This window comes from Chiloscyllium plagiosum, unplaced genomic scaffold (assembly GCF_037043375.1).
Source record: "Chiloscyllium plagiosum isolate Xiang-an unplaced genomic scaffold, Cpla_swu_hap1 HiC_scaffold_9, whole genome shotgun sequence".
In the NCBI taxonomy this organism is placed as follows: domain Eukaryota; kingdom Metazoa; phylum Chordata; class Chondrichthyes; order Orectolobiformes; family Hemiscylliidae; genus Chiloscyllium; species Chiloscyllium plagiosum.
In genome coordinates this window covers 47112628-47256806 of record NW_028270147.1, presented here as the reverse complement: position 1 = coordinate 47256806, position 144179 = coordinate 47112628, and the positions used below count along the sequence as shown (strand labels likewise).

The following is a 144179-nucleotide window of genomic DNA, read 5'->3' as shown; positions in this document are numbered from 1 at the left end:
CATGATTATAGGCTAAAAAATGAATTTCAGTCCTGCCAAAGCATTCTCCAGAAGTATATCAACTCCATCCACAAGTAATTTCTTAACCACCCAACTATCACCAATCCAGAAAAGAAGTCACACTCCAACTGAACCTTGGGATGTACACTCCACCTACTTCATTTCCCAACACTTTAGCTTTCAATGAACTCTTTGGAGAGAAAACTGAATCCTTCTTCAGCAAGATTAGATTAGATTCCCTACAGTGTGGAAACAGGCCTTACGGCCCAACAAGTCCACACCGACCTTCGGAAGAGTAACCAAGCAGAACCATTTCCCTCTAACTAATGCAGCTAACGCTATGGGCAATTCACCAGACCTGCACATCTTTGGACTGTGGGAGTGGACCAGTGCGGAGACAGGGCAAATGTGCAAACTCCACACAGACAGTCGCCCAAGGTTGGAATCGAACCTGGGACCCTGGTGCTGTGAGGCAGCAATGCTAACCACTGAGCCACCATGCTGCCCAAGTTTGAGTAGCCAGTGCATCCCTTGCAGTAGCTATGGGCTTAGATCCTTCCTTTGAAGAAAAACAGATTATCTTTCCTATAGATTAAAACCCTCATCTCTCATCTACCATATGAAATTTTTCTGCACTCAGAGCAGTGTATACCTCCAGTCTCTCAGTTGTAGAGAAAGCTCCATAACCTTTTCCTTCTTAGTTTCCTTTTCAGACCCATGAACTCCAATAAGTCACTTTGAACATAGAAGTCCTACAGGTTTCCCTTTCAACTTCCAGCATTCTGAATGAATGTGTTCCACCTTGTGACATTGGAAATACCTTGGCTTCTGATCTTCACTCCCACCCTCAGTACTTATCCTTTCTGATCTGAGGAGGAAACCATGTGGGAGTTCTTCACCGACCATTGTTACCTTGACTATTTGCCTTCCTCTTATTTGCTATCCCCTTTGAGTTTATCAGGATGCTGGAAAAAGGTTTAGTTCTACTGATTTTAAAATATAATCAGTCATAATTTTGCTGTAGCCCATGCCTCCTTACTTTCTGAATGAGCCTGCCATGAGGCACCTTATCAAATGCCTTGCTAAAATCCATGTACCCCACTTCCACTTCTCTACCTTCGATGTGTTTTGTCACATCCTCAAAGAATTCATTAAGGCTTGTGAGGCATGACTACCCCTCATAAGGCCATGCCGATTATCTCTCATCAAGCTATGCTTTTCGAAATAATTATAAAACTTGTCTCTCAGAATCCTCTCCAATAATTTGCCGACCACCAACTGACTGATCTGTAATTCACAGGGTTATCCCTATTCCCTTTCTTGAATATTGGAATAACATTTGCCACCCTCCAATCATCAGGCACTACTCCAATGGACAGTGATGGTGTAAAAATCATCGCCAAAAGCACAGTAATCTCTTCCCACGCTTCCTGTAGAAATCTCGTCTAGCTCAGAGAACCTACCGATCCTTATGCTTTCAAAATTTCCAGTACATTCTCATTCTTAACATCAACTTGTTCAAGTGCATCAGCCTGTTTCATTCTGTCCTCACAAACGACAAGGTCCCTCTCACTAATGAATACTGAAGCAACGGATTCATTAAGGACCTCCCTTACCTCCTCTGACTCCAGGCATAAGTTCCCTCCCTTATCCCTCTGTTGACCTACCCTCACTCTGGCCATCCTCTTGATCCTCACAAAAGTGTAGATCGCCTAGGGATTTTCCTTAATCCTAGCTGCCAAGGCTTTTTAATGCCTCCTTCTAGCTCTCCTAAATTCATTCATCAGTTCCTTCCTTACACCCTTGTAACCCTGTAGAGACCTGCCTGTTCCTTGCTTCCTCAACATTAACTAAGCTTCCTTCTTCCTCTTGACCAGATGTTCCACATCTTTTGTCACCCAGGGTACCTTCACTGTACCATACCTTCCTTGCTTCAGTGGGACAAACCTATCTAGCACTCACAGCAAGTGCTCCCTAAGAATATCTGTTCCCAGTTTATGCTGCACAGTTTCTACCTAGTAGCGTTGTAATTCCCCCTCCCCCAATTAAGTACTTTCCCATACCATTTGCTCCTATCCCTTTCCATGACTATAATAAAGGTCAGGGAGCTGTGATCACTATCAACAAAATGCTGTCCCACCAAGAGATCTGACACCTGACTTGTTTTGTTGCCAAGCACCAAATCTAACATGGCTTCCTGTCTAGTTGGCTTATCTACACATTGAAGCAGGAATCCTTCCTGGACACACCACCTGACAAAGTCTGCTCCATCCAAACTATTTGCACTAAGGAGGCTGTGTTACTAAGTAACTCTGTTACTTCTGCACCTTGTAAAATCTGCCTCCCAATCTGCTCCTCTGTGTCTCTGTTGCTGTTGGGAGTGTGTAGAAAATTCCCAAGGAAGTTACTGCTCCTTTCCTGTTTCTGACTTCCACCCAGAATGACTCAGTAGACAAACCCTCCTCGCCGACTTCCCTTTCTGCAGCTGTTATACTATCCCTGGTTAGCAATGCCACTCCCCCATTTCTTTTATCTCCCTCCCTATTCCTTTTGAAACATCTAAATCCCGGAACATCCAACAATCAGTCCTGTTCCTGTGATATCCAAGTCTCCATAATGGCGACAACATCATAGCTCCAAGTACTGATCCATGCTCTAAATTCATCACCCTTATTTCTGACACTTCTTGCGTTAAAATAGACATTTTAACCCATCACATTGACTGCAACTTTGCCCTATCAACTGTCTGTCCTTCCTCACAGACTGTCTGCACACTGTATCCACCTGTTCACCAGCTACCCCCATCCTCTGATCCATAGTTCCAGTTCCCATGGCCCAGCCAAACTAGTTTAAATCATCCCGAAGAATTCTAGCCCAGGGTATTGGTGTCCGTTCAGTTCAGGTCCAACCCGTCCTCCTTGTACAGGTCCCACCTTCCCCAGAAGGTATTCCAATGATCCACATATCTGAAGCCCTCCCTCCTGCCCCAACTCTGCAGCCACGTGTTCAGCTGCGTTCGCTGTCTGTTCCTCGCATCACTAGCAATCCTGAGTCTACTACTCTGCTTGTCCTGCCATTTAGTTTCCAACCTAACTCCCAGTATTCACTTGTCAGGTCCTCATCCCTTTTCCTCGCTGTGTCATTGGTACCAATGTGTACCACGATTTCTGGCTGCTAACCCCCCCCACCACTTAAGAATCCTGTAGGCTCAATCCAAGACATCCCTGACACTGGCTTCCAGGGGGCAACATACTATCCAGGAGTCCTGTTGGCAACCACTGAATCTTCTGTCTGTTCCTCTAACTACTGAATCTGATATCACTATCACACTCCTATTCTCCACCCTTCCCTTCTGAGCCACAGAGCCAGGCTCAGTGCCAGAGACCTTTCCCCCAACAGTATCCAAAGCGGTATACTTATTATTGAGGGGAATGGCCACAGATGACCCCTGCACTGTCTGCCTATTCCTTTTCCTTCTCCTGATGGTCACTTAACTACCTTTATCCTATAACTTAGGTATGACTTCCTCCTTCTAAGCCCTCTCCATCACTCCCTCAGCTTCCCAAATGATCCGAAGTTCATCTAGCTCCAGCTCCAGTTCTCTAACATGGTCTGTGAGGAGCTGGAGTTGGGTGCACTTCTCACAGGTGAAGTCAGCAGGGACAGTTGTGGTGACCCTTACTTCCCATATCCTGCAAGAGAAGCATGCAACTACCCTAGCTTCCATCCCCTCTGCTCTAAATTGCCAAAAGAGATTGAAAAAATATTATCTTACCCTACCAACCCTCCAGAGTCTTCTCTTTTGATTAGAGGAGGAGGACAGGTGAGAGACACTACACGTGCAATGTTTGGGCTTAGCCACTTCCTGAATATGTTAGTTTACTTTCCCAGCAGTCCTCATGTCCACTTTTGCTCCTGTTCAGCCGTCGCTCCGCTGATTCACGAGGTAAGTATTTTATATTCAAACGTACTTTCCCAGCTGGCCCCTGGCTAGTGCTCTCTTGACTCACGCTGCCAAAATGGAGCGTGATTTTGTATTCAAACCTACCTTCCTGGCAGACTCCTGGCTCACGCTGTCTCAACTCCCGCAGCTGAAATGGACACAAGGTAAATATTTTATATTCAAATTTAGCTTCCCGGCAGGCCCTGGCTCACACACTCGCTGTTGAAGTGGAGGTTGCTGATTCACAAGGTAAATATTTTATATTCAAATGTACCTTCCTGGCAGGCCCAGGCTTGCGCTCTCGCTGTTGAAGTGGAGGCTGCTGATTCACAAGATAAAAATTTTTAATTCAAGTTTACCTTCCTGGTCGGCTTTGGCGTGCCTTCTCGCTGTTGAAGTGGAGGCTGCTGATTCATGAGGTAAATATTTTATATTCAAATCTACCTTAGAGTCATAGAGATGTACAGCATGGAAACAGACCCTTCAGTCCAACCTGTCCATGCCGACCAGATATCACAACCCAATCTAGTCCCACCTTCCTATTCATATACCCATCCAAATGCCTCTTAAATATTGCAATTGTACCCGCCTCCACCACATCCTCTGGCACCCTCTGCGTGAAAAAGCTGCCCTGTAAGTCTCTTTTATATCTTTCCCCTCTCACCCTAAACCTATGCCCTCTAGTTCTAGACTCCCCAAACTCAGGGAAAAGACTTTATCTATTTATCCTATCCATGCCCCTCATAATTTCGTAAACCTCTATAAGGTCACCCCTCAGCCTCCGATGCTCCAGGGAAAACAGCCCCAGCCTGTTCAGCCTCTCCCTACAGCTCAAATCCTCCAACCCTGGCAACATCCTTGTAAACCTTTACTGAACCCTTTCAAGTTTCACAACATCTTTCTGATAGGAAGGAAACAAGAATTGCACGCAATATTCCAACAGTGGCCGAACCAATGACCTGTACAGCCACAATATGACCTCCCAACTCCTGTACTCAATACTCTGACCAATAAAGGAAAGCATACCAAATGCCGCCTTCACCATCCTATCTACCTGCGACTCCACTTTCAAGAAGCTATGAACCTGCACTCCAAGGTCTCTTTGTTCAGCAACACTCCCTAGGACCTTACCATTAAGTGTATAAGTCCTGCTAAGGTTTGCTTTCCCAAAATGCAGCACCTCGCATTTATCTGAATTAAATTCCATCTGCCACTTCTCAGCCCATTGGCCCATCTGGTCTAGATCCTGTTGTAATCTGAGGTAACCCTCTTCGCTGTCCACTACACCTCCAATTTGGGTGTCATCTGCAAACTTACTAACTGTACCTCTGATGCTCGCATCCAAATCATTTATGTAAATGACAAAAAGTAGAGGACCCAGCACCGATCGTTATGGCACTCCCGTCTGAAAAACAATCCTCCACCACCACTCTCTGTCTTCTACCTTTGAGCCAGTTCTGTATCCAAATGGCTAGTTTTTCCTGTATTCCATGAGATCTAACCTTGCTAATCAGTCTCCCATGGGAAACCTTGTCGAACGCCTTACTGAAGTCCATATAAATCACATCTACTGCTCTGCCCTCATCAATCTTCTTTGTTACTTCTTCAAGAAACTCAATCAAGTTTGTGAGTCATGATTTCCCACGCACAAAACCATGTTGACTATCTCTAATCAGTCCTAGCCTTTCCAAATACATGTACATCCTGATCCTCAGGATTCCCTCCAACAACTTGCCCAACCACTGAGGTCAGACTCACCAGTCTATAGTTCCCTGGCTTGTCTTTACCGCCCTTCTTAAACAGTCGCACCACGTTTGCCAACCTCCAGTCTTCCGGCACCTCACCTGTGAATATCGATGATGCAAATTTCTCAACAAGAGGCCCAGCATCACTTCTCTAGCATCCCACAGAGTTCTCGGCTACACCTGATCAGGTCCTGGGGATTTATCCACCTTTAACCATTTCAAGACATCCAGCACTTCCTCCTCTGTAATCTGGACATTTTGTAAGATGTCATTATCTATTTCCCTGCTCCTGGCTTGCACTCTCACTGCTGAAATGGAGGCTGCTAATTCACAAGCAAGCATTTTATAATCAAATTTACCTTCCTGCCAGACTCCTGGTGCGCACTCTTGCTTCTGAAATGGAGGCTGCTGATTCAAAAGGTAAGTATTTTATATTTGAATTTACCTTCCTGGCAGACTCCTGGCTTGCATTCCCTTGACTCCCGCTGCTGAAACGGAGGCTGTCTGGATACAGAATTGGCTAGCCCTTAGAAAACAGAGGGTGGCAGTTGATGGAAAGTATTCACTCTCGAGTTCAGTGACCAGTGGGGTTCCACTGGGGTCTGTTCTGGGATCTCTGCTCTGTGTGATTTTTTTAAAAATTATGTTTTTATTGAAAAATAGTTTTTTAAATATTACAAGTACAAAACAATACAATTCAAAACAGTACAAAAAAACCCAAGTTTAAAAAATTCCACAACCCACCCTCATGTACAAATGTATGAACATATGTAGAAAAGTATAGAATTAAAAAAACTTCAAACTGGCTATTTAACTAAATAAATAAATAACCAACAACAAACTAATAAATAGTAATAATTCAGCCCAGCCAAACAAAACACTCATACATTCGCAGTTCCTCCTCCCTGGATATTGGACTCGTAAAACACAATCGTTATGGCTACATAATAGCCCTTGTTAGTGTGGCAGATAAATCTGTGTCAGGGTATTCTAAGGGCTGCCACGTCTTGTAAAAATTTTCAGTTTTGTGGTGTACCATATTTGTGAGAAAATCCAGGGGAATATGCTCCATAACAAACTTCCGACAGCCCAACAGGCTCGAGGGATTTTCAGATATCCAACCTAACAAGATATTCTTTCTTGCACAGAACATGAGAATATTAAAAAGTTTTTTCTTATGCACGTCTGCAGGAAACGCAGTGGGCTGGCCCAAAAGGAGAGAGATAGGGTCCTTCTCTACCTTACACCCAAAATTCTTTCCATTGCGCCCACCACAGCATTCCAATATGTTTGAAGCCTATTGCAAGACCAAAGACAATGGGTAAAGTTCCCGTACAGACTTTGCACTTGGGACATGCTGAAGATACCCCTGATTTAAATTTTGACAAACGGTCTGGAGCCAAGTGGACCCTATGGAGAATCTTCAACTGTAAAGCATGGGTCCTATTGAAAATTGATATCTTCCTTGCATTCTCCCAAATATCCTCCCATGCCTCTGAGGAGACTTCAACACACAGCTCTCTTTCCTACATCCTGCAGAGTCGATCAAACTCATCTGAGGGGGCATCATTCAATTGATGATATAAAGTACTGACAGAAAGTGTGCTCTTAGTACTTAGCACCCTCCTCTCTCTGTCAGATTTGCAGGGATCAGTCAAAAGTGTGGTCTTTTTTTGAATAAAATCCCTAACTTGAAAAAACTAAAGAGGTCTCGATTAGATAACTCGAACATCCGTACTAACTGATCAAAGGACATCATTACGTCTTCCTCAAATAAATCGCCCATGCAAGACACACCCTTAGCTGCCCAGTGTTTAAATCCTGTATCTATCATAGATGGTTGAAAACCTGGCATACCCACGAAAAGTGTAAACAGAGATGTTTTGCCAATATTGCCTTCCCTCTGCCGAATTGCTCTCCACGTTTTAACAGTATTGATGACTATTGGGTTATGGCAATATTCCCTAACTGTCCTCATTTTGACCAAAAACAGTAAAGTGGTAAGGGGGCACCTTGTCTGGGAGGCTTTGATATCTAGCCATCTTGAAAGAGAATCTCCACAAACCCAATCACTCACGTAGGACAAAAGCGAGCTTAGTTGGTAATTTCTAATGTCTGGAAGGTCCACTCACCCCAAACTGTGAGGCAGTTGCAGTTTGGCTAATTTAATGAGAGGCGGCTTACGATGCCAAATAAAGGAGCTGAACCTGCCGTTCAGCCTCCTGAGTGTTTGCTTATTGAAAATCAGGGGGAGCACCCGTATAGGGTATAACAAACGAGGGGGAATATTCATCTTAATAAACGCTATCTGACCCAACCACGAGATTGGAAGTACCTCCCATCTTTGAAGACCTTTTTTTCCAAATATTTGGATAAAATTGGCTTTGAACAGCCAATCCAGAACTGGCGTAATGAATATGCCCAAATTCACAAACCTGCCCCCCCCCCCCCCCCCCACCGTGACCGCCTAATTGGGAAGCTATAGTCATCCCGAAGAGCGAGCTCCTTCATAAGACCCCCCCCCCCCCCCCCCCCATAGGCATAGCCTCTGATTTCACAAAATGATTCTTATACTCCAAAAAAGCACCAAACGCGCAGATGCATTGTATCAGGCGAGGCACTGAAACTGCTGGATTTGTCAAAAAAAAATTAGGACAGTGTCTGCATACAACAAAATCTTATGTAATTTTGACCCCACTTCTGGAGCTGATATATTGGGATCCCCACGATTGACCTCCGCCAATGGTTCAATCACCAACTTAAAAAGCAATGGTGAAAGAGGACAGCCCTGCTGGCTGCCCCTAAAAATATTAAAATTGCTAGATCGTACCCTGTTGGTGATGACCACTGTGAGAGGGCCACCCTAGAGAACCGTTACCCATCTTATGAAGACTTCACCCAAACCAAACCGCTCTAAAGAAAAGAAAAGGTACAGCCACTCAATTCGGTCAAATGCCTCCTCTGCATCTAAAGAAACCACCAATCCCTGTACTGACAGCTGTGGCTTGAATTACATTAAGCATTCTCCTAACATTATTGGAGGATCTGCGACCCTTTATAAAGCCTGTCTGATCCTCTTTAATAACAGAAGGTAACACAGTCTCCAGCCTTAACACGAGAGTCTTGGAGAGGATTTTAAAATCTGCAATTAAGAGCGAGATGGGCCTGTATGAAGCACAGTCTTCCAGATCCTTCCCTTTTTTGACGATAAGTGAAATATTGGTCTCTCTCAGAGATGGTGGGAGACAATCATGACTGTATGAACCATTAAACGTATTGAGCATCGAGCCTGACAGTGTACTTATAAATTCTTTATAAAATTTATTGGGAGGTCCGTCAGGATCGGGAGCCTTTCCACTCAGCCTCACAGCTTTCTGCATTTATTGCTCTGATACCGGGGCATTGAGAAAGAACTGTTGTTCGGGAGTCACACTCAGGAGCTTTAGATCCCTAAAAAAGGATTCCATTTTGGCCTGCCCCTCCACACAATCCTCAGATTGGTATAACTTGGAGGAACATTTTAGAATCACATGTTAGGTTCCCAGACCCTTCCCTAATCACCGTAATGGCTTGAGGGCACTCCTCTTTCTGGCAAGATATGCTAAATAATTGCCTGGCTTGTCACTATGCTCGTATAACCTTTGCTTTGCAAAAGCCAGCTCCTTCTTTGCCGTCGGCGTGAGCATGGAACTTAATGCAGACCGTAGTGCCGTAATCCTCTAGTTTGACCAACGAGGGTCTGTCAAAGTAGGCCTTCTCGGCTGCCTTTAACCGTGCTTCAAGGAGATGTTGCTGCTCACCCTTCTGCCGCTTTGTACTGACGGAATATGAAATAACTAACCCCCTAGCATAGGCTTTGACAGTTTCCCAGTGAACAGATGAGCTATCAACTGAGCCTATGTTGATGTCGAGGAATGCCTGAAATTCCCTAGAGAAATACTCCACAAACTTATTATCGTTGAGAATAAAGGGATCCATTCGCCAGTACCACGAACCCGCTGTAACATTCTTAATCTTAACCATAAGATACACTGGAGCATGATCAGAGATAGTAATATTACCAATCGAAACAAGAGCCACCAAATCCAGGGTTACTGCAGGAGTCAGAAAAAAATCAATCCTCGTGTAACATCTGTGCAGATTGGAAAAAAACGTAAAATCCCTACCTGTAGGGTGGAGACACCTCCAGACGTCCATCAACCCTAACTCTCCACAGAGACCCACTAACTATTTAGTTTGTACAGAGGGTATTGAGGGACCTTTGGGCAACCTGTCTACTGTGGGATCCATGAGACAGTTAAAATCTCCCCATATAATGATGTGCCGGGACTTGAGACTTATAACTTCAGAAAAAGCTTCGACCAAAAATCTAAGGGAATGAGCTGGAGGGCAATAAACATTTAAAACACCATATTCTTCCCCATTTCTCAAGGCTTTAAGAATTACAAACCACCCGTGTGTGTCTTTAGCACACTCTAACAACTTAAATGGGAGATTCTTCCTAACCAAGATAGCCACTCCCCTACTTCTGGTATTAAATGATGAAAAATAAACTCAGTCAAAGCCATTCTGCTGTAATTCCAGATGCTCCTTGTCATCCAAATGTGTCACCTGTCACAAAGCAATATCCACCTTCTCCTTTCTAAGACTCAAGAGTACCTTCTTCCTCTTAATTTGTGTGACTTCCCTTGATATTCCAGGTACACAATTTAATCAAATCATTATCCATAATCTTCTGCAATAACATTTAAATTCCAGACAGGGGGAACCTGAACCACAAACTGCTGAGCTTTAGTGTCACATGATCCACCAAATATAAAAACCACTACATTTAACAAATCTACAAAACTATTGAGAATAAAAAACAACGAACGAAAACCAAAAAAAAACTAACATATAAATGAGTAGGAGAATTCACCCCCTGCCCAGAGGGGGCAAGTACCCATCCCAAACTGCCCATAAGTAGGCATCTAACCATTGAAACCGCCTTCACTTGTCCCAGCTAGAGCCACACTGCAAACACAAGCAGAAAAGAATAAACACCCCATAGAATACTAATATGAATTAAAAAAAAACATCATTTTTAAAGAAAGGGGATTAAATACCGCATCCTTCTTTTGGTATATCCTAATTTAGAAATTGAAAATGTACATCTCAACTGCCGCCAGACATAGTTTAAACAAAATTATTATCAATAGAGGAAAAAAACTGAAGCTCCAACCGGACTTCCTCCATTTCTTTTACAGAATGATAAACACATACCCAAACAACACTATCTATGCATACTAAAATTGTTCAAAGTAGATTAGTTTGTCCACAAAGTTTCTTGCCTTCTCCCGACGTGTCAAAGAGATGTATGGATCCACCTAAGGTGAACCGGGGCACTGCTGGATACCTCAGGGAGTACTGAATCCCAAGCTCCCTCAGTCTTCTCTTGACACCATCGTAAGATTTTCGTTTCTGGCTCACCGCCGCTGAGAAGTCTTGAAAAAACATGATCTTAGAGCCCTCCTAAATTAGAGCCTTCGGATCCTTCTCCTGGACTCTAGAAGCCTCCAAGACTCTCTCCTTATCCCGGTAATGATGGAACCGCACCAGGAGAGGACAAGGACATTGACCCAGACCCGATCTCCACGCTGCGACCCAGTGAGCCCTCTCTATCTTCAATCCTGTCATGCCAGCCTCCAAGTCAAGAAATTTTGGCAGCTAGTCCTCAACAAATTCTGCAGGCCACTCACCTTTCTTACCCTAAGGCAGACCGATGATCCAAATGTTTTTCTCCTGCCCCTGTTCTCAAGATCATCCACTTGGTCACACAAAATATGGACCTACGTCTCCCGGGCTTGGATCCTATCCTTGGATGAACTGGTATCAACTTCCACCACTATGACCCTGTGCTCCACCTCATCCGTCCTCTTCTCCAGGTCTCCCAGCTGCTACTCATGCTTCTGCAGCATGAGAGAGATTGGAACCAGATTGGATTCAATCTGTTTCCCCAGCATCTCGTGAGATTTCGTGAGCTCGTTCACCAGGGCCTGGAAAGTAATCAGCTCCAAGGCTGCTGCAGGCTGAACTGCAGACGTGGCCTTGGATGCTCCTCTTCTCTTTTACAGCATCTCTGGATGGCCGGAAACACAGGTAAGTTAATTTTTAGACATTTCTTGGGACGCTACGACCTTTCCGGAGTCCAAAGATATCACGATAGCCTGGGTTGTGTGGATTAAAGGCTTGTGCTGTGATGCAAAGCTCTGCAATGCGATCTTCTCAGATCGCAGCCATCTAGGATCTGCCCTCTTTGTGATTTTTATAAATGACTTGGATGAGGAAGTGAAAGTGTGGGTTAGTAAGTTTGCCCATGACACAAAGGTTGATGAAGTTGTGGAAAGTGTGAAGGGCTGTTGTACATTGCAACAAGGCATTGACAGAATGCAAAACTGGGCTGAGAAGTGGCAGATAGAGTTAATATATGTGGAAAAGTGTGAAGTGATTCATGTTGAATGGTCAGATTTGAATGCAGGTTACAAGGTTAAAGACAGAATTCTTGGCAGTAAGGAGGAACAGAGGAATCTTGGAGTTCACGTCCATAGATTTCTCAAAGTTGCCACCCAAGTTGACAGGGTTGTTAAGAGGGCGTATGGTGTGTTGGCTTTCATTAGTAGGGGGATTGGGTTTAAAAGCTACAAGGTTATGCTGCATCTGTATAAAGCCCTGGTTAGACCACACTTGCAATATTGTGTTCAGTTGTAGTCAACTCATTACAGGAAGGATGTGGAATATATAGAGAGGGTGCAGAGGAGATTTACCAGGATGCTGCCTGGACTGGAGGGCATGTCTCATGAAAAAAAAAGTTTGAGAGCTCGGGCTTTTTTCGTTGGAGCACAGAGGGTGAGAGGTGACTAGATAGAGATATACAAGATGATGAGAAGCTTAGATAGAGTGGATAGCCCGAGACTTTTTCTCAGGGTGGAAATGGCTATCACGAGGGGGCAAATTTTAAGGTGTTTGGAGAAAGGTTTAGGGATGATGGCAGAGGTAGGTTCTTTACCCAGAATGGTAGGTGCCATTTAAACGACACTTGGATAGACACTTGGATGATAATAAAATGAAGTGTATGTAGATTAATTTGGTCTTAGAGTAGGATGAAAAGTCAGTACAACATCAAGGGCTGAAGGGTTTATGCTATGCTATACTGTTCTATGTTGTATAATTGTTGCCTGTATAGAAGATGCAACCCTTTGGTCCTCGACATGAGGTCTTATTACAAAAGGTAGCGAGGTTTTAAATATCTCTTAGCAAATAATCTCTCTAAAGCTGGATAGTTGGTTTAACCTTAAAATGCTCTTAACTACCTGTCAAAATTTCAAATTCAGTCCAAGTTTGCCCCAGGCTCCTTCCTTAAATTCAAGAACTTTTGCCTATATGTCTCAGGGACTAGTTCATATGAAGCTAATATAGTTTTCATCACTGCATCATAATCCCGAGAGCCATCCTCTGACAGTAAAGCATAAATTTCCTATTGTGTTTCACTTGTTAACTTACTCTGCATGAGCAATGTCTAATATGTTTTTGCCCACTTCATTTGTCTAGCTATTTTCTCAAATTACAAGAAGAATGCCTTCACATCTTTTTCCTCACATTTGGTATGGCCTGTATAAACTTAAATATTTCCTTACTGGACTTGAGGTTATGACTCAGATTCTCCCCACCAGAGTCTGCATCAACATCTCATGTCTTCTGTTTCAACTGTGCCGTTTTAAGTTTGGATTCATTTTCTTTCAGTTTCCTCTCTTTGCTATTCTAAATTTTCTCCTTTCCATTTCCCTTTTTTTCTCTATCTTGTCTACTTTCTCTTTCCCTTTGAAATTCTCTCTACCTGCTTAACCGTAACTGAATATTACTTAATTCCAATAGTTCATGAATGGAAGTACTCGGTCTCCTTTTTACTTCTTTTAAACAGAAGTGCCACACTAATACCCCAATTATCTTTCTTTAACCTGTCAGACAATACTACTTCCAGTTTACCTAATAAATCAATCAACCTTGGTTTTGAAATTTCCTGTAAGACTGCTTGCTACAATTCTGCTATCTGTAGGATAACCTCTACTGGTTTCAGCACCATCACTTAGACGCAGTACTAAACCTGGTGGTTTTCTTCGTCTACATTATTTATCAATATACAAATCATTGTTGCTTTTATTTACAAACCAATTCAATTGCAATTGGAATCCCATCAAAATTAATCCAATGCAAAATTTTGACCACATGCCCTCAAATTTCATAACAGTTTACTGGAGTACCATGCTGTAAATTGAGCCCTGCTATTCCTAGAATCATAGTTGAAAAAGATCCGCAGGGGCCAGTATCCTGTCATCAAATCACCTTTGATTTTCTTATGGAGAGTCTAGATTAGATTAGATTCCGTACAGTGTGGAAACAGGCCCTTCGGCCCAACAAGTTCACACCGACCCTCCAAAGAGTAACCCACCCAGGCCCATTCCCCTCTGACTTATGCACCTAGCACTTTGGGGAATTTAGCATGGCCAATTCACCTGACCTGTACATCTTTGGACTGTAAGAGGAAACTGGAGAACCCAGAGAAAACCCACGCAGACACAGGAAGAATGTGCAAACTCCTCACAGACAGTCGCCCGAGGCTGGAATTGAACCTGGGACCCTGGTGCTATGAGGCAGCAGTGCTAACCACTGAACCACCATGCCTTTGACAATGATCCAGCTCCCTTAGAGCCAACTCTCAGTGTGAGCAGGGGATCTGACACTCCAGTTCTTATCTGTCAGCCATGGCTCCCTGAAAGGACAGATTAACAATCCCAGTCAGGGAGCTCATATTCTAAAAGGTTCACCTGACTGACCTTGTTACAATCACAACAACAGTAAATCCTAAAGATTTTTAAAATCCCCAATTTTAAACAACCACAATACCCCAATTCACTTGACTCTCAGGCCAAAATGATAGAAAGCACAGATCAGGTTTCTGTGCTAACGAATGATCATTATTGGTTACAAGTAATTAGACTATAGCTACAGATAAACAGATATAAACCATGGCATATAATAATACTAACTAAAATTCTAACCCCTTATAAATGTCCTCTTACACACTCAAACAAGTAGAAAAACTAGATTATTGGCAGAGGTTGAAAAACGAAAAGGCGGTTCTGTGGTCTTTGCTTCCCAATTCCAAAGTTGTGATGATCTTCTACACATAAATAGGCTTTGGTGTACAGTTCAGAGTCCTTGACTGGTTTGTAAGAAGTGCAGATCGATTGATTCACTTGGAAAATGTCTCTGATTTATCAATTCAAAAGTCACAGCTCACAGCAAATGCAGCAGGAAAGGTAACTCATTTTCTTCAAGTTTAAGCTGAGTTTTGTATTGCAGAAAACTGGCAGTTTCTGGGGGAGACACACCTCAGTATCTCTCTGTATCTGTGTCTTTATAACTTGCTTCCAGTTCCAACCTACTCAGGTGAGAACCAGTCAGCTTCACACCTCAGCTTCTGATCAGATGCACAAAATCGGAAATTGCAATAGGTATCAAATGTTTTGCTGTGAAATTATCCTGATAAAATCCTGATTTTAAAAAGCAGTTCTTTCTCATTGCAATTCTGATGTTTTAAAAACAAAAAGTATAAAGACACGGTCCTTACAATAGAAAGGCATTCCACCCTGTCAACATTCACCCACATCCTTGATTCATCATAGAATGCCAACAGTGTGGCAACAGGTCACACATACACACACTCACATGCATGTATGCATGCACACACACACACACACAGTCCTGTAACCCTGCAGGTCCCATTGCTACTTCACCTACTCTATTCATCACTGGACTTTATGGGCAATATGACTATGAGGAAACCCGAGCACCTGGAGGAAACCCATGTATACACAAGGAGAATATGCAAACTCCACAGTCACCTGAGGGTGGAATCAAATCCGGGTCCCTGGCTCTGTGAGGGAGCAGTGCGAATCACTGAGCTATTGTGAAGCCCCTTATGATTCTGATAGAAGTCTTGACAATTCTAACACCACTCCTGAGGTGCCTTCATTCTAATTGGATACTCAAGTTCCAGATTCATTTATTCTGATCGTTCCAGTTAGCTATGCAAGCCTAGCTCCAAAGTCAAAATGCACGAGGAGAGATGTCATCACCAGGAAAGTTATTGATTGGATAATTAATCTGTTCAATTGATATCTTCTCTACCTGAACCCTTTTGGAGGAGATTTGGAACACAAACCCTGATTCTTCCAGATTTGTAGTTGTGTGTAATGAGATAATATGGAATCAAGTCACCTTATCAAAGAACTCAATAAAGTTTGTGAGGCACAACCTACCCTTAACAAAACCGTGCTGACTATCCCTAATCAAATTATTATTTTCTAGATAATTATAAATCCTATCTCTTATAACCTTTTCCAACACTTTACCAACAACTGAAGTAAGGCTCACTGGTCTATAATTACCTGGGTTGTCTCTACTCCCCTTCTTGAACAGGGAAACCACATTTGCTATCCTGTAGTCTTCTGGCACTATTCCTGTAGACAATGACGATTTAAAGATCAATGCCAAAGGCTCGGCAATCTCCTCCCTGGCTTCCCAGAGGATCCTAAGATAAATCACATCCGGCCCAGGGGATTTATCTATTTTCACACTCTGCAGGATTTCTAATACCTCTTCCTTGTGAACCTCAATCCCACCTAGTCTAGTAGCCTGTATCTCAGTATTCTTCTCGACAACATTGTCGTTTTCTAGATTGAATACTGTCGAAAAATATTCATTAAGATGACAGAGCCTTTGAGAGAAATTCCTAAAGGAGTACTTCATATGACACCCCCCCTCGCCCACTATTTTTAATACACTGATAATCCTTACTACAACCACCCAATTGCTTTTCTTCAGTAGAGTCCTATGGGTCTTTCCTTCACTTTATTACAAATATTAATACTAACACCAAATCCAGGTAAAACTTAATGCAACTCAGTTCCATCTGTGTAAAACAAGTACAGGTAATAAGAATATTTAGAGTTCACCTTGTGTAATCTCTTTTAAAGTGTCTTCTTGCTTATTTACTAGTACTCCGACAAATTGTTTTCCTGGTATTTTCATCTTAGGAAGGGAAGACATTTCAAGTGAAAATGCTAACGAGGTGTTAGTGGGCAACATCTAAGAAATCTGGGCCTGTAGGGAGCCAACAGGATCTCAACATGATCCAGGAAGTCTGACCCAGATGGCTATTTGGCATTAACAAGAGTATGAACAGTGCAGGCTGACATTCTGAGAAGAGGGGAATAGTTGCATCTCCCAAGGAGTCAAAACCCCCCTCCTGGCACTGCACTGTCAGTGGCTCTGCTTAAGAGCAGAATACAGAAGAGATGTAAACTTCTGGAAGCCCCTGTCAGAATCTGTACCCCAAACTAAGATGACAGCAATCTGAAGTATTGTGCTAACCATATGGACCTCCGTGGAAGATTCTATAAGTGCCGCCATAGTAATGGGCCCCATTCCCTGGGTGAAGCCCCAACACAGGTTAGAGTTGTATTATTGAATGCATTAAGCTATGAGCACAAATTTCTGGTGTGCAATCATTTTATTCTGTATTCCCATCAACCATTTAATAGCCTGGGCTCTCAAAGTCAACATGAGTTCTCTTATTCTAGAGCGACTATACAGTTCTGCTCTCTGGCGAGATGGCAACTATGTTATCACAGTCTCTGCACTAACTCCTGCATAGTTTCCCTGTATAATTCATCATACGTCAACACTGTAAAGAAATTAGGCTACTAATCTATGAGCTAGCACTTGGTATGGTCATACTGAGTGACTGGATCTTTGGGATGGCTGGTCTTCTATTTCTAACACAGGGATTATGGCATTTTCAGCATCTGAAGTGAAAAGAATGATAAGGATTAGTTTTTAATTTGAAGGGAGAACAGAGGGAGGTTTGGCTAATGAAAGCAGTTAAAATTTATCACAATGAAAAGAAATGAAAGATGTAAAAGATTAAGGAACCACAGATAACCAGTAGCTGTGCTACTTACCATAAGCATAACTCCTTGTTGTTAGTGGTCAACGCATTTTTTGAGTTTTTAAGGATGGCCTTGAATAGCACGCAATTGGAATTTGCTGGAATTGTACCATGGATGGGAGGCTTCACTAAGGCAATGATACTAGAGAAGATTAGATTATTGCCTTAAAGCAAACTTAGTTCCAGTGAAGTCTTTGTACTTGCTCGACAATGGATCTATGTCCTGGGTGCTACATTCCTGACATTAATGTCTTCATTCCTGACATTAATATCCTGTGCAACCTCTTAGCACCATATCCTAAGTTAATACCTCTGAAATAGAGAATGGCTCTCCACTTCTCCACTGCCTGTATTAGAGTTTTCAAGGACACAATAGAGAATGATAGATCCTTTCTTGATGTTTTTGCGGCCATTTAAGAATAACTGAAGATTGCTTTTATCCTGAAGACTTATTGTGTTGACCCTTCTAACTAGTTTCAGAGAAATCCAATATCTACTGGTAGGTGCTGGCTGCAAGCTTGTAATAGAATGTGTATGAGACAGCTTGTATTCTGCATGCTCTCTGAGGCAACATTAAAGGTGCATACATTTTATGCCCTGCCACCTAACATCATCCATTCCCAAGCAAGTCAAATTTCTAGGTCATTCACTCCATTACCATTAAGCATATGAAAACAACAACTTAATTTTGTTAATCTTAATTTAACACTGTTCCTTTATAATGTTTCATCATGTCACGTTTATTTTGACATTACCACAGAACATACATAAACAGTATAATTCATACTTTTAGTATTCTCACTCTTGATGCTTCGAGTCATCACTAGTATTTATATTAAAGTTATACTCTGAAACTTGTCAATAATTTAGTTTGTATTAATTTGAACTGAAGTTTCAACTTAAAAATGATAGTTATTGGATCTTAAGCATTAACATTCAGAAACAGAACATAGCTAGACTACAGATATAATATATTCCTAAAATGGTTTTTGTGTTTTAGCTTCTAGAGTGCCATCAGAAGACACCAAATCGTGCAGCATTGCTTCATGCTCAAACAAAGTTGAAGAAGTTTTATCAAATATTCCAATGATACAAAGCAGAGCTTCAGCTGAAATTATGACATATGATGATTTATTTGCCAGCACTTCCTCATCTCAGAGTTCTTACCAAGAATATTTGTCTAGTTTACCATCTGACATTTCTACACCAAGATCCGAGTCATCTTCACAAATTTCGTTGAATTCAGAAATTGCAGATGATTTTGTTAACAATTCTGAATGCTCTGTAATTAGCTCAATGCCAAGTGAGGCACTTATAAACTTAATGCAGAGTTATTTTGCAAATAGTGATGATGTCAAGTCTGTGAAGATTTCAATACTTCTGGATAAGTCCCAGACTGATGATTTGAGTCACACTAGCAATGTAGAAGAAAATGCAAATGAATCATCTTGCCAAACTAATTCTCCATCAGATTCTGAACAATATTCCAGAATTGGTTTAAAAGGTAAATGTGGTTTTCTGCATGGTGGAAATAACTCAACCGATGTGGAACCTTCTTTCGCTTCAGTTGAAAATTCTGAAACATGCAGTTCTAGTCTTGATTCACAGGAGTTTGTTCATTTTGATTCGCAAATCCCGTCAATTGTTGGTCGTTCAAGTGACTGGTACTGTGCAGACGATAAGGAACCATGTAGCAAAACTACTACAGTTAGATATGTGTTTACAGATAGTGAAAATGAGGTTTAAGTGCTGCTATTGTAGCTTTAAAGTATATGTAAATCACTGAACTAAAATCAGTTTAATTGTATGGCTTAAGTAGAAGTGATTATTGGAATAAAACTACTGACAGCCAACAAAGACAAATAAAAATTCAATAGTTTTACATTTTGCAGTATTTAGTCCAGGGCTTGAATGTTTCTCTTGTGACTTGCTGATTAAAACTGTATGCTATGCTCAGAGTCCACACTCCAAAAGCACAGTCTAACATCTCTGACTTTAAGACCTTGATCTTTTTTCCTGTATTCTGCCCCAGTTTGGAATAATATTAAAGGAAGTTGGGTGAGACTTGCTGCCACTTTTGAGTGTTAGCTGGTATCACTATAGAATGTATACACTATAAAATGTATAGTTTATAGCAAGTCCCATTCTAGCTGTTTTCTCACCAGACAATCCCTCGAAATGCAGTTTTTTGGAACAAACAAGAGGTGCATCTGCAGGAAGGTTCCAAAATTCATGGAAGTAATGAAAGGACTAATCAGTGCCTCATTTTCTATTTTTCATCATGCTCTCAACTGTTGAAGGTCTCAACCTCTACTGAGGTCTTTAATAAAACTAAAGTTCAGATTATTGATTTTTTTCATTTTTTATCATTGAAAACTTCCAATGAGTGGAAATGTAATTTTAAAAATTTGTATTTTATAATGTATTTTTCTCAAACATGGAATTTTACAGTGAATGGAGTACTTGTAAGTTGTTGAACTGTTCTGAAATGCAGCAGCTAAATTGTAAACAGGAATTTCCCATGAACAAGAACATTATAATGATTGTATAATCTTATTTTGTGATTGAGGGATAAATATTGAGTCGACCACTGTGGTAAAATTCCCCTCATACTCTTGAAATGATGCCATGGGATCATTTACATTCACCTGAGAGGACAGACAGGGGCTTGGTTTAATATCTCACTCAAAAAGTAGTAATTTTGACAATATCATCGCCACTGCATATCAACCAAAATCTGCTGACTCAGATGAGTGTGTTACCAACTGAATTTTAACTAATATTCCTTGCATGCGGAGGCATAAAACAGATGTTTGTGAATTAGGTACCCATTGTATACTGTACTGAATTTCCCATTCATTTAATTTCAAGGGCAATTAAAATTAGGTATGGTGTATAACAGTCAACTGATGCATTACTGACCATTTTGTTGAATTTTATTGATATGCACAAGCAGACATGTACTTGCTGTGAAGTAACTCAAAAAAACCACCTCAATGTTGTATATTTTTTCTCATTGTTCCTGTTAAATCTCTCTTTATTCACATTTTCAATCTTTTCCTAGTTGTGCAGTTCCCTCCCTGTAGTTGTAGGATCTCATCACTCATACCACAAGATGCAAAAGGAGACGGTGCAGCTGACAATATGTCACATTACAACTTATTGAGTAATAACATAAAGGACAAATGGATTAACTGATCTGCAAGAAGTGCAGTTCTAGGGTTAAATTGCGAGAGAACTCTTCCTGTATTAAAACATGAATCAAATTTTGAAGGACATATTGTAACTTGTGAGTGGAAAAATGGGAGAAACAAACAGCGAGGCTTATTTTAATTCTCCTTGAATTGAGTGAGTTGCTGGCTATTTCAGAGGGCATTTATGAGTCAGTTATATTGTTGCCGTTCAGAAGATACACATACCAGATTGGGGAGGATAGCAGATTTCTTTCCTCTTGAACGACAATTGAACAGACATAGGAGTGGATAACAATCAGCCTAGGAAAATGAATAGCTACTTCTGTGGCACTTCACCGTGTTCCCTGCCCAACATCTCTGTCTCAGGCTTACTGCAGTGCTCAAGTGAAGCATCATGCAAGCTAGAAGAATAGCACCTCATTTTCCACTTGAGAACTCTACACACTACGTATTGAGTTCAACAATTTTAAGTTTTGAGACATCTTCTCCCATGTCATTACTGCAACACCCCCACGCTAAGTCTTCTTATCATATGGTCTGCTATAACATGCAACTCATTGTGAGCCTCTAATAGTCCTTATTAGCATCTATTCATTCTCACAGGCTGATCATTACCTACTCCTTTGTCTGTCCAACTGTTCTCTCCCTTTGGATTCTTTGTCCACCAATCATTTACTGCTTACCCTCCCTCCACCCCTATCTTCTGCATAAAAAAACATTTTTTCCTAGCTGCCATCCATTTTGAGGAAGGTTTACTGGATCCAAATTGTGATCTCTAATTTTTGTCCGCAGGTGCTGCCAGACCTTCTGATCTTTTCCAGTAATTTCTGTTTTTGTTTCTGATTTCCAGCATCCATAGATCTAGTGGTATGTAGATTCCTGTGATCTATGTGTCTAAACAAGTATTTCATACTTTATAATGGAAAAACTGGATGGTGCTTGAAATAGTGGGCGGCACAGTAGCACAGTGGTTAGCACTGCTACCTCACAGTGCCAGGGACCCGGGTTCAATTCCCACCACACGCAACTGTCTATGTGGAGTTTGCACGTTCTCCTTGTGTCTGCATGGGTTTCCTCCAGGTGCTCCGGTTTCGTCCCACAGTCCAAAGATGTGCAGGTTAGGTGAATTAGCCATGCTAAATTGCCCATTGTGATGGGTGAAAGGGTAAATGTAGGGGATTGGGTCTGGATGGGTTACTGTTCGGAGGGTTGGTGTGGACTTGTTGGGCCTGTTCGGAGGGTTGGTGTGGACTTGTTGGGCCTGTTTCCACACTGTAAGTAATCTAAATGCAATAGGTTTATCATTTTGCATGATGCATGCTCCTAGCTCTTTCTGCAGAGTGTCATCTTTCATGATTGTCATCTTCTTTGAGTCATTGTAGTGCAGAATGCAATTTTCTCCTAACAGGGTTTGTTTGAGAGAGACCAATAGTTACCAATCCTCCTGCCATACATTTGGTACCTCTTTAAGAGTGCTTTCATTGATGATGCTTTGTCAGAAAAATTCAGAATTTGTGGTGCCAAATATTTCAAACATGCAAGATCTCTCTGTAGGTCTTTATCTTGTGAAGTAGGCATGTGTCTCATATGTTTAACTTTGCCTGGGTCAGGACAGATTCTACAACCAAGAAATAACATTCCCTGGCACTATTTGCTGCAATAAGTCTGAGACAGACGTTTGCCAGGGAACAAGGTTGGTATATTGAAGTGACACGAAAGTAACTATTCATTCTCCTAGGCTGATCTCTATGGAGAATTGCTCTCATCAGTAAGTGAATGTTCCATTCATACACATCTTTGGTTCTCTTCTTGCATAATATCATCAGCAACGTATTGTATCCATCACTCTACGATTATGTCCTCATCTGCTTCAAGTTATTTTGATCTACAAATAAACAGAAAGCAATAACTTTCAAATGGTGTTCTGAAGGCAAGTGACATCCTGAAATTTCTTAGCCTAGTGTACCAGTCAATATCCATTTTTGACATCCAGCTTGGAGAAGAATTCACCTCCTGTGACTTGAGATTCAATTCCTCCAATATTGTAATAAAAGCAAAGTGCTGGAGAAACTTGGCAGTCTGGTAGCATCTGTGGAGAGTGAAACAGGTTTGGAGTCTAACATCTCTAGTATTGGAATCATGTATGGGCATCACTTGCAATTTTGTATGGCTGACACATGGAGGGTTTAGTTCTCAGATCTAGACATGCCTAGATTGCATTTTCCTTCTTAAGTATGCAATAATTGAACTACACCAGTCTGTTTGGTGGTGCATATGATGGATGATGCCACTGCATTCCATGTGATTCAGCTTGCAGTTCATCTTTATTTGTATATGAATACGGCATTTTCAGGGACTGACAGAATGGTAACTTCTGCAAGATACAATGCAGCATCACCTTTAAAATTTCCTATACCATTGAACCTGCTCACTTATAATTGTTGTTAAATGCTGGACTGACTCAGTGTCAGTCTACTTGGTCTCTTCTGCCATCATGAGTACTTTGGCGATCTTGTAAATAATCAGGGTTGAGAACCACACGGGTAATCCTGCCACTGTGGTGCACTCATATCTATATGTTAATTGTGGCAGAAGTTTCTACATTCCTAATTTTGTCCATACATTTGTCATGTGGAATCCCTGTTCATCCTTGGTTGAAAATTTTTTCCACTCTGTACCTTGGCTTGTATGTCTTGAGTGTGACCTTCATATTCCTGCTTATGTTTCCACAGTGCAGTAGTTGTTGCTATTGCCATGCTACTGCACCTGTAATCTGTTTGGTTATTCCATTTTTTTGTTCGCTGTGGGCATCACTGGCCAGAGCAACATTCATACCTATCCCTAATTGCCCAGAGACAGTTAAGAATCAATTATATTGCTATAGATTTGGAGGCATTGTAGGCCAGATCATGTAAGGAAGGCAGACTTCCTTCCCAGAAGGACATTGGTGAACTAAATTGGTTAGTACATCAATCATCAGTAGTTACATTGTCGCAATTAGACCACAATTTTATTTCTATTTTAAACAATTGAATGCACATTTCACCATCTACTATGGTGAAATTCAAGTTCGTGACCTCAGAACATTAGCCTCAGGTTTAGGATTACTGGTCCAGTGACGTTACTACTATACCACTGCCTGTTGTACCCTCTGGCTGTGGCTTAGGAGATAAATATCTTGCCTTGGCAGGCCCAGTGACCTATTGTTCTGCCCATCCTGCATAAATCTTGGAATGCAGGGCAGCTTCATATGGCACAACAGACTGTACTTACCACACAACTTGTTTGTTTTGTGTGTCTTGGTTGCAGTGCCAGTACTGTTGACTGCAGCTAGTGCTTGTGGGTGCTCTTGTATGGCTACAATGACTTCATATTTTCTACTATCCATCATCAATGAATCAGTGCTGCAACCTATTTTTCAAACAGGTCTTTTTAGAATGCGTCGATAGGTAGGCAGTCACAAACTACAATATATGCTCTGTTTGTTCAATTTGAAACTTTGCAATTATTGCCCTTGTTATGACATCTGACAGATTGTTTTATTGTTTCTTGTGGGTCCAGCCTGGTGGATATCAGTTCCAGGCAGTGAATTCTAAAATGGATTATTATTACATGCAGGTGATTTTCTGTTGCATTTCATTTGTTTGCAGGGGCTTTCTAATCCTGTTCAAACTAGACATAAATTCTGATCAGGCAGCATCCAGGGAACAGGAGATTCGACGTTTCGGGCACAGGCCCTTCTTCAGGAATTCCTGAAGAAGGGCCTGTGCCCGAAACGTCGAATCTCCTGTTCCCTGGATGCTGCCTGACCTGCTGTGCTGTTCCAGCAATAAAGTTTCAACTTTGATCTCCAGCATCTGCAGTCCTCACTTTCTCCTATAAATTCTGATCATGCGTATTCCCTCGTTTGCAACTGCTTTCAGTATTTTCACAGCTCTTGTGACTGGTGCTGCTGCTGATTAGTCTGTGAAACCGAACTGCATTATTTTTAAAAGAACGGTTTGACCTTGGTCTTCCAATTCATGCTGGGATATTTGATATCTATCCTGATGCTGTTCTTTAGTCTTTTTGCATGCTATTGATATGGATGGATGTTTTAGTAATCTGTGACTGTACAGTCACTCAGTAGGGTTCCTGGTTTATTGTCTGTAGTTGATAGGGTTCACAATGGCAGGAGAACTCATCTCTTTGGAATGCTCTTCCTTCAATATGTGGGAAATCAGAGGCACGTCCAGCACCCAAGGGACCATATGTGTAGGAGGTGTGCTCAGTTGCACCTCCTCATTGACAATATGGAGCAGCTGAACTGTAGATGGATTCATAATGGAGCATCCATGATGCTGAAGATGTCATATATAGCATGTTTAGTGACTGATCACACCACAAGTAAAGGCTACACAAGCAGAAAAGCGTTGTCTCTAGGAAGACTAGTAAATTTGAGCAGGCAGTGCAGGAATCCCATGTTGTAGTCATTCCTCTCTCACACAGATATATCATTTTGGATACTTCTGCGAGGGATGGCCTCTCAGAAGAAAGCAGAAACAGTCAAGTTGATGGCAGCACAGTTGATGCACAGCAGAGAAGGAAGAAGCTTTAGTGAGAGGGAACTCAATTGTTAGGCAGATTTACAGGCAGTTCTGTGGCAGCAAATAACACAGTTGAATGGTATGTTGCCTTTCTGGTGTCAGGGTCAAGGATGTCTCAGAGTGACTGCAGAGCATTTTGAAGGGGGAGGGTGAACACCTCGCAGCCATAGTACATGTCTACTAACATAATGGGTAAAAAAGGAAATTGAGAAAGTTAGAGAGTAGATCAAAAAGGAAGACCATGAAAGTCGTAATCTCCAGAATACCTCCAGTGTCATGCACCACTGAGCAAACGAATACGAAGGTAGGTCTGAAGGGACAATGTAGGAGGGAGGGCTTTAGATTTTTGGATCATTGGGACAGCTTCTAGGGTAGATGGATTGCATCTGATCCAGAATGGGTCCAAAATCCTTGCTGGGAGGTTTATTCATGCTGTTGGGGAGGTTTTAAACCGATTTGGTAGGGTTTAAGGTACAGAGTAAAGTCGGGTGCAAGGTCCAGACAGACATAGAAGGAATGCTAAGACAGTCCAGTAGACCACAAGAACAGAGAGATAGCAGCAGAATTAAATCTGCTCAACAATTCAAACATGTGTAATAATATTTCTCGACCCCATTCTCCTGCCTTTACCCCATCATCCTTATTAAGGAGAGAGAACAGTTGAACATGTGGTAAAAGGGATGGTGCAGGAGATGAGTTTTGCATACCTGGATAATTGGGGCTCATTCTGGGGTAGGTGCAACCTCTACAAATTGGATGGTCTACACCTGAACAAGAGAGGTACCAATATCCTGGGGGGGATAATTTGCCCATGTTGTTCAGGTTTAAACTAATTATGGGGGAGGGGGGGGAGGCGGCGTGACCTGAATTTTAGCTCCAGTGGAAAGGAGATTGAGAGTAGTGAGGTCATAAATAAGGTTGCAGGAGTGTACTAGCAGGCAGAAAAGTGGTTTGAAGTATGTCTGCTTCAACACCAGGAGCATCTGGAATAAGGTGGATAAACTTGTAACATAGAACGTTGCAGCACAGTACGGGCCCTTCAGCCCTCAATGTTGCGCCGACCCATGAAACCAATCTGAAGCCCATTTAACCGGCATTATTCCATATGTCTATCCAATGACCACTCAAATGACCTTAAAGTTGGCGAGTCTACTACTGTTGCAGCCAGTGCGTTCCACACCCTTACCACTCTCTGAGTGACGAAGCTACCTCTGACATCTGTCCTATATCTATTACCCCTCAATTTAAAGCTATGCCCTCTCATGCTAGCCATCACCATTCAAGGAAAAAGGCCCTCAATGTTCACCATATCTAACCCTCTGATTATCTTATATATCTCAGTTAAAGAACATCTCTCTAATGAAAACAGCCTTAAGCTCCTCAGCTTTTCCTCATAAGACCTTCCGTTCATACCAGGCAACATCCTAGTAAATTTACTCTGAACCCTTTCCAAAGCTTCCACATCCTTCCGAGACTGCAGTGACCAGAACTGTGCACCATACTCCAAGTGCTTAGTAACTGAACTCCAGGATGAACATTTCCCATCAACCACCACCCTATGCCTTCTTTCAGCTCGCCAATTTCTGATCCAAACTGCTAAATCACCAGGCTCGGTCATAGAGATGTATAGCATGGAAACAGACCCTTTGGTCTAACCCGTCCATTCTGTCCATGCCAACCAGATATCCCAACCCAATCTAGTCCCACCTGCCAGCACCCAGCCCATATCCCTCCAAACCCTTCCTATTCATATACCCATCCAAATGCCTCTTAAATGTTGCAATTGTACCAGCCTCCACCACACCCTCTGCATGAAAAGGTTGCCCCATAGGTGTTAGATTTGGAGTTAGGTAAGCACTTTGGTGATCGTGACCACAATTCAGTTATGTTTACTTTAGTGATGGAAAGGGATCGGTAGATACTGCAGGGCAAGAGTTATAGCTGGGGGAAAGGCAATTATGATGCGATTGGGGAGATTTAGGATGCATGGGATGGCGAAGGTAACTGCAGGGGTGGGCACAATTGAAATGTGGAGCTAGTTCAAGGAACAGCTACTGCGTCTCCTTGATTAGTATGTACCTGTTAGGCAGTGAGGAAGTGGTCGAGCAAGAGAAGGAGATGCAAAGATGAGACATGAAGGCTCAGGGCACTTGGGAGTTACAAATTAGCCAACAAGGACCTAAAGAGAGAGCTAAGAGGAGCCAGGAGGGGACATGAGAAGTCTTTGGCAGGTAGGATCAAGGAAAACCTTAAAGCTTTCTATTGGTATGTCAGGAATAAAATAATGATTCAGGTAAGATTAGGGCCAGTCAAGGACAGTAGTGGGAAGTTGTGCATGGAGTCCAAAGACATAGGAGAGTCACTAAATAAATATTTTTTGTCAATGTTCACGCAGGAAAAAGACAATGTTGTCGAGGACATTGCTGAGATACAGGCTATTAGACTAGACGAGATTGAGGTTCATAAGGAGGCAGTGTTAGCAATTCTGGAAACTGTAAAAATAGATGTCCCCTGGACAGAATGGGATTTATCCTAGGGTTCTCTGGGAAGTGGGGGAGGAGATTGCAGAGCCTTTGGTTTTGATCTTTATATTGTCATTGTGTGCAGGAATAATGCCAGAAGATTGGAGGATAGCAAATGTTCCCTTGTTCAAGAAGGGGAATAGAGACAACCCTGGTAATTATAGACGAGTGAGCCTTACTTCTGTTGTGGGCAAAGTTTTGGAAAGGATTATAAGAGATAGGATTTACAATCATCTAAAAAGGAATAATTTGATTAGGGATAGCATCACGGTTTTGTGAAGGGTAGGTCATGCCTCACAAAACTTATTGAGTTCTTTGAGAAGGTGACCCAACAGGTGGATGAGGGTAAAGCAGGTGAGGTAGTGAATATGGATTTCAGTAAAGCATTTGATAAGGTTCCCCACGGTAGCCTATTGCAGAAAATATGGAGGCATGAGATTGAGGGTGATTTAGCAGTTTGGATTAGAAATTGGCTAGCTCTAAGAAAACAGAGGTTGGTGGTGGTAGATGGGAAATATTCGTCCTGGAGTTCAGGTGTATCGCAAGGATCAATTTTGGGGCCATTGCTATTTGTCATTTTTATAAATGACCTGGATGAGGGCAGAGAAGAATGGGTTAGTAAATTTGCAGATGACACTAAGGTCAGTGGAGTTGTGGACAGTGCAGAAGAATGTTGCAGGTTACAGAGGAACATAGATAAGCTGCAGAGCTGGGTTGAAAGGAAGCAAATGTAGTTTAATGCAGTTAATTGTAAGGTGATTAACTTTGGAAGGAGTAACAGGAATACACAGTACTGAGCTAATGGTAAGATTCTTGGTAGTGTGGATGAGCAGAGAGATCTCGTGTCCATTTGCATAGATCCCTGAAAGTTGCCACTCTGTTTGATTGTTGTTAAGAGGCTTATGATGTGTTAGGTTTTGTTTGAAGAGAGATTGAGTTTCGGAACCATGAAGTCATGTTGTAACTGTACAAAACTTTAGTGCAGCCACACTTGGAGTATTGCGTACAGTTCTGGTGGCTGCATTATAGGAAGCATTGGAAAGGGTACAGTGGAGATTTACTAGGGTGTTACTTGGTATGGAGGGAAGGTCTTATGAGGAAAGGTTGAGGGACTTGAGGCTGTTTTCATTAGAGAGAAGAAGGTTAAGAGGCGACTTAATAGAGGTTTACAAGATGATCAGAGGAATAGATAGGGTGGACAGTGAGAGGCTTTTTCTTTGAATGGTGATGGCTAGCACGAAGGGACATTTCTTTAAATTGTGGGGTGATAGATATAGGACAGATGTCAGAGGTATGTTCTTTACTCAGAGAGTAGTAAGGACATGGAATGCCCTGCCTGCGACAGTAGTGGACTTGCTGTCATTAAGGGCATTTAAATGGTTATTGGATAAACATATGGATGATATTGGTATGGATGATAGTGTAGGTTAGATGGGCTTTAGCTTGGTTTCATAGGTCAGTTCAACATCGAGGGCCGAAGGGCCTGGACTGTGCTGTAATGTTCTATGTACCCTCATGAATTAAGAACCTATTTATCTCTGCCTTAAATGCACTTATTGACTTGGCGTCAACAGTGTCTGCAGTAATGGTTTCACAGATTATCCACCCTCTGGCTAAAGAAATTTCTCCTCATCTCATTTCTAAAGAGTTGTTCCTTCACTCTGAGGTTGTGCCGTCCAGTCCTAGACTCTTCTACAAGTGGAAACACCACCATGCCCATTCTTCAGGCCTCTCAATATCCTGTAAGTTTTCAGTGAGATTCCACCTCTCATCCTTCTGGACTCCATTGAGTACAGACCAAGAGACCTCAACTGCTTTTCATGTGACATGCCCTTCATCCTTGAGATCATTTTTGTACACGTCCTCTGGACCCCCTCAAATTCCAGCACATCCTTTCTTTGATACAGGGTCCAAAACTGTTCACAATATTTCAAATACGGTCTGATCAGAACTTTATAATAGCCTCAGCTCTACATCTCTACTCTTGCATTCTAACCCTCAAAATTAATACTAACATTGCATTTCCCTTCCTAACTTCCTCAAAATGAATGGTAACACTGCACTCACCTTTCTAACATGTAGACGTGCATGTTAACACTTAGAGAATCCTGAATGAGGATCCCAAGTCCCTTGGTGCTTCAGATTTCTGAAGCCTTTCTCCATTTAGAAAATAGTCTATACCTCTACTCTTCTTACCAAAGTGCATAACCTCTACACTGTATTACATCTGCTACTTAGTCAATTCTCTTAAATTTCTGCAGTCCTTCTGCAGCCTCCCTGCTTCCTCAGTGATACTGTCCCTCCAATCTTTTTGTCATCTGCAAACGTAGCAGTATTGCCCTCAGTTCCTTCGTCCAGATCATTAATGTATAATGTGAACATTTGAGAAGAAGAGATAGAGAAAATATGGCATGATAATGCACATGAGCGATCTAGAAAGCAAAATTGTAACTATTTTAATACCACGAGTTTGATTGGTAAGGCAGATGACCTCAGAGCATTGATCAGCACATGGGAATATAATACTGTTGCAATCACAGAGACATGATTAGATTACATTACATTACAATGTGGAAACAGGCCCTTCGGCCCAACAAGTCCACACCGACCCGCCGAAGCGCAACCCACCCATACCCCTACATTTACCCCTTACCTAACACTACGGGCAATTTAGCATGGCCAATTCACCTGACCCTGCACATCTTTGGACTGTGGGAGGAAACCGGAGCACCCGGAGGAAACCCACGCAGACACGGGGAGAATGTGCAAACTCCACACAGTCAGTCGCCTGAGGCGGGAATTGAACCCGGGTCTCTGGCGCTGTGAGGCAACAGTGCTAACCACTGTGCCACCGAGCCGCCCACATGGTTGAAGGAAGGACAGAACTGGCAGATCTGAATTTCGGATTATCCAAAAAAGATCTGATGATCTCCGTAAAAACGGCATTAGGCAACTGAGCATTCAGTTATCAGTTAAATGCATTATGGCGTGCATTGCCAGATAACTGGCATCCATAAATTACCATTTGTTTACGATCAGATCGATTATCTGAAAGATCAATTGTCCAAACAAATTACTCCCCACCCGTTCGGATAATCAAGGTTCTACTGTATAGAAGTTTCAGATACAATACAGAGGATGTGAAAGAGGTGAGGGCATTGCATTATTGAGAAAAGAAATTATCACTGCAGTAATGAAGGAAGACATCCAAGAAGGGTCTTCAAATGTGACTATTTGGGTAAAGTGTAGAAATAAAAAAGAGGTAGTTACCTTTCTGGGTTACAGTGCAAGCCTGTCAATAGTCCGAGGGAGATGGGATCGTCTTAGTGTGAAAAGATTGGGGTGGAATTTTTAAAGTACATCCAGAAGAGCTTCCAGAATGTAGATAGCCCAATGAGAGATGGGGCAGTGCTCGACCTAATCCTATGGAATATGGCCGATCAATTGGTTGACATTTCAGTGGGTGAGTATTTTGTGATAGTGACCATAATTCTGTAACTTCAAAGCTACTATGGAAAAGAATAAGGATAGTGCAAAAGTTAATTGTCTAAATTGAGGCATGGTAATTTCAATATTAGTAAACAGATACAAAAGGATGAGGTTCTGCAGAGTGAATATCGGGAGTTAGGATGTTAAAAAGCAGATTCTCAAGGATAGCAATCTCTGGATTAGTCCCACTGCCACGTACAAGTGAGAATATGAACAGAAGGATTGGACAAATAAATGAGTGGCTGAGGAGGTGGTTCAAAGATTCAGATTTTTAAATCATTGGGATCACTTCTGCGGCAGAGATGACCTGTACAAGAAGGATGGGTTGGAGAGGGAGCAATACCGTTGCAGGGAGATTTTCTAGAGCTACTTGGGAGCACTAAAACTGCTCTGGCGGGAGAGGAGGGGAGCAGAGGTTGGGGAGTAGACAAAAGAGAAAGCTAGTGCAGAGGTTAACAGGAACAAGTTAAATAAACCAGGCAGGCAAGAGCTGGTGAATTGGAAGGCTGATGAATTGAATTGCACTTATTTCAATGCAAGAGGCCAGACAGGTAAGGCAGATGAACTCAGGGCATGGATGGGAATGTGGGACTGGGATATCAAAGCTATTACGGAAACATGGCTAAGGGAGAGACAGGACTGGCGCTCAATATTCTAGGTTACAGATGCTTTAGGAAGGATAGAAGGGGAGGCAGGAGAGGAGAGGTGGTAGGGGTGCGCTGGCATTTTTGATGATGGAAAAAGTATGGCAGTACTTAGAGAGGATATTCTTGAGAGATCGTCCAGTAATGCTAAATGGGTGGGAACAGAGAAATAGAAGGATGATCATTTTGATGGAATGCTATAGACCCCATAATAGTCAGCAGAAATTATGTAGGGAGATTACAGATAGCTGTAAAAAAAGTAGGCTTGTAATAGTAGGGGTTTTTAACTTTCCAAACATAGACAGAGCCAGCAATTGAGTGAAGAGCTTGGATGGGGAGGAATTCCTTAAGTGTGTTTAGGAAAACTTTCTTAATCAATATATAAATGGCCCTATTAGAAAAGAGGCAAAACTCAGTCTCCTTTTGGGAAATAAGGTAGGGCAAATGATTAGAGGTTTTAATAGGGGAGCAGTTTGGGACCAATGACAATAATTCTGTTAGTTTTAAAATAGTTATGGAAAAAGATAGGTTTGATCCACAAGTTAAAGTTCTAATTTGGTGCAAGATGAACTTTGATGATATTAGACAGAAACTTTCAGAAGTTGATGAGGGGAGGCTGTTTACAGGTAAAAAGGATGTCTGTTGAGTGGGAGGCTTTCAAATTCAACATGTTCTTGTTAATGTGAATGGCAAGGCTGACAGGAGTAGGCATTGGATGACTAGAGATTTTGAGGCTCTGGTTAAGAAAAAGCATATATCCGGTACAGGCAGCTGGGATAAAGTGAATCCCTTGAGAAGTATAGGAGTACACTTAAAAGGGAAATCAGGAGGTCAAAAAGGAGACATGAGATAGTTTTGGCGGATAAGATAAAGAAGAATCCAATGAGTGTATTAAGGGCAAAACTGTAACTAGCAAGATAATTGGGTCCTTTAATGATCAACAAGGTATTCGATGTGTGGAGCCATAGGATATGGGTGAGATATTAAATGAAAATTTCTTGTCCGTATTTACCATGGAGAAAGACATGGAAGCTAAGGAATTCAGGGAAATAAATAGTGATGTCTTGATAAAAGTTCGCATTACAGAAGCAGAGGTACTGGAGATAGTAAAACACATAAAGGTAGGTAAATCCCTAGGACTTGATCAACTCTATCCCAGACATTGTAGGAAGCTAGGAAAGAAGTTGCAAGGCTCTGAACAAAGATATTTGTATCATTGACAGCTATGGGTGTAGTTCTGGAAGACTGCAGGGTAGCTAATATGCCATTATTTATGGAAGGCTGCAAGGAAAAACCAGGGAACGACAGACTGGTGAGCCTAATGTCAGTGGTGGGGAAGTTGTTGGAGGGGATTCTGAGAGACAGGAGCCTCATGCATTTGGAAAGTCAAGGACTGATTAGGGATGGTCAGCATGGCTTTGTGTGTGGGAAATCATGTCTCATAAGTTTGATTGAGTTTTTTGAAGAGGTGACCAAGAAAATACAGTAAGGCAGAGTGGTAGTCGTCTACCAACACTTTAGCAAGGACAAGATTCTGCTTGGTTGACTGGTCAGTAAGGTTAGACCACATGGGATCCAAAGAGAACTAGCCAATTGGATACAATATTAACTTGATGTTAGAAGGCACAGGATAGTGGATAGTTATTCAGATTGGAGGCCTATGACCAGCGGTGTACCACAAGGATCAGTGCTGCATCCACTGTTATTCATCATTTATATACATAATTTGGATAGGATCATAGGCGGCATGCATAATAAGTTTGTGGATGACACTAAAATTGATGGCGTAGTGGACAGTGAAGAATATTATCTCAGAGTACAATGGGATCTTGATCACCAGGCCAGTGGGTCAAGGATTGTCAGGTGAAGTTAATTCAGATAAATGTCGGATGTTGCATTTCAGTAAGACAAACCAGGGCAGGACTTAGACAACTAATGGTCGGTTCCAGGGAAGTATTACTGAACAAGGAGACCTCGGGATGCAAGTACATAGTTCCTTGACAGTGGCGTCTCAGGTGGACAGGGTGGTGAAGAAGGCATTTAGCAGGCTTGCCATCATCAATCACAGCATTGAGAGCAAGGTTGGGATGTCATGTTACAGCTGTACAGGCCACATTTAGAGTACTGTGTACATTTCTGGTTGCCCTGTTATAGGATGGATGTTATTAAACTGGAAAGGTTGTAAAAATGGTTGATAAGGATGTTACCGGGACTGGAAGGTTTAAGTTAGAAGGGGAGGCTGGATAAGCTGGGATTTTTAACCCTGGAGTGTAGGAGGCTGATGGTGACTTTGTAGAAGTTTATAAAATCATGAGGGGCATAGATAAAGTGAATAGCCAAGATCTTTTGCCCAGGGTAGAGGAATCCAAAACTAGAGAGCATTGGTTTAAGGTGAGACAGGAAAGATTTTAAGGGAGCTGAGGGGCAACGCATACATGGAACAAGCTGCTGAAGGAAGTTGTAGAAGTGAGTACAATTATAACTTTAAAAAACATTTGGACAGATCCACGGATAGGAAAGGTTTCGAGGGGTATGGGCCAAACACAAGTGAAAGGGAGTAGTTCAGTTTACAAAACCTTGTGGGCATGAATGAGTTGGGCTGAAGGACCTGTTTCCATGCTATATGACTATGACAGGATCTGGAAAACATTGACTGGGAGCAGCTACTTACAGCTAAATCTACATTTGGAAAGTGTGAGTCTTTTAAAAGTAGTATAATGGGAATTCAGAGTCAGCATGTTCCTCTAAGAGGGAAGGTCAAGGGTAGCAAGTCCAGGAATATCGAGAATTGGATAAAGAAAAAAAGGAAGCATCTGTCAGGTACAGTGCATTAAAAAGGGGATATCCTTCAAAAGTATAGAGAGCACAAGAGATTTCTTAAATATGAAATTAGGAAGGCAAAGAGGGGCCATGAAATTTCTTTGGCAGATGAGATCAAGGGAAATGCCCTCCATAAGGGTATTGTGGATCACCCGATAGTATGTGGACTGCAGTGGTTCAACAAGGGAGCTCACTACCGCCTCAAGAACTACTCGGGCCAGCCAGCAATATCCATGTCCCATGAGTGAATGAAAGAAAACCCAAAGCTTCTAGTAAGTGTAGTAAGAGTCAGAGGATTACCAAGAAAAGAGTAGGACCTGTTAGGTGTGGAGCCGGTGGCTGTGGGTGAGGTTTTAATTGAATATTTCTCACCTGTATTTACCAAGGACAAAGATATTGTAGCTGAGGAAATCAGTGGGGATGGTGAGGTTCAAGAACACATTAGGTATTAGATGTTTTAGCAGGCATACAGGTACATAAATACCCAGGGCCTGATGAGATGCATCCCAGGTTGCTATGAGAGGTAAGGGAGGTATTTCGTGGGGCCCTGACAGAGATATTTAGTACTTCACTAGCCACAGGTGAAGTGGCAGACAGCAATAGGACAGTTATTGTGGTTCCTTTATTCAAGAAGGCAGCAAGGGTAGTTCAGGTTATTACAAACCAGTTAATCTGATGTCACTGATAGAGAAATTATTGGAAAATAAACTCTGAAGGACATGATTAATCAACATTTGGAAAAGCAAGGATTGATCAGGGATAGTCAGCATGGATTTGTTCAAGGGAGATTCTGTCCGAAAAATTTAATTGAGGTTTTTGAAAAGGTGACTAAATATGTTGATGAGGGTAGTTTACATGGACCACAGTAAGCTCTTTGACAAGGTCCCAAATGGAAGACTGGTCCAAAGGTAAGAGTCCACGGGATCCAAGACAAGTTGGAAAACTGAATCCAAAATTGGTTTACAAACAGGTGACAAAGGGTGATGTGGAGAGTTATTTTTGTAATTCTAACTGTACCACAGGGATCAGTGCTCAGGCCTTTGTTCTGTGTTATGTACATTAACAATTTGGATATGAATGTAGAAGGTTTAACTAGTAAGTTGGCAGATGCCACGAGAAAAATGAAGAGGATGATCTCAGGCCACAGTCTGATATCGATCAGATTGTAATTTGGGCAGTACAATGGCAGGTGGAATTTTATCCCATGAAGTGCGAGGTGAAGCATTTTGGAAGATCTAATGAGGGAAGGATATGCACAATGCATGGTAGGCACCCAGGGAGTACTGAAGAACAAAGGAACCTTGGTGTGTAAGCCCCATGGATTCCTGAAGATGTGAGCACAAGTAGACAGGCTGATGAAGAAGGCATACAGGATGCTTGCCTTCATTCCCTGGGCCATATAATATAGGAGTAAGGAAGTGTTGTTACAACTTTATCAAACACTGGTTAGAGATTCACCAGGGTGTTGCCTGGGATGAAAAGTCTCAGTTATGAGGAGAGACTGGATAGGCTGGGTTTGTTTTCCTTGAAGTACTGGAGGCTGAGGGGGGGATCTGATTGAGGGATACAAAATTATGAGAAGCATAGACAAGAGTATATCATGAGAATCTCTTCCCATGGCAGATCTGTCTAATACCAGAGGATGTAAAACTAAATAAAGGAGGAAGTGGTTTAGAGATGATCTGAGAATAAATTTCACCCAGTGGGTGATAGATTAATGGAATGTGTTTCTTGAGAGGGTGGTGGAAGCAAGTGTGCTCACAGCATTTGAGAAGTATCTGGATGAGTACTTAATTGCAGGGGCATAGTAGGCTATGAACTAAGTTAAGCTAAATGGGATTAGTGTAATTTGGTGTTTGTTAGTCGCCATGGACATGATAGGCTGAAGGGCTTGATTCTATCCTATATGACTCTATGTGCCTTCAGCTGTGTTTCTGTTGTAGTCAATGCTTTTTATGATTTCTTCTCACTTTATGTTATCCTTGTGTGTCTGCGGTATTGTATCTAGTGTTCCTTTGCTATGTTGGCTTAGAGTTTGCTGTAGGGCTTGTTCTGTTGATTTGCATTTTCTCAGTTGTAACTTTCTCTTTATTTTTGTAGCAGTTTGAAATAAGAAATGCTTTATCTTGGTTCAACCAGAACTGAATCCTGATGGCCCTTTACGTTTTCATTCAGATGTTATGGTTTTGAATGAGCTGTGAAGCTGTGCCCAGCTTCATCCAGCTCAAAGGTGGTCACATTTGTGAAGAAAGCTATGTTCTATTCTATTATCTGTACAGTCAGTTCTGCTATAACACGGTAGTTCCCTTCGTCAGCAATCCCATGTTATAAATAAATCATGTAATAAGCAGCACCATTTAAAATAATGGGGCTAGAATCATGTTATAACCAATATACACTTAAAAAGTTCACACTTTAGAAACGATATCCCCAATTCGTTAATCATATTATAGCAAATTCACATTAATGAAATGCACTTTACTGCAGAAATGACCTGTACTTACTTTCTTTTGTGTTCTGCACTTGAAAATTTCTGACTTTGGAATTCCTTTGTATCTTTTCTGATGCCTCTCCTTATGGTCTTCAAGCTGTACCATCACTTTCTTTATTCTGCTTTTACTTTTGAACAGACAATCCCACTTTTGACTATTTTAGTTAGCTATGTGTAACACAAATGAGATACGAGATACAGTTGGTTCTGTTATAATGTGTGTATCTTCAACGCGAATTGGCTTGAACGCGATTGAAGAACTTAGACCGTTATTTGTAGAACACAAACTTTCCTTATCTGTATTGCCTATAACGCAATTCCGACCCAATTAGTTTAAATGACTATTGCGCCATTTTCTTATAACACAAGATCACACAAGAACGGAGCTATTGCTTTATGTCAAAATCAACTGTATATAGATTCCACTGACTTGATGATTTCTAGAAGGTTTATCTACACCTAAATTAGTATTCGCAATATGGAGTAATCTCTAGACCTATTTTGTCTTGAATATAACAGTGGAAAAAGCCTTCTAGTCATTGGCTTCTAGTGGTTCTAATTATGTGATGGTATCTAGATACTTGGTTCATCTGCATAGAGTCATAGAGATGTACAGCATGGAAACAGACCCTTCGGTCCAACCCGTCCATGCCGACCAGATATCCCAACCCAATCTAGTCCCACCTGCCAGCACCCGGCCCATATCCCACCAAACCCTTCCTATTCATATAGGGACATCATTGTTCAAGTGGTAACGAAATAGAGTATTTGCTTGAACTTCTTCTTTACTTGTCAAATGGCATTGGCAATATGCCATCACCCGTCCCTTATTTAAACCTATCTACACACCAAGTATTGGAAAAGCTTCAAACAAGTCAAGTTTCCAGTCCCATGGACTGCTCACCAGCACCAAGTTAAGAAACAGGGATTCATTAGGGCTATTTTGTGCATAAAATGTAATTAACCCAACCAGTAAAGGCAAATTTGAGCCCCCCTTGGGGGGCTCAAAACAGCACTTCTGCTCTGCCAGACGCTACTATGTCATGGTTTTAATAAGTTCGAAGGTATTTTCTTCTTCCTCAAATACCACTGGGCCAAAAGAATCCCATGGAGACCATTGAAATAAAATTAGCATGCAGTAATGAGAATCCTGCTCATTTCAAGATCTGCTTCTGACAGTGCTTAGGGTAAAAGAGATCTACAGCACAGAAAAAGGCCTTTTGAATGGACGATGAAGTTTTCATGAGTGTGAAGCTTAAAGGAAGCTCTGTGCTGCTTAAAATCAAGCTGCATTTCTTGGTAGAAACTAAAAGGTTATTAAGTTATGATGGAATGCTTATAAAAATTCAAAGTAATTAGGCAGTGTCAACATGATTTTGTGAAAGGGAAATAGTTTTTATAGTTTTTAGTTCTTTGAAGAAGGAACATGTGCTGTGGATAAAGAGCAACAGGTAGATGTACTGTACTGATTTTCAGAAAGTATTTAACGTGAAAGTTAAATCCGGAAAATAAAAGTGGTATGGGGGTAATATATGATATGTACGGAAGATTCACTAACTAACAGGAAACAGAGACTATGCAGAAATAGGTCATTTTCTGGCTGGCAAGGTGTAACAAGTGGCTTGCCAGAAAACATGTGGATAGGCTTCACCCCTTTTCCAATTTATATCTAAAAGACTTGGATCAAAGGAGAAATATGTATTTGATTATTAAAAGATAAATAAGAAAGTACATTGAGAAAAGGACTTAAGGAAGCTACTAAGGAATTATACATAGATCAAGTGAATGAGCAATGACCTAGAAAATAGAGAAGGTAGGAAACTCTGGATTTTTTTTTATTTTGCCAGGAAACGTTTCAAAAAGTTTAGTATCTAAATCGTGAGAGATTTCAGAGATCTGAGATGCAGAAGGATAGAGGAGATATTGCATGTGTTTAGGCTGGGAGGAAACTCTTATAGTGCAATGATAGCATTCCTGCACCAGAAGCTTTGGGTTTGAGAAATACTCCAGGACATGATGGCCGTAGATTGTGCATTCACAAAGTGACCAGACAGATTGATTATTCACCAGTAAATTCTTCCAATGTGTCTGTGGCAGGCAATAAGAGTGAGAGAGTCAGCCATTCTCAATGCAGCGTTGTATTCCTCAAGTTACATCCTTGAGCAACAGGGTTCCATGGAAAACCATAAATAGAAACAAATATACATGCATATTCAGCCTCATGTGCCAATAAACAAGAGAAAATATTTTACGTTAGGTGATGGAAATTGAAATTAAATAATTTTTAAAAATTATTTGTGGGGTATGCATTGCTGAAGCCAGCATTTATTGCTCATCTCTAAGTGAACTTATGATTGTCTCAGTGAACCACCTTCTTGACTTCCTGTAATCTGTGAGAAGGAGATGTGTGTATGCTCACAGTGCCATTAGTTAGGGTGTTCCTGACCTCTGACCCAGTGATAGTGAAAGAATAGTGATATATTTCCAAGTTAAAATGGTGTGCAACTGAGCAAAACTCACAGCTGATGGGATTACATTGCACTGGTTGCCTTTGTTCTTTTCAGATTTCACTGGTTTTGAAAAAGATTTAATGAACTGCCATTGTATATCTTGTAGATTGTACAAACAATAAATGAGATGCATCTTTGCTGGGTTGAGTTACTGCATAGGTGGTAGATGGGATACAAGTTAAGCAGGCTGCTTTTTCCTCTATGATATCAGACTTCTTGATTGACTTTGGAGGTGCACTGACACATCCATCACTCTACTTTGCAAACAGTGGAAGTACTTTCGGGAGTCAGGAGATGGAATGCTTGCTGTGGAGTACTGAGCCTCTGATATATTCTTAAGAGTCCTTCGATAGCACCTTCCAAACTCATGATGGCTACCATTTAGTAGGATAAAAACTGCAAATACATGAGAACATAACCACCTGCAAGTTCCCCTTAAAGTCTTTCACCATCTTGACTTGGAAATATATCGCTGTTCCTTCAGTGTCATTGGATCAAAATCTTGGAATTCCCAAAAGGCATTGTGGGTCAACCTACAGCAAATGGGTAGCAGTGGTTCAAGGAGGCAGCACATCACCACCTTCTCAAGGTCAACTTGAGATTGTCCATAAATGCTGGTCCGTATCCCATGATTTAATTTTAAAAAGGCAAATATTCATGACTACTCCAATTAAGCTGTTGGTTAATATTGACCTCCAAAATATTGAGGGTGGTGGGTTCAGCAATGATGATCCCCATTCAATGTCAATGGGAGGTAATTTGAATTAAATTCAATTTTTGGCTGGAGATAACCATTACTAAACAGTTGTGTGTCACAAATTTTACTTGCCATGCGTCAGCCCAAGCCTGAATGTTCTCCAGGTCTTGATGCATACAAAAACTGCTTAATTAGTAGTGGAATTGTGAATGGTTTTGAGCACTGTGAATTCATCTGTGAATATCCTTACTTCTGACTTTATGATTGAGGAAAAGGTCAAAAAACTGATTTCTAATGGAAGGTCATCAAACTAAAACATTAACTTTCTCTTTCTATGAGTACTGCCTGAGCTGCTAGTGTGTACAGCATGTTATTTGCTTATATTAGCACTTGTTACATGTGCCACTAAGATTCATAAGGTTCCAGAGCGGAGATAATGATGGACCAGCAAGGGTATTATTACTGGAAGCTGAATTTTTAATAATCAGTATTAGGCAGGGCCTTCAGCTAGAGCAGATCCAATTCTTGTAATTGGCCACTGCTGGCATAATTTGTAAGTGCAATCAGGCTAAGCTTTTAAACAAATCAGCTTTGGTGCTGAAAACTGATGTGTGGATATTCTTCATCAACCTCAAACTCAGGCTGTTTTTTTTAGATTCCCGACAGTGTGGGAACAGGCCCTTCGGCCCAACCAGTCCACACCGACCCTCCGAAGAGTAACCCACCCAGACCCTTTTCCCCTCTAACTAATGCCCCTAACATTATGGGCAATTTAGCATGACCAATTCACCTGATTTGCACATCTTTGTGACTGTGGGAGGAAACCGGAGCATCCGGAGGAAACCCACTCAGACACGGGGAGAATGTGCAAACATTCCGAGGCTGGAATCGAACCTGGAACCCTGGTGCTGTGAGGCAGCAGTGCTAACCACTGAGCCACCGTGCCACCCACAATATAGCTCATAAACTTGTCAATCCCGTTCCTGGATCAAACCTGTGCATAGGAACCCATGCAAATAATTTACATGGCTCCACGTAATCTTGTATGCTGCGTGTATAGGGTGGACCAAGATGTTAAGAACACATTAATGTTCTTTAAAGATAAATCATATTGTTTTAGCTGGTAAAATTAAAGTAGAATCATCCAAAGCATTTGGGGTTCCTAAGACTTAGCTGCTCAACTTTGGGAAATAGATCATGCCATGATGATTTTAGGGTAGCAATTCCAATGCAGACATCTAGAACTCTACCTGCTTAGATTCCCCCAAAACGTGTGTTTGGATACGATTAAGTATAATTTTCCCAATACTGGAGGGTCAGCTGACCAAAATCAAATTGAAAATACTTTGTCATTTTGCGAGTATAAAAGCGAAACAGAGAATGCGAAAAAGCAAAATAAAAAGAATGCATAGAATGGCAAAGAAATTTGAATTACTACGACTTTATTTCAGCTCGAAAGCCTTAGCTGCTTGCTAAGGTACACTGCTTGCAGCATTCATGATATATTTGGGGTATGATTGGCCACCCCAAAATTCACCGAACCAGCGACGCCCTGATGCAGTGAACGAATGCAAGAAAAATATGAACACCCAGAGTAACACCCCTGCCTAAAATCATTTTTAAAAGTGTTCAACTATTTGAGTGGGAGATGCAAAGCCTAAAGTCATAATTTGCAGGAAATGCCAGATTTCCAAACACTCTTGGATTCTTCTTCATTCTGTGACACACTGGGTACGGCGCGCCGTCCAGGTGTCAATCTGCAAACGTCGCGAGACTTTGATCTATATGTCACAAAAGGGACAGGTGCGCCGGGGGCGGGGCGGACTCTGTCGAGGTTCCAGGGCCGTGTGAACGTACCATGGGTCACAACTTGCTTGGTTCATTTTCCTGGGTTAGAGGGATAACAGCTGTTTCTTCCACAAAATGACATTTTAATTCATTTTCTGTTCCTGTTGGACAAATGTCAAATTTCAAAAAAAAAGTATTTCTTTACATCATTATTTTTGAGACCATCCAGACCCCGGCGTTAATGAAGAAACCTGATACAGACACTGGTATAGGTAAGATGTTCATTGTCTTAAAGTTTTGAATTAATGTATTGTTTGCATCAAACATTGTTCAAAATAGAAATGTGCGCACTAAGATGTATGTCTGAATTTATTGTTAAAATAATTGGTTTACATCGGGTTTTTTTTGCTTCCACGGTGCAAGTGATAAAGCAGGTATTCAGTATTTGTATCGTTTGCCAGACGTCCCAATGACCAAACTAGGTTCACTAATTCTCGATGGTTTTTTTTTCAAACTCTTACTCTTTCGGCCGTCGCTTCAGATTTACTCTTTGTCGTTTCTTGATACTTCTTCACCTGTGGTAAAGTGCAGGCATGATCTTGTTGTTTTCCTCTTTGATGGAATATTTTAACTTAAGAACATTGTATCCGTTGGGCAAATATTTCTTTTTGTGTGTGGTGGAGGGTAAGGTGTTAATAATATAATTATAAATATATTCTTATTTGGAGTCATATCTTCTACTGTCTAGGTCTTCACTTCTGAAATTTTTTCACTAATACACTCCACCTGTATATCTCATTTAGCTTCAAGATGTTCTTTAATACCCCCTCTTTAAACAAGCTTTTGTTCTCCACTTCTCATGTCTCCTTTGGATATCAGTTTTTGTTTGATTAGGTTTTCATAAAATACTTTCAGATATTTACTATTTAAATGCAAATTGGTATTGGGTGTGAAGGTCTGAGTTCACTGCAATAGAATAATCAATTTAAAAGGTTTATTAATTAACTAAATGTTCTTTAAGGAAGAGGACCTATCTATATGCTGCCTAGTTTTCTCTGCAATTCTGAAACATATAAAATTCTTTAAGGGTGAATGCAGAAGCCGTGTTTTTCTGTCTTGGAATGCCTAGAACAAAGGGATACAGTGTCAGAATGAGGGGAAAACTGTTTTGAACTGAGCTGTTGAGGACTTAGTATAATTAAAAGGCTAGTGAATCTTTGGAATTCTCAATTCCAGAGCAATGGAAGCTTGGTCATTGTGTATGTGCAAGACAGAAATTGAAAGGCCTTGAGAAACGAATAACTAGTAATAATGCTATTAAGGAATATGGAGATATCTCATGAACATGCTATTGAGGTAGATGATTAGCCGTGATCTAGGGTGGTGGAATAGACTCAAGGGACCAGTTCCTGGTGCCTTTTTAAGCTATTGTTCTCTCCAAAATCTCGCCATTTCTTCAACTGACTTCTTATGTATTACCAATCACTGTTAGCGGCTGTTCTTCAACAGTAACAGAAGAATGCTCTTGAAATCACTCCATAGCCTTTCTGACATTTCACCTCTCTGTTTGAACTTTCCTTAAAACTTAACATTTATTAATATAACATTTCAAGAGCTGTGATTTTAACAATATTTGATTAACCTGTTCAGGCGTGATATGATGCAACCTCCAGGAACGTTGGAATTTGAACCTAGAGATCACCGCGCCAAAGGACTTCAAGAACAGTGATTTTTAAATGTATATAGACTAATAATGAGCTTTAAACAAATATGTGATAGATTTCTCACAATTTCAAGAAAAGATTGTTAGTAGTTCTGGTCATATTTGATGCAATGAACTTATGGACAAAATGTGCTGGTGGGCTGCAATAATAGGTGCAAGTTAATGCTTCCCATGAAGAGAAACAACTCAAATCATCAACTCTGCTTTCTGTTCACAGATGCTGTCAGACCTCCTGAGTTTCTCCAGCAATTTCTGTCTTTATTTCAGTAATTCCATAACTTACGCAATTGGGAAGTACAACAATTCCAAGATTTGAGTATTGTCTGCTGTATCCTCCAGAGGACCAGACAGTTGTGCACTTAGGAGGACCACTGTTAATTGTACTTCTACCCTAGAAAGTATGGAATTTAAATCTTTTGAAACATGGAAGCCCTTGGTGTTTATCGCACAATCCTTTTAAGGTTTAGGGTCAATGCTGTGTGGAGATATCAGTAGCTCATAAGGTATTGAATTTCACTTGCAGTATGATTGAGTATTATCAAAGCATTCTATTTTCAAACAACTCGACTGTGGTTAGGCTTTGCTTAGAAAATTTTGCCCATTTTTGGTCACTGCACTGAACGATTCCGAGGCATTGGAAAAGATTTAGTGCAGAGATACGATAATTGTACCAATCTGAAAAACCTTAATTACCAAGATGGATGAAAACAACAAGGAGTGATATTTAAAATAATTAGGGAAACAGGCTTTTAATATTGCCATGTTATTTCAATGAGGAGAGATAGGAGAGGCCAGAGGTTATGCATCTAAATTGCAAAAGAATGGAATTATGTGACAAGTCATGAGATTGTTTTCCGAGAGGATAAAATAAACCTACAGAATAAGGTACATACAGAAAAATGTTTACTGGCTACATGCCTTTAAAGACAGTTTGGAGCGAATCCTGACTGAGGCAGCTTTTGGAGCAGATAAACTTAGCTGGAATATCAGTTAAACTGTCCAGTGTGGTTTCTTAATTCAAATATGATCACCTAGTATTGTTTTACAGAGTTATACAGACATTTTCCTCCAAAGCTTTTTCTTGCCTCATTTAGAGTTGGTGGTGGTATGAGAGTTTTGTGAATCAAATTTTTTAACATGTAACATTTTACGGAGTAGGCTTGATGGACGACTAGCTGGTCATTTCCTGTACATTTTAATTTTCTCATTAGGACAAAAAGATTGCAACAAGTTGGCCTAATTGGCCTTGAGGGGTTTATCAACTTCCAGATGTGGATTTATGTCCTGTTCAGATTCAGTTGAGTATTTGAGAGAGGCTGAAATCAACAACCTTGCATCCCCTGATTCTGTCCATCTGGTTAGTGGATTGATACCCCTGCTCGAAGAATAGCTACTGCTTCTCAGAATGGCTGTTTAAAGATTTTCTTGACGAGTTTTCTAAATTGCATACTTTCTCTATCACAGGATCACATTGTCATAGAGTCATAGAGATGTACAGCCCAGAAACAGACCATTGGTCCAACTTGTTCATGCCAACCAGATATCACAACCCAATCTAGTCCCACCTGCCAACACCTGGCCCATATCCCTCCAACTCTTCCTATTCATATACCCATCCAGATGCCTTTTAAATGTTACAATCGTACCAGCCTCCATGACTTCCTCTGGCAGCTCATTCCATACACGTGAAAAAGTTGACCCTTAGGTCTCTTTTCTATCTTTCCCCTCTCACCCTAAACCTATGCCCTCTAGTTCTGGACTCCTCCACCCCAGAGAAAAGACTTTGTCTATTTATCCTTTCCATTGATGTTGTGACCAATGGAAGATGTGGCATTTTGGGACAGTGTGCATTATCATTGCTAACTAAAGATTAGATTAGCTTAGATTCCCTACAGTGTGAAAGCAGGTCCTTCAGCCCAACTGACCCTCCGAAGAGTAACCCACCCAGATCCATCTCCCTTATGCACCTACACTATGGGCAATTTAGCATGGCCAGTTCAACTAATCTGCACATTTTTGGACTGTGGAAGGAAACCCACGCAGACACGGGGAGAATATGCAAACTCCACACAGACTGTCGCCCGAGGCTGGTATCAAACCTGGAACCCTGGTGCTGTGAGGCAGCAGTGCTAACCACTGAGCCACCATACCACCCTTGGGTTTGCCTTCGTTCAGGGAATTGAGTGCTGTAGTGGTAATCGTGATTTGGAGATGCCTGTGTTGGACTAAGGTGTACAAAGCTAAAAATCACATAACACCAGGTTATAGTCCAACCGGTTTATTTGGAAGCACAAGCTTTCAGGGCACTGCTCCTTCATCAGGTGGTTGTGGAGTAAAAGATTGTAAAACACAGAGTTTATAGCAAATGTTTACAGTGTGATGATGTAACTGAAATTATATGTTGAAAAAGACCTGGATTGTTTGTTAAATCTCATATTTTAGAATGAACATGTTGGTTTCAGTTCTTTCATATGTAAATTGCAGAACATTTAAAAGTTACATTGTCAAGTGCACTTTAACAATTGGAGTCATAAAGTATAGAACATGAAACATAGAACAATACAGCACAGAACAGGCCCTTCGGCCCACGATGATGTGCCGACCATTTGTCCTAGCTTAAGCACCTATCCATGTACATATCCAATTGCCGCTTAAAGGTCACCAATGATTCTGACTCTGCCACTCCCACAGGCAGCGCATTCCATGCCCCCACCACTCTCTGGGTAAAGAACCTACCCCTGACATCCCCCCTACACCTTCCACCCTTCACCTTAAATTTATGTCCCCTTGTAACATTCTGTTGTACTCGGGGGGGGGGGGGGAAGTCTCTGAATGTCTACTCTATCTATTCCTCTGATCATCTTATAAACCTCTATCAAGTCACCCCTCATCCTTCTCCGTTCCAATGAGAAAAGGCCTAGCACTCTCAACCTATCCTCGTACGACCTATTCTCCATTCCAGGCAACATCCTGGTAAATCTTCTCTGCGCCCTCTCCAAAGCTTCCACATCTTTCCTAAAATGAGGCGACCAGAACTGCACACAGTACTCCAAATGTGGCCTTACCAAGGTCCTATACAGCTGCAACATCACCTCACGACTCTTGAATTCAATCCCTCTGCTAATGAACGCTGATACACCATAGGCCTTCTTACAAGCTCTATCCACCTGAGTGGCAACTTTCAAAGATCTATGAACATAGACCCCAAGATCCCTGTGCTCCTCCACATTACTAAGAACCCTACTGTTAACCCTGTATTCCGCATTCTTATTTGTCCTTCCAAAATGGACAACCTCACACTTGACAGGGTTGAACTCCATCTGCCACTCCTCAGCCCAGCTCTGCATCATATCTAAGTCCCTTTGCAGCCGACAACAGCCCTCCTCACTATCCACAACTCCACCAATCTTCATATCGTCTGCAAATTTACTGACCCACCTTCGACTCCCTCTTCCAAGTCATTAATAAAAATTACAAACAGCAGAGGACCCAGAACTGATCCCTGCGGAATTCCACTTGTAACTGGGCTCCAGGCTGAATATTTACCATCTACCACCACTCTCTGACTTCGACCGGTTAGCCAGTTCTCTATCCAACTGGCCAAACTTCCCACTACCCCATGCCTCCTGACTTTCCGCATAAGCCTACCATGGGGAACCTTATCAAATGCCTTACTAAAATCCATGTACACTACATCCACTGCTCTACCCTCATCCACATGCTTGGTCACCTCCTCAAAGAATTCAATAAGACTTGTAAGGCAAGACCTACCCCTCACAAATCTGTGCTGGCAGTCCCTAATCAAGCAGTGTCTTTCCAGATACTCATAAATCCTATCCCTCAGTACCCTTTCCATTACTTTGCCTACCACCGAAGTAAGACTAACTGGCCTGTAATTCCTGGGGTTATCCCTATTCCCTTTTTTTGAACAGGGGCACAACATTCGCCACTCTCCAGTCCCCTGGCACCACCCCCATTGACAGTGAAGACGAAAAGATCATTGCCAACGGTTCTGCAATTTCCTCTCTTGCTTCCCACATAATCCTAGGATATATCCCGTCAGGCCCGGGGGACTTGTCTATCCTCAAGTTTTTCAAAATGCCCAACACATCTTCCTTCCGAACAAGTATCTCCTCGAGCTTACCAGTCCGTTTCATACTCTCATCTTCAACAATACCGTCCCTCCCATTTGTAAATACTGAAGAAAAGTACTCATTCAAGATCTCTCCTATCTCTTCCGACTCAATACACAGTCTCCCACTACTGTCCTTGATCGGATCTACCCTTATTCTTGTCATTTTCATGTTTCTCACATACGCATAAAAGGCCTTGGGGTTATCCTTGATCCTACCCGCCAAAGATTTTTCATGCCCTCTCTTAGCTCTCCTGATTCCTTTCTTCAGCTCCCTCCTGGCTATCCTGTATCCCTCCAACACACTGTCTGAACCTTGTTTCCTCAACCTTATGTAAGCCTCCTTCCTCCTCCTTACAAGACATTCAACCTCCCTCGTCAACCAAGGTTCCCTCACACGACCATTTCTTTCCTGCCTGACCAGTACATACATATCAAGGACACGTCGTATCTGATCCTTGAAAAAGTTCCACATTTCAACGACATCCTTCCCTGACAGCCTGTGCTCCCAATTTATGCTCCTCAGATCCTGTCTTGCAGCATTGTATTTACCCTTCCCCCAAATGTAAAACCTGCCCTGTTGCACGCACCTATCTCTCTCCATAACCAAGGTGAAAGTCACAGAATTGTGGTCACCATCACCAAAATGCTCACCCACTAACAAGCCCATCACTTGTCCCGGTTCGTTACCAAGTACCAAATCCAATATGGCCTCCCCTCTGGTCAGACAATCTACATACTGCGTTAGAAAAGCTTCCTGGACACACTGCACAAACACCACCCTGTCCAATCTACTTGATCTAAAGAGCTTCCAATCAATATTTGGGAAGTTGAAATCACCCATGACTACTACTCTGTGGCTTCTGCACCTTTCCAAAATCTGTTTCCCAATCTGTTTCTCCACATCTCTGCTGCTATTGGGGGGCCTATAGTAAACACCCAACAAGGTGACTGCACCTTTCCTATTTCTGACTTCAGCCCATACTACCTCCAAAGGTAGATCCCCCCGAACTGCCTTTCAGCAGCCGTTATACCGTTTCTAATTAGCAACGCCACCCCCCCCCCCCCTCCTCCTTTTTTACCACCCCCTCTAATCTTACTGAAACATCTGTAACCAGGAACCTCCAACAACCATTCCTGTCCCTCTTCTATCCATGTTTCTGTGATGGCCACAACATCATAGTCCCAAGTACCGATCCACGCCTTAAGTTCACCCACCTTATTTCAGATACTCCTTGCATTGAAGTATACACACTTGAGCCCATCTCTGTGTCCGCAAGTATTCCCTGTCAGTGCTACCTTCTCCACAGCCTCCCTACATTCTTGGACATCCTGAAAAACAGTTAACCTACTTGCTGGACTACAAGTCTGGATCCCATCCCCTTGCCAAATTAGTTTAAACCCCCTCCCAAAGAGTGCTAGCAAACCTACCTCCCAGGATATTGGTGCCCTTCTGGTTCAGGTGCAACCCGTCCTGCTTGTACAGGTCCCACCTTCCCCAGAATGCAGTCCAATTGTCCAAATACCTAAAGCCCTCCCTCCTACACCATCCTTGCAGCCACGTGTTCAACTGCACTCTCTCCCTATTCCTTGCCTCACTGTCACGTGGCACTGGCAACAACCCAGAGATGACGACTCTGTCCGTCCTAGCTTTTAGCTTCCAACCTAATTCCCTGAGCTCCTGAATGATCTCCCCACCCCTCTTCCTACCTATGTCGTTGGTGCCAATGTGCACCACAACTTCTGGCTACACACCCTCCCCCTTAAGGATTCTGAAGACACGGTCCGAGACGTCTCGGACCCTGGCACCCGGGAGGCAACAAACCATCCGAGAGTCTCGCCCATGTCCACAGAACTGCCTGTCTGTCCCTCTAACTATAGAGTCTCCTATAACTAGCGCTCTCCACCTCTCCCCTTTCCCTTCTGGGCCTCAGAGCCGGACCTCGTGCCAGAGACCCGGTCACTGCAGCTTACCCCTGCTAGGCCGTTTCCCCCCCCCCCCCCCACAACAGTATCCAAAGCGGTATACTTATTGTTGAGGGGAATGACCACAGGGGATCCCTGCACTGCCTGCTTCCTACCCTTCCCACCTCTAACTGTTACCCAGCTACCTCTGTTCTCTGGCGTAACTATGTCCCTGTAGCTTCTATCTATCACCCTCGGCCCAAATAATGCATTTAAGGTGTGAGCTGCCCTGTGTGAGACTGTCTGTCTGCCACAATGGTCAGACTGATTCTAATCTAAAAAATGCCATCAACTGCCTTCCAAAGATACACAAAGCCAATAGACCAGATGTCCCATCGTATCAAGCAATGGTGAGAACTGTGTGAGAACCTCTCTGGTTATGTCAAAGGCATCTTGAAACCCATTGTACAGAGGACCCCCAGCTTCTGTCACAACACTACAGATTTCTCACAGAAACTCAGTACCCACGGACCAGTCGAACTGGGAACATTCCTCGTCATAATGGACATTTCAGCACTCTACACCAGCATTGTTAAAGTACAGATTCGAGATGGCTCAGGGAAGCCCTTGCAGACTACAGATCTGTAAACCTCTCTCATGGTTCGTCCCGGAGATCGTACTCTTTGGAAGTCTGGAATAAAATAAAACTCTTACAGTTTAGTTTAATTTTAATTATCCCCTTTATTAATAATATCATTGTTACAACATAACACTGATACCTATAAGCCAGGCTAACTGGATTCTATTAATCCAAGAGAGTAGAAATCGCTATTCTTTCAAGAGCTCTGGCTAGCTACTCTATCGTACTATCAAAAGCAGACCGTTTTTATACACAGGTTTACAAAGGCATAACTGTCACAAACACAAAAGTTAACAAAAGCAGTGTGTGTTCTGTACTAGACAGATAATAACCAAGTACGATAATTCAGGAGAGAAGTTCATTGATACCGAATTTCGTTCCGAGGTCAGAATTGAGCATTGTTTATTAATTTCAGAAAGGAACAGCCATGAATGTTATCACTTGGTGTCTTGTTTGTACAAATTCACTGATGTTAAGGCAAATGTTCTAAATTATCTTATCCTTCCTTGCCATTCTTTTTTCCCCGAGAGTGCAGCAAATGTGTTCTATAATTTAAAATTACCTTTTAGTTTTAATGTTTAAGGACAACATTTAAGGCTATAAACTTTCTCAGCAACTGCCTCAGTACTCAACACCAGCAACTGCCAATTTCAGAGCACCATCCTACAACTCATCCGCTTTATCCTAGACCACAACATTTTCACCGTTGACAACCAGTTCTTCATCTAGACACATGGAGCAGCATGGGGACCAAATTTGCACCCCAATGTGCCAATATTTTCATGCACAGGTTTGAACAAGACTTCTTCTCTACACAGGACATCCAACCAACATTATTCACCAGGTATATTGATGACATTTTCTTCCTGTGGGCCCATGGCAAGGAGTCACTGAAACAACTACACAGTGATATCAATGAGTTTCACCCCACTATCATCAACTCCCCATGGTCTACTCTCTACTATCTGTCTCATTCTTGGACACATGCATCTCCATCAAGGATGGGCACCTCAGTACCTCACTCTACTGAAAACCCACGGATAACCTCACGATGCTACACTTCTCCAACTTCCACCGAAACATATGAAAACAGCCATCCCCTATGGACAAACTCTATGCATACACAGGATCTGTTTAGATGAGGAGGAACGTGACTGGCACCCGGGAGTACTCAAGGATGCCCTCATAAGAACAGGGTAAAATGCTCTACTCATCGACCACCAGTTCTGACATGCCACAGCGAGGAACCATAATGACCTCCTCAGGAGACAGACACGAGTTGCAACTGACAGGGTACCCTTTGTTGTCCAGTTCTTCCCAGGTGCTGAAAAACTACACCATGTTCTTCGCAGCCTGCAACACGTTATCAATGACCATCTTGCCAAGACCTTCCACACACCTCCATTTCTCACCTTTTTAAACAAGCACCAAACCTCAAACAGATCGTTGTTCATAGCAAACTCCCCAGCTTTCACGACAACACCACACAGCCTTATCACAGTGAACGCTGCAAGACGTGTCAGTGTATTGACACAGATACCACCATTACCTGTGGGGGCACCTCCCACCATATACGAGGCAGTTACTCATGCTACTCAGCCAACATTGTCTATCTCATACGCTGCAAGCAAGGATGCCCTGAGGTGTGGTACATTGGCAAGACCAAGCAGAGACTATGGCAACAGATGAATGGACACCGCACGACAGCCAACAGACAGGAGTGTTCCCTCTCAGTCAGAGAACACTTCAGAGGTCCGGGACATTCAACCTCGGACCTACGGGTGACCGTCCTCCAAGGCAGACTTTGGGACAGACAGGCAACAATGCATAGTGGTCGAGCAGAGGCTGATAGCCACATTCGATATCCATGGGGATGGTCTCAACCGGGACCTTGGGTTCATGTGACACTACAGGTAACCCCATTACACTATATCCACACAGACAGACACAGACACAGACACTCTTGCACACGCACACTCCTACAGACCCAGACACTCATGCAGCCCATTGCTCATATACTCCACACAAACACTCCCACACTCTCACATGCACTCTCTCACAGACTTGTACCCCTTTACACTTGCACTCACATACATACACACTCTCCCACAGACACTCTTCTTCCCGCCCCCCCCCCCACACACGCGTGCACACACGCACGCGCGCACACACACACACACATATAAGTTTGTGGGATGAATTTGTACTTGCAGAATTACATTTTACTTTGCTCAAAAACTGCATGAATCTGTGTAAGATTCTGTAATTTTTTTTTAGATTAGAATCAGTCTGACCATTGTGGCACAGACAGTCTCACACAGGGCAGCTCACACCTTAAATGCATTATCTGGACCGACATGACACCAATTGTTAAAGTTCACTTGACAATGTAACTTTTAAATGTTCTGCTATTTACATATGAAAGAACTGAAACCAACACGTTCATTCTAAAAAATGAGGTTTAAACAATCCAGGTCTTTTTCAATATATAATTTCAGTTACATCACTGTAAACTTTTGCTATACATTCTGCGCCTTACGATCTTATACTCCACAACCACCTGATGAAGGAGCAGCGCTCTGAAAGCTAATGCTTCCAAATAAACCGGTTGGACTATAACCTGGTGTTATGTGATTTTTAACTTTGTAATGGTAATGTCAATGGACTAGGAATACAGAAAACCCCAGGCCAATGTTGTGTAGATAGGGTTTTGAATCCCATCATGGCAAATGGTGAAATTTGAATTTGATGATATCTAGAATAGAGAGCCAGCCTAGTAATGACTGTATAATCATTGTCATAAAAACCTAATGTTGTTCAGATAAGGAAATCTGCCTTAGCTATTGAAGCCTACATGTGGCTCCAGATCCACTACAGTTTGACTCTTAACTGTTGCCTGAGAATGAACGTATGCCTAGTCTGCAACACCCAATCCTGTGAATTACTTTTGTAAAAAGACAATCAATAAAGGACAAGTTATTTTTCTGCAGTAACCTAGATCTGGATCCCAGCAAACAAAGTGTCTCACTTTCCATTATCTGTTAAGTCAATTTTTAATAACCTTTTCCAGTTTTTAATGCAAAAGTGGACAATCCTGTTTGTATATTTGGAGGATTTCTTTTAATTGAGCCATGGGATGTGGGTGTACTGGCTATGCCTGCATTTATTACCCATCCTTTGTTGTACTTGAGAAGATGGTGGTGAACTGCCTTCTTAAAACCGCTGCCTTCTATTTGCAGTAAAGGAATGGCAATATATTTCCAAGTCAGGATGCTGAATGACTTGGAGGAAAGTTGCAAATGGTGGTGTTCCCATGTATTTGCTGCTCCTGTCCTTCCAGGCAATGTCTGTTGATTTGGAACGTGCTGTCTGTTCACAGATACATTATTGAATTTCTTCAGCGCATCATGTACAATTGTAGCCACTAAGTGTTGGTACTGGAAGAAATCAGTGATTGTGCATAAGGTGCCAAACAGAGTGACTCCTTCGTATTGGATCATGTCAAGCTTCTACAGTGTTTTTGGAGCTGCACCCATCCAGGCAAGTGGGAAGTGTTCCATCACATCCCTGACCTAAGCCATATGGATGATGGGCAGGCTTTGTGGAGTCAGGAGGTGAGTTACTCACTGCAGGATTCCAACCATCTGATGTATTCTTGTAACTAATGTGGTTGTATGGCTAACCCCGTCCAGTTTCCGGACAATGGTAACCCACAGGATGTTGATAGTGGGAGATTCAGTGATGGTAATGCCATTGAATGTTGAAGGCCATTGCCTGGTACTTGTGTTACATGCATGTGACTTGACACTTTCTGTATTTGCTCATAGACTGCTTCAGTATCTGACAATTTGCGAATGGTCCGAACATTGTGCAATCATCAGCAAACATTTATACTTCTGACCTTACAAGGGTTAAAAAGGTAATTAATGAAGTAGCTAAATTGGTTGGGCCGAGAACAGTACTCTGAGGAACCTTTGCAGAGATCCCCATGGAGCTGAGATGTTTGGCCTACGACAACCACAATCTTCTTCCTTTGTGCCAGAGAGGAGTCCAACCTAAAAAGAATTTTCTCCCAAATCCCGTTGATTATATTTTTGCAAGGGCTTCTTGGTGCCACACTTGGTCAAATACAGTCTTGATGTCAAGACTAGTTGCTCTCACCTCTCCTCTTGAATTCTGCTTTATTGTTTATTTTTATACCAAGGCTGTAATGAGGTCTGGTACGGAATGACAAACTGAATATCTGTGGGCAGGTTATTGCGAGGCAAGTGCTATTTGATAGCACTGTTGACCATCATTTTACTGATGACCAAGAATAACTGAAGGGGTAATAATTGGCGAGGTTAGGTTTGACCTGGTTTTTCTGTACGGGACATAACTGGTACTTTCCCACATTGAGTAGATGCCAATGTTGGAAATGTACTGAAACAGCTTGGCCATGCATGCGGCAAGTTCTAGAGTGCAAACCTGCAGGGCTGTTGCCATAATACATCAGGGCAATAGCTTTGCAGTAATCCATATTTTCAGCTATTTATTGATGTCACGTGGAGTGAATTGAATTGGCTGAAGACTGATGTCTGTAATGCTGGGGATCCCCAAAAGGTGCTCTGGTGGATCGTCCATTTCGCTCTTCTGGCTGAAGATTGTTGCAAATGCATCAGCCTTATATTTTATACTGATGTGCTGGGCTACCCCATCATTGAGAATGGGGATATTTGTGGAGCTGCCTCCTCCAGTGAGTCGTTGAATTATCCACCAACATTCATACCTGGATTTGGCAAGACTGCAGAGGTTAGATCTGATCTGTTGTTTGTGGAATCACTCATCTCTATATCTATCGCTTGCTTTTAACGTTGTTGGCATACGCTCATTCTGTTTTGTAGGTTCAACTAGTTGATACTTTGTTTCTAAGTGTGTCTGGTGCTGCTCCTGGTATGCCTTCCAGCATTCTTCTTTGAACCAGAGTTGATATCTCAGTTTGATAGTAAAGGTAATGCGGGAGCTATGCCATGAAGATACAGACTGTATTAGAGTACAGTAATGTTGTTGTTGATGGCCCATGGATGCCCAGTCTTGAGTTGCTAGCTTTGATCGAAGCCTAACCCATTTAGCAGAGTGATTGGAATACATGGCATGATAGAAGCCACTTTAAATATGAAGAAGGGACTTCATCTTCTCGAACACCATGCAGTGACCACCTTTTATGATAGTATGACAGGTATATGCATCTGCAGTAGGCAGATAGAAGAGGATTTGGTTAACTATGACTTTTCCCTCTTCACAATTCTCTTAACCGCCTACTGCAGTCTCAATTGAGCAGCCATGTCCTTTAGGACTCAACCAGTTTGGTCAGTAATACTGCTGAGCCAGTCTTGGTAATAGATGTTGAAATCACATACCCAGAATACATTCTGTGCCCTAGTCACCCTATTGATCCCAAGTGCTGGGCAAGCGTTGGGTAAACAGAAGTTGAGTGGTTCGCTGCAGAGCCTTTGACCTACTATTGTAGATATAGTAATTGTATAAGTGATTCATTTTTGTTTCTAATTAACGGTAATCCCTAAGACGTAGAAAGATTGCAATGGTATCGTAATTGCATGTCAATAGGTGATGTTTAGATTCTCTGTCACTGGATATGGTTATTGTGTAACGCACAAATGTTAGTTACCACGTGTCAACCCAAGCCAAAATATTGTCCCACAAATGCACATGGACTGCTTCAGTATCTATTATGAGTGATGCTGAACATTGTGCAATCATGAGTGAATATCCCTACTTCTAATTTTATGGAAAGAAGGTCCTTGAAGCAACTTAGGATGGCTGGGGCTAGAACACTATCCTGAGGAACTCCTGTAGTGATGTCCTTGGGCTTAGGTAATTGGACTCAGACCATCACAACCATTTTTCCTTGGTCAAAGTATGACTCCTATCTGCAGAGAGCTTCCCCACTTATTCCAGTTGACTCCTGTTTTGCTTGGCCTCATTGGTGTCACATTTAAATGCTCCCTTGATGTCACCCATAGGATCCAGCTCTTGTGCCCATCTTTGGGGCAAGGCTACATTTGAGGTCAGGAGCTGAGTAGCCCATGGCACAGCCCAAATTGAGCAACAATAAACAGGTTATTCTTTGCTAGTGCTGCTTGATAGCACTACTGATAATCCCATCAATCACCTTTTATTGATAATCAAGCTTAAATTGAGAGGGCTATAATAGTGTGCATTGGATTTGTCCTGCTGTTTGAGCACAGGACAAATTTTCCACACTGTCAGATAGATGCCACGTGGCAGCTGTAATGGAATAGCTTGGCTAGAGACATGGCTAGTTCTGGAAAACAAGTCTTAAATGCTATTGCAGCAAAGTTGTCAAGCCTTTTCAGTATCCACCATCTTCAGCAATTTCTTAATATAACAAGAAGTGAATCAAATTGGTTGTTGCTGGCATCTGTAATTCTGGAAGCCTCATCTGCTTGGCATTTCTAGCTGTAGATCAATGCAAATGCATCATGCTTATCTTTTGCACTGATGTGAGAGGCTACCTCCTATCTGAGGATGTGGATATTTGGAAGCCAGACCCTCCTAATTTTGACTGGATAGGGATGGCTGGACTACAAATTTAGTTCGCTTGAGGGATTGTTTAGTCCTGTCTATAGCATGCTGCTTCCACTACTTGGCATACAAGTAGTCCAATGTTGTAGCATCACCAAGTTGATACCCCATTTTTAAGTGTGTTTGGTACTGCTCCGAGTATGTCCTCCTGCATTGTTCACTGCATGATCCTTGTCTTAAAGTGATTCCCATTGCAATGAATTCAGTCAAGACACACTGCATGGATCAAAGATCTAAGTTTGTATTATCATGTGATTCATGATGTTGCAGGTAGTATTTCGACATGGATAGAGAATTGGCTAATGGGCAGAAAACAGTAAGTGAGGATAAGGGGTTCTTTTGAGGCTGGTTCCACGGGATTTGGTGCTAGGACCATGTGATGGTCCTGTGTCTTTTGAGAGATTTGTTCTTGTTGTTTCTCTTGCATGAGATGTTGCCACAGTGGTGCCAGAATACTTCAGAAGCAGGGGGTGGGGGTAAATAGCTTTGACCTCCCTTCGTGTTTTTCTTTTAAATTACCCAGCATTTTGGTTGTTTTCATTTGAGGTCTGGAGCTGGCTGTTGCAGATGATAGGTACAGCTTTCTTGCTGCTATCAAAAAGCTTGAGTTCCCTCTCCGCTGATTTGATGCTTTTCAGCGTTCCTTTCTCCTGGACTAGAAGGGAAATAGCATGTGAAGTGAATTTGTGTCTGGGTGTGTTTATGGGGGTGCTGCTATATTGGAACAGCTAATGATTAGTATGATGGTGAACAGATGAAGAACAGTTAATATATTATCTTATTAAGTATTTCAACAGAGTTAAAGCTATATCAATTCTTCATTTTTGTTTGTATTTTAACTGTGTTTTAAGAATAACGTATAGTTTGCTTAGAATCTAATAGTGGACCAATCAAATCACATCTGGAACACCACACCTTACACTTATCTTTTTAAATATGATAAAAGTTAGGGTTTCGACTATCTCCTTGGAGATATATTTTGAGGGGGTTTGTTCTGGTCCATAACACCACTGCTTACAATATGTATTATTGACTTGAGGGAAAGAAGTGAATGTATTGTAGCCAAATTAGGAGATGACCAAGATAGGTGAAAAAAAGCAGGCTATATGAGGGATGAAATTTGCATGTTGTGTGATTTTTTAACTTTGTACACCCCAGTCCAACACCAGCATCTCCAAATTGAAATTTACAGAGATATTGATAGTTTAAGTAAGTGACAAAAAGTTGGCGAATGGAGTAAATGTGTGAAAGTGTGAAGTTGTTCATTTTGCAAGGCAAAGCAGAAGAATGAGATTATTTAATCAGAGAAAACCTGCAGAAAGCTGCAACACAAAGGGACTTCAGGTGACAGGAGACATAGAAAACAGCAGGTGATCAGGATGGCTAATGGGGTTGGAGTATAAGAGTAGGAAAGTCTTACTGAACTATACAAGGTGCTGGTGAGACCACATCTAGAATATTGAGCGTAGTTTTGGTCTCCTTATTTAAAGAAATATGTTATTTCATTAGATACAGTTCAAAGAAGGCACGGTGGCTCAGTGGTTAGCACTGCTGCCTCACAGCGCCAGGGACCAAGGTTCGACTCGAGCCTTGGGCAACTGTCAGTATGGAGTTTGCACATTCTGCCCGTGTCTGCGTGGGTTTCCCCCGGGTGCTCAGGTTTCCTCCCACAGTCCAAAGATGTGTCGGTCAGGTGAATTGGCCATGCTAAATTGCCAATAGTGTTAGCTGCATTAGTCAGAGGGAAATGAGTGGGTTACTCTTCAGAGGGTCAGTATGGATTTGTTGAGCCAGAGGGCCTGGTTCCACACTGTAGGGAATCTAATCTAAACTAGGGTGTTCTGAAACACAGTGGGATTGTTGTATCAGCAAAGGCTATATGGGTTGAGATTCTACACACTGATGTTTAGAAGAATGAGATTTGACTTCATTGAAACACATAGGAGGATTCTTAAGGGGCTTGACAGGATAAATGCTGAGAGAATGTTTCCCCTCATGAGAAAGTCTGGGACCAGAGGCATAATCTCCATAAAGGGATACCAATTTAAGACTCAGATGAGGAGGAATTTATTACCACAGAGAGCTGTGGATCAGAGTTCTTGTGTACATTTTAAGGCTAATATAGGTTCTTATTAGGGGAATCGAGGGTTGTGGGGAAAATGCAGGAAAGCAGACATGAGTAGTATTGGATCGATTATGATCCTATTGAATGGCAGAGCAGCTGTAGGTGCCTCAGAGTCTCCAACCTGCAACCCCTAACCTGACTTAAATGCCGTGCTTCCAAGCTTGCTTTGGGGACAGCATTAAATTTTGTCTATTAAACCAACACCCCTCTCTACAAACATTGGCTGCTGCTTATTTCCAGTATTTTCTTCCTTTTTAATTTCAGATTTCAAGAAAACATTTTGGATACTATTGCTACGCTATTTCTAACAGAATTCTTTCGCTTTCTCATGCAATACTGACCCTATTTACACATCTGGATTACCTTGGTTGAATAGAGAAGACATGGGAAGACCATGCAATTATGAATTTGGATGCAATCAGAATTCAGCAACCACTTGCATTTAAATGGCAAATTTAATCAGAATGGAAGTGAGATAATTGGGATAAATATGGTAGCATCTCCCATTTCTTGGCACAATGATTCTAATACTCCTTGGACAGAAAGTATCCTCTGAAGAGGATATTGGATAGTGAGGATAAGTGAATATGATGAATGCTGTATAAAGTTTTTAGCTTGGTACTCTTTGGAAATCAGTAAAGAAGATTTTTCCTTCAGAATTCGGGTAATCCATAATGGGTTAAATGATGCTTGATCTCTGGAATGAGTGGGCATGATGAGCAAAGTGTTTTTTTCCTATTCACTATTTTGTACTTTTTCTGCAATATGATTATGTACACAATTGAGTAAATGTATTTACTATTTAGTGACCATTTAAAAAATATATTTAAACAGCCCAACAAAAATGCTTGCCTTAATTGTGACTGGTGCTATGATCCAGCTGACACAGGACTAAAAGCAAACCTTCGGGTGAAAGTGTCTTGATAGATCAGCTTTTGAATTTGGTTACCATGGCGAGCATATTCACATGAGGTTGCCAACATTGTTTGATACAAGAACATCAGTTTATTACACAAAAATCAAAAACCTCCATGTCTTGATAGTTTAGAATGATTTTAACATAATCCACAAAACAAAGTTTCAACCTATTTCCCAGCAATGTCCATTACAGGTACTCAATCCTAGAGAAACACCAATTTCTTATCTGGCACTTAGCAGTTCTTCTTGAACTAGAGAGGGAGTGTTGTCACTTACCTTTCAGTTCTAGTGGCCCAAACCTCTCAACAGTTCGGACAATGTAAAAACTGTATATAAGATCTTACAAAATGGTGACTTTATAAACTAAAACCCTTCAACAGAATGGCTGTTCTCTTTAAATGAAGTCCTGATCCCTTTGAACTGAAGTCAAACTAATTAATGGCTTCTGATCTATTTTTTCTATTTGTTGTAAACTCAACAATGTAAACATTCCTGATGAAGTGCTTATGCCTGAAACATCGATTCTATTGTTCCTCGGATGCTGCCTGACCTGCTCTGCTCTTCCAGTACCATACTCTTGACTCTGATTTCCAGTATCTACAGTCCTCACTTTCTCCTAATGGAAGCATTTCATCAGTTAACACTACCGATATATTTAGGTCACTGTTACAAATTACTTTCTGACCTTGTTTTTATGAGAAAAATGTTTTCTTCTTAAACCTGAAATCAAATCTAACTGCCACTATTTCAAAAATCCAAATTTCCCAATGGTGATAATATGATACCTGATTATCTCAGAACATAGCTAGAACCTTCCAGAAACTTCTTAAATCAATATCAGACAATCACCACCATGTACTTCCTGATCGGTCTGAGATAGTAATTATGGTGTTATAATTTCCTATAGATGCTTGTCTGCAAGTAAAACCCCTACACAATAGAATTGCAAGCTATAGCCATTTGACAAGACTTTCCACTTAACCTGTAGACCATCTGCAATGGCTATTTGTAGTACAAACCTTTATCTTAATGGCTTGGTAAAGTGGTAAAGTACTCCCACAGTACTGATTTTTTAAACTGCATTTAGAAATTATAGTCAGTTAAAGGCTCCGCATTGTTTCATGCAGCATCGACTGACAATATTAACATCCCAACTATGAGTGACAAAGGCCTCTGGTCTGGACAAAGCAGCCAATTACTTAGTTATGATCTCTCTAAGTAAAATTTTCTTTAATCAAAGCAGAAGTTATATTTAAGCAAAACTTCCTCAGAAGACTTTCAAATTTGTTTTTAAGAGAAGAACCAGCCTATATTTGCCCAACTATGGCCAAGTATCCCCACAAAGGAATTCCAGACTGCTAATTCCTGTTTTGATCCTTAGGACTCCATCTTAAAAGGAAGGATATTGATAAACTGTTATTCCTCAGCTATAGAGTCATAGAGCTGTACAGCATAGAAACAGACCCTTCGGTCTGACTGATCCATGCCAATCAGATATCCTAAATTAATCTAGTCCCGTTTTCCAGCATTCGTCCCATAACCTACTAAACACTTCCTATTCACATAGGTATCCAGATGCCTTTTCAATGCTGTAATTATACCACCCTCCTCCACTTCCTCTGGCAGCACATTCCATACACGTACTACCCTCTGCATGAAAACGTTGCCACTGAGGTCCCTTTTAAATCTTTCCCCTCTCACCTTAAACCTGTGCTCTTTGGTTTTGGATTCCCCCAACCCGGGGAAAAGATCTTGGCTATTCAACCTATCCATGTCATCATGATTTTATAAACCTCAATAAAGTCACCCCTCAGCCTCTGACACTCCAGGGAAAATAGCCCCTGCCTTTTCAGCCTCCCCCTGTAGCTCAAACCCTCCAACCCTGGCAACATCCTTGTCATTCTTTTCTGAATGCTTTCAAGTTCACATCCTTTCTGTAGCAGGGAGACTGAATTGAATGCAGTATTCTAAAAGTTGTCTAACCAATGTTCTGTACTGCCACAACAATGACCTCGCAGCTCCTATACTCAATGCACTGGCCAATAAAGATAAGCATACCAAATGCCGTCTTCACTATTCTGACGAACTGAAACTCCACTTTCAAGAAACTATGAACGTGCACTCCAAGGACTCTTCATTCAGCAACACTGCCCAAGACCTTACCACTAAATGTACAAGTCCTTCCCTGATTTGCCTTTCCAAAATACAGCACCTCACATTTATCTAAATTAAACTCCCTCTGCCACTCCTCAGCCCATTGGCCCATCTGATCAAGATCCCATTGTAATCCGGGGTAATGTTCTTTGCTGTCCACTGCACCTCCAATTTTGGTCTCATCTGCAAACTTAATAACCGTACCTCCTATGTTGACATCCAAATCATTTATATAAAGGACAAAAAACAGTGGACCTAGCAACAATTCCTGTGGCACACCACTGGTCTCAGGCCTCCAGTCTGAAAAGCAATCCCCCAGCACCGCGCTCTGTCTTCTACCTTCAAGCCAGTTCTGTGTCCAAATGACTAGTTATCCCTGTATTCCATGTGATTTAACCTTGCTAACAGTCTACCATGTGGAATCTTGTCGAAAGCCTTACTCAGGTCCATTTAGATCACAAGCACCAGTCTTCCCTCATCAATCCTCTTTGTTACTTCTTCAAAAAACTCAATCAAGTTAATGAGACACTATTTCCCAAGCGCAAAGCCATGTTGACTATCCCTAATCAATCCTTGCCTTTCCAAATACATGTGAATCCTGTCCCTCAGGATTTTCTCCAAAAACTTGCCCACCACTGTTGTCAGGTTTACCAGTCTGTAATTCCCTGGCTTTTCCTTACCACCTTTTCCTTACCATTAAATAATAGTACCACTTTAGCCAACCTCCAGTCTTCTGGCATCTCACCTGGCTTCGGGTGATACAAATAGTTATGTACATAAGTAGTAATTGTTGACTTTTCAATTCTAATTTTCCATGTTTCTGAGTGAATCTGTGTTGCAAAGTACCCCCCACAACTAATAAACTGTGAAATAGACCCCATTCTTAGTTTAACTTGAGCAGAGTGCTATTGTTGTGCTTACAAAGTCAGAGTCTGCAAACTAAGAAAGTGGCGGAGATACACCCCAGTCATTTTTTATTAAAAGAAAAATTGAATCAATCTACTTTTGTTCAGATTTGAGAATAGATCGAAAGATTTGTTTAAAATCTGTAATTTGTCTAAACGGACCTGAAATATAAAAATCCTTATGTTTACTATTGGAATGGTAAAAATGCATTTTTGTTTCATTATGCTGTTGTTTTCCAGATTTGTTTGAAAATGGAGGTGCAGCCATGTTCAAAGTCGTGTCTTTTGACACACCCACTGGAGTAGTGCTTGCAGTTACGTTTGCTAGCAAAGTGAAGAGTAACTACAAAATTGACTGGAAGGCTGTGCAGCATGAACATAAGGAAAAGGCGCACGTAGAAGATATTGAACAATGCAAGTAAGTTCACAGGAGGGGAAGAAGAGATTTTCCAAAGTAAAATAATAATACCAAGTGCCACATTGAATGAGAGCCATGCATTTTCATCTTTGAAGTTATGTTGATATCATAGAATGGAAATCATGTTTAATTGTCAACTTGAAAGAAACAAAATGAATTTGTAAACCTGAAACTGATACTGAAGAAACAAAAGCAGAGTACTGCAGATGCTGGAAATGTGAAATAAGAGCAAGAACTCAGCAGGCCTCTGTCTCTTCACTATATCTACTACCCTGCTATTTGACTGTTGCGTCACCAGTTGTTCTTTAATCTCCCCTGGCATTCATCCCATCCTGAAAGGTTAACTGTTTCTCTCCACAAAGGCTGCCTGACCTGTTCCGTTTTTCCATCTTTTTTATATTCTTAATAGTACAGAAGCCTGAATTGGGTATTAATTTGCATTAAATTGTCCAACACCGTCAGGGTGATTGAAAACATTCTCGTTGGAAAACCAAAATATAAGACTGTTATGACCAGGCAGGATGAGATCACATCTCCAGTTTATTTTTTTAAACCTTTTTTTGTTCAGTTACAATAGTCTTTTTTTTTCTTCTCTTTTAGCACATTGCTAGCACACTTCAATTAAACTTGATTCACCAGCAAAAATGAATGAGCCAATTCCAAAGTTTTCTGAAGTGAAAGAAACAGTAGCTTTCTTTCTTACTACCCATCGGAAATAAGGCACTTCAACAAATATGCACATTGTATCAGTAATAAGCTGAGAAAGAAATAGGGGAATGGTGTGTAGTACAGTCAGCAAAAACAATTGCAGATCTAAAGATCCTTTAGGTAGCAAGAATCGGCTTAACTATTGGTCCTATTCTTTTACATTTGCAAAGTTTGCAGTTCTTGAATTCGGTGTCCAAGAATTTTTCCAATTCATTTTTTGTGATGCTGGTTTGTGCAAGTGAGAATGTTGTGTTGCTTCCTTCTGTCCACTTTGTTCAAAGGCTGCAGTGTGGATAACCGCTGCTTCTCAAATTCTGGTGTCTGTGTCTAGTGGGCGGCATGGTGGCACAGTGGTTAGCACTGCTGCCTCACAGCACCAGAGACCCGGGTTCAATTCCTGCCTCAGGCAACTGACTGTGTGGAGTTTGCATGTTCTCCCCGTGTCTGCGTGGGTTTCCTCCGGGTGCTCTGGTTTCCTCCCACAGTCCAAAGATATGCAAGTCAGGTGAATTGGCCATGCTAAATTGCCCGTAGTGTTAGGTAAGGGGTAAATGTAGGGGTATGGGTGGGTTGCGCTTCGGCAGGTCGGTGTGGACTTGTTGGGCCGAAGGGCCTGTTTCCACACTGTAATGTAATCTAAATCTGATCTTTGTTTCATTCCAAGCTGCATTGTTTGTTGTAGGCAAGCTTTCATCTCTGTTTGTTCAATGATCATGCATACGTGATTAAAGCAAGCGATACAAATTTCTTTACACCTCAGAGTTTCAATGTTTCATGATTAAAATGATAATTCCAAGGAAATCAGTTTCATATATTCCATATAGGTTTTCCATGCTTGGTAGATGATCATTTTAGGTCAGTAATATCCTTTTGACAACCTGCTTTGTTAATCAATTAAAGTCAGTTATGAAAGTTTAATATTGATAGTTCATTTCCACAATATTTATCATGATATGCATGAATTTTATGAAGTTTTTCTTTATCTTTTGGAACTGTCAAATACTTGCATTCATTAATGAAGAGCATGTTTCTTTTGATCTGTGGAAGGAAAAAGTTAATGGAAATTTAGGGTTGCACATTTTTTTGGGCTAATTCTAAGTTGTTGTTTTATATTGGAGGGTTTAACCCCACAGGGTTCAGTAGATTCTTACCATATTATTTATTATTTATTTAGTCGTGAAGTGATGTTGCAACTGTACAGGACTTTGGTTAGGCCACATTTGGAGTACTGTGTGCAGTTCTGGTCACCTCACTTTAGGAAAGATGTGGAAGCTTTGGAGAGGGTGCAGAGAAGATTTATCAAGATGTTGCCTGGAATGGAGAATAAGTCGTACGAGGATAGGTTGAGCGTACTAGGCCTTTTCTCGTTGGAACGGTGAAGGATGAGGGGTGACTTGATAAAGGTTTATAAGATGATCAGAGGATTAGACAGAGTAGACAGTCAGAAACTTTTTCCCCGGGTGCAACAGAGTGTTACAAGGGGACATAAATTTAAGGTGAAGGGTGGAAGGTATAGGGGAGATGTCAGGGGTGGGTTCTTTACCCAGAGAGTGGTGGGGGCATGGAATGCGCTGCCTGTGGGAGTGGTAGAGTCAGAATCTTTGGTGACCTTTAAGCGGCAATTGGATAGGTACATGGATAGGTGCTTAAGCTAGGACAAATGTTTGGCACAACATCGTGGGCCGAAGGGCCTGTTCTGTACTGTATTGTTCTATGTTCTATGTTCTATATCTAACCAAATTCACTCTGTTAATTACCTACCATGCCCCTTTGGTATCTCTCACATCTGGTTTCCACCCCAACTTGTCATATGCTGTTCGCCACTGCCACAGCAGATATCCCAAAATTGCCTTACATAGTCGCTGACCGTTTGCCCTGGAAATAGCAGACAGGGTTATCAGCATCCTGCCTTATGCAAATGGTCCCTGACATCCAGCCCCAGTTAAATCTCTTGCGTGGGATGTTATCAAAAATCTGAAAGTCCAAGTAAACCACTTTATTATACATTTAGTACCTGGCTTTCCTTTATCAATTGAACTAGTTACATCCTCTTAAAACTTCCAGTAGATTTGTCAAATATGATATCCCTTTTGAAAATTCTTGCTGACTATATCCAATCCTGACACTGATTTCCAAGTGCTCTGCTATTTAATCTTTTATTATGCACTCCAGCTTCTTAGAGAAGTTGAGGAAGGATTTAATTGAGTTGCTGAAAATGCAAAGGTTTTGAGAGAGTAAATAAGGAGAAATTGTTTCTGTTGATAGGTGAATCAATAACCTGAGGACACAGAATTCAGATAATTGTCAAAAAATCAGAAGGAGGATAAGAAGAAGCACTGTGTACTAAAAATTGTTTTTGTGCAACATTCACTGTTTGAGAGGATTAGAAGCAGATTTAGTTGTAATCTTCAAAAATAAATTGGATCACTTTTTCAAAGGGATTTATTTACAGGACTATGGGAGAGGAGCTAGTGTGTAATGGATTGGATAACTCTTTCAAAAACTGACATTTAAATGATGCATGAATGACCTGTTTCTTTGCAATATGAATCTATCAGAATTAGGTGCTCAAAGCTTTCACAATGTAATCACACTTCCTGAGCTTCCAGGATGAAAATCATATCAATTAACTGCTTCTAGGTACCAATACATAATTATTCCATTCAGAATGATCTTCAACTGTAGCTGAAGAATACTACAACGAGATACATGCCACCGTATGATTGGTGATCAAGATGACTTTTGGATTATTAAAGGTTTGATTTTCTGCCTAGATAGATCAGGAAAAGCTGTTCATTGTGTTTCAAGCTATATTTTAAGCATAGTTATAACCTGTAATTTCCTTTTTGAAATTTTATGATGTGTGATAATATTTTATATTGCTACCAAGGAGGACTTTATTCCTTTGGAACTCGTACTTTATGGAAAAGAGTACTGCAATTATCTGCATTCAGATAAGACCATAAGACAAAAAAGCAGAATTAGGCCATTCAGTCCATCAAGTTTGTTCTGCCATTCGATCACGGCTAATATGTTTCTTAACCCATTCTTCTGCCTTCTCCCTGTCACCCTTGATCCCCTTACCAATAAGAACCGATCTATCTGTCTTAGATTCACTCAATGGCTTGGCCTCCACAGTTCTCTGTAGCAAGGAGTTCCACAGATTCACCATACTCTGAAGGCATTCCTCCTCCATCTTGGTTCTAAAGGATCATCCTTTCACTTTTAGCTTGTGCTGTTGGGTCCTAGTCTCTCTTACAAGTCTTCTCCATGTTCACTCTATCCAGGTCTCTCCGTATTCTGTAGGTTTCAACTGGACTCCCCATCATGCTTCTAAACTCCATCGAGTACAAACCCAGAATGCCATTCATGTGACAAACCCTTTATTCCTGGGATCATTCTTCTAAACCGCCTCTGGACTCCTTTTTCATGCCAGCACATCCTTCCAAAACTGCTCACAATATTCCAATTACAGTCTGACCAGACCCTTATAGGATGCTGCCTGACCTGCTGTGCTTTTCCAGCACCACACTCTCGACTTTAATCTCCAGATCCTTAATACAACTCTGTTCTTTCATTCTAGCTGTCCTGAAGTGAATGCTAACACTGCGTTTACCTTCCTAACTGCCAGCTGAACCTGCATGTGAACCTTAAGAGAATCCTGAACTAAGACTCCCAAGTCCTTTTATGCTTTAGATTTCTGAAGCTTTTCCCATTTGGAAAATAGTCTGTGCCTCTATTCTTCTTAACAAGATGCATAACCTCTCACTTTGCCACGTTGTATTCAATCTCCCACTTCCTTGCTTACTATTTTAGTCTATGCAAGTCCCTCTACAGCCTCTCTGCATCCTCAACATGACCCTTCCCTCCACCTATCATTGTGTCATCTGCAATCTTAGCAACAATGTCCTCCGTTCCTTTGTCTAGATTGTTTATGTATAACAGGAACAGTTGTGGTCCCAGTTAAAAATCATAATACAACAGGTTATAGTCCAACACGCTTATTTGGAAGCACTAGCTTTCGAAGCACTGCTCCTTCATCAGATCCCAACACAGACCCCTGTGGAACATCACGAGTTACTGGCTGCCATCCTGAAAAAAAAATGGATCCCCGCTCTGTCTTTTGCCTGTCAGCCAATCCTCCAGTAATGTTCCTTACATTAACAATGAGGTGTACTGTTGCAATCATTTTTAAGCCACTTTATCAAAAACTTCTTTTTTTAAATTATGCTAGTGTTTAGGCTGGACAAGAAAGCAAAGGGCTAGTTTGGTATGTGCTTGGTGAGGTCATTCGAATTCCCATGCCATTGGTCTATATAACAGATTTGACATTGAATTCCGGTGCTGTCCCCCTCCTGGTGCTTTAGACATCATGAGTATGCAATCCTTTATATCACTTGAAGGAGATTTGAAGGCATGAGTCTGAGAGTTGATGGCATTTGTACCATGGTTAGCTACCTTGTCCGACTGTGTATGACTTATTGCTGTTCTAGTCAACCTTGGAAAGAAGAAAAGTATCGAAGTGTAGTTATCCTGGAAACTACGCAATAAGCCAAGTAGTACATGTTTGTTAACATACTTTTGTCCCATTGTAGTGTTGCACTTCCCAGCAAGCCCTGTAATCTGCTGAGGTTGCATTGGATGCAAGTTAAAATTACTTCGTATATTATTTGCACCACTCATTAGTCCAATCCATTGATGTAAAAATAGTTTGATTCACTTTGTGGCTAGTCCCCAACAATTCAAATGCAACACCTATTTCCAATTTATTTCTATCATTTACAATGGAGAAAAAATTATCATGGGATTCGAGAAAAGAACTGCCAGTCTGCTGAGCAAACAAGCAACAGGTGCATCGTTTGCCAGGCCAAATTTGTAATTAACATCTTCATGGACAACTGATAGTAAGATGCCAGGCCATTATAATTTTACAGAATGTCAGGATTAACAAAATACAATCATTTGTTGATTTCAAAATGGTCATATACACTTTGCATCAATGCCATCACCTTCATCAACAAAGGATTTCAATGACCATCAACTTTGCAAGCAACAGCATTAAGTCTCTCAAATAAATGTTTACAGTCTTGGAAATTGCCATGATCATTCATCTTAAAGCATTCTGAGGGCATGAGTAATTCACACATGGAAACCCATCCATGCATGATGTCTGTGAGATCAGACACCATTTACAGCCATAGTTGAAGATACCTATGCATTTTCCTAAGACACTAGCTGTGTGCAGTGCCATGGCAAGAAAGCAGAACTTTATGATGAGTTGCGCTCTAATAGATGCTTGACAGAGGCATGATTGACTGAGTTGCCTTTTGTGCTGCAAATGCCTTTACCTATATAGAGACATTTTTTGTGAGGGCCTAGCTGGTGACATTACTTAAAACTGGAGCCAGAGCTAACAAATTTTAAATGAGGAAAAACTTGTGCTGAGATAGAATGATAGTGCTACTGGGTCAATTTTTATGTTTAAATCTGAGATTAATAGATGCTTGAAACAAAAATGGTGAGGAATATGGAACAAAAGTGGGTACCTATATTTGAATGTCATCTGACATTCGTCTTTGTCATATGTACCCAAGTACAGTGAAAAGTTTTGTTTTGCATGCAATACAGGTTGATCATGTCTCTGCATACAAGGAGAGGAGCATTCAGCAGTCTGTTAACAATGTGAAAGAAGCTGTTCTTGAGCCTGTTCGTACGTGTTGAAGCTTTTGTATCTTCTGCCTGATGGAAGAGGTTGGAAGACTGTATAACCGGGGTGGGAGGAGTCTTTGATGCAGTTGGCTGCCTTTCTGTGGCAAAGAGAAGTGTAGATCGAGTCCACGGATGGGAGGTTGGCTTGTGTGATGGTCTGGGCTGTGTTCCTAACTTTTTTGTAGTTTCTTCCTGGACAGAGCAGTTGCCATTCCAAGTGGTTATGCACCAGATAGAATGCTTTCAATGGTGCATCTGTAAAAGTTAGTAAGCGTGCTTAGTGACATGCTGAATTTCCTAAGCCTCCTGAGGAAGAAGAGGCATTATTGTGCCTTCTTGACCATCATATCTACGTGAGACGACCAGGACAGATTGTTGGTTAACATCACTGCTAGGAATTTAATGCTTTCAACCCTTTCCACCTCAGCTTCATTGATATAGATAGGGGCATGTCCTCCTCTTTCGTTCCTTAAGTCAATGATCAGTTCTTCAATTTTGCTGACATTGAGGGAGACGTTTGCACCACAACACCAAGCACCTATTGCCTTCCTGTTTCTGACTCATCATTATTTGATATCCTTCCTACAACGGTGGTGAAGTCAGTGAATCTGTAGATGGCGTATGGATGCAATTTGGCTACAGTTGTGAATATACAAGGTGTACAGTAAAGGGTTGAGTACGTATCCTTGCAGGGCGCCAGTATTGAGGATAATCCTGGAGGAGGTGCTGTTGTCTGTCTTCACTGATTGCAGTTGGTGAGTCAGGGAGCTGAGGATCAAGTTGCAGAAGGCGGATCTGAGACCGAGGTCTTGGAGTTTGGAGATTTGTTTTATTGGGATTACAATGTTGAAGGTGGAGCTGTAGTCAAGAAGTAGAAGCCTGATGTAGGTATCCATTCATCCCTGGAGCATCTGGATAGTAAGTACAACTAGGGAAATAGTGCCTGCTGTGGACCTGTTGGGCTGGTATGCAAATTGCAAGAGATTGAGGTAGGCTGGGTGGCTAGAGTTGATGTGAATCATGTCTAATCTCTGGAAACACTTCCTAATTATGGAGGTCAGAACCTCATTGAGGCACATTGCATGTGTTTTCTTTGGTATTGGGATGACAGTGGTCTTCTTGAAGCAGGTGGGGACTTCAGATTTTAGCAAGAAGAGGTTAAAGATGTAGCAAATACCCCCACCAGCTGGTCCACGCAGGATCTGAGTGTACAGCTAGGATCTGGACCGGTCACTTTCCTCAGATTCACTCTCAAGAAGGCCAATCTCATGTCTGCAGCGGTGGCCATCAGACATGGGAGCAGAAATTAGGCCATTCAACCCATCGAGTCTGCTCCGTCATTCAGTCATGGCTGATAGGTTTCTCAACCCCATTCTCCTACTTTCTCTACTTGACCCTTGAACCCCTTGACAATCCAGAATCTATCTGTGTTTTAAATGTATGACCTGGCCTCCACAGCCTTCTGTGGCAATGAATTCCATAGATTCACCACTCTCTGGCCAAGTTATTCCTTCTCTCAGTTCTAAACCGTCTTCCTTTTATTCTAAGGCTATACTCTCAGATCCTAGGCTCTCCCACCAATAAAAACATCTTCCCAATGTCTGCTTTGTCCAGGTTGTTCAGTATTCTATATGTTTCAATTAGATCCCGCCCTCAACTTTCTAAACTTCATAGAGTATAGTCCCAGAGTCCTCAAACATTTCTCATATGTTAAGCATCTGGGACAGTCGGAACAAGTGACGTTATTCCACTGGTATTCTGCTCGAACCAAGCTTAAAAAGCAGTGAGTACATCAGGGAGGGATGTATTTTTTTCCTGCTATTTTTCCGTCCTTCATTTTGTATCCTGTTATGTAATGTAGGCCTTACCACAGGCTGTAGGTGTCCATGTGATTAGTTTGGGCCTCTAACTTGGTCTGGTACTGCCTCTTGGCACCTTTTTAATGCCTTTGCGGAGGTCATATCTGGATTTCCTGTACAGGTGTGGGTCATCCGACTTGAATGCCACACACCAGTCTTTAGTGGGCAATGGATTTCCCAGTCCATTCAGGGTTTCTGGTTGGGAAACATTTGGATTGACTTCTTTGTCACTCAGGCCTTCATGCATTTGCTAATGAAGTCTGTGATGGGGGTGACGTACTCCCTATGTTGTCTGCTGAAATATTGAATATGGTGCAGTCCACTAATTCCAAGCAGTCCCAGAGAAACTCTTCAGCTGCCTCAGACCAGCATTGTACTACTTTCTGTGCTGGGTCCACCTGGGGTGGCTCGGTGGCTCAGTGGTTAGCACTGCTGCCACAGCGCCAGGGACCTGGGTTCGATTCCAGCGACTGTCTGTGTGGACTTTGCACATTCTCCCTGTGTCTGTGTGGGTTTCCTCTGGGTGCTCCGGTTTCCTCCCACAATCAAAAGGTGGGCGGGTTGGGTGAATTGGCCATGCTAAATTACCCATATTGTTAGATGCATTAGTCAGGGGTAAATATAGGGTAGGGGAATGGGTCTATAGTGTTCAGGGATGTGTAGGTTAGGTGCATTAGTCAGGGAGAAATGTAGAGTAGTAGGGAATTGGTTTAGAAGATGGGTTACTCTTTGGAGGCTCGGTGTGGACTTGTTGGACTGGAGGGCCTGTTTCCACACTGTAGGGATTCTATGATTCAATTTCTACATGTTAACTGGGGGGAGGAACACAACATTGTGATGTGATTTTTCCAAAGTGCTGATGGGGTATGGAGCAGTAAGCATCTTTTGATGGTTGTGTATTAATGGTCAAGGATGTTTGGCCCCTTGGTGGAGCAGGAGTCATATTGGTGATGTTTCGGTAGCATCTTCTTTAGCTTGGGCTGATTGAAGTCGCCTTCCACGATGAATAAAGTCTTGGGGAATTTTGTCTGTAGTGCATTTGTAGCAGTATAAATTTCATCCAGTGCATTGAAAGTGCATCAGCCATCCCTCTCCCCTATTTCTATCCTGCGGAAACAACTTTATATAACCAACCTAATTGTAGCTTTACCCTCCATAGTGAAGGCTTGGTAGCTGTGGCCATGTTTATTTAAAATATATTTTTATTAAAAAAATCTTTTTTTCTTTTAAACATTATAACAAAACCAAATAATTCAAACAAATGTGAAAAAAACAAACCCACTAATTACATAGATAAATAAATAATAACTCGAAACTAAGCAAGAAAAGGAAAATATTAAAAATAATAACCATAAACATAACTATAACACAGCTCAGTGAAACAAAGCAATAGCCTTCGATCATTGAGCGCATATGTTTATACATATTCATATGTTCATAGTTCCTCCTCTCTGGATACCAGACTCATGACATAGAATTGCCATGGTGAGATTAAGGCCCTTACTGGTATGGCAGACAGATCTGTACCCAGGTGGTCCAAAAAGGGCCGCCCCATCTTATAGAAATTCTCAGTTTTGTGGTGCACCAAACTCTGAAGAAAGTCCAAGGGGATGTGCTCCATGAGTAGCTTACACTAGCCCCCCAGCCTTGGGGGATTTTTCGACACCCACCCTAACAGAATGTTCTTTCTTGCACAAGAAGTGAGGATACTGAAAAGCCTTCTTTTTGTATGCACCTAATGAAAGTGAATTAACAAAGCCCAGAAGAAGAGCTACCAGGTCCATCTCCACTTCCGTCACCATGGCCTTCTCTATTTCGCCTACCACAGCGCTCCAGCATGCCCGCAGTCTGTGGCAGGACCAAAAACAATTATGTAAGCGTGCCCACACTCATTTTACATTTAGGACACATTGATGCTCCCACTTTAAATTTAGCTAGGCAAAATGGGGCCAAATGAACCCTGTGGAGAATCTTCAATTGCAAGGCGTGGGTCCTGTTGCAAATCAAGATCCTTCTTGAATTTTCCCAGATATCCTCCCATATTTCAGAAGAGATCTCAACATTCAGCTCCCTCTCCCATATCTTACAGAGCAGTTCGGTCTCATCCAAAGGACACTCTCACAATAGATGATCAGCGTTACTGACAGATACTGTACCCTGAGCATTCAACACCCTCTTCTCCTTGTCGGAGCTATAAGAATTAGGTGTGGTCTGTTTTTGTCTGAAATTTCTAATTTGAAAGAAATGAAAGAGGTCCCTACTGGGCAATTCATATTTCTTAGCCAACTGGTCAAAAGACATCAATAAGACCCCTTCAAATAAATTACCCTGACGCATTGCCCTTCACGCCTTGACAATATTAATGACTATTGGACTATGGCAATATTCATTAACTGCCCTCATTTTGCCTAAGAACATCAGACTAATAAGGGGGCATCTTGCCTGAGATGCTTCCATGTCCAATCAAAGTCAGTGAAGAAACCCCCCCCCCCCGATCAATTTTTTTTAATCCCCAGTTTTTTTTCTGTTTACTTTTTTCCCCACTACTGCCTAGCTGTGGTAGTGCTTATTTTTCCCCAGCACCCATGTTGTGTGTGTGCAGGTGTGGGACACAGTGTACAAATCTTTATTCACTTTCCACCACCAAGAATAAAAGAAACACCCAAGTGGCCAGTGACAAGCAGTGCCCTTCACATCAAGAGCAATGCTGCATGGTCAAACAGTGAAGGGGAGGGTATGGATTAAATCAAAATAGAGTTCGACGGGGAAATAATACACTCCACTCCCTGTGGTGCCCACCTCTCCCTGAACAGCTCAAGGGAATTGGTGGACACCGTGTGCTCTTGCTCCAGAGAACTGGGCTCTAACATAATAGCAGAAGAGGGGCAGGCAGTCAGCCCTAATGACCCCCTCCACGGCCCACTGCCTAGACCTGTTTATGACCAGTTTGGCCAGGCCCAGGAGCAGACCCACGAGGAGGTGTTCAGACCTGCCCTCCCCCTTCCGTACCGGGTGCCCAAAGATCAGGAGTGTGGGACTGAAGTGCAACCAAAAACAGAGGAGAAGGTTTTTTTTAGAAAATCAAAAAGGGAGTTCAAGCACCCACACCCAATATATACATGGTCCACAGACTCCACAGAACAAGCAGTTGAGCTGAGAGTCTGTGAACCACCGCAATCTGCAGTTGCAGGGGACCGCCGCGTGCAACACCCTCCACCCCAGATCCCTGAGAGAAAGGGGGAGGACCCCTGCATAGAGAGCCCTCCACTGGGAATCTCCACCACCCGGTGGCAAATGGGCACGCCAAGGCATATCCAGGCGGTGGATGAGGGAAAGGAGGTGGACAGTGTGCAGCAGCAGTTGATACAGGGCCCGCCTTTTTATGTCCCGAAAAGGGGCAAAACTAAAACTCTGGAGGTGGCTCAGGTTGTGAGCCACAGGCTTCCACGGGAAGTACGGGACCTTGGGGCCAATGTGAAATTCAGTCCGGGCAGGGGTAAGCACAGACTGGATTCCTGAGCATCCTCGAACGGTGCACTGTGTTGGGTCCAAACACCGCCATTTTGAGGCGTCAAATGGTAGTGGCCACAAACCGGAAGTTACCCACTGCCCTGCTCGCCGATATCCTGCGGCAGCGCCCAGCCCAGGCCGCTGCCACCCAGCACGTCTCCGACCCTGGTCACCCTCGCCACCACAGCCCACCCTTCCAACAGTCATCGAACCCGCGAGTACAGTGGTGCGGATTCTTGAGCAACGGCTCCTTTACGACAGCCGCTACTCCTGCCAGAGGGTAGGCGTGACGTGATTCAACCATGTTCCAGACAGTGATCAGTTCCTGGTAAAAGATGAGCAGTGTCCTGAGGGTGACCTCCAAACCATCACGGTCGATGAACGGTAACTGCATGTTGTAATGAGGTTACGCACCAGGCAGAAAAAAATGTCGCGAGGGCACACCACCTCGGAGGAGGCTCAATGTAAAGGTATCGCTGCAAGGTCTGAAGGCGGTAAGTCGCCACCTGGGTGCAAACGCACATCAGCGACTGACTGTCCTCCTCAATAGGAAGACTCAGGACCTGCGCAGCGACAGTGTGTCTTTTTGTCCCAGAAGAAGTGAACCAGCGTTCTCTGGATGTCAGCCACAAAACCAGGAGGATGGACCAAAGAGACCAACCGGTGTCACAGCATGGCGGAATCAACCACGGGCCCAATCAATTACGTAAGACATCAATTTTTTTTTCTCGGAGCCAGCTCTGAGTGGACAGAACCTCTGACACTCCTCTTAATTTTAAAAAAAAATTTTAATATTCTTTTCTTTTTAACCCCCACACTACCGCCTAACTGTGGTAGTGCTTATCTTTTTCCCCCAGCACCCATGGTGTGTGTGCAGGTGTGAGACACAGTGAAAGACACAAGGTGCACAAATCTTTATTCAGTTTCCACCACCAGGAAGAAAGGAAACACCCGAGTGGCCAGAGACAAGCAGTGCCCTTCACATCAAAGGGCAATGCTGTGTGATCAAACAGTGAAGGGGAGGGCTGGGATTAAATTAAAATAGAGTTGGAGGGGGAAATAATGCACTCCACTCCCTGCGACGCCCACCTCTCCCTGAACAACTCCAGGGTGTCGGTGGACACCGCGTGCTCCTTCTCCAGAGACACCTGGGCGGAAGAGGGGCAGGCAGTCGGCCCTAACGACCCCCTCCACAGCCCGCTGCCTGGACCTGTTGATGGCCAGTTTGGCCAGGCCCAGAAGCAGACCCACGAGGAGGTCTTCAGACTTGCCCTCCCTCCTCCGTACCGGGTGCCCAAAGATCAGGAGTGTGGGACTGAAGTGCAACCAAAAGTAGAGGAGGAGGTTTTTGAGAAAATCAAAAAGGGAGTGCAAACTCCCACACCAAATACACACACAGTCCACGAACTCCACAGCACCACAGAACAAGCAGTTGGGCTGGGAGTCCATGAACCACCGCAATCTGCGGTTGCAGGGCACCGCTGCATGCAGCACCCTCCACCCCAGATCCCTGAGAGAAAGGGGGAGGACTCCCACGTAGAGAGCCTTCCACTGAGGATCCCCACTGCCCGGTGGCAAATGGGCACGCCAAGGCGTGTCCGGACCGTGGATGAGGGAGAAGAGGTGGACGGTGTGCAGCAGCAGTCGATACAGGACCCACCTTTTTATGTCCTTAAAAGGGACAAAATTAAAATTCCGGAGGCGGCCCAGGTTGTGGGGCACAGGTTCCCGCGGGAAGTACTGGACCTTGGGGCCAATGTGAAATTCCGTCCGGGCAGGGGTGAGCGCGGATGGGATTCCACCGTACACCTGAGCATCCTCCAGCTGGTGCACTACGTCGGGTCCGAGCACCACCGTTTTAAGGCATCTGATGGCGGTGGCCATGTACTGGACGTCTACCGCTCCCCTGCTCGCTATGTCCTGTGGCAGCGTCCAGCCCAGGCCCCCGGCACCCAGCACGTCCCCGACCCTGGTCACGCTCGCTGCCACGGCCCTCCCCTCCGACAGCAACTCGAACCCGCGAGTACGGAGGTGCAGATTCCTGAGCAACGAGTCCCTGACAACAGCTGCTACTCCTGCCGGAGGGTAGGCGCGGCACGATTTGACCATGTTACAAACAGTGATCAGTTCCTGGTAAAAGACAAGCAGTGTCCTGAGGGTGACCTCCAAACCATCACGGTCGACAAACAGTAACTGCGTGTCGTAGTGAGGTTACGCATCAGGCAGAAAAAAATATGTCGCGAGGGTGCACCACCTAAGAGGAGGCTCAACGTAAAGGTATTGCTGCAAGGTCTGAAGGCGGTAAGTCGCCACCTGGGTGCAAACGCACATCAGCGACTGACTGTCCTCCTCAATAGGAAGACTCAGGACCTGCGCAGCGACAGTGTGTCCTTTTTGTCCCAGAAGAAGTGAACCAGCGTTCTCTGGATATCAGCGACAAAACCAGGAGGATGGACCAAAGAGACCAACCGGTACCACAGCATGGCGGCCACCATGGGCCCAATCAATTACGTAAGACACCAACAAGCTTAATTGATCATTTTTGATATCTGGGAGGCCCATCCTCCCAGTCTGGAAGCTAAATGCAATTCAGTCAATTTAATTGGGGTTGATTGCAAACCAGATAAAAGATTTGAACCAGCCATTCAGTCTTCTAAATATTTACTTGGTAAGAAGTAGAGGAAGTATTTGCATAGGATACAACAGGCAGGGTAGAATGTTCATTTTAATGAGGGCTATTCAACCTAACCGAGAGATCAGAAGCAACTCCCATCTACGAAGGTCCTGCTTGATTCTGTCGAATAAATGGGCAAAATTGGCTTTAAATTGCCGATCAAAAACGGGAGTAATAAATATACCAAAGTAGAGAGAGCCCTCCTGCGACCATCTAAAGGGGAATCGAGATCCGCCCTCAGGACCATGCACTCTCGGGAGACCACCCGTAGGCATCGCCTCTGATTTTGCAAAATTGATGTTATAACTCGAAGTCACCAAATAAATTGATGCATTGTGTCAGGTGTGGTAGTGAGACTGTTGGGTTTGATCAGAAGACAAGAGCGTTATCTGCATACAATGCAATCTTATTTGACTTCATCCCCACTTCTGGAGCGGTTATATTGGGATCCCTACATATTGCCTCCACCAGCGGTTTGATCACCAATGTGAAAAGTGGTGGTGACAAGGGACAGCCCTGTTGACTGTCTCTACAAATATTAAAATGACTTGACCGTACACAATTGGTGAGGACCGTGGCAAGAGGATCACTACACAAAACCTCCACCTGCCTGATGAAGGTCTTGCCCAGGCCAAACTGCTTTAAAGTATGAAAAAGATATGGCCACTCAACCCTGTCAAATGCCTTTTCCGTATCTAAGGAGATCACCAATCCCTTTACCGATCGATGTTGACATACTTGGATCATGCTAAGTAATCTCCTGACATTATCCATTGATCTACGACCTTTTATGAAGCCCGGCTGTCCTCCTTAATAATTGAGGGCAGTATAGTTTCTAGCCCTAATGCTAGATTGGATTGTGAAGTCGATATTCAGGAGTGAAATGGGCCAATATGAAGCACAGTCCTCTGGGACCTTCCCTTTTTTAAGAATGAGAGAGAAAGATGTTCACCCCTTTGAGATGGTGGGAGGAGGCCACGTCTATGTGAGTCATTAAACATACTAAGCTTCGGCCCTGACAACATATTTATAAATTCCTTATAGAATTCACTGGGGAGCCCGTCAGGACCTGGCGCCTTTTCATTCTGGGGCTGCCTCACTGACTCCTGCACCTCTGCACTGACAACAGGCCTTGAGGAGACTCTTCTTCAGAAGTCACTCCTGGAAGGTCCAAATTCTTTTTAAAAAAGACTCCATCCTAACCTGCCCACGCTCTCAGCTTTCAGATTTGTATAGTTTTTAAGAGTAAAATTTCCTAAATGCTGCATTATTCTTTTTAGGTTAGATTTCCAGTGTTCTCTGATTAAGCTAATGGCTTGTGGCAGGAGACTCCTTTTCCTAGCAAGGTACCCTAGGTACTTGTCCGGCTTACCCCCATGCTCAAACAACTTCTGACTTGCAAATGTAAGCTCCCTCTTGGCTGTAGGTGTGAGCATGGAGTTCAGCATTTACTGAAGCGCAGTTTAACCAGCAAGGACCTGCCAAAGTATGCCTTTTCAGTTACTTTCAGACATGTCTCAAGCAAGTGTTGCTGCTCACCCATCTGCCGCTTCTTACTGACTGAATAGGAAACAACGAATTCCCAAGCATGGGCATTAGCTGTTTCCCAAAGAGTGAATGGACTTCAGGATGGGCCTGAACTCAGTCGAAAAGAATTCAATAAACTTGCTCTCCTTGAGGATGAAGGGGTCCAGTCACCAATGCACTTGAGCATACCACAGTATCCTTAATCTTAACAATTAAATATACTGAGGTGTGATCAGAAATAGTGATATTGCCAATTGTACATGACGCCACCAAGCCCAGTTGTGATGTGGGTATCAGAAAAAGTTCAATCCTGGAATGGCATTTATGTGAGTTCGAAAAGAACGTGAAGTCCGTGCCTGTAGGGTAAAGGTGCCTCCAAACATCTACCAACCCCAATTCAGTGCACAAATCCTTAATTGTTTAGTTTGCAAAGAAGATATTGGCGGGCCTTTGGACAATCTGTCTACCGTAGGGTCGACTAGACAACTGAAATCACCTCCTACGACAATATGTAAAGGTGTAAGGTTAATAAAGTGCGTCTGAAGAAGGGCTCATACCCGAAACGTCGATTCTCCTGCTCCTTGGATGCTGCCTGACCTGCTGCACTTTTCCAGCAACACATTTTCACCTCAATAAAGTGCATCTGTCAAGAATTTAAGTGGATGGGCTGGGGGAAGTAAACATTTAAAATCCCATATTCCTCCCCATGTATCAAAGCTTTAAGGATTGCAAATCTCCTGTGTGTGTCTTTAATACAGAGTTGAAACACATTTTCAGCTCTGATCTCCAGCATCTGCAGTCCTCATTTTCTCCTTTCTTTGTCTTTAATACACTCTCATAATTTAAATGGGAGATTCTTTCTCACTAAAATGGCCACCCCTCTACGCCTCGTATTGAAAGATGAAAAATAAACCCGGTCATGCCCATTCTGTTGCAGCTTCAAATGCTCTGCATCATCCACGTGTGTTTCTTGTAATAAGGCAACATCCACCCTCTCCCTTTTTAAGGCTGGAAAGTACCTTCCTCTTGACAGGTTAATGGATGTAGGGTTGCTCGCTGAGCTGGAAGGTTCATTTCCAGATGTTTTGTCACCCTACTGGGTAAATCTGCAGTGGGCCTCAGGCGAAGCACTGTACATGATTCCTGCTTTCTATTTATATGTTTGGGTTTCTTTGAATGAGTAAGGCCATGATTCGGTTCTCTAGTTGTGGGGTTGGGTCTATCGCCACTTGTTGGTAAGTGTTGGTATCTGCAAGTAGTGCGTTCGCTTTTTCAATGTAGTCTCTTTGATTTAGAATGACTGTCAAGTGTCCTTTGTCTGCAGGTAGGATAACAATGTTTTTATTTTCTTTTCATCTTTCCACTGCTTTCCTTTCTTGTGTATTGAGTGTGTTTCCTTCCTTTTTTCTGCTTAATGTTGGTGCGACTACCTGTCTGATGGCTTGCTGGGTTTCTTCTGTGCATTGGTTGTCTTTTAGTGTTGTTTCTAATACTGCTAAGAAATCTTTCTTGTCCGCATCCTGGCAGTTGTAATTTAATCCTTTTACTAAGACGGCTTTTTAAGTGTATGTTAAGGGTGGTTCAGATTTTTTTTTATCCATTCTTCTGTGTTGTCAGTGTTGTTACTTTGTGTAAGTTTGTCTAGTTTCTTCTGCAGGTATAGTTTTTTCTAACCCAAAGAAACCCAAACATATAAATAGAAAGCAGGAATCATGTACAGTGCTTCGCCTGAGGCCTACTGAAGATGTTACCGAGTAGGGTGACAAAACCATCTAGAAATGAACCTTACAGCTCAGTGAGCAAACCTACATCCAGAACCTCAACCTGAGCTACAAATCTTCTCAAAACTCGCTAAGACTCCCCTTAATATTCCAGGTGCACCACTTAAGCACAACCTTCGCCATAACCCTCTATAACACCATTTAGACTCCAGGGAGGAAGAACCTGAACTACAGATCACCGAGCTTTAATGCAAAAGAATCCACAAATCCCAAAAACTACACAGACTAAAACAACTACAGGCAACAAATCTACAAAACTTACAAAAGCTATATATAGCAAAAACAAAAAAAAATTATCAAAGGCACTGATTGGAGGAATTTATTCCCCATTCAAAGGGGGTACCTATACATCCTACAACCCTATTAACCATTCCTAGATTAGAGTGGTGCTGGAAAAGGACAGCAGTTCAGGCAGCTTCCGAGGAGCAGTAAAATTGACGTTTCGGGCAAAAGCCCTTCATCAGGAATATAGCTGTATTCCTGATGAAGGGCTTTTGCCCGAAACGTCGATTTTACTGCACCTCGGATGCTGCCAGAACTGCTGTGCTTTTCCAGCATCACTGTAATCTAGACTCTGGTTTCCAGCGTCTGCAGTCGTTGTTTTTGCCTATAATCATTCCAACTGCCCTTTCAACTCCTACCAGCTAGGGTCACACCACATACACCAACCACCTGGTGGATGACAAAAAAACACCAAGAGCAAGGTTAGTAGTATAGACAAGTCAACCAAAAATAAATGCCACCCCTTCCTTAACATAACTTAGAGATTAAAGATAAACACTCTATCCATCCTGGACATCATTTCACACAATGTATTCCCAGAAAGGAGACGCAACCAAGTCCCTTTTCAAGAACAAACCCGAACAGCTCTGTCCTCTACACCTGTTCGGCCGTTTCACTTGAGTCAACGTGTCCACAAAGTTCTTTGCTTTCTCTGGTGAGTCGAGCAAATGTTTGGATCCATTATGATTGATCCAGAGCACCACTGCATATCCTAGAGAATACTGGATCCCAAACGCTCTCAATCTCCTCTTGACGCCATTGTAGGACTGCCTTTTCCAGACCACTGCCGCAGAGAAGTTTTGAAAAAACATGATCCTGAAGGTGCCACATATCAAAGCCCTCAGGTCCCTCCCCTGGGCTCTGGAGGCTTCCATGACCCTCTGTTTGTCTTTATAATGATGGAACCTCACCAGGACAGGGCACTGATCTGCACCTGGCTTTCGTACTGCAATCCGGTGGGCTCTTTCAATTGATATCCTTCCCTTCTCATCCCCCAAACCAAGGAGTTCTGTTACTCACTGCAGGATTCTGTGCCTCTGACCTGCTCTTGTATGCATGGTATTTATATGGTTGGTCCAGTTTAGTTTCTGATTAATGGTCGCCCATGGGATCTTGATTCTGGGGGGATTTCGTGATGGTGATACATTGAATGAAAGGTGGAGATGTTTAGATGATCTGTTGTTGGAAATGATCATTGGCTGGCACTTGTGACACGAATGTTACTTGGCATTTGTCAACACAAGCTTGGATATTGTCCAGATCTTGCTGTATTTGGGCATGGACTGCTTCAGTATCTGAACAATTACAAATTGTACTGAACATTATGCAATGAAAGGCAAACCTTATGACTTCTCATCTAATTTTGGAAGGAAGGTCTCTGATGAAGCAGCTAAGATAGTTAGCATGAAGACATTATTCTGGAAAAATGTTTGCAATGTGTCCTGGAGCTGAGCTGGCTGAGATTTAATAACCATAAGCATCTTGCTTCGTGCTAGGTATGACTTCTCATCAGTGGACAAGCTCCCTCCAATTCTCATTTATTTTTGGTTTGGTGGGTGGCATGGTGGCTCAGTGGTTAGCACTGCTGCCTTACAGCGCCAGGGACCCAGGTTCAACTCTCACCTCGGGCGACTGTCTGTATGGAGTTTGCACATTCTCCCCATGTCTGCTTGGGTTTCCTCCCACAGTCCAAAGATGTGCAGGTCAGGTGAATTGGCCATGCTAAATTGCCCATAGTGTAAGGTGCATTAGTCAGGGGGAATGGGTCTGGGTGGGTTACTCTTCAGAGGGTCGGTGTGGACTTGTTGGGCTGATGGGCCTGTTTCCATACTGTAAATAATTTAATCTATCTCCCCTCTTGATTCTGTGAAAGCATGGTGCTTATGGAGCTAACCACGTGACAATGTTTGCCAGGTTGTTTCAAGGATTTGCTCAGAACATGTTTTGTTTTGCAGCATTATAAGACATACAGCAGATATGAGGCCATGTGGCCCATTGAGTCTGCTCCACCATTCAGTCATGACTGATAAGTTTCTCAACCCCATTCTCCTGCTCTCACCCTGTAACTCTTGATCCCCTTGACAATCAAAAGCCTATCCATCTCTGTCTTAAATATCCTCCATGACTTGGCTTCCACAGCTTTCTGTGTCAATGAATTCCATCGATTCACCACTCTCTGGCTGAAGTTTCTCCTTATCTCTGTTCTGAAAGGTCTCTCCTTTATTCTCAGGCTGTCCTAGTCTCTCCTATCAGTAGAAACATCTTCCCGATGTCCAGTCTGTCCAGGCCATTCAGTATTCTGTAAGTTTCAATTCGATCCCCCTTCATCCTTTAAACTTCATCAAGTATAGGCCCGAGTCCTCAAATGTTCCTCCTATGTTAAGCCTTTCATTCCTGGGATCATTCTAGTGAACCTCTTCTGGACCCACTCCAGAGCCAGTACATCCTTTCTGAGGTATGGGCCCAAAATTGCTCACAATACTGCAGTATCTCTGACAAGCTGCCCAGTGCATCAAAGATTACCCCTTGAATTTTCCGACAAAGCTAGTATGTATCCTTTACACCTGAGTGAAGAGGCTGTTCTTCTGCCCCAGCTTATAAGAATTCGTGCTCAATAGATATCACCTACAAACCCTTCTTCTGACCTAGTCTTTGAAGTCTTTTGAATATCAGATGAGGAGACAATTCATTGTTTGCAATACTGTTGTCTTATCCCCACTGACTGTGAGTTATTGGCTTTCTGAATAACTGAAATAGAAGAGTCGAGAGAGAGCTTGGAAAGCATAAATATAGAAATCAGAGCTGAAAGCACTTTTAACTCAGGGTAGGTAAATTGACAGAACAGTCAGAAAACATGAAGAAATTTAGTTAAATAAAATCACTCCAGTCATCTCCTCCAGCACCCATGATATTTGCTCAGTCACTTGCTTTCTATCAAGAATATACTCAAAACACTTGATTGTCTCCTAGAATCTATGACTGTTTAACACACGACTGCAGAGATTAGATTTGATCCTCTGGTTGTAGGATCCCTTACCTCTGCCTGCCTTTCTACTGTTAGGCATGCAAATAATTTTTTGCAGCTTCACCAGGTTGGTCTGCCTGGTGCTGCTCCTGGCTTGCTCTTGTGCATACTGTATTCAAATAATGTTGATCCCCTGACTTGATGAATACGAGTGGGTGATAAGCCAAACCATGAGGTTGCATATTATGACTGAGCACCATTCCACTGCTGTTGGCTCACAGAACTTCATTAATACTCCAGTTTGAGTCACGAGATCTGTTCGAAATCTGACTTGCTTGTTGCCACATAACACGATGGAGCATATCCTCAATAGGAAGTTGGGATTTGGTCTCCACAAGGACTATTTGGTAATCACTCCTACCTATGCTGTTATAGATAGTGCAAGCATATAGAGTAGATTGGTGAGGGTATGGTCAAATAGGTTTTTTATTGGTTCCCTCAGCATGCAGACCCATTCTGGCAGGTGTGTCTTTCAGGACTCAGCCAGCTTGTGTTTCCTTGCCCGTGTTTGTCCTCATGCAATGATATTTCTTGGAGTTCGAAGTTCACATCCCCTTCCCAACTGAATACACTGTGCTGTCACTTCTGCTAATTGCTTCTTCCTGGTGAATTAGAATATATCCATGGATGATGATAGTGGTGCCTGGGATATAGTCCTATTCTCAAAATCATACCTTAGAGACAATGTCAGGCTTTTGTATGATTAATCTGTGGGACAGCCTGCCCAATTTTATTACAAGTCCCCAGATATTGTAAGGAGGATTTGCATTCGATGCTAGGTGGTTAGCTTAGTTTCATTCCTCTTCCACTTTGTCATGCATTGATCCAAGCAAGTGATTGCAGGCCATTTCAGGGGACAGCGAGGTCATCTGCATTGCTATAGTTGTAAAAAGGCCACACCAGGTAAGGAGAGGTGTAGCAAGCCAAAGAGATTTCTGGAGAAAATCCCAAGTTTTGGAAGCAATATGTCTGGCCTTGCTACTGATGGATCACATTTTTCCGTTTTAGAAAATATTTCATTGATTCTTCTTTCATATTAAAAGTTGATTTAATGTAACTTTTATGAGCAGTTTTCCTTCAAATACAGTTCGCACTCTTCAAAGTGTTGAAAGCCATCAAACTGGGTTCCAATGATTCTGCTTTGCCATCTCCTTGCAAAATGTATAACTTGCAAAAGATAATGCATTACATCATGCATGATAACTGGATGCCCAAAATATACAAGAAATTTAATCGACTGACAGTTACGCAAATCTCACAACATAAAAGCAGAAAGTAGGCTGTGTCACATCATGGTTTTGTTCAGTAATTCAGATTAATACATAATTTTAAAAGAAACTTTAAAGTTGGTATATGGCCACTAAAGGATAAAAGTAAAGTAATCTAATTAACTTGCAGGTAATGTCAAAGGAATGGTGTGTATATTGAATAACTGCTTTCTTTAGCTTTAAGTAATCTAACAAATTAGACCCTTTTTCTCGATAGTAAATTTAGAAACTATATTTATAGAGCTAGAGTATAAATGGAAAAAAATTATTGAAAAGCTAGTGAAACCAAAACCGAATGCATGCTCCAGGATACTACAGAAGTATAGATGCACCAGTTTCTATGTACAAAGTTGCACAGAAGGGGGATAAACAGCTAATGTTGTTCATATCTATAAAAAGAGAATAAAATAGGGATGGCACGGTGGCTCAATTGTTATCACTGTTGCCTCACAGCACCAGGGACCTGGGTTCAATTCTGGTCTCGGCGACTATCTGTGTGGAGTCTGTACGTTCTCTCCGTGTTTGTATGAGTTTCCTCTGGGTGCTCTGGTTTCCTCCCACAATCCAATGATGTGCAGGTGAGATGAATTGGCCATGCTAGGTTGCCCATTGTTTTCAGGCATGTGTAGGTTTTCGCATTAGTCTGAGGTAAATGTAGAGTAGTAGGGGAATGAGTCTAGTTGGGTTACTCTTCAGAGGGTCGGTGTGGACTTGGGCCGAAGGGCCTGTTTCTACACTGTAGGGATTCTATGATAACCCTGGAGCTATAGATCAAATTGTTTTAATTTTGTTGATTGGAAAGGTACTGGAATCTTACTAAAAGTGATAAAAGTATTTTGAGATTGAAAATGTAATTTAGTGAACTTTAAAAGGTTCAGTCATGCTTCACCAAACAGAGGACTTTTTGAAAGGGAAACAAGATGGATAAGACCTATGCAGCAGATATCATCATGTGCTTGGCTTTTGAAAAAGGCATTATAAAGGTATCATTGTAGGTTTATGACAATGGTTAGGGCATATGGAATCAGAAGATAAAAAGCGAAGTAAATGGTATGTTGTTTAAAATGAAGAAGAATGTTTTCTGACGATTGGTAACTATGCATGTTCACCCTCAATTCATTGATGCATGCAATATCTAGCAAATTTTTGAAAAATTAAGAGAAGTTCTACATTGTTTAACACATTATTTTTCTTAACCAATATGCTGTTTCATTAAAATTTTGTCATTAATTGGTATTTGTCACTCTTTGTTCAACTTTATTTGAGAGATATCACTGCTAATGCACATGCTCTTTGGTGTAAGCCAAATGCAGACAGTAAAGAAAATTGAGACTGGGGCAAAGGGTACATTTGATAAAAGTAGAATGCAATGTTCCAAGCAGATCAATGTTGAGATCACTACTGTTTGTAATTTAAATTACATGATTTGGACAGTGAAATAAGTGATAAAGATGGCAGATAATACTGAGGGTATTGCAAACCCCGAGGGAGGATGCTGCATTCTCCCAAGAAAGCATTAGAAAACTTGGAGACTTAAGCAATGAAGTAGCAAAATGAACTTTAGCCTTGATAAAAATGAGATGATGTAGGAAAGGCTGGAAACTGCATAAATTAGCAAACTAAATAGCATATGGTTCTGGAAATGTCGGTGAACAGATCATTAAAAGCAGCATCACAGGCTGGAAAGCAACAGATCACCAGGGTTATTCAAAAGTACTGAAGTTATCTTTAAATTTAAGTCAGGCACTATTTACATTGCACTTGAGTACCTCACACAGGTCTGGCTCATACTATTAAAATAATATCAAAACACAGGATCAAGTGCAAAATCTATTTTCAAGAATGATACAAAAACTGAGAAAAAACAGCTATTGGGAAAAATTGAGCAAGTTGGGACTGATTCTATTAGAAAAGAGAGAATTAGCGGAGATGTGTTGGAGTTCCTTACAATTCTGAATGTATTAGATATTATGCCTGTGCAAATGCCTCCAGTTGTGTGGTGAAACCAAAATTGCAGGATGTAAGTATACTAAAGTTATAAATAAACCTAGTACAAAATTAAGGAGGAACTTATTTACCAGAGTGTGGTGAGAATGTAGAACTGGTTGCTAATAGGAAGTTGTTGAACTAAGTTGTTTCGAGGCTTTCAAGAACGAAGTTAGATGTACACCGAGCAAAGAGATGCTGCAAGGCTGAGGTAAGGTCTTTGGAATAGGAGACAACTTGAGAAATATAACCATCATACAATGGGGTGAATAATCTGTACTCTATGCAATTTCACATCTAATAACGAAGAGAGAACAAATTTCCTCATGTTTGCAAGTATGTTGAAAAATTGTATATATTTTGTATAATTGATAGTTATACGGGACTTTGTGTACTATGGGACTTAGTTTTAATAGCTCTAATTTCTTTCATACTGCTTAGAGATAAGGAGGGTGGATGTTAAGCCTTCAAGGGGAGTGTAATAAAGTTGGAACACAAAGGAAAGAATGTAACTATAATTAGCATTATTTTTCCTAATTCATAGGGATAAACTATGGTGCAATATGCCTGGAACTCCTTATAATTATATTGAAGTCATTCTACAAAAACTTGATGGCACAAGAAAATTTATTAAGACTGTTAATATTGAACCACTTGAGTATCGAGGATTTGATGCTGCAGGTAGGATACTGAGAGTTTGCAAGGTGTGATGTTAACACCTAAAAGTGCAAGCAACTATTTCAAAACCATCACTTATGTCTGCCGCAAACACATGAATCTAGAACTGCAATGCCAATTTTATTGTAGAATAATCTGACTTGAGTAGGGAAAGATATTTCGATCTGAATTTGGTTCTGCTGAGTTTCTTTCCCTTCACTCATCCATTGTGATGTCACATTTAGAGGCATGAAATAGACATTTGCGCCATACTAGTCCATAACTACCATGGTGAGAAATGTACATAGTAGTAGTAGTAGTGGAGAGAGAGAGAGAGAGAGAGAGAGAGAGAGAGAATGAGATGTCAGAAAAATGGTGTCATTTGCACTAGTGAGTGGAAAAATGTGTTGACCTTCTTCCAACAGATTTGGACACTCTTCCAGATGGCAAAGATTATTTCAGTATGGGTGGCAATCTCAGACCAGGTTGGAGTGGTCTGGTCTCCACTACTTGCCCTGTGGAAGAAGAAATTCTACCATGTATACGGCTCCATCCAGCAGATGTTTGCAAGGCAGGATGCTGACTTGCCCCTGCCTACCATGTTTGAAGCAAATATTAGGAACCATGCAGGGCTGCTTCAGACTGACAGCACTTGCCTAGGTGCACGATGGCCTTTTAAAATATGGTGCCAGTGGCATCAGTCAGTTAATGTGACAAGTTCGGTAAGCATTGCAAGAAAACTCACGTGGCCTCACGGTGAGGATCATTCTAGCAAAGTTGATGTGACTTGCGTTTTGCCACAAAGAATGAATTTTCACTTTGGTTGGAAAGATATTTTTGGTTGCTTGTTGATAAATGGAGAGGTATGAATTGATTCTAAAGAAAATGGGAGCATATGAAAGACATACTATGTTGTTTGGGAGGAAAAGTAGCCTTTGTATATGGTTCTTATGTGGATCCAGTCTTGGAACTTAGTGAACCTTGCAATAATTTGGCCATCCTGGAAAACCATGTGTATTGTTGGTGGTGCATTGCCTGGATTTCCTCCCCCTCCTCATTTATTTCATTTTCTTCCATCGCCTCCTTGTCATCTTCTACCTCATTCTCCTTTGAATTGCCTGAAGCTGTACATTCTGCAGCTTGGTTCTCCTGCAGATCTCATTATTCAGTACTGTTATGACCATTTCTGGAGACTGCTACATTCTGAAGAGCACCTCCAGACATGTCCAGGCATCTGCAGCACATCTGACACATCAATGACATGCTTGAGAAAGGGACACATCTCTTGGATTTCTGAGTAATGTCGTCAATCACATTTTAAAAGGGTATCCCTGATGTCCAAGATTTCAGCCAGTTAAACTAGTTTCAGATCTTAAAATGTTTCAGAAGGTAAACTGCTGCAGATTGAAAGCATCATAGTAGCTGCCTGGGTCCAACTGATAGTGGGACTTGTTTCAGCAGACAAGCACTTGAAACAACACTGAGCCTGCTAAGAGATGAGTGTTTCAACATTGGAGAAACTTTATCCACTGCCATGTAAACCTAATGCCTGTGCATTGTATCTGTCCTCTAATTCTCTCTCTCTCTCTCTCTATGTATAACAGGTTATTGGTATTCTCAGCTGCAGCTGCTTGCAGTCACTTAGGCTTGACTATAAGACTATCAAAGCAACAGTACCTTTTAAAGCTTTTAAAGTAATTAGGAATGGGCAATAAATACAGGCCTTCCAAAGACACTTTAAAAACATTTCATTAGTACACATGCTAATCTGATAGGAGAAAGTGAGGACTGCAGATGCTGGAGATCAGAATCAAAAAGTATGGTGCTGGAAAAGCACAGCAGGTCAGGCAGCATCTGAGGAGTAGGAGAGTTGATGTTACAAGTATAATTTCTTCATCAGGAATTTGATGAACATTCCTGAAGAAGAGCTTATGCTCAAAATGTCGACTCCTGCTCTTCGCATGCTGCCTGACCGGCTGTGCTATTCCAGCACTACACTTTTTGACTGCTAATCTGATAGTCAGACCTCCAAGCTACTGAGGTGTGGGTGACATCTTCAAAATGTTGAAGGAATCTATATGGTTTAGCTTCTTAAGTCATTCCAAACAAACACTTTCCCACAAGAAATGAGCTGAGCATATTAAATATTTGTGATTTTTTTTCGCTTATGGTTTCAGCATTCTCAATTGCTACTGCATCCTTGCCTTGTTTCACTGGTTATTTTCAGAGAGTCCAAGAAACCCTTGGATCTGAAATTCAAGTTGAAAATTCATGTCATTCTAATTGCTCATTATGTCATAATGGCTCAATCTACCTTTTCTAAGTGGTTGCTTGCTCACAGACTAACACATGACAGTGTGGAAGACAGCAGGATAAAGCTGCTTTCCTGATAAGCTGCCAGTTAAAATGAGCCACCCAGTCTCAAAGCTGTATGCACATACCCTTTACTATCCAGCTGCATAAGTCAGTGTTGTATAATAACGATTATAAAGCAACATTAAAAGTGGACATTTTGCTTGCTTTATATTGGTTTCAAGAACTTTTAAGAAAGTAGTTATTTACCCATTGAGGTAAATTAAGGGATTCTCCTAGCAATGTAATATAATGGCCTGCTGTAAGGAAGATCTCTATTTGCACAATTATCTTTGGTTGTGTTTATTAAGCCACAATACCAAAGGGAGCACTTTTCAAATGTTTATGTACACTTTCAGTGCCAGTTGCTTGTAATAAGATGGTTCAAGTTAGCCATTCTTCAGCCTGTTATTGCTCAAATACTAATTCTTGTATCTAGTCTACTTATCATTTATCAACTGCCTTCTCTGGAGAACAGGCTTCTGAAAATTCAATAAACTGTGATTATGAATAATCAGCACGGTTCATTAAGTGAAATTCCCAACATCCAATGGACACAGATTTGAGTTGATTATGTAATATTCATTTTAGGACACATTGCCTGGTAAAATACTATTTATAAGCAAAACAGTAATTTGAAAATATTTAAAGAGAAAATAGTTACCTATTGTGTGACCTGAGCCCATATTCCTTACCATTCACTACCAGCTGAGTTAAATATTTACACCATGAGTCTTCATACAAAGGAACTAATAAAATATAAACAGTTCATGTTTAAGGCTATGGTTATGTAAAGCAAGCTGTGAGTGCCTGAGCAATGTAATTTACAAGAATGGCATGTAAACAAACTCTGAAGTCCCAATTCTGAACTCTCACCACTGATTAATATGAAATTCTTCCTGTCGATGGCAAGGGTGACAATGTTCTTTATCTTGTTCTTTTTGTCCAAGCTGCCTAACCTCTACTTTAGCTGTAGGGTGATTCAGTTATTGAGCAATATTTAGTCTCTGATCTCAGTACAGAGTATTGATTGGTGGGTGCTGAAAAACCATCCCCATATCTCAATCCTGACACCCACCACCCCCTTCTCTGAGCTCCTTACAACACCCCTCCTAACATCACCCACCAACATTATGTCCCTCCTCTATCTGAAATTTCAAGTGGCTCTGGTACTAGCAACAGCCACAGCATCTGGATAGGCTGGAAACTCTTGGTAGGTGCAACCTTGAGGACTTTAATTCCAGGGGAAAGTTAATTCCTTGCTTCTTCAGAGGCACAACACTTAAAGTCACTCATGGGATGTGTACTTCAGTGCATGGCCAGCATTTGTGGCCCATCCCTAGTTGCCCTTGAGAAGGTGGTTGTGAGCTGCTGCCTTGAACTGATGCAATCCACCTGCCATAGATATACCTACAATGCCATTCAGGAGGGAATTCCAGAATTTTGACTCTTATTCCTTCTTCTTTAGTGCCACTATTTTGAAGTTAGGATGGTGAGTGGTCAGTGATGTGCAATCAATGACTTAAAAGCCCTGATACATTAAAGCTGCTTTTAACAGTAGTGGAGAGGATATTTGGTGAACAAAACAGGAAGTCCAGTTTTTTTTTCTTTCTGTTGTTTTGCCATTTTGCTTTCAAGCATATTTCCTAACCAAAAGCCTGCCATAAAGAAACTTGATTATTGTTGCATTGAAGATGTAAGGAGAAGGGAGGGAACATGTACCTTGATTGTGAAGAGTAGTCACTAATCCCTACGTAAGGGGGAGTCATGGACTTTGAGGAAGCATTCATACTATCTTTTCCACAAGCAGTAAAAACACGTTTTTCACAAAGCTGTGCTTTCCCATTAGCTGCCATGGCTTAAGAAACCTAGTGAATCAGAATTAATTTGAAATCTAGATTTAATATAAGGTATAGTCTCATTACCATCTTTAAATGGCCATCATTACTCTTGAGTGAACTGATCATCAACCGTACTATCTCTCCTCATCCCATCCCTCATTTCAACTTTATTAAAAGAAAATGGGCATGTTGGAGTAAAGTAAAATTTTAAACATCCCACCCAAAACAAGAAGTCATTTTTTTGAGATAAAATTACACACATGCTTTGGATGATCTATGTTATGATTTCCTTTGCACTTAGCTTGAGTCCCAGGTTCCTATTTTCCCATATGTCCAGACTCCAAGGGCGGGTGTTTAGTGTTAGGAATGGAATTCAACAAATGCACAATTTCACATCAGTCTGCATGCTGTTTCCTCAACTCCTTTCTGTCTCTAAGTCATTTTCCATGAGATGGATTTAAGGGTGAAGTTATAGCGTAGCTACCAGCCTACATTCAGTGGGTAGCCAAGTGTCCCAATTAATGGTCTCTTAACCCCTGGGATTTCTGAGTGACCATGCAACAGTGAAGTTTACTAGCCAGCAACTGACACATACACAGATCTGGACAGGGTTTAGAAGCCCTATTTGTCTTGCTGAATCTAGCAGTAGACATAGGCTGCCCTTTGAGGAGGGGATCTGAAATAACTGCACAAAGGTCAGTATTCTGTCATCAAGTCACCCTTTATTTACATGTGCATAGTACACTGACTGTGACCAGCCAGCTCAGAGTCAGAATCTCCTGTTTATGTCTGTCAGCCAGGGCTCCCCAATTGGCCCAGGTTCTCATAAAGGATCTCATACTCAATAAGATCCACCTGATCCAATGACTACATACACGCCTCTCCCCAATCCAGTGATGTAGGCCTGTCTTGCTCTGGTAGCTTCTTCTCGGCTGTTTTAATCCAGATATGGTTTCTTGATTGGACTATTACCCATCTCTTGTGTTCAGAGCATCTCGGGAGTTTCCTCCTCTTCTCGTGGTAATGGTATCGAGGCTGCATCCATCTGACTCTGAGGTTTCCTCAACTCAATACGGATGGGAAGAACTCACTGTTTCTGACAGGCTTTTCTGGCTGTTCTGAGGGGCCAGCTCTTTTGAGCCTGCTCCTTTTGCAAGGTAGTGGCTTTCAGGTGATCCACTTGCTTGTTCAGGACTGCCTCATCCATGCAAACTTTGTATGTCATGGCCCTGACCTCGCATTGACCTTGCCTCATACCTATGCAGGGCCATTTCCTTGGTTCCTGCACCAAACGTCTTCCCATGAAGTAAACTGTCTCTCTCACTTGGAGAAAGCATGTGGCTGGCATAGCCATTCTGGCTATCATACACACACATTGATTTGCACAACCCTGAATGAGATGCTGAGAGACCTTTTTTTAGCATTGGACAAGTAATGGAGTCCAGGGTTTACCCAGCCATTCCCACAAATGTGGGGGCACTGCTCACAGCAATTTTTGTCCTTGTTGGCATTCTGGGCACTGTCTCACCAATGCAACTATATCCAATCCTGAAAAGTATGTGGGTATTTAATTAGGGCTTCACTCAGCCAGCCGTTTTCTAATCAAAAAAGTTGAACCAATCAAGGTGAATCTTTCTCCACTAATTCATGAGCCTGAACCTCTTACTACAATCAATGACAAACATCAACTATTTCTTATAAGACCCCAAAACCAACATCATACGGTGTACATTCTCAATCTGACCAAGGCCTTGTGCAAACATAAGGGTTAGAATCCAGAGTGAATCTTGTTAAAAACTGATTCTGCATCCACTGATACAGCTGCGCCAGTATTGACCTCCCATGAAAACTGGGTGACCATTTAACCAGTCATTAATTTTAATTGGTTCTGATTTGGAGGTTTCCAAGCAATTTAGCTATTCCATCCCAAATGTGGTGGACTTTCCAGAGCGTGCACTCCCCTAGATACCGGCTATGAGTTCTCTTACTCAAGTCAGGCCTTATAGGACTCCTTTGCTGTCTCAAGTCCACATTCTGACAGCAACTGTAATGGCTAGTTGGCCCAGATCCTGAAGAACTTTTAAGCCATTTGGCCGAGGCTCGGCTTTGGTGTGGGGTTTTGATGTGGGCTAACCTAGGGTCCCTCTGCTCAGGATATGCCCTGCATGAGGCTCTGTGATTGCCTACTCTCAAGTGGTGTTCCCCAAGCTCAGTCAGACAGGTGAGGGTGTCCACTTCCATTAGGATGCCCTGTGGCTCCCATGTTCCACTTGCCACATTTTCTAATGACAAAGCCAATTGTAGTGCCTATTCAAAGTCCAATTGGGCTTCAGCTCGTAGGTGCATGGTAATGTCATTAATCCCACATACCAAACGATGTCTCAGCATTTATTCAGGATTAACCCAAAATCATCTGCCTCTGCCAGTTGTCCTTACCTTTTCAAAAATCCTAATACTGATTTCCCTAGTTCTTGAATAACAAATAAAACCAATAGCTTCTCAGAAGTAGACGAGCTTTGGAGTCGTAATATTCCTTAACCAAATCAGTCAACTCTTGGAAGACTTTAATGTCTGGTGCCTCTGGCAAAGTTAGACCCTAATAACCAAAAATGTTGCAGGTATGCAAGCAGTCAAAACCATTTCTCATTGCTTTTCATCTGCCCCAATGTCATTTTCCTGTAAATAAAATCACATTCTTTCCATACACTGGGCCCAGTCTTCATCGGCTGGATCGATCAAGTCAAGCTTCCCAAATAAAAGCATGATGCCAGAAATGCTTACCCAACTCAAAGACGACTTGTAAGCGAATGTTCTTCAGGTGTGTATTGTCAAGCTGAAAGCCCTCTGAATAGAACAAGAATTTTGAGAGCCCTCATGTCATCCTTAATTGTAGTCTCTTTGTCCTCTATCCATAGATTCACTGTTCAAGGGAAAATCTCATTGAATGATATTTTCCACAGAGTTAACATTGTGAATCACATTTGAGCTTGACTGTAGAGTTATAAAATATGCAGGGAAGTTCCTGCCCCAGATGTATTTTGTGTTTTTAATGCATCAGTGCTAAATATTTGACAGCAGTGTAGAAATATTTTCATCCATTAATATAAAAATGATATAAAAGAATAGGCATTTGCACAAAATAGACAAATCATTATTTAACATTAATTCTTTTAAGTTGTTTCAAAATTCAAGCAGGAAATAATTTGCGAAGTTGTAGCACTATTGCTCTACTGATACTAGATGGCTGCTTTTCTGGGTACATATTCTTCAAGGGATAGTCAAGCACAATATACAATAAATGCAGTCTTTTATGGGAAGAGAATAGCACTGAGAATTCACAGTTCTTCATTCGCTTAAGAACAGATTTTGAGCACAGATACAGGGATTTGTTTTTCTAATTGGACGAGGGAGATCCAGTAGATGTAGTGTACCGGGACTTTTGGAAAGCTTTTGATAAAGTCCCACACAGGAGAATAGTGAGTAAAATTAGGGCGCATGGTATTGGGGGCAAAGTGCTAGATTGGATTGAAAATTGGTTGGCTAATAGGAAACAAAGGGTAGTGATAAACGGCTCCATTTCGGAATGGCAGGCAGTGACCAGTGGGGTACCGCAGGGATCCGTGCTGGGACCGCAGCTTTTTCCAATATATGTTAATGATATAGAAGATGGTATCAGCAATAACATTAGCAAATTTGCTGATGATACAAAGCTGGGTGGCAGGGTGAAATGTGAGGAGGATGTTAGGAGATTACAGGGTGACCTGGACAAGTTAGGTGAGTGGGCAGATGCATGGCAGATGCAGTTTAATGTGGATAAATGTATGGTTATCCACTTTGGTGGCAAGAACAGGAAGGCAGACTACTACCTCAATGGAATCAATTTATGTAAAGGGGCAGTACAGAGAGATCTGGGTGTTCTTGTACACCAGTCAATGAAGGCAAGCATGCAGGTACAGCAGGTAGTGAAGAAGGCTAATAGCATGCTGGCCTTCATAACAAGGGGAATTGAGTATAGAAGCAAAGAGGTGCTTCTGCAGCTGTACAGGGCCCTGGTGAGACCACACCTAGAGTACTGTGTGCAGTTCTGGTCTCCAAATTTGAGATAAGACATTCTGGCTATTGAGGGAGTGCAGCGTAGATTCACGAGGTCAATTCCTGGAATGGCAGGATTACCTTACACTGAAAGACTGGAGCGACTGGGGCCTGTATACCCTTGAGTTTCGAAGACTGAGAGGGGATCTGATTGTGACGTATAAGATTATGAAAGGATTGGACACTCTGGCAGTAGGAAACATATTTCCACTGATGGGTGAGTGCCGAACCAGAGGACACAGCTTAAAAATACGGGGTAGACCATTTAGGACAGAGCTCAGGAGAAACTTCTTCACCCAGAGAGTGGTGGCTGTGTGGAATGCTCTGCCCCAGAGGGCAGTGGAGGCCCAGTCTCTGGATTCATTTAAGAAAGAGTTGGATAGAGCTCTCAAAGATAGTGGAATCAAGGGTTATGGAGATAGGGCAGGAACAGGATACTGATTAGGAATGATCAGCCATGATTATATTGAATGGCGGTGCAGGCTCGAAGGGCTGAATGGCCTACTCCTGCACCTATTGTCTAATTTGGGGGATGTAGGCTTTGCTGGCTTGGCCAGCATCTGTTGCCCTTTCTTAATCACCCTTGAGAAGGTGCTGGTGAGCTCTCTTCTTGAGTCTCTGAAGTGCAGTCACAGGAAACAGTGACATATTTCCAAGTACAGATGGTAAGTAGTTTGGAGGGGAACTTGCAAGAGGTTTTTTTAACATGTCTGTGCTGTCCTTGCCATTCTATGTGGTTTTGGGTTTTGAAGGTGCTATCGATGGAGTCTTGGTGAATTTCTGTAGTGCATTTTGAAGATGGTATGTACTGTTACAACTTTGTGATGGTTATGGAGACAGTGCATGTTTAAGCGTATGGCAACAATCAAGCTGGCTGCCTTGTCCTAGGTGGTGTCAAGCTTCTTGATTATGGTTGGAGCCACATTAATCCAGTCAAGTAGAGAATATCCCAACACACTTCTGACTTGTGGCTTCTAGGTGGTGGACAGCCCTTGGGGAGTCGAGGGTTATAGAATTACTGCTGCAGGATTCCCAGCATCTAGTACCAGTAGTATTTATATGGCTAGTTTACTTGAGTTGCTTGTCAGTAGTAACACCTAGGTTAGAGTGGCGCTGGAAAAGTACAGAAGGTCAGGCAGCATCTGAGGAGCAGGAAATCGATGTTTCAGGCAAAAGCCCTTCATCAGGAGAGCTTTAGCCCAAAACGTTGATTTTCCTGCTTCTCAGATGCTGCCTGACCTGCTGTGCTTTTCCAGCATCACTCTTACCTTGACTCTAATCTCCAGCATCTGCAGTACCCACTTCTGCCTAATAGTAACACTTAAGATGTTGATAGTGGGCAATTCAGTTACGGTAATGCCATTGAATGTCAAGGGACAATGGTTAGATTTTCTCTTGTTGAAGATGGTAATTGCTTAGCACTTGTAGCAAGTAACCTTCATGTCATACTTGTCAGCCCAAGCCTGGATGTCATCTAGGTCTTCTTGCATTGGGACATGACTGCTTCAGTACCTGAGGAATTGCGAATGGTGCTGAAAATTGTGCAATCATCAGCAAACATCCAAACTTCCCTTTGATTGGATGGTCATGTAGGCAGCCGATGATGGTTGGACCTAGGACTCTAACCTGAAACTACCCTGAAACTGAAAATGTTCTGGAGATGAATGATCATCAGCAAACACAACTGACTTCCTTTTGTTTTTACTAGATATGACTTTAATCAGTGTAGCTTTTTTTTCTCCTGATTCCCATTGACTCTAATCTTACTAGGGTTCTTGATTCCATACCGTTAATGTAGCCTTGATGTCAAGGGCTGTCACTCTTTCCTCCCCTTTGGAGTTCAGGATTACTGCAGATTTGCCACCAAATTGATGTTCTAAGCACACGTCACTTAAAGTTTGATTCAAGGAAGATGAAGATGAGGCTAGGCTTTTTATTCTCTCTCTCTTTTGATTAGATAAGGACAATTATGAATACACAACAAAGATTTTTCTTTCTCTGTTTTACTACATACGTATTGCACATACGTATGGCTGTGTTACGTAAGCTTTCTAGGAATACTTGACTTGATATCTTGAAACAGTGTCACAATGGATCAAGTGTACATTTTATCTTAATTTATCAATGGGACATGAAAAGGACAGAAATCTAATTAAAATAGGTCCTTTCATAATCTTTGCTTCTCTGCTCAAGTGGCACTGTATTTGCCACTCAAAGTCTGGAGTTTCGAGTTTAATGTACTCATCCTATTTTGGGGCTATTGTAAACAAGGAAGAAAATCAAAATCACTCTGTAGTAAAATTGATTTCCATTCTTATTTTGAAATTTATCTTTTTAGCAATCAACGACCAACATGGCTGCAATAATCATCTATGCATGAACAATGGAAAGTGTGTTGTGGAACCGGAGAGTACTCTAGGATACGTTTGTATTTGCTTCTCAGGATATTCTGGAGAGAACTGTCAACATTTCATTCGTAAGTATTTCACTTGAAGTTTTCAATGTAATTTCTTTTTCAATGCAAATAATGGAAAAAAAAGCTTAGCTTACTGTGTTCATATTGAGTTCTTGATATTACTTATTCTTTGCATTTTGGTGAAGGGAAGTAATTTCTAAATTAGCATTTTTGTTTCTCTCTGCAGACACCAATTCTCCTCCATCTTCATTTCTAACTTCTGGATGTATTGTAGTACTGTTTCTCCTCATTGTTATAGGTTTCCTTATCTACTTGCATTTTTTCAGGGGAAGGTAAAAAAAATTCTTTTATTCTTTTAAAGCCATTTCTCAGGAAGCATGAACTATGAAATTATTACTTTAAACTTTCTCTTCAACATTTTAGGAAGCGTGATACCACAGAAAAACCAACAAGGAATCGAAAGCCACGTTCAAAGGCATTGCCCAAAGGTCCTAAGCCCAAATCTTCACAGCCTTCAGATTCCAGTTACGATGATACTGAATTTCCTACAGAAAATGTACAGAAACAATTACATTAACTACCTGTTAAGTACATTGGTAAAATTAACAAAATGTAAGGGCACTTGTTTTTTTCATAATCTTGCAAGAACTTTCTTCAGGTGAATATAAAGTGAAATGCCAAGACCTTTGCAATAGGTTTCATTTGAGTATATTAGTGAGTAAGAAAAGTACAGCTAAGCACTGAGCACAAACGTTATCAATAAATATGGTCATAGATATCTGTTCAATGAGCCATGAATGTAATCACCAATATTAACAGAATACCTGACTACATTCACGAATACTGCTTTATTCACATCATACTTTCAATATTCATCTTCGATCAGACTCTGTCTTTTTACTAATCTACCTGAAGTATGATACTGATAGAGTACTTTAAGATGCATTAGTTACTAATTGTTAGAAAAGCATGCAATCAAACTATATTTCACTTCAAGAATTACATTCTGCTCCAAAATCTCTGCAAGTTCTTTACATCGCTTCAAATATTCTGTCGTCTTCCTAATTTTCGATAGGGGCTCCGGTTTCCTCCCACAATCCAAAGATGTGCAGGTTAGGTGAATTGGCCATGCTAAATTGTCCATAGTGTTAGGTGCAGGGGTAAATGTAGGGGAATGGGTCTGGGTGGGTTGCTCTTCAGCAGGTTGATGTGGACTTGTTGGGCTAAAGGGGCCTGCTTCCACACTGTAGGGAACCTAATCTAATCTAATCTAATCCTATACAAAAAACATCCTTTTTCTTGCAGTTTTCGCTGCAAAGACGAGTAAAATGCCTTCAGTTACTTGGATACGTTCCACTTTTATGGAACCAGGGAACATTCTAATTTAGACATGAAGAAAATGAGGCGCTAATCTGAGAGCCAACAGTGTGAACTGTAGTTAGGTACAGAGATGTGTCAAAGGTGGACAATGTAAAATCATGGGTCAGAATAAACACAGTTAGGAGAAACCTGGATAATTTATTTAAGTAAGCATCAGGAGTAGAAAACATTTTTTAAAATCTCAAATTGCTGAATATTGCAATAACTATAACTTTTAAATATTTCCAGGAAGGAAGCAGCTCTACACGTGGAATACGAAAGGTAATGCATTGTGAAAGCTACAAAATATTCCAGTATTTAAGGAATTGGAGCTACAGTAAATGTCAAATGCATCTCAGTCTGAGTAAACAGGCCTAAGCTTGGCAATTTCTCTATAAGCACAACATACTTTAATGTATAATTGTTATGCAATTAGTCACTCTGAGATCTGGAGATAAGTGAACATTTACTTCCTTTCAGAAAGTCTCACTCCATCACATGCATACATTTTCTCTCAAATGAACATTGGCAGGAAAGAACAAAAATAATGTTTTATATTTCAGCCAGTAAAGTTTGGCAATCTTTTTTTTTAAACATCAAAAAAAAATTTATGAAGTATTGGGATTCGCCAAAAATATAATTTTCTAAAACCTATTTCATAGAAAATTAAAGATTATTCTCTAATCAGCCATTCATTAATTTAAGACTTGTATTTAGACAATGCATGACGGTTTCCATTTGGAAATCAGGCATATACTGACCATTCTGTTTATAAACAACTCATCAAAGTTAGTTAGTAAAATCATTTGCAACAGTTAATCTGCAAGATAATTGAGGACACTATTCGGAGAATCAATAGCCAATGGACTGAAAACAACCAGAGTATCTCTCATTCATTATTACAATATATATTGTGGAATATATTGCATCATGGCACATATTCTGGGATATCTCAGAATGAACTAATAACACACAGGTTTTGTGCGCGATGCAGTTCACTTCTGCAGGAAATGCTAACCCTATCCGAGATATGATCTGCACAACTCTTGCAACAGATGTGATCTGTGCTGTAGCATGTTTAAACACATTTTGGATAGATTTATACTGCAAAGTTCAGCTGTGCCTGGACCTAGTAGATTATCTTTGTGGAGAAAGTGAGGTCTGCAGATGCTGGAGATCAGAGCTGAAAATGTGTTGCTGGAGAAGCGCAGCAGGTCAGGCAGCATCCAGGGAACAGGAGAATCGACGTTTCGGGCATAAGCCTTCCTGAAGAAGGGCTTATGCCCGAAACGTCGATTCTCCTGTTCCCTGGATGCTGCCTGACCTGCTGCGCTTCTCCAGCAACACATTTTCAGCCCTAGTAGATTATCACCAATTATTCATCTAAAGTATCCAGAAGGTTTGGAAATGGGCAAGGAATACCTATTCTTACTACTTTGCGTATTGCAAATATATGCACCAAAAAATGCCTGGAGAGATTTTGAGCCAACAATATATCTTCAAAGTTTGTGTGAAGATTTGTAGCTCGGGTGCTCATTGCTGTGGTTCTGTTCGCCGAGCTGGAAGTTTTTGTTGCAAACGTTTCGTCCCCTGGCTAGGTGACATCATCAGTGCTTGGGAGCCTCCTGCGAAGCACTTCTTTGATGTTTCCTCCGGTGTTTATAGTGGTCTGTCCCTGCTGCTTCCGGTTGTCAGTTTCAGCTGTCCGCTGTAGTGGTTGGTATATTGGGTCCAGGTCGATGTGTTTGTTGATGGAGTTTGTGGATGAATGCCATGCCTCTAGGAATTCCCTGGCTGTTCTCTGTCTGGCTTGCCCTATGATAGTGGTGTTGTCCCAGTCAAATTCATGTTGCTTGTTGTCTGCGCGTGTGGCTACTAAGGATAGCTGGTCGTGTCGTTTCGTGGCTAGCTGATGTTCATGTATGCGGATTGTTAGCTGTCTTCCTGTTTGTCCTATATAGTGTTTTGTGCAGTCCTTGCATGGTATTTTGTACACTACATTAGTTTTGCTCATGTTGGGTATCGGGTCCTTCGTTCTGGTGAGTTGTTGTCTGAGCGTGGCTGTTGGTTTGTGTGCCGTTATGAGTCCTAGGGGTCACAGTAGTCTGGCTGTCAGTTCCGAGATGCTCCTGATGTATGGTAGTGTGGCTAGTCCTTTTGGTTGTGGTATGTACTCGTTCCGTGGTCTTTCTCTTAGGTGTGATGGTACAGAGAACACCGAACGGAGAATTCACTACAAGGGTATACAGGAAAGCCACACACACAGACCAAGTCCTAAACTATGAAAGTAACCACCCCAACACACACAAATGAAGCTGCACCAGGACACTATTCAAAAGGGCCACAACACATTGCAGTACACCAGAACTGCAAAAAGAAGAAGAGGAACACCTATACAAGGTATTCGCCAAAAACGGATACCCGCGCAACTTCATCAACAGATGCCTAAGAGAAAGACCACGGAACGAGGACATACCACAACCAAAAGGATTAGCCACACTACCATACATCAGGAGCATCTCGGAACTGACAGCCAGACTACTGCGACCCCTAGGACTCATAACGGCACACAAACCAACAGCCACGCTCAGACAACAACTCACCAGAACGAAGGACCCGATACCCAACATGAGCAAAACTAATGTAGTGTACAAAATACTATGCAAGGACTGCACAAAACACTATATAGGACAAACAGGAAGACAGCTAACAATCCGCATACATGAACATCAACTAGCCACGAAACGACACGACCAGCTATCCTTAGTAGCCACACACGCAGACAATAAGCAACATGAATTTGACTGGGACAACACCACTATCATAGGGCAAGCCAGACAGAGAACAGCCAGGGAATTCCTAGAGGCATGGCATTCATCCACAAACTCCATCAACAAACACATCGACCTGGACCCAATATACCAACCACTACAGCGGACAGCTGAAACTGACAACCGGAAGCGGCAGGGACAGACCACTATAAACACCGGAGGAAACATCAAAGAAGTGCTTCGCAGGAGGCTCCCAAGCACTGATGATGTCACCTAGCCAGGGGACGAAACGTTTGCAACAAAAACTTCCAGCTCGGCGAACAGAACCACAGCAACAATATATCTCTAAACATGCCAGATATCTTAGTTCCAAACAGCCTCTTTTAAAATCGACAGGCAGTACTCCCTAGGTGACTTTTTTTTCAACAGAATTTGGTTAAGGACCTAATTTTTACCATTACGCAATGAAACTGAGGTCTACAAATGCCATACAGTTGCCGTTTTCTTTGCCAGAATTTATCAGTTGTAAAGTGCATTTTTGCACCTGTGGACCTGATTGTGAAGTCACTATGTACAAGGCTTCGTGACCTGCATAAACCTTAGAAAATCCTTTAAACAAAACCTTTTTCAAATCCTACATCATGCTCCAGTGCAATTTGTAGGAGTATGTTAAAATCTTGGAAACTTTTTGTTAATTTATATAGATAAATTGAATAAGTTCTGAGACCAGGACATTTAATTCAATAACATGCAAATAGTGGCTTTTCCAGAAGAGGGCAAAATGTGTTTTGTTACCTTAGTTGGCCAACTTCTGCAAGGTGAGGTTTACTGTTTTTGACCTCTAGAAAGGTTACTGTAGTTGAGCAGCCAGTGAAGAAATAGATGAGCATAGAATTAGGGTTTATGTTAACCCTATTATATTTAGCTTGTAAACTCTACTTTGTATGCTAATAAAGTTAAAGCACACAAAATTAGGGACAGTGCTCTGACATAGATAGCAAAATGGTTGGCAGACAAGAAATGGTCAGAATTAGCAGCTCATTTACTGAATTGTACCAAGTGACTAGTGGGAATATGCAGGACTCAGTGCTTGGTCCCCAACATTTCACATATATATAAGAATGATTTAGCTGAAAGAAGTAAATGAAATATCTACAGATTAGCAGACAACATAAAGCTGAGAAGCAGGGTGAACTATGAGCAGGATGTGGAGATTCGTCATTATATTTGGACAAATTGAGTGAGTGGGTAAATGCATGGCAGATGAAGTGTGATGTGGATAAATGTGAGGTTATCCCCTTTGGTAGCAATATCAGGAAGGCCAATTATTTGAATGGAGTGTTGGTTTCCTTACTGGACTAGACTGGGTAAACTTGAGAAACATTTCCCCGATGACTGGGGAGACCAGAACCAGGCATTACAATCTAAGGGTACAGGGTAGGCAATTTTGGAAGGTGATGCAGCAATCTCCACCCAGAGTAGTGAGCCTGTGGAATTCTCTGCTGCAGAAAATATTTGAGATCAAAACATTGAATATTTTCAAGAAGGAGTTAATTATAGTTCTTTAGGGCAAATGAGATCAAAGGTTATAGGGAGCATATTGAACTGGATGATCAGCCATGATCATATTGAGCTGTGGAGTAAATGCAAAGGACTGGATGTCCTCTCTTGCTCCTATTTTATTTCTCAGACTGATGGCAGTCTATTCGAGATATCTGGAGGTGGGAGGGTTAAAAATTCTGACGTATTCACACCAAACACTTGACCTTATCAAAAAAGCCTTGTTTTCTTTTCTCCATTACCATAAAAACATATCTGACTAATGCACCACAAATGTTGCGATGTATCCATGAAATGGGTATGTCTGTCATCTGCATTCACATTCATAGGTTTCCCTGACCTGGTTTAACCTACAAGCCAATGCAGCAGAGTATGTCCACCATCATGCAAAAGTGACCAAGTTTGCTGAGGAGGAGGCAAGAAAGCCTTCAAGATTTAGACAGTTTGAGCAGGCAAACACATGGTATATGCAGAACAATATGGTTAAATATGAAGTTGTACACTTAGTTGTGAAAGGCAGAAAAGAAGAGTGTTATTTAAATGGCAATGTACTGGAAGTGTAAGTATACAAAAATATCTGGGTGTCTTTTGTACAACAGTTAATGAAAATAGAAGGCAGGTGCAGCAAACAATTAGGAAGGTAAATAATTTATTGGTGTTCAATGCAAGAGAATTTGAGTTCAAAAATAACGATGGAGTTATACAGGGTCTTGGTGAGACCACACCCAAAGTATTGCACTCAGTTTTGGCTCCCTATCTATCATGGAGGGAGTGCAGCAGAGGTTCACTAGGCTGATATTGGGAATGGCAGAATGAGCTGTGAGGAGAGATTGGTTTGACTGGGCATGTATTTGACAGTTTAGAATATGCAAGAGGGGATCTTACTGAAACATATGAAATTTTACCAGGCTAGACAGATTAGATGCAGGGAGGATATTTTGCTGATTTAGGGTGTCTAGAATCATGTGACACAATGCCGAGAAACAGGATAGACTATTTAGGACTAAGATGAGAAACAATTTTTCTAGATTCAAAGGATAGTGAACTTGTAGAAGTCACTACCATAGAAGGCTGTCGAGGTCAACCCACTGATTCTAGTCAAGAAAGAGATAGAAAATTTCTAGATTTTAAGAGCATCAGTGGAATGCAGAGAAACCAGGAACATGGCACTGAGATAAAGGATCAGCCTATAGAATGGCAGAGCAGAATTGAAGGGCCAAATGGCCTACTAATGCTCCTAGTTTCTGTATCTCAGCTTGGAGCTATAGCTGAGAACTGGGCATCCATCTAATAGAATTACTGTGTCCACACTCAGAGGTGCTACTTCATCTGCTGAATACCACACTCATGATGATCCTATAAAACACATGTATTGATTAAGTTGAAATTTTGCTTTGTAAAATTTAATTTGCCTGATGCATTCTGCACGAGTGACCCTCCGGATGCTTTTCAGGGTTTCAGCCTGTATTTTCTAAGCATGATTTACGTCATGCATTTGGAGCATAAAGCTTAGAATTCATGGAAAAGGACATAATTCTGCTGGTAATACTGACATAGACACCTGGACTTCCAGTTGATGATAACATTTGCAAATAGGCCTTTCATCTGGTTTTTTTTGTTGATGGAAGGCAGAAGTTATCTCACATCCAAATGAAAAAGTATCTTGAGAAGAGGTATCTCGGAGTAAATGAAAAATTAAAAACTGTGTATCCAATCCAAAGAAAGAAGCAATGGTTTAATGTGTTAGAAATCCACAATGGCAAAAAGAAAGCAGTGAATCTCATCAATAAGATTTTTGAAAATTACTACTTATCTCTGTATATTTGCTGAAGCTTGCTTTCTTCCAACTTTTAACAGCAAATGGTATTGGCCTAGTGCCAAGCGTGTACCTTATTGGAATACCCAGAACTTCCCTAAAATCCCCTGAAAGAAATGTTGGAATGTGGCTTGTATCATAAAGTAGCATAGGCAACCTATGGCCCCATACTTAATGATTGGAAAACATAGGGCAGGTACAAACTAGGCACTGTAACTGGAATCGGCTGTATCTGTCATACAAGTGCACTCTATTGCAAGTACATCAATCTGTCATGGCTGAAATGAGCATGTGATACACTGCTATTTTTCAACAAGATCTTATGGGAATAAAGATGGCCCTGTATTACTTAGTGTGAAGTAATGAATGGCCCTCTTAATGGGATTTGGGATGCAAGTAATTTTAATTTACACACTAAAAAAGGACACTCACCAGTAGCAGGGTGAGATTTATAGAGTTATTTTTGAACAAAGGATGATGTCAGGTGCTAAATACTTGCAAAGTTAATAAGAAACATCTGTTTTGAAAGTATAGGTTTAGTCTCACACTCTGATTCTAATTTCTTTATTACCAATTTCAACTTAGCTGGAGATGCTAAATCAGGGATAGTTGAGTACTAACTAGATGCTGTATTGTAGAGTTGAATGTATTCTGTGAAAAGCACATGTTGCAGAATGGCTCAGATTTTAGGTCTTGTCACTACTGAGCCAAGTGAAGGAGGTTGAAAGGTAAAGGGGTGCACTGTACTTAGTGAGGGGAAGATCAAAGAGATATTGGATAGTGATGGACACCACCTTGGCCCCCTCTCCTGCATCAATTGATGCTGTTCTACTGAATCTGATGTCCTCTTCTAATCTATTATTCCTCATCAAAACCAGTGGGGTCTCTAACAAGATGCCAATACCAAGCATTTTTTTTCCCTGGTGAATACAATATTGTGGCATAACTCGTGGTGAAGTCCTTAATTTGTGGAGTCAATATTGCTTGAATTTTAATGAAATCTTGGTGAAATGGCCCTGAAGATTTCCCAATGTGTTTTCAGAGGGACCTTTTACAGCTCCAGCAATCAGTAAGCATGAAAGGGTGAGTATCTCTAAGTAGAACATGAAACTTATGTCAATGACTTGTTTAATCTTAAGCAGCTGAACTTTTTTTTTTGCAGAGCGTTATGGCAAGTACAAGCTAATAGATATCCATGCATTTAATGACAGGCATGTTAAGTGCCAGTCAGCCTATAGTGAACTTCAGTGTGGTTGTTCTCAGAGCAGCATGAAAACTCTTTACCAAGATGGTGTTTTGAGCTAAATTCAACTCGCCAAGCATTTCAATTCGAAGCTCCAACTTCGAGAATCATTCTTACTTTAACACACTGAATATAGAGTTTTGAGTGGAAATCTCAGCTGCTGGGAGTTGATTCTTGCTCATAAATCTCTTATGCAGGAGAACTGAAGTTCCAGACATGCAGGAAATTGGCATGTAAACAGGGTAATGTTTAGTTGCATCGAAAATAAAATTTTGAAATTGGTATCTTTAGTTCGCATGCGATGTTGTACACTGTTTTCATATTCCCCTTCTGAGATTTTTGCAAGATTGTAATGATACTGTTAAAACAAAACAAAGCATGGATGTTGCTCTGTTTTTTATTGAAGAAGGAAGAAAGATTTATTTGTAACTATTTGATTGTTGTCAGTTGTTTGGAGCCATCAACCTGATGGTTGATAGATTACATTACAGTGTGGAAACAGGCCCTTCGGCCCTACAAGTCCACACCGACCCGCCGAAGCGACACCCACCCATACCCCTACATTTACCCCTTACCTAACACTACGGGCAATTTTAGCATGGCCAATTCACCTGACCTGCACATCTTTGGACTGTGGGAGGAAACCGGAGCACCCGGAGGAAACCCACGCAGACACGGGGAGAACGTGCAAACTCCACACAGTCAGTTGCCTGAGGCGGGAATTGAACCCGGGTCTCCGGCGCTGTGAGGCAGCAGTGCTAACCACTGTGCCACCGTGCCGCCCAGATACTTGACTCAATTGCTTCAGAAGAGAAGTAACAACAAAAGCGATGCTATCTACATAACCAGGCAATTATACTTTTGAAGAAGACTTACCACTCCTTTTTCAACTGCAGTCAGACTGCAATGTGAAATTTAAAATTATAGCCAACAGGAACACCTGCCTCAAGCCCAATAGAGCTGAACTCCAGAGGTGAAGTGAGATTGATTGACCTTGATATCAAGACAGTAATTGACAGAGTGAGGTAATTGGGAATAGGGGATAAAGCTCCACTGAGGTCAAAGGAAGAGGATTGTCATTTTTTCTTTGGAGGCTGATCTTTCTCAGTTCAAGGACATTACTGCAGGAGTTTCGCTGGTTAATCTGAGGCTCAACCATCATCAATTGTTTCAAAATGAACCTACCTTTATTCTTAAGATCATAAGTGCAGATATTCATTGAGCAAATTTCAGCACCATTTGCAAACGCTCATGCTGAAACATGCCATGTTCATATGCAGAAAAATGTGTTGCTGGAAAAGCGCAGCAGGTCAGGCAGCATCCAAGGAGCAGGAGAATCGACATTTCAGGCATAAGTCCATCTTCAGGAATGAGGAGGGTGTGCCAAGCAGGCTAAGCTAAAAGGTAGGGAGGAAGGACTTGGGGGAGGGGCGTTGGGAATGTGATAGGTTGAAGGAGGTTAAGGTGAGGGTGATAGGCCTGAGAGTGGGTGGGGGGCGGAGAGGTCGGGAAGAAGATTGCAGGTCAAGATGGCGGTGCTGAGTCCGGGTAAGGTAGGGGGAGGGGAAATGAGAAAGCTGGAGAAATCTGCATTCATCCCCTGTGGTTGGAGGGTTCCTAGGCGGAAGATGAGGCACTCTTCCTCCAGGCATCGTGTTGTTATGGTCTGGCGATGGAGGAGGCCAAGGACCTGCATGTCCTTGGCGAAGTGGGGGGGGAGTTAAAGTGTTCAGCCACGGGGCGGTTGGGTTGGTTGGTGCGGGTGTCCCAGAGGTGTTCTCTGAAACGTTCCGCAAGTAGGCGGCCTCTCTCCCCAATGTAGAGGGGGCCACATCGGGTGCAGCGGATGCAGTAAATGATGTGTGTGGAGGTGCAGGTGAATTTGTGACGGATATGGAAGGATCCCTTGGGGCCTTGGAGGGAAGTGAGGGGGGAGGTGTGGGTGCAAGTTTTGCATTTCTTGCGGTTGCACAGGAAGGTGCCGGGAGTGGAGGTTGGGTTGGTGGGGGGTGTGGACCTGACGAGGGAGTCGCGGAGGGAGTGGTCTTTACGGAACTCTGACAGGGGAGGGGAGGGAAATATATCCTTGGTGGTGGGGTCTGTTTGGAGCTGGCGGAAATGACAAAGGATGATACGATGTATCTGGAGGTTGGTGGGGTCGTAGGTGAAGACCAGTGGGGTTCTGTCCTAGTGGCAATTGGAGGGGCAGGGTTCAAGAGCGGAGGAGCGGGAAGTGGAGGAGATGCAGTGGAGAGCAGTGTCAACCACGTCTGAGGGGAAATTGCGGTCTTTGAAGAAGGAGGCCACCTGGGTTATTTGGTATTGGGATTAGATGCAGCGGAGGCAAAGGAATTGGGAATATGGGATGGCGTTTTTACAGGGGGCAGGGTGGGAGGAGGTGTAATCGAGGTGGCTGTGGGAGTCGGTTGGTTTATAGTAAATGTCCGTGTTGAGTCGGTCACCCAAGATAGAAATGGAGAGGTCTAGGAAGGGGAGGGAGGAGTCTGAGACGGTCCAGGTAAATTTGAGGTCAGGTTGGAAGGTGTTAGTAAAGTGGATGAACTGTTCAACCTCCTCGTGGGAGCACAAGGTAGCGCTGATATAGTCATCAATGTAGCGGAGGAAAAGGTGGGGGATGGTGCCAGTGTAGCTGCGGAAGATGGACTGTTCCACATATCTAATGAAGAGGCAGGCATAGCTGGGCCCATGCGGGTGCCCATGGTTACTCCTTTTGTTTGGAGGAAGTAGGAGAATTGGAAAGAGGAGTTGTTCAGAGTGAGGACCAGTTCAGTCAGTCGAAGGAGGGTGTCCACTGAATTTGTTTTGCAGCGGTAGGGAGAATGCCTCTGGACAGTCCAAGGGCTTCTCCACTGAACAAATGGAAACAAACACATTTTATGCTTTTGGCTGTTACAAACCATTTGTATTATTAGTTGGTTACACATCCAGTCAGGTTCATTAAGTAGTGTGTGATTTGTCTACAACAGCTTTAGGTCATCCCTGATCTCATGATCTTACCAGACCTTCTTATCACTTATCTTTTGGCCTTCACAATAAAGCTTATTCATTCACATTGCAGGCTTTCGCTCCTGTGGCAGTTTTTCAGTACACCCCTGCTGATAATTCAAGTGGACTGTTGTGTGTATATTTCAAAAGACCCTTTTGTGTGTTGTTTTAGTCTTGTTGCTTAGATGTACTCCTTTTATGAAAGCTACATGCAAGCTTACAATTTAGCGATCGACAAGGTTCCCCATGAAAGACTCAAGGTTAGATCTCATGGAATACAGGGAGAACTAGCCATTTGGATACAGAACTGGCTCAAAGGTAGAAGACAGAGGGTGGTGGTGGAGGGTTGTTTTTCAGACTGGAGGCCTGTGACTCGTGGAATGCCACAAGGATTGGTGTTGGCCCTCTACTTTTTGTTATTACATAAATGATTTAGATTAGATTAGATTACAGTGTGGAAACAGGCCCTTCGGCCCAACAAGTCCTCACCGACCCGCCGAAGCGAAACCCACCCATATCCCTACATTTACCCCTTACCTAACACTACGGGCAATTTAGTATGGCCAATTCACCTGACCCTGCACATCTTTGGACTGTGGGAGGAAACCGGAGCACCCGGAGGAAACCCACGCAGACATGGGGAGAACGTGCAAACTCCACACAGTCTCGGGTCTCTGGCGCTGTGAGGCAGCAGTGCTAACCACTGTGCCACCGGGCCGCCCACAGATTTGGATGTGAGCATAAGAGGTACAGTTAATAAGTTTGCAGATGACACCAAAATTGGAGGTGTAGTGGACAGCAAAGAGGGTTACCTCAGATTACAACAGGATCTGGACCAGATGGGCCAATGGGCTGAGAAGTGGCAGATGGAGTTTAATTCACATAAATGCGAGGTGCTGCATTTTGGGAAAGCAAATCTTAGCAGGACTTATACACTTAATTGTAAGGTCCGAGGGAGTGTTGCTGAACAAAGACACTTTGGAGTGCAGGTTCATAGCTCCTTGAAAGTGGAGTCGCTGGTAGATAGGATAGTGAAGAAGGCGTTTGGTATGCTTTCCTTTATTGGTCAGAGTATTGAGTACAGGAGTTGGGAGGTCATGTTGTGGCCTTTCAGGACATTGGTTAGGCCACTGTTGGAATATTGCGTGCAATTCTGGTCTCCTTTCTATGGGAAAGATGTTGTGAAACTTGAAAGGGTTCAGAAAAGATTTACAAGGATGTTGCCAGGGTTGGAGGATCTGAGCTACAGGGAGAGGCTGAACGGGCTAGGGCTGTTTTCCCTGGAGCTTCGGAGGCTGAGGGCTGACCTTATAGAGGTTTACAAAATTATGAGGGGCATGGATAGGATAAATAGACCAAGTCTTTTCCCTGGGGTCGCGGACTCCAGAACTAGAGGGCATAGGTTTAGGGTGAGAGGGGAAAGATATAAAAGAGACCGGAGGGGCAACTTTTTCACGCAGAGGGTGGTGTGTGTATGGAATGAGCTGCCAGAGGATGTGGTGGAGGCTGGTACAATTGCAACATTTAAAAGACATTTGGATGGGTATATGAATAGGAAGGGTTTGAAGGGATATGGGTCAGGTGCTGGCAGGTGGGACTAGATTGGGTTGGGATATCTGGTCGGCATGGACGGATTGGACCGTAGGGTCTGTTTCCATGCTGTATATCTCTATGACTCTATAACTTCAAACATCAGACTATGGAAGCTGCTGTTTCAGCTCGTATGCTTCCTCAGCTATTTTGTCAACTAAGAATCACTTTCAGGTATTTTATGTTGCTTCAGCAAAGAGCAGCTTTAACAGACAACATCCAGGCTTGGACTAGCAAGGGTCAAGCAATGTTTATGTCTCATACGTGCCAGACAATTATTATGTCCAACAACAGAGAGTCTAACCATCTGCCCGATGCACATTCCCCTCCAAGCCATATTTTATCCGGGCTTGGAAATATATTGCCATTCTTCTGGCTGGGTAAAAATCCTGCAACTTCTTCAGCAATACGAATGTACCTATACCCCATGTATCAAGGAATAAAAATGAGTTGAGAGCATAGACTCACAGCAGAATGATATCATTGTTTAATAGAAAGTTGGTTTAAAGAGGAGCAAGATGGCAGCTCACTATTCCTCGATATAAAGTTCTTAGGTCAGGTAGAGAAGAGAATTAAAATAAGATGAGCCAGAGCATTGTTGGTTAAAATATCAATCATAAATGCGAACATCCTAGATATCCTAGATCAAGAGACAAATGAGGCCAACTTGTTGAATTCAGAAACAAAAAAAGAGCAGCCACTCTGCAAAATGGGTACTGTAGGTTCTGAACTAGATAGAGTAAGGGGAATCAATTTGTGGCAAATTTGACTGCCAAAAATGCTACAGCCATTCTATTTGGGAACTGCAATTGCCTAAGTATCAACTAGGTTTCCAGTAGTGTGAATAGCACACAAGGCATAAAATCTTAACTGCCTTCAGGAGAATATTTTTAGCCAGATTGTAGCTAGCCCGACGAGAGAGAACAGTTCTAGGTGTAAGTTTAAGAAATGAAATAGGGCAGGTGGATGAAGAAGCAAGGGAGTGACTCTTTTGAAGATAGTGATCATAATTGTTTTAAGAACAGGAGTAAAAATTCTTGATTGGGCAAGGGGAAAATTTTCATAGCTGAGAGATGATCTGATCTGGAAAAAGTAGACTGTACATAGTTACTTAAAAGGCAGTGGCAAATAGGTGGAAGACATTCAAAGGCAAGATTTTGCAGGCAAGATGTAGACATGTCCCCATAATGAAAAAAGATTGTACTGTTAAATGTAGAGTCCCCTGATTATCCAAATGTATACAAGGTAAGATATAGCAGAAAAATAAAACTTATGGCAATCTCAAATTTTGTGAGACAGAGAGAGAGAGCTTTCCACTGTTACTTTGAGACATAGTTTAATCAGGGATGGCATGGTTTTGTGAGTATAAGGTCTTCTCTTACTAATGCAATGGAATTTTTTTGAAGCAGTAACAAGGAGGATTGATGTGGTTACCACAGTAGATGTTATCAATATAAATTTTAGTAACACATTTGACAAAGTCCCACATACTGTTTAGAAAAATTAATATCAGTGGGATAGAGGGGAAAATGGTGATTTGGATTCAAAATTGGATCACTGATGGGAAATAAAGGGTAATGGTTAATGGATGTTTTTGTGAATGGAAAGTACTTTACAGTGGTGTTCCACAGGACCTGGTTTGGGACTTCTGCTTTAAGGTATGTGTTAATGGTTTGGACAAATGTAAGATATACAATTGGGAAATTTGCAGACAGGCTGGGTAATTGATGTGAAGCTGGTAGTCAACTGCCAGAATATATCAATGGGTTATCATTGAGTGATAGAAAAGCAGCAACTGGAATTTGATCCAGAGAAATGCACAACTATGCATTTGGAGAGGACAAACCAAGCAAGGAATAATATAATGAACAGGAGGGTATTGAGAGGGGTAGAGGATACAAAACATTGGAATGCATGCTCGCAGCTTCCTGATGTTGGCAGGACAGATAAACTAGGAGGTAAATAGAATGTTTTATTTCATTGGGTGAGCCTTTGCATAAAAGATCAGGGATATAATGCTGCAACTATATAATACACTAGTTAGACCACATCCAGAGTTTTGTGTAAAGCTCTGTTCAGCAGATTATAGGAATTGTTCTCGAAAGAATGCAGAGGAATTTACAAGATTGTTGTCAGAACTTTTAAATTACAGGTATGACAAATATTTGATAAACCAGGATTGTTTTCCTTTGAAAAGAGGAGGCTGAGGGGTGAATTGATCGAGGTATACAAAATAATGATGAGGGGCTTGGATCGAGTTGCCAGCTCAGATTTTCCCTTAAGAGAGGTCAGTTATCAAAGGACAAAGTAACTAATGTGATTGATAGATTAGAAGTGGTATGAGGAAAACCTTTATCACCCAAAGCATGGTGGATGTCTGAAATTTATTACCCAGTTTGATGGCTCAGGCGGAACCCCTCAGTTAAATTGAAAGGAAACTGGGTCTGTACTTAGTGTTGTAAACTGCACAGCGATGGCCAGGTACTAATAAGTGGGATTAAAATGCATGGTTAGTTTAATCAGACAGTACAGACATAATGGTCTGAATGGCCTCTTCCAGTGCTGATGTTTCTCGGATTCTATGCACTGCATTGGTTGAAGAAAACAACTCATCACATGATTTCGACATGAACATTACTTATGTTATGAACAAAGAAAATGAAATTTAAAAAGCAGGGGCTTCTCTTGGAATTTGCTGGTTGAGTTCTGAGGACATAATTACATAATATTTCCAGCAAAGGAACAAGACATTCACCCTACCAAGTTTATGGTTGTGCTTCACCCAAGCCTCCTTTGAGCCTTTATCTCATCCCATCAACATATCTTTTTGATCTTTTTTTCCCTCATCTATTTAATTTTTGCTTAAAAGCACCTGCACTAGTCTCACCCACTCTTTGTGATAACAAATGCTTCATCTAACCACTCTTTAAAGTTCCCACCTTTGCCCATCTGAGCAAGAACATTTAACCTCTCCTATCCATTTGCTGCTTTTAAGCCAGCTTGCAAGCAATTTTGATTCTTGTTGCCTGACTCCATGAGTTCTGACTTTCGTTGTGAGTCTTCTTTGTCCTTGATCAAAGGTCTTTCAAAAATCTAAATGTAGTCTGGCAACCACATTACCTTTATCTATCATTTCTGTTCTTCAAAGTATTCAATAAATTTCGTCAAGGCGAATTTCATTTTGGAATATCATGCTAGTTATTATTAAATTTTCAACTTTTAGGTATTTTTATATTCCTTTATTTGAATACAAATTCTGTCAAAATCCACTTAAGTTCATTGACACTGAAGCATACTACTCCCAGGGTCATCATAAAAGTTAAAAATTTAATCAACTTGCTCAGGGACCTAATTTTCCTGCCTGGTGATCTCAGTTTAACAGAAAACCTGTTTCTCTACATAAAAAGAAATTACTATTCTTCATTACAAGTAAGTCCATTCTAATCACAGGCTGGCAAAAAAAAATTTAACTATCAATATATAACTCTACTAACTGAAATTCTAACCACTTAATGCCACAGGCTCAGAAAAAGCAAATAAACGTGAATGTTATGGGTGGAGAAAAAAAATTAGGGAAATGCAATTTAATAGCAACAGTCTGCAGTATTTGATGAGATATCCCTTTTCCTCCTTCCAAGTTCTCTTGATCTCTGATCTTCTTATTTCCAGTTCCTTTCAGTTCTTTGCTAAAGACAGAGTGGTTGGAACACTAAGTACTCAATGGTTCAAGGCAACAGCTTAAAGCAAGTGAAAGGATGGAATACATTGCTCTCTTCCAGTTCCTGGTCACATCATTGCAGAAAGAAAGAGAAATCCTGTCTCTTAAGCTGATTGAAGGCTTCCTATCCCTTTTACTGTTTGCACACAGATTGTCCATCTATCCAGGACCCAATTAGAGCAATTACTGTGCAGATGACTCCATCCCACACAACCTTTTTTTTTAATTAAGACCAATCAATTGTATTTGACCAAAACTTGTCCTGAATGCTCGCTCACAGTGCTATTGAGTCTCAAACATCTTCCTCAGTGCTTGCATGAAACAACAGTGTAAACACAACTCACATGGAGTTTCAGTAATGTTTTCAAAAATGCAATATCTCTTGTTCTTGATCCATAATCCAGAATAAAGAAAAATAAAAAAAAAAAAAGATTTATTTACAATTCCATTATTGTTCCTCCTGTTGATGATAAGCAAACTGATCTGTTATTTCCCATGAGGTTATGCTGCAGCTCTCTAAAGCCCTGGTTAGACCACACTTGGAATATTGTGCTCAGTTCTTGTCAGATCATTATAAGAAGGATGTGGAAGCCTTAGAAGCAGAGGACATTTACCAGGATGCTGCTTGGACTGGAGGGCAGGTCTGATGAAGAACATTTGAGGGAGCAAGGGCTTTTCTCACTGGAGCAAAGAAGAATGAAAGTGACTTGATAGAGCTGTGCAAGATGATGAGAGGCATAGACAAATTGGATAGCCAGAGACTTTTTCCCAGGACGGCAATGGCTATCACGAGAGGGCATAATTTTAAGGGAATAAGGATAATCCTGGGAATCACAGACCAGTCAGTCTCACATCTGTGGTGGGTAAAGTATTGGAGAAGATTCTGAGAGACAGGGTATATGACTACTTGGAAAACAATTGTTTGATGAGAGACAGCCAGCATGTCATGCCTCACAAACCTTATTGAATTCTTTTGAGGATGTGACAAAACACATTGAAGGTAGAGCAGTAGATGTAGTGTAAATGGATTTTAGCAAGGCGTTTGAGAAGGTTCCCCTTTCAGAAAGTAAGGAGGCATGGGATAAAGTGAAATTTGACTGTCTGGCTATAGAGTTGGTTGGCCCAGAGAAGACAGAAGGTGGTGGTATTTGGAAAGTATTCAGCCTAGAGCTCAGTGACCAGTGGTGTTCAGTAGCAATTGGTCTGGCACCTCTGCTGTTTGTCATTTTTATAAAAGACTTAGGTGAGGAAATGGAAGGGTGGGTTAGTAAGTTTGCTAATGACATGAAGGTTGATGGAGTTATCAATAGTATGGAGGACTGTTGTAGGTTGCAACAGGACTTTGACAGGATGCAGAACTAGGCTGATAGGTATATGGAGTTCAACCTGGAAAAGTGTGAAGTGATTCACTTTGGAGGGTCGAATTTGAATGCACTAGACAAGGTTAAAGGCAGGATTCTTGGCAGTGTGGAGGAACTGGGGTCCATGTCCATAGATCCCTCAAAGTTGCCACCCAAGTTGATAGGGTTGTTAAGAAGACCTATGGTGTGTTGGCTTTCATTAGCAGGGGAATTGAGTTTAAAAGCTGCGAGATTATGCTATAGATCTGTGGGGCCCTGGTTAGACCATACTTGGAAAATTGTGTTCAGTTCTGGTTGCCTCATTCTAGGAAGGATGTGGAAGCTTTAGAGAGGGTGCAGAGGAGATTTACTAGGATGCTACCTGGATTGGAGGCCATGTCTTACAAAGGAAGGTTGAGAGAGCTCAGACTTTTTTCAATGGAGTGAAGAAGGATGAGAGGTGACTTGATACAGGTATTCAAGATGATGAGAGGCATAGATACAATGGATTTCCAGAGACTTTTTTTCCCAGGGCAGAAATGGCTATCACAAGGGGGCATAATGTTAAGGTGGTTGGTGGAAAGTTTAGGGAAGATGTCAGAAGTAGGTTCTTTACACAGAGAGTGGTGAATGTGTGGAATGCACTGCCAGTCATGGTAGTAGAATCAGATACATTAGGGATATTTAAGTGACTTTTGGATATTTGCATGAAAGGTAGGTTAGTCTGACCTTTGAGTAGGACAAAAGGTCAGCACAACATCAAGGGGCGAAGGGCCTGTACTGTTCGATGTTCTCTGTTTCTGTTTTATCTCTTTACAAATGCTATTGCCATCGTCCACCCATCATCTGCCATTGGTTCTTTTGCTAATTACATATTATATAGCTGTACTTGTAGTATCTCTCCACTTTCTTTTGGATAATGTGATTGAAATTCTTCTGATCCAGGCATTTTATCTTAAATTTGATTAGTGTAGTGATGATCTTTTTTCTGCCTTTATATGTTTTTCCATTTTTCTTGATTTATTCTTTTAGTATCAAATCCTTTTGTGTTAAGTCATCAGCTTATTGCACAGGGTTTGATCCCCAATCCAGCTATAATGGATTAAGACCTGCCTTCTTGCTCCACCCCTGGTGAAAGTCATACCACTGTATGTGAGACCAACCTCTAGGGCAAAGAACAAAATCTTTTGTCACCCTCTCCCTGTGAACTTATTATGTGCCTTTTTTAAAAATCTTGTTTCCGTTTAGCCCTTACTCGACAGAATCTTGTAATTGTGTTAATGATCCTTTTAGCAGAATTGGCAGTGTGTGGGCCTTCCATTCAGAGGTGGCTGCCTGGCCACATCAGTTGTGTATTCAAAGTCCAGGGGCCGAGTAAATCATGCTATGCCCCCAACTATCTTGCATCTTCAATCCAGTTGTATGAGTGAACATTTTGAAAATGTAACAGTTGCTGTAAAATGTTGATCTAACCTCTATGCTATTCTGAAATCATTTGTTTTTTGAGGAGTATCTCAGTCCATAGATCAAATGACCCTACATTTCAGAGATACCTCCCTGCAGGTTCTCCTCCAGGCCATCAAGAATCCCTGTTTCCCAGCAGTAGTGGCAGAAGACCACTTTAGCTAGATTGGAGCAGAGGTGAGCAGTCATTCATTCCAGTAAAATTGGGTGTAATGCCTCAAAAGGGTCAATGACTACCTGCATGTTGCAGGCATAAGTGGCACGATAAACTCACAGAAAAGTGGCACTCATAGTGGGATAAAAAAGTATAAATGTGTGAGTGCTAAGGTCTACCAGGCAGGATTTTAGATTCTGAGCCTCAGCACCCAGATGGAACATAAGGATAGAGTCATGTTGTCTAAGCCAGTGACAACCACATGATATGAACAAGTTTTTAAAACTGCATTAGGATTTGGGATTGGGAATTATGTCAAGCTAATTCCCTGTCTTCTGTATTCCAGGAACTTGCAGTCAGGAAACATATCTTCCATAGTCTGCTTTGAGTCAGAATTGAACCTCTGAGGATGATAGCATGGAACACTCAGAGGAAGCATCATTACATCATTCCCCTGCGCTATCCAACAGCCTAGTTGCCTTTATGGTCATGCATCCATGATTAAGCTCGGGACCATAATTTGGTGATCACAGATATATTCATGCAATTGATGAAGAATGTACCAGCCAGGGGTCCCTGACATTCTGAGGACTACTAGACACCAGACCCATTTCAAGACTCATGCTGATGACAAGCCTCTGAGAATAGCCACAAGAAATGCAGGCAGGAGAAAGTCTGACAGGGATGTCAAAGGCTATACATAGTCTTGAGTAAATTGTGATTGAGTCCAATCAAGTCTTGTATTCTGTCACAGCTCCAGCGTATGAATGCACTTTTATGGAGAAGTTGACAACTGCCATAGGGAGACATGTCTCAACTGTGCCAGCCCAATACTTGGCCAACTGAGGTGGGGAAGAGGCACCTCAACCTCACTCCAGATTCCACTTCTCCTCTGAAGTTAGGGACCTTTGGTGAGAGGGACTGTCAGCAATCTTGCTCCAGAGTGTCCTCTCTGTAAACTCCAAGGCCCTTTTCACTGCACTGGCCCCAGTGGCTCCAGTAGGTGAGGCCAGGAAGGATACATCTGCCCCAGTGCAGATGTCTTGAGATCAAAGATGTTGACGCCTAAGACAATCAGAGGACACCTACCAAGTTCATCTCAGACAATGTGACAGAGCACACAGAGACAGCCTCCACCTAAACACCCAAGGCATATTAATAGAAAACATATGCTTAAAGCCTTATAATGACGCAAGTGTGGCGGGGTGTACAATCTATGACATTGTAAGTTTACATGTAGATATATGGTTATGAGCTCTTTATTCATGTTGTATGGTTATGTAGATAAGACCTCTAAAACAAGCTGAAGACTATTAAGGGCTTAACACAGTGTAATAGTTAATGGATTTATTTTGAGCTTGAGGAAGGATTGGTGTCCAGGAATTAAAATGGGATCCTTACTTTTCTAGATACGTATTAATGATCTTGATCTCCATGCATGAGAACAGTTTCAAAGTTTATAGACCATACAAAACTTAGAAGCATTGTAAACTGTAAGGAGGACAGGTTGTGGAAGTGGGAAGATAGGTGGCAGATGAAGTTCAGTGTGGAGAAGTGACAGGTGGTATATTTGAAAGAATGAACATGGAGAGACAGTAGACTGCTCTAAACAGTGTTCAGGAATGGAGACACCCAGGTCTGTCAGTATTTAAGTCATTATATATGGCAGCGAAGGTGGAGAGAACAGTTAATAAAATATACAGTATCCCAGGCTTTATTAATAGGGACACAGAGTAAAAGAGACAGGGGGTTATGCTGAACTAGCAGTTGGACCTCAGCTGGAGTTTAATGGCAGTTCTGAGTGCCACACTTCAGGAAGATGTGAATTCATTGTAAAGAATGCAGAAGACACTTAGAAACTTGTTTCTCAAGATGAGAAATTTCAGTTATGAAAATAAATTGAAGTTGGGATTGTTTTCCTTAGTGTGGAGAAGGCTAGGAGGGCTCTGAGAGATCTGTATAGGATAGATAGAGACAAAATGTTCTCCAGCACAAAAGCATTGAGAATGAGAGGGCACAGGTTCAAAATCATTTGCAAAAGAAGCAAGTGAAACTGAAAATAAACTTTTCTGGGGTCTGGAAAGAACTCCCTGGAAATGTAGTGGAAACGAGTTCATTTGGAGCATTCAGAAGGATGTTGGGGTAATATTGGAATAGTAAAAGTATTGTTATAGAGAAAAAAGAGGAGAATGGCTATACATTATAGTGCTCATTTGGAGGCCACTGATGGGCCACAAGCCAAAGCAAAACCTTAAGGGTCACAGCAGGACTTCTGTGGCATAGTGGTAACTGTCTGGCCGTTAGACCAGATAGTCTGGGTTCAAGTTCATCTTACCCTGGTGGTGTAATTATGTATTTGAGTAGTTTGATTCAAAATGCATGCAAGGGATCAATGATCATTTGGAACTGTTCATATAGTTGTAAAAGCTGTAAAGATATTCATTAGTCTTTTTCAAGTTATTCAGTTTTGAAGTCTGTTTTGTTTGTTTAATGTGTTATTAATTTTCTGTTTTTCCCTGTCACAATCATCTTTTTAAAATAATTTGATTGTTTCAGGGCTTAAAGTGTCTCACAATGTATTTTGATGTCAGCTTCAAAAAAAGTAGAAAAATTCTCCCTGCTTAAAAGTATTACACTAACTGAGTTAGTGAAGCATCTGATGTCTGAGGAATGGATAAACAATGTAATGGTAGTGTTCTAGTGTTTGGTCCAGACAGTCCAGGTTCACATCTCACCTGCTATGGGCATGTTTCATAATGTGTTCAAACAGATGGTTTGAAAGCATTTTTCAAAGTACTGTAGTGCAGTGATAGTGTCCCAATTCTGGCAAGGAGACTGAGGTTCAAGACCCACCTGTTCCAAAGGAATGGATAAACAATGTAATGGTAGTGTTCCAAAGGTGTATAATAACACAGGTTGATTAGGAAAATATCTAATGTGTTGGGAACTTATTAAGGGTGTTTTCAATTTGGGCTAATGTTCATAGCAAAGTAATGTATCAGCGAGCAATGACACTGAGTACTCTGAGATCAAAGTTCAACCAACAGCCGCAACATTTGTAATGACCTCCAAATACTTTATGTAGCAATATGGTGGCACTGGAGGTGAGCCTTTCATCAGTACAGGAATGGCACAGCCCAGTCTCTCACCCCTTCCAGCCCAGTTATGCCTCCGAGCTGTTTCAGGAGGCAGAATTCAAAGTCCAGCCATCCCTTACTTGACAGGTCATTTCATTGGGCTGTGTGGCCCATGAGCCATAGGTTAGAGACCCTGCTGTAGAAGGAATGTGCTGGATGTTGTATCATGTCCATATTGACATTTTTAAAGTGATGATGGCGATGGCTTGAGTGAGACATGTGCAGGCTGAAATCAGAATGTGATGAGAGTTTTGCAGGCCTGTCTGATCAATTGCATCATCACCCTGGCATTTCAAGCTGTATCAGTATGAGGCATCACCTCTATTGTCCCAAGAAACAACTCCTTAACATTTTACTGTAGTAAGCTGTGGAGGACACAAGACCACAATGATCTGAGAAAGTGGGGCATATTATACAGCACTCTGCTGGAGAGGTCTAGGCAGCAGAACCTCATCTTCAGCAATTCCATGGTCTGTTGTATTGTTGTCATGCTGTCATTTGTACTGAATGTGGATTCCACACAGATAATATGAACTGAGGATGTATCTGTCACCCAGGAACCAACTCTAGAGTTGTGTAAAAGAAGTAAATAGCTGTGACACTTGAGTGATTTTTGTTTTATTCACTCATGGGACATGAGTGATGTGGCTGGGCCAGTATGTGTTGCCCACTAAAAAGGTAGTGGTGTACTGCCTCCTTGAAGGGCCCCCTGTGGAGTGAGCACTTTTTCTTGGATTTGATTTTGCTCAAAAGATAGTTGCAGATTAATAGAATTAAATCTCTTCTATGAAAGCTGTTGGTTCTTCCTAGGGCATTCTTATCCCATATCAATTAAGCAATCAATTGCCTTTGCACTTCTGCAAATCCAGCTGTGAAGCTGAATGCAACAGTTCTGGCTGCGTAGCTGTATGTGCTGGAGCATTCAAAATCATCAGCTCTTTTGAATATGGCATTTGTGAACTCTGTGAATCAGTGTGGCTGAATGTTGTGTGTTGACCATACCATAGCTTCACATGCCCAGATCCCCCTTCTCCAGTGCCTCATTGATCTGTTACAGCTATGTCCTGGGCTGCCCTGTCATCAGCTTGCTATCCATAAGAAACTATCCCCATCCCTACCCCATTTACACCCTGCACCTGGCTGTGTCACCAGGTAGTGATTAACCTGTTTTCTGTCATCCAGTTTCCTCATTCTATCTTGCATGACCTTTCCTGAGGCCACTACAACTTTACCTTCTTCCCATGAACAGCCATTCCCATGTCTCCCTGGATGGCTGCCAACCTCTATCTTCCCAGACAACTATGCCCTAACCTCCCTTCTATACCAGGCACCTGCTCTTCCTTTTTCCAGTACTGATAACAGTAATCCACAACTGCAAATGATGCTATTTATTTCCCAAAGTGTTGAATTCCCTTTGCCAACATTTCTGTTCTGTTCCTGTTCCTGTTGCACCCCACCCCCTGTCTCTTAGCTGGTTTCCTGCTCACAGTGCCATACTTAGCATTCCAACTAACTATACCATACCCTGCTTCTTTATCCTTGCAGACAGCAAGTGCACGGTACCTGTTTGAAAGGACCAATATACATAGCACCTTTTTCTATATCACCCTTTGTTTACCTTGCTTTGCTACTCATGACATGTTCCTATACCTGAGCTTCCCTCCAAATTATGATAGCACTATGGTGACATCTACCTAAGATGGATTTCTTTTGTGTGTCAGAATGCTCAAAATCAGTGTTCCTGCTGATGGAACACTCTGAAAGTGTCTCAGAATGTTTACTGAAGATGTAGCAATGTGGTCCATTCATGCTATTGGCAAAGTTGTCACAGTTTTGACACATTGCTTACATTGCTTTATTTATTAACTTTCATCTATAACTAACAGAAACATAAGAGTCAAGACTAGAAAAGGAAGATACATGTTTTATTTTACTTCTTTTTTTCCTTAATGGCAAGAAGGAGCAGAAGTCATCCTCTAGATCCAATAAAGAATCCTTGAGCCTCATTTGATCCAGGACTTTTTTTAATGATAGGATGTGGGCATTGTTGGCTGGGCCAACATTTATTGTCCATCCCAAATTGCCTTTAATTGAACTGGGTGGCTTGCTTGGCCACTTAAGAGTGAATCATATTGCTGTATCTGGTGTCACATGTCAGCACTTGTTGCCACTGTGTGATTTGAACCCAGAGCATTACCTGGTCTCTGGAGTAGTAGACTTGTGACAATATTACTGGGTCATCACCACCCTACATTGATAGTTCCTTCCCTCTTCCTGAAATTCCCTGCACCAGCACCTATCCACTCACTTTAGATGCAAGTACCATTCTCTCTATTCCAGACACCATCTGGAGTGTAATTTTAATGGACATCATCTGCTTCAACTGTCTGTCCATTTTGCTTACTTTGCTGAACTTCTCCCATTTCTGTTTCCCAAGGAATTATGGTTGGGACCCAAAAATGATCCTGATTTCCACATTCCACCTCATAAAATCTGTTCTTAAATGTTCCATGGGTCCTCCATGAGCATGCCATCAGGAAATTGACCTTGGCTTTAAATTAGTACCATGTGCACTACCAAATGGTTGGTTCTTTTGTTCTTTATTTGTTTTGAGAACTTAAGTGAAATCTGCAGCAATGTAGAAGGAGTAGCAGTAAAGATAAAGTCCTCATTTAAGCCTCTAAATCAGGAAGTCTCTTCCCAAGTTCGATTACAATCAGAATTTTATGATCAAAACTGATCCCAGAATAAACTTCATCAGATGGGCTTTGTACCTATCCAGTTGCTGCAATTGTCTCCTCAACAATTCCAGGTGTGTTTGATTTTTTATTTTCAAACTTGCAGCAATCTTAATTTCTCCATCAGAGAGCTAACCAGTTAAGGACAAGATATTTCAAATCTTAGAAATTCACTGAAGCATAGTTTGGACAGTGGCCATTGTTGGAACTGGCCAAAAATAGCGTATTTAAAATATTTCAACTTGACCAAAACTACCAATTACTCTGCAGGGGATTGCACTAGATAATATGATTCTTTAAATTTTAAACCTCTTTTTTTTTCCCAATGCCAACTTTTACACCAAGAATCTTGGCACATTGATGCAAATGACAGGAGAATTTTGTGTGATCTATTCTTATTATTTTGATCTTTTGTCCTTTCCAATGGAAAACTCTGGAAGTGATTGAGAGCTGCATTAGACTCCGTGTTCTTTTTTTTTTGTCCTTACCTGCTCATACTTCACTGAAGCAGTGGTGTAACTCCTGTGAAAACTCCTAGCTTGTGTGTGAACTATACTAACAGTGAGTATCAACACTGAAACCATAGTTTCCAAAATATTATTGATAATCTACTGTATGAACACAATTTGTTGAAGCAAGATTTTAATTTCTATCTCCATTTATTATTAATTTAAATAACCTCCTGTTTCTATACAGTCTTAACCCTACTTACAGCACTTACCTTTTAATATTATTGGGAAAGAAACATCTCTGTAATTCAAACTAAAGTGGTCTGTTTTTTACAATTATTTAAAGGCTGTTAACTCTGAAAGCAAAATGCTTTTCATTCTATAGAATATTGTTACATTTTATTCCATGTCAAACCTCACTGAATCTGATGGGTTTTTTGGCTAATATCAGTTTCATTTAAGATTTTAGAAGAGGTTTCATGAGGAGGCCTAGCTAGTTTTCTTGCTTCGTATCACTCGCCTACTTGACCACCTATCCCACCCCATAACACCTCTCTTGCATAATTGTTGTCATGTGCTATTCCGGGAACAACTTGCCATTGGCAGGGTATCTCTGAATTGACTGACATAGCTGGTGCTGGTGCCATCTTTTGAAAAGCTGTTGTGCAACCAAACAAGCACTGAGTCCCAAGTGGTCCTGCAGGGTTCCTGCTCTGGACATGGCAGACAAGGGAAATTTAGCATGCTGCTTCATCCTTCCTGTTATCAGACTTTTGAATGTGCCTCTCATATATTAGTCCCTGCCTCTTCCTTTCATTCTAGGACAAAAGCAGCCCACATTATGACAGCTAGAGTCAAGGCAGGTGGTGGGCTGCTGAACATTCAGCTCCTCATAAATTATGTGGAGAGCATCTGAACTGTCTCTGCCTCAAGTGGTTGATTGTCCATGTCCAAGCCCCTGGGCTGGAATTGGAGGTTTTTCTTGAAGTACAGAGCCTGAACTACTCTGAGCAAAGGCTCCTTTCACTTGACTGATGACAACTGACAACCATAACAAACTACCTACCTTTGTGTCTGTGCTGAAACACTACTGCAGTATAGCAAGCCTGGAATCTCTGGAACAAAAAGACAAGCCATCAAGACAGAAGGTTGGTCTGCAGGTGCAACAGGTAATTTGGAAGGCAAATAGAATTTTGTCCTTCATTGCTAAAGGGTTTGAGTTTAAAAGCAGGGAGGTTATGTTGCAGCTGTACAAGGTGCTGGTGAGGCCACACCTGGAGTACTGTGTGCAGTTTTGGCCTCCTTACTTGAGGAAGGATGTACTGGCACTGGAGGGGGTGCAGAGGAGGTTCACTAGGTTGATTCTGGAGTTGAGGAGAGACTGAGTAGATTGGGATTATATTCATTGGAATTCAGGAGAATGAGGGGGGAATGTTATAGAAACATATAAAATTATGAAGGGAATAGATAAGATAGAAGTAGAGATGATGTTTCCATTGGCAGGTGAAGCTAGGACAAGAGGGCATAGCCTCAAGGTTAGAGGGAGCAGCTTTAGGACTGAATTGAGAAGGAACTTCTTCACCCAGAGGTTGTTAGTCTATGGAATTTCTTGCCCAGTGAAGTAGTTAACACTTGTTCAGTCAACGTTTTAAAAGCTAAGTTAGATTTTTTTTGAACAATAAAGGAACTAAGGGATACAATGAGAACACGGGTAAGTAGATCTGAGTCCACAAAAAGATCAGCCATGATCTTATTGAATGGCGAAACAGGTTCGAAGGGCCGGAAAGCCTACTCCTGCTCCGAGTTGTTATGTTCTTATTATGACAGAAGTTTTGTGAGCGTCCCGGTAAGCTCAGGGTGAGTGAGTGCTACGACAGGAAGTAAACAGCCCAAAAATGCAGCCTGGGCCAGTCAGGGAGCTGTATGATGTCCCTGAGCATGCACAGTCCTTGTGGCAGCATTACAATAATAGTTGCTGGTGCGTCCCATGGTGCAGCATTGAAGTGCAGAAGCAGCCTGTAAGGATTCGTTATGTGCCATGTGTACTATTAGAGGCTAACATTGCCCAGTGTATGTGGATGTGGGCTGCATGTGGCCGTGTTGTGGAGTGTTCCCTCAGACGTTAATGCCTAGTGTTAAACTAGATGTTCTTTGAAGCAAGAATTGCGTTGAAGTTGCCAGGTACCATTCTGATTTTCAATGTCAAGATAGGACACTGGATAATGAGACAAGTTGTGCCATTAATAATATGTTGAAAAAGTAATAATCTCCTTTAATTGGCTCTGCTCAGCCTCACCACACCCACCTGTTCGATGTCTAGAAGTTGCCAGGGGTTACTCCCAAAGTAGAAAAAGGCCTCACTGGATTTTGTACTTGTTTCTGCCTCAAATCTCACTATTGCCCATATTATTCAAGCCCCTACAAGATTCTACTGCTTATCTTTTTCAAATTGTGTAGCTCTAAAATAATGATCCTCCTGAATATGTCTAGATGTAGCAATTCGTTGCAATGTTTCAATCAGAGGTACAGCTGCAGTGATGGAAAATCAATCAGTACCCCCACATTTGCTTGAAACCCCCCACCCCCACCCCCCAAATTTGGCCTGTCATTTCAAAAGTGATAAAACTGGTATATGATCACTCTAACACAAAACAATCTGGATATTGGGATGAACTCACACCTGAAATGAAGTTTGAGCCATCTAGAAGATCAGAACTATCACGAATCACAAGATTAAGGTTCAGTTGAAGGCCAATTGGTGCATCATACTTGCACCAGCTCTTTGAAAAAGCATTATTATTTCGTACTGATCTGGTTTTTCCCCATACCTTGCACAATTCTTCTATCCAAATAATCATCCAAGGCCCTCTTAATTGCTTCAATTTAACCTGGCTCCATCACATTTCCAGGTATTGCATTCCATACTCTAATTACACTGAGTGAAAAACATATGCCACATCATCGTTTCTTCTTTTGCACATCACTTTAAATCTATGGCTTCTTATTCTTGTCCCTTTTATGAGTGTTAGCAGTTTCTCCCTATCTACTCCATCCAGCCCAGTATTGATTTTTAAAAAAACCCTGTCAATTCTGTTTATTTAACTCCAAGGAGAACAGTCCCAACATCTGCAATCTATCCTCAGTATTGAAATTTCTCATTCCTAGAACCATTTTTGTAAATAATTTCTGCACTCTCTCAAATGCATTCACATCGTTTCTATATTGTAGACAGTACTCCAACTAAGGTCTACCAAGTGTCTTATACAAGTTCAACATCACCTCCCTGCTGTTGTACTCTATGCCCCTGTTAATAAAGCAGGAGACACTGGATATGTTTTTTTTTAAGTTCTCTCCACTTGTCCTGATTTGGAAATGCAGGTGTTGGATTGGGGTGTACAAAGTTACAAATCGCACAACACCAGGTTATAGTCCAACAAGTTTATTAGGAAGCACTAGCTCTCGGAGCACTGCTTCTTCAGGTGGTTGTGCAGCAGCACTCCAAAAGTTAGTGCTTCCAAATAAACCTGTTGAACTATAACCTGGTGTGTGGTTTTTACCTTTGTCCACTTGTCCTTCTATATTCAATGATCCGTGGACAGGTTGTGGTTACACTAAATATATTGGTAGCAGCAAAATTTTCATCTATTTTCATCAGATAACAACGCAGCTGGTCATCAAAATGCTTCCTTCCTCCACTGGCAGTCACTAAGTCACATTTGTAACTGCTCTTGAAATTTAAATAAGGTGACCTCACCATGACCCTTGTGCTTCAATCATGGGCATCCACTCCAGCATACTTAAGCCTGCACATCTTTCCATTCTAAAAAAAAGTAAAGTTTTAACTTCATGCAACAGATTTAATTCCAAGCAAAGAGAAGTAAGTACATAACTTTACACAGTAATCACTATCTTGATGTTTGCTTTGCACAGTAATTGTTGTAATTTCTGTGTAACAAAGCTGAAATTAAATGGATCTACAAGTGCTATTGCAATTCCTAAATTCTGCTTTTCTTTCTATTTGCATAGTTAATTTGAAGTTAAGACTTATGACCAAGTACTTTAGAAGCATTTATGTACTTCCGTTTATAGAGGTAGAGTGAGCTAAAAGTTTATGATAATATTATAACTTCTTACTTCTAACAAGCAATTTCCTCCCAGAATGTGAAGTCAAATTTGGTTTTTGCTAAATATTTATTTAGATCAGCCTGGTAGTATGATTTCTTTCAACTGAATTTCCTTAGTTATTACCTCCATATTATGCAGTGACCTGGATGTTAGGGAAAACATAACAGTTGATGTAGGGGAAAACATTACTCACAGCAATTAATCCTAACCAATCCTTTTGATTGGTGTTCTTTGAAAGTAATTGATCTTCTTCCCACAGATTTCACACAACTAAAAAAAGTCCTAGTCTGCAGTAGTTATTTGGGACACTTTATACAACACAGAAGCCAACCAAAGTAATCCCACTGTCTCTCATAGTTCAGTGACTCTGCAAATTTTTATTCAGTAATAAACAATAATGTCTGCCCTGAATATTTACTGTAGCAAGACATTTCATTCTTCAGTGACCCTCTGTGTAACTGAAACATTCCAAATTTCTCTCTGCATACTCAGCCTCTTACTACAATCCCTATACACTCATGACTATATGGACAAATTTTGTCATAGTCCATCTACAACTACTCCATTGTAGGCCAGATCTCAAACAATAATGAGACAGATTACCAGAATAAGAGAGAGTACTTGGCAGCATGGTGTAAAGATAATAATCTCTCCTTCAACATCAGGAAAATGAAAGAGCTGATCACTAACTTCAGGAAGCAATGTTGCTAAGTTGGAGATAGTCAAATTCCCAGGAGTGATGATACAAACAACCTGAGCTGGTCCATGTTGATGTGATGGTCAAGCAAGCACAACAATGCCTCTACTTCCTCAGGAGGCTAAGGAAATTTGGCATGACCATAAAGAGACTCACCAAATTTTATAGATATAACACAGCAAGCATTCTATTCAGATGCATCAAGGTTTGGTATGGCAATTGCTCTGCCCAGGACCGTAAGAAACTACTAAGAGTCATGAACACAGCCTTATCCATCACACTAGCCAACTTTACATCTGTTGACTCCATCTATTCTTCTTGTTGGCTCAGGAAGGAACCCCTCTCACCTGGTTATATTCTCTTCAAACCTCTTCCACTGGGAAGAAGATCTAAAAGCATAAACATACATATCAACAGATTCAAAAACATCATTTTCCCTGCTGTTGTTAGACTTCTGAGTTGACCTCAAATTTGAAATTTAATGTTGATCTTGCTGTTTGTGCACCTTCTCTGCAGCATCACATTGCATTCTTTGCTTTGTTCTATTACTCTAACGCACTTTGTGTGGTATGAGCTGCCTGTAGGGAATGCAAACAAAACCTTTTTATTGCACATAGATACATGTCACAAAAGTAAATCTAATCAAATCTATGGTAATAAATTTTAGTTGTTGAGCTGTTTTAACTAAGGGCTTAACTTTAACTATTTCAAAGCCTTTCTATTTGCTCAGAATTAAAATTGGGCCCTAGATCCCCCAGCAAAGTAAATTGTTTTTCTCCATTCAATTTATCAAAGCTCTTGATAATTTTAGAAAACGTCTATTAAGCATCCTATATGTACCTGACCTTCAATACAGCCCCCACCTTCAATACAGTACACACACACCTTCCTATCTAATTCAATGCGACCTTGCCATTATTCTTGCCATAAAGAATGGCATCACATTCTACAGTTTGTTCATTCTGGCACAATTTTGCTCTCCAAGAAAGTGTCTAAGGTGCAGCAATACTAATGAGGATTTGTCTATGAGCTCAGCATGAATAATATAATGGAAGATTTTGGAAAACAGGTCCCACAAGATTCACTAAATTGTTCTTGATTTTTCTAGCTAGCTGGAAAATAACTGAATTTCTCAAAATTAATGCACTGGTAGAATCAAATATAACTGAGCAGCAGAGAAGAAAGTCCTCTAGGGAATGAATTTTTATAATTGACAAGTAATCGTGCATGTGTTAGCACTTAAATGTTTAAGTTATCAAATTTTCTTGGCAGGATGATCAGCAAGACACTGCTGCTATGAAGGAAACAATAGACAAAAATGTTAGGTTTCAAGTTGAACCAATACGATATGATATTGAGGATCTAGATCTCATTCATGACAGAGACCCATCTGGCAGAGGAATTGGACTGTCAGAAAAGAACCCTTTTAGTAAGCAAGATTATAACCTTAAATATTCAACCTTATCGACTGGTAACAAATGAAAATAAAAATGCTTAAGTTAGAATGTTATGTTTCATATGTAAAACACAGATGTATTTGTATGTGGTACGCAATCCATCACTGAGATTGTGGCTGAAGCAAAATATTTCTTGTAGTATAGTAATCTATTTCTGATCGTTAAGACACAGGCCCTAGGTTTCATTCTTGGTTGGGTGTGTAGAATTCCTAGCTCTGTTGACTGATCTTTGCAAAAATATGACTGCTTGGACTTTTCATTTTCAGTGCAAGGGCTAGATTGGAGGTCAGAGTGGGCAACCTGGGAAAACCTAAAGGTGAATGCCCAATGTGGTGGTGGAATGAGTAGAGAGCTGCCTTGAAGTTTGGACACAGTGCTAGATGTTTAAAAATGAAGATTATTACAGGAAACATTCGTCCAACCCTTACCCCTCACTCCACTGTTTGCCTAATACTGTCCACACGCCCAATCTATGCCAGTGTATGTCAGGGATGTTTTAGATCGAGTCGACAGGATTCTTAAGGGGGAGGGGGAGCAGCCAGAAGTCATGGTACCCATCATTACCAATGACATAGCTTGGGAAAGGGATGAGGACCTGAAAAGAGGATATAGGGAGTTAGGTTGGGAGCTACAAGACAGGACAAGCTGTATAGTAATCTCAGGATTGCTACCGGTGCCATGGACTAATGAGGCTAGGAATACAGAGCAAGATGAACAAGTGGCTGCAGGGCTGGTGTAGGAAGGAAGGCTTCAGATATGTGAATCACTGAGATACCTTCTGGGGAAGATGGTACCTATACAGAAAAGGACAGGTTGCACCTGAATTGGAGGGGCACCAATATCCTGGGTGGAAGGTTTTCTTGAGCTCTTCGGGTTTAAACTAGTTTGGCAGAAGGATGGAAACCAGCGCTATGGATCAGAGGGTGGAGTAGCTTGTGTACAGCCAGATACAGCATGCAGAGAGTCTGTGAGGAGGGATAGACAGTTGATAGGACAAATTTGTAGTCAGTGTGATGGGTTGAAGTTTGTCTATTTTAACGCAAGAAGTGTCAGGAATAAGGGTGATGAACTTAGAGCATGGAGCAGTACTTGAAGCTATGATGTTGTGGCCATTACAATGACTTGGATATCACAGGGGCAGGAATGGTTGTTGTATGTTCCGGGGTTTTGATATTTCAAGAGAAATGAGGGGGGAGAGGTAAAAGAGGTGTGGGAGTGCCATTGCTAATCAGGGATAGTATCACACCTGCAGAAAAGGAGGTCATCAAGGAGCGTTTGTCTACAGAATCAGTATAGGTGGAAGTCAGAAACCAGAAAGGAACTGTCAGTTTCTTGGGAATTTTCTACACATACCCCAATAGCAACAGAGACACAGAGGAACGGATTGGGAGACAGATTTTGGAAAGGGTGCAGAAGCAACAGGGTTGTTGTCATGGGTGACTTCAACTTTCCTAATATTGATTAGAACTTCCTTAGTTCAAATAGTTTGAATGGAGGAGTTTCTGTCAAGTGTGTCCAGGAATGATTCCTGACTCAATATGTAGACGGGCTGACTAGAGGGGAGGCCAAGTTGGATTTGGTGCTTGGCAACGAACCAGGCCAGCTGTTCGATCTCTTGGTGGGAGAGCATTTCAGTGATAGTGATCACAACTTCCTGACCTTAACTATAATCATGGAAAGCAGTAGGAGCAGATAGTATGCGAAAGTATTTAATTGGAGGAGGAATTACAATGCTATTAGGCAGGATCTGGGATGCCTAAATGGGAGCAAATGTTCTCAGGGAAATGCACAATAGAAATGTGAAGGTTGTTTAGGGAGCACTTGCTGCAGTTGCTGGATAGGTTTGTCCCACTGAGACAAGAAAGGGATGGTAGGGTGAAGGAACCTTGGGTGACAAAGGATGTGGAACATCTAGTCAAGAGATTAAAAGGAAGTTTGGTTAAGGTTGAGGAGGCAGGGATCAAACAGGGCTCTAGAGGATTACAACATAGCCAGGAAGAAACTGAAGGAGATTTAAAAGGAGGCATGAAAAAACTTTTAAAACTTTAGCAGGTAGGATTAAGCAAAATCCTAAGGCATTCTACACGTGAGGGTAGGACTGATTTGGGATAATGGAGGGAACTTGTGCCTGGAGTTGGAGGGGGTAGGGGAGGTCCTTAATGAATACTTTGCTTCAGTATTCGCTACTGAGATGGACCTTGACATTTATGAGGAGGGCGTGAAACAGACTGATATGCTCAAACAGATTGATGTCAAGAAGGTGGATGTGCTGAAAATTTTGAAGGATAGATAAGTCCCTTGGGCCAGACGGGATATACTCAAGGTTACTATGGGAAGTGAGAGAAAAGATTGCTATACCTTTGACAATGATCTTTGCATCCTCACTGTCCACTGGATTAGAGCCAGATGATTGGAGGGTGGCAAATATTACTCCCCAGTTCAAGAAAGGGCATAGGGATAATTCTGGGAATTACATCTGTTGTGGGCAAATTATTGGAGAGGTTTCTGAGAGACAGGATTTATTATGACTTGGAAAACCATAGTTTGAGAGATAGTGAGCATGGCTTTGTGAGGGGCAGGTCATGCCCTTGCAAGCCTTTTTGAATTCTTTGAGGATGTGACAAAACACATTGACGGTAGAGCAGTGGATGTGGTGTAAGTGGATTTTAAGAAGGTGTTTGATAAGGTTCCCCATGGTGGGCTCATTCAGAACATTAGGAATTGTGAGATACAAGGAAATTTGGCTGTCTGGATGCAGAATTGGCTGGCCCGTAGAAGACAGAAGGTGGTGGTAGATAGAAAGTATTCAGCCTGGAGTTCAGTGACCAGTGATGTTCTGTAGCAATCAGTCTGGGACCTCTGCTCTTTGTGATTTTTATAAATGATTTTGATGAGGGAGTGGAAGGGTCGGATGGTAAGTTTGCCGATGACATGAAGGTTGGTGGAGTGATGGATAGTGTGGGCTGTTGTAGGTTTCAACAGGACATTAGCCAAAAACAGAGCTGGGCTGATAAGTGGCAGATGGAGTTCAACCTGGAAAAGTGTTAAGTGATTCATTTTGGAAGGTCGAATTTGAATACAGAATACAGGGTGAAAGGCAGGATTCTTGGCAGTGTGGAGGAACAGAGGGATCTTGGGGTCCAGGTGCATATATCCTTCAAAGTTGCTACCCAAGTTGATAGTGTTGTTAAGAAGGCATGTAAATGTTTTCATTAGGGGGAGTTGAGTTTAAGAGCCGTGAAGTTATGCTACAGCTCTCTGGAACCCTAGTTAAACCTCACTTAAAATATTGTGTTCAGTTCTGGTCACCTCACTCTAGGAAGGATGTGGAAGCATTAGAGAGGGTGCAGAGGAGATTTACCAGGAACCTGCCTGGACTGGAGGGCATATCTTCTCAAGAAAGGTTGGGATAACTCGTGCTTTTCTCATTGGAGCAATGAAGGGTGAGAAGTGACTTGATAGAGGTGTACAAGATGATGAGAGTGAAGATGGAGTGAATAGTCAGAGACTTTTTCTGAGGGCAGAAATGGCTGTCACAAGGGGGCATAATTTTAAGGTAATTGGTGGAAGGTTTAGGTGAGATGTCAGAGGTAGGTTTTTGATGCAGAGAGTGGTGGGTGCCTGGAATGCACAGCCAGTGGTGGTAGTAGAGTCAGATACATTAGGGACATTTAAGCGACTCTTGAGTAGGCACACAGATAATACTAAAATGAAGGGTATGTAGGTTAATTTGATCTTAAAATAGGATAAACGGTCGGCACAACATCCAGTGCGGAAGGGCCTGTACTATACTGTACTGTTCTATGTTATTTTATTGACCCCAATAATCCCCAGTACCGTCCATGATGACTTTTGCTCCCATTTATACCAACAGCCCTTTTATAACCCAATTCATCTAACTGCCAATATGCCAACTTATAACACACGAACCTCCTTTTCCTTCCTACACCCCGGCTAGTATCTACAATAGGCAAACCGCAGGAGCCATTTTGACATAAAATTATGTATCTATGCATAATGACACTCTTTAAAAATAGTCCTGTCATTAATTTTAAAAAATTTCAATAAGTTGAAATTCCTTCAACTAATCTGGTATAAAAACAAATATTTCACTCCTGCTTAAATTCATTGAAATGTACATAATATTAAATTCTGTTCCAGAACCCCTGTTGCTCACACGTTTGGGATCATCTGTCATGCCCCTGACCTCGCATGGATCCGAAGTTGAGTGAGACAGGCTAAATTAAGAAATGTGCTCAGAGTAGTGTCGTATTTAATTTATACATTTTACTCCATACTCAATAAATGCCACCCCTTTAATTTCTCTGACTCCAGTAAAGTCCTCTCTGTAAGGAGTCAGTCTTTGATTTGAAATTTTATTGTACTTAAATTAAAAATTTCTAACTTAGAATTAAGAGGAGAGACTTGATGTACAGGTACTGATTTCTTGAAAGGAAACAATGTTAAGAAGACATTCAATTGCTTTTTCTAAAATTACCAAGGGTTTGAGTAGACTGACCAGATAAAGAAAATGTTCTTTGGTTAGGGTGAGAAATGAGGAAATTATCAATTATAAGTATCACTGAGGGTCAGAAAAGTGCTTATAAGAAAATCCTTTATACAGTGGATAATTAGAATGCTTTGCCACAGTCAGATACCATTGCTAAATTTAAGCAATCATTAAACTCTTTGAAGCATGGAAGGATATAGTGCATTAAGGAATGATTGAGCCAAGAGATGAGAATTGGATGCTACATTATAAAGTTATCACATGCACCATGGGCCTCCTGTAGGTTTATGGTCCTCAGATTTTAACTGAACTCAAGAAGAGATGAACATGACTGTCAGTAAGCAATTTCACTGCATACGCTTTGCCTTAGAATTCTGCATTATTGCACCCACGTTCTCAGTGTACCGGTTTCATTCTGATGCCAGTGAGTCATTGAGTTATCAGAGAGATCCTAACTCCAGAAGTGTCACCTCCATATCTGGTAGACATAAGTTTTGCTAGTTGGAAGGGGTGATTCAGATGTGGGACATTATTCACAAATGAGGGAAACTAGAATTTAGCAGGTTCACTTGAAATCACTACTGACTTCAAATGGACCAATTTTTCTGAAACAATGACCAGTGTGCAAGTTATGAATTTTTTGAACAGATGTAGCTCCTCTTGGTTACTGCAAGTTACTGCTGTCCTGGCCGTTTAAAATTTGAGAAATCTACCTACTATGGTTGAGAGTTGGAAAGAAACTGTTCTTGCAGTTTCAAAACCTTGGTCATAGAACTTTATGAATATATGGGGTTAGGAAGTGTACATTTACAGATTGATTGACAATGTAAGAAGATTATTAAGGAATTAGCTGCCTTTACTGTGAAGTCATGAATACAAGTGTTTGTTTTTATAAGCAAGTATGTCCTTAACAGGATTTAAATGTATTGAAGTGTGCTTTTGTGTTTACATCTATAATACATAATTAGAACTTTATTTCATATCAGTATGGTTCTTGAGATTGTCCTGTGGTTAATACAGTATTGGGTGAGATGATATAGGGATAGATGTTGGTGGGGGTTCTTGATTTGAGACGATATTGCACTAAGTTGAGATAATTGGCATATGGGTTCACCGGAATAGGTATGAGTTCATGAATTAACACAAAGTTGGTAATAATGTTGAACAAAATCTCTGGAATGAAGTGCCAGAGAACCAAGCCAGCCCTTTAAAACAGTCCACTATTGCAATGGGCACCCTCCCGAGATGGTTGCCTGCTAAACCACCCCCCACCCCCCAAAAGGAGCATGACTTTACCTTAGTCAAAAACATTCATATACTCAGTTAAAATAGGACTCTTCCTGGCAAAAATTGCAAGCATTTGATTCCAGTAAAACAATGCAACCCCTCATTTTCGTCCGACTAAATTGATTTTTTTTTTGTTTAGCTGATGAAACTAAACCTTCCAAGGCCACCAGATGTGATTGTCCAAGTGAAGAACCAAGTAAAGACAAGATTCCATCTGTATCTGAAACCTGTAGTTTGGAGAACAGTCAAGCTGATGTTCACTGTGTTTGTCAATGTAAAAATTTTGATGACAGTTTGCCATCAACTGACAGCCATAACATGCTAAATAAAGATTTACCACCATATTCTCAGTCTGATGCAACAAAACCTTCAAGTTTAAAAGGAGATGATTTTGAAAATGCCACTGAATGCAATTTAGCTACCAAAGGATGGGAGACTCCTCGCCCCATGGCAAATGAAGACTTACTAGACAAAAATCACTATTACTTAGTGAGCATTGACAAACTTAAATCCACAGCCCATGGAGAAAAAATCCATATAGGTGACTTACAAACTCGGAGTGACTTCATAAATGAATGCTGCTCTGAAACATCTTCCCAAGACATACCGCAGTGTGAAATGTTCAAATGTGCATATGACACAAGTAGTCAGTCATCAGACAGCTCTTGTTCATGTGCTGAAGAATCAACATATTGTGCTCTAAATAATATTTCTTTACAAGACAACTGTGATACTTTTGTTTTCATTCCAAAGAGGCCAATTGATAGTGATCCTGTTCATGCTGTAGAGGATGACTACAGAGAAAACTCTAATGGGAAAGAGCAAAAGCTTGTCTTCCCACGGCATAGCAAAAGTGGTGCAGTTATTTATCGACTTTCTGAGCCTGAAAACGAACCCAAGGACTAAGTGTACAAGTGGTAGGTCACAAAATATGAATCACTGAAGCTAAGTCGTATTGAGGGAGTGGTTGTATTACTCGTAGCCTTTATCAATAACAGTGAAGACAAAATATAAATTAATTTATTACTTTCAGATTTCTCTAAGATATAAAAAAAAGTGCTTACTAATGTTTCTATTTTGTCAAAACATGGACAAGCTGAGATTGTATGTGCACATTATTGATGATGCTAGTGCCCAGTACAGAGATTTAGCTGGACAGTGAAATTCCTCTTTTAACAAAAAAGAGAAAATGTCTTTTTCTCCTTAATTAGTGACATGCCATCAATTGGCCATGGCATAGTGGTCCTAATCTTCCCTTTGAGTCAGAGGTGTCAGTTATATTAATATTTCCAGAGACTGGAGAACAAAATCTGAGCTGGTCCTCCTGTGCAGAATCCAGAAAGTGTGCACTGTCACCAGTGCTGTCTTTCAGATCAGATTTTAAACTGAAATCTCATCTACCTTCTCAAATGGATATAAACAATTCCATGCTACTGTTTTGAAGAAAACAAGGTAGTTCTCTCTGATGTCCTGACCAATGTTCATGCTTAAATTAAAATCACTAAAGCAGATCAAATTACAATCAACACTGCTATTTATGAAATCTTACTGTGTGAAAATTGAATGCCATGTTTTGTATATTACAGCATCAACTACTTTTCAATCGTACTTCATTAGAATTAAAACACTTTGGGATGTCCCATTGGTGAGAAATGTGCTCCAAAAATGCAAGTCTTACTTTTATTGAACTCAAATTCTCAAAATCATGTATTTCAAAACAATTTTGTATTCTCACAATTTTATTTGTGATTGTTAATTATGTCCACACCCCAATTTACATTCTAAGTGGGTTTAATCCTTAAACTGCTGGCAGCTCCTTGGAATTCCAGGTTTTCTCGATTGAGCATTGTTTTTAAGTTTTAAGTTCATGCTGTGCAACACAAAAACAATGGCTGTTGAAATCCCAGAATTAATTTTATTACAATATTATTAATCCTTGCCTCCATGAGTAAACATTTAAAACAATATTAAAGAAAATAATAAAATCTATTACTGCTTGCCATGGCTTCCCATTTTCCTTTAACTCTATCTTTCATTTGTCCTCTTATAATTTCTGTATTTAACACATTTATAACAAATTGGTGCATTTCTTTGATAGTATTGGCAGTATGTTGTAATATGCGTTCATAATGGTAACATTATACCATGTAATACATAATATATTGTAAACAGTTGAAACATTGGAAGGAATGTTTCTCACGTGTGGCTGACCCTTCCATTTCTCATTTGTTTGGTTTCCCAATGGATTTGTCTTCTACAATGTTCTTTTGTTCTCTGTTTGTATTCCTTACATATTTGAGTTGTCATCGCTGAGCTTTTCCTCAGCTATACCACCTGAATTGGCGTAGTATCAGGGTGGAAAAGAGATCAAATACTTGTCATTAAACCATTATTCTCTCAATGCACTGCAGAACCACCCCTCCCTGCAGGGATTCCAGCTATCTGTACTTTTGGCCATCTCACCAAATGAAACAATGATCAGAGTAAGGCCTGAGTGGAGTACTACTATGTCTTGAAGGAGCAACAGCATGCTTCAGTTTTTTTCCCCAGAGTGCTTCTTCCCATTTTAGCAATGGTTCCTCTTTCTAATTATGTTTTTAGGGAGTGTCCTACTAGTGATCTAGTAGCATCACTAGATTTTAATATCCAGCAGTTGCAGGCTCTTTTATAACGGGAACCTCTTTTGAAGCCATAGCTGCATTTGAATTAGCTGTGGCAGGAAAAGAATTCAGGCTAACTGCCGAGTTGAGGTGGCAGGCAGAATTCTGACCCCTGAGATAATCTGCATTTTTTTTTGTCACCAACAATCTTGCTCTTTCCTCTTTTGGAGTATTTAATTATCTTACCCCAAAATGTCAACATGGCTCAGTGAGAGGACGTACACTTCTTAATCCAAGGTAAGTAATAATATTTTATTCCATTAAGTGGCATAGTCTGGCTGATAAGTTAATGAAATACACAGGGATTGTAGCAACGGAAAGCCATTTTTCCAATTCATTGTTCCTCTGATATCCAGACTCGTATTATTGTTCAATCAATGCCACCAATAACAGAATAAATTACTGTTATTGTCATTTTGGTTAATGGGTCACTATTCTTTGCAAATTGACTGCAAATTTCATTGTAACTGCAACTCAAAAGTAAGTTTATTTGCTGTGAAATGCTTTGATATGTCCCAATGACATAGAGGCATAGAAAAATAGAAAATAGCAGTAGGGGAAGGCAATTTGGCCATTTTAACCTGCTCCACATTCTATATGAGCATGGCTGATCATCCAGTTCAGTACCCTGTTTTTCCACTTCTTCCCTTTAGCCCTTAGAACTATATCTAATACCTTCATGAAAAAAAATCAATGTTTTGGCCTCAACCACTTTCTGTGGCAGAAAATTCTACTAGCTCTTTGGGTGAAGAAATTTCTCCTCATCTCTGTTCTAAAAGGCATATCCCTGGCTCTGGACTCCCTGGTCATCAGGAACATCCTTCCTGCACTTATCGCAAACGATATCGCTGGAGGAGAAATTGACTAGGCTGAAACAGAACTGACAGTCTGCACAGGTAGAACAGATATCTCCTCTAGGACTGAGGATGAGACCAGTTTTATAGTAATGCTGCACAATGACACTGATTAAGAAATAGGAAACTATAATGTTTCTGGAAATGGAAAAATTTAGTTGCAAGGATGCTAATTGGAAAACAGTTAATTGGATGAATGCCCTGTTCATTCACACAATGTAACATCCTGACAGTATCATGGTTCCATTCATCTTCACAGGTAGGTGTTAAAGTCTTTTCTGAAGTAAAGTCTTTTCTGAAGTGGTGAAGTGCTTCCATTGTCCTGTGGTGCCTCTCTTTCTGACCTGCTCTTTATGTGGATTTGGTATTGCTGGGTTGTGAAACTGCCCTTAGGGCTTTGAGATCTCTGTCATGTCGATGGGAGCTTAAAGCGTATTCCATTATCTACATGATGTCTGACTCAGCTTGTGAGCTGCTGGGGAACTCTGGGTGTCCTGGTACAATTTGGCCAATTTGCTTTTGTGGGCCTATCATGGGTTAGTAAATCTTTTCCCACAATTTGTGGCAGAGAAAAATGATATGGCTTGCATTATTGTATGATAAATTGGGGAACATTACTTAAATAGATGATGGTGGCAAATATTTAAAGAGTACATATAGCAACTGCAACAAATTGTTCATTCCTGTTGAACACAAAAATAAAATGGGACAGTGACCTGACAATGGCTTACAAGGCTAATTAGGAAGGAACTGAAGGGAATCAGTGTTAGGACAAATTGATGGGATTAAAGACTAATAAATCCCTAGGACTTGATAATCTAAGAGTACACTTAAGGGAGTGGCACCAGAAATACTGGATGCATTGGTGGTCATCATTCATAATTTTATAGACTCTAGAACAATTCCTATGAATTGGAGATAGCTAATGTAATCCTACTACTTAAGGGAGGCAGAGAGAAAACAGCAAATTATAGACCTGTTGGCTTGACATCATAAGTAGGGAAAATGCAAGAAACCATATTGAATTACATAGCACTTGGAAAATGATGAGGAATGAATGAATTCAGCATTAATTTACGAAAGGGAAATCATGCTTGACAAATCAACCAGATTTTTATTTTGACAATGTGACTAGTAAAGTTGATAAGGAGGAGCCTGTGTATATGGTTTACTTGGATTTTCAGAAGGCTTTTAAAAAGATCCCACATAAGAGATGAGTATGTAAAATTAAAGTACATCAGATTAGGACTAGTAAATGGATATGGATAGAGAACTGGTTGACAGTCAGGACACAAAGAGTAAGAATAAACAGGTCTTTTTCCATGTCACAAAGAGGGACTATTGGGATACTGCAGGGATGAGTGCTTGGGTCCCAAGCAATATTAATGATTTAGATGAGGGAGCTAAATGTAATATCTCTGAGTGTGCAGACAACAAAAAGTTGGGTGAGAGGTTGAACTGTGAGCAGAATGTAGAGATGCTTCTGTGTGATTTGGACAAGTTGACTGAGTGGGCAAATGCATGGCAGATGAAATATAATGTGGCTAAATGTGAGGTTCTCTACTTTGATAGCAAAAACACAAAGCCAAATTATTATCTAAATGACAATAAATTGGAAAATGGGAGGTGCAACAGGAACTGGGTGTCCTTGTACATCTGTCACTGAAAATCAGCATGGAGGTGCAGTAGGCAGTGAACAAGGTAAGTGATATGTTGGTCTTCATAGCAAAAGAATTCAAGTACAGGAACAGGTGTGTCTTTATATACACAACTAAAGTATTGTGTGCAGTTCATTCTTACCCTCGAAAGAATATTATAACTATGTCAACAGAGGTTTACCAGATTGATTCCTGGAATGTCAAGGCTGATGTACGAAGAGAGTCTGGATTGGTTCGGGCATTTAGAAAAATGATGAGGAGGGAATCTCATAGAATCATATGAAAGTCTAGCAGGACTCAACAGGGTAAATGGATGTTCCCGATGAAAGTCCAGAACCAGGGATCACAATCAATGGATATAGGGCATTCAGGACTGAGATGAAGAAAAAACTCTTTCTACTATTTTCTGTGTTTCTATGAATTGTGAATCACCATTAACTGCTGCACCATTAACCTCATAAAAACAAGGCTTTGAGTGTAGTCAGCATGAATTGCAAGCTGTGAAGACTTCAGGGTTTGGTCAAGTTGGGAGTTTGGTGAAGGGGGGGAAAGAGGTATTGCTGTGTGTTGTTTTCTAAACTACTTCCACAGATCAGTGGGTGCAAGAGCAGACCAGAGCCTGAGAGCTGGGAGACAGTGTGATCACAGTTAAGTGATTGGCATGTGAGTATTCTCTGTTAAAGGACTTGTTTTCAGGTTAGAATCTAATTAGAAGGAACGTTTACTGATTGGAAACTAAATATCTGTAGTGAATTTTCTTTTCAATTGAAAATCTAATTATATAAAAATAAGGTGCAAAGCTAGACAATGTGTTGCTGTAGTATGTGAAAGCTGGTGGACCCTATTATGGTTCATCATGACCACTTCGGAGTAAGTGTTGATTGACTCTGAGCCC

General features: G+C 41.5%; 1 protein-coding gene across 2 annotated transcripts; it reads left to right on the top strand.

Annotated features, from left to right (window-relative positions):
* The first annotated feature begins 42526 nt into the window (after window positions 1–42526).
* On the top strand, window positions 42527–141017 carry LOC122554345 (uncharacterized). 2 transcript variants are annotated; one of them, XM_043699219.2, is made up of 9 exons: window positions 42527–42750; window positions 63827–64004; window positions 88878–89014; window positions 99614–99751; window positions 99918–100023; window positions 100115–100247; window positions 101300–101332; window positions 132131–132287; window positions 138252–141017. In XM_043699219.2, the coding sequence occupies exons 1-9, from the start codon at window positions 42651–42653 to the stop codon at window positions 139016–139018; spliced, it is 1749 nt and encodes a 582-aa protein (XP_043555154.1). In that variant the 5' UTR covers window positions 42527–42650; the 3' UTR covers window positions 139019–141017. The 2 variants fall into 2 exon arrangements, with proteins under 2 accessions (XP_043555154.1, XP_087846399.1); XM_087990273.1 differs by lacking the exon at window positions 101300–101332.
* The last annotated feature ends 3162 nt before the right edge of the window (window positions 141018–144179 follow it).

Bases quoted from the DNA above. Each gene is read 5' to 3' on its own strand.
- LOC122554345 (XM_043699219.2), top strand. From the start codon at position 42,651: ATGTCAAATTTCAAAAAAAAAGTATTTCTTTACATCATTATTTTTGAG. The intron at 89,015-99,613 runs GTAGGATACTGA...TTATCTTTTTAG, and splicing joins TCGAGGATTTGATGCTGCAG to CAATCAACGACCAACATGGC. The intron at 100,024-100,114 runs GTAAAAAAAATT...TCAACATTTTAG, and splicing joins TTGCATTTTTTCAGGGGAAG to GAAGCGTGATACCACAGAAA.